This window comes from Chiloscyllium plagiosum, unplaced genomic scaffold (assembly GCF_037043375.1).
Source record: "Chiloscyllium plagiosum isolate Xiang-an unplaced genomic scaffold, Cpla_swu_hap1 HiC_scaffold_9, whole genome shotgun sequence".
Lineage (NCBI taxonomy): Eukaryota > Metazoa > Chordata > Chondrichthyes > Orectolobiformes > Hemiscylliidae > Chiloscyllium > Chiloscyllium plagiosum.
Genome location: NW_028270147.1, coordinates 80021277 through 80155761, shown reverse-complemented (window position 1 = coordinate 80155761; position 134485 = coordinate 80021277). Strand labels below are relative to the sequence as shown.

The window sequence follows — 134485 nt, the reverse complement described above, 5'->3', positions numbered from 1 at the left end:
CTACGTTTAAACATCTGCCGAGCTGGGAACAACAGTGACCCAATGGGCCATTGAATCCACACTGTTTTGATTCCAGATCCATAACAGGTCAGGTAAAAACAATGCAACTCCTTAGTTGGAAGACTGACCACAGGAGGCATCACCCCCCCCCCCCCCCCCCCCCCCCACACCGCCCCCCCTTGCTGGACAGGAGGAATCTGTGGCTAATGCCACCCCTGTGCCCCACTTCAAAGATGGCATTCCGACCCCAATTCACTATTTCATTTGAACTGGGATTCTTCAGATTGTGGCTGGTGTGTTTAAGAGTGAGATTCGAACCAAGTCTAGCCAGGTTTCCCCACTGTGGTTTCATCTATCTGTAAAGAGGACCTCAGACAGCTTCAGCTGATTCATGTGGACATCCGTAGAAGACAGCATTGCTGGATAGCTCAATATCCACCAACCCCAGCACCAGACGATGGGGGAGTCCAAACCAGCATGGAAAATGTTGAGGTGTTGGAAGGCCAGCTGGGAGGAGATCGAGTCCTCTTTTGGGTAATTCATGACAGGGATAAAGAGTGGTGAAGTAACTCATCCTGTCTGAGAGTCTGAAGTGTCTTGTGTTGATGATAGCTCTTGGTCAAACAGAACACCGAGTGACAGATAAGATGACTGCCCTGATCAGACAGGTGTATCACAAGCCTGGCATGGCTACTGATGTTTATAACTAGTGGTCCAATTGTGAGAGGTTTACTCCAGCCAAAGCAGAGAAGCAATTTCAGCCCAGAATGGAATCCCTGGTCACCAAGAGACACCTAGAGGGATTTGCAAGGGGTTTTACTGTCCTTCACTCCAGTAGTAATGTACACATGGTGGTATGACCATAAGATCATGAGATAAAGGAGCAGAATCAAGTCAGTCAGCTCATTTGATCACAGCTGATATATTTCTCAACCCAATTCTCCTACTTTCTCCCTGCATTCTTTGATCCTCCTATTAATCAAGAACCAATCTATTTTTGTCAAAAAATCGCTCAATGATTCGGCATTTGTAGCCCCCTGTGCCAATGGGTTCTGCAGATCGACCATCCACTGGCTGAAAAAGTTCCTCCTCATCTCGGTTCTGAAAGGCTGTCCCTCTACTCTGAGGCCATACCATTGGATCCTAATCTCGCCGACTGGTGGAAACATGCTCTCCACATCCCCTCTATCCAAGCTGCTCAGTATTCTGTTAGGCCCAATGGGATTCCTCCCTCATCCTTCTGTACCCCATTGAGTATAGATCCAGAGTCCTCAACCACTCCTCGTATGACAAGCCCTTCATCCGCTGGATCATTCTTGTAAACCTCCTCTGGACCCTATCCAATTCCAGCACATCCTTCCTTAGATACAGGGTTCAATTCTGCTCACAATATTCCAAGTGTAGTCTGACCAGGGCCATATACAGCTTCAGCAGTACATCTCTGCTCTTGTATTCTAGCCCTCCCAAAATGAATACTCACATTGCATGTCTTTATAACTGCCAACTGAACCTATATGATAAGTTGAAGAGCATCCTGAATACGGACTCCCGAATCTCTTTGTCGTTCAGATTTCTGAAGTCTTTCTCCATTGAGAAAATGGTCTATGCCTCTATTCTTCCAACCAAAGTGCATAACCTCACACGTTCCCCCATAGCAGTCCATCTGCCACTTCTTTGCCCACTTTCCAAGCCTATTCAAGTCCTTCTGCAGCCTCTCCACTTCCTCAATGCTATCTGTCCCTCCAACTATCTTTGTGTCATCGATAAATTTAGCAGCAATGTCCTCAGTTCCTTATACACCCGGTTCATACAAACCATTGCTACCCATAACTATAAGGTTTCAATTCCAGTCAGGGTGTTAGTATGTAATTGGTTTGGTGTCCTGTGCCAGATTGATAGTGATCAGTGTGCAAATTAAACAGCAAGATCCTACAGGAGCTTTTTAAAGTCTATAGCATTGTCAAGAGCTACATGACTCCCCTAATATCCATAGAGTAATGCACAGGGTAAGTGATTCAACCAGACTCTGTATACAATGGCAGCAAGGTATCTTTACTCTGTACTCAAAGATTTTCCTTCAAAGATGACACCTTTGTCACTGCAGCACATCTTCAGTGCTACAGTGAAGTGTTGGTGCGTTCTTGGGTTCTTCCCATGAAGTCAACCACTGTTATTTAAGTGAAATGATTTATTTGGCTGTAAATTGCTTTGGAACATCCTGAGATTATGAAAAAACGCTATATAAATTAAAATCGATTTCTTGTTTCCATTTTCTTCAGTTAGCTGTTTGGCCTCCTCTCCATCCATGGTAACCTAACAAAAAGTATAATAGAAGCCTTCTCAGAACGTTAATTTGGAAAAGACAGGCAAGACTCAAAATGACATGCCACTGATGCTTGTTATGCATTTAAACCTGACAAAAGACTGTTTATTTCAGTAGGGATCAACTTGACTTCATAGGCCACACCAAAGATTCTGAGATTACCATAATCAGAACCATTTGATTGACCCCCATGTCCAATCTTTTTTTGAAAAACAATGCAGTAAAAGGAAACCTACACAGATATACAAAGTGAATTTTATTTTCCCACAGCTTTGCCGAAAGGAAATGGCAGGTCTCAATTTCTTAAAGCATGCATGGGTCATGATCCTTAAAAAAAAATTCATCAACATTTATTAATCCCACCTCTCGGTAAGTAGAGGGATGAGTTAAAAGCTTTACAAAGTATTAGTGCAAAAAGGTTACGCTAGATTCAGCAGTGAATACTTAGCACTAAGAAAACTATTAGAGTGCCTGAAACAATAAAAAAAACCTGATGTATAGAATGCTATAGATATCCTTCATTCAACATCTCAGTTATGAACTTCTCACCTTGCTACCCAAACATAACTACCAGAAATTACAGGTTTGTCAATATTCCATTCCTCTTCATTCAAGAAGTAATTTCTGTCAAAAATAGAAATTGCTGGAAAAGCTCAACAGGTCTGGCAGCATCTGTGGAGAGAAATCAAAGTTAATGTTTTGGGTCAGGTGACCCTTCCTCAGAATCTCACTGGATCCAAAATGCTAACTCTGGTTTCTCTCCACGGATGCTGACATACCTGCTGAGCTTTTTCAGCAATTCCTGTTCTTGCTTCTGATTTCCAGCATCCGCAGTTCGTTCGATTTTTACCTTTCAGTTGTAACTTTTTACTTTTCAATGTGATTGCTTAATTCAAATTATTGGACATCTTGTTTTCTGCAAGAAGTAACCTTGATTAATTGCATCTCCTGACAGTCATGGAAACGTGGAACCCCTACAGTGCAAATAGAGGCCATTCGGATCATCAGGTCTATATGACCCTCTGAAGACTCTTTCCCCTGTGCCCGAAACGTCGAATCTCCTGTTCCCTGGATGCTGCCTGACCTGCTGTGCTGTTCCAGCAATAAAGTTTCAACTTTGATCTCCAGCATCTGCAGACCTCACTTTCTCCTCGAAGATTTCAACCTACTGCGAATCCTCTTACAAGGATGCCTTCCTTGAAGAAGCTCTCTGCCTCTCTCTACAATTCCTGAAGAAGGGCCTGTGCCCGAAACGTCGAATCTCCTGTTCCCTGGATGCTGCCTGACCTGCTGTGCTGTTCCAGCAATAAAGTTTCAACCACGGATAATTTAGCATGGCCAATCCACCTAACCTGGACATCTTTGGACTGTGGCAGGAAACCGGAGCTCCTGGGAGAAACCTATGTACACACAGGGAGAATATGCAAATTTGGACGGTCGCCTGAGGCTGGAATCGAACCCGGGTCCCTGGCACTGTGCACGCTGTCTCATTTATTCAAAGGATTTCACATTACTGGCTGGTCCAATATTTATTTCCCATTCCTAATTGTCCAGAGGGCAATTAAGACCCAACAATATTGCATTGGTCTGGATTCACACGTAGACCAGATTAAGTCTGGATGGCAGTTTCCTTCCTTCAAGGATATTAGTGAACTATCTATTTTTTCCCCAACAGTAGGCAATGTTTTCATGGTCATCATTAGATTCTTACAGTCAAGGCCAATGTATCATTTGCCTCCCTAACTGCATTGGCTTGCTGAAGTTAGGAAGGAGTAGAGTGAGCGTTATACTACCATAAGAGTATAGCTCCTCTGGACTAATTTTATTAATTTGGATTTCACATGAATGTGAATTTTATTCTTTTGTTGGGAATGTTTGGTTTAGTTGGCATTGTCCCCTGACTCTGGATGGTGAGGTCCAAAGCACCCCTCTAATATGGGACCATGGACCTCATTTCGAGCAAGCCGTGAGCTGCAACAGGCAACTTGCCAGGGAAGTGAGCCTGAAGAACAGCTTACTGTGACACCAGTAACAGACCTTGGATAAGCGGTGGAAGGGGATGAATGGAAAATGGAGAGGTTCACGATGTGGAGGCATTGAATGTGGGAGGAGGCAGCAATGGCTGAGGTGGATGGGGCGGGGAGGGACAGGTACTGGGGGCTGTGGAGTTGGTTTTTATGGGTTGCGGGTTTTAAATTCTGGTAATGTGTTTCAAAATGTATCTCAGCAAACATATCACCCAAAGAAGGGGTGTTGATTATCTGAAGACCCAGGTGGTGTTCTGGGCACCCAGGTTCAAATCCTCTCATGGTGAAATTTTAATTTGATTAAAAATAAATTTGAAATTAAGAATCTAATGATGACCATGAAAACATTGCCTACTGTTGGGGAAAAAATAGATAGTTCACTAATATCCTTGAAGGAAGGAAGCTGCCATCCAGACTTAATCTGGTCTACGTGTGAATCCAGACCAATGCAATATTGTTGGGTCTTAATTGCCCTCTGGACAATTAGGGATGGGAAATAAATATTGGACCAGCCAGTAATGTGAAATCCTTTGAATAAATGAGACAGCGTGCACAGTGCCAGGGACCCGGGTTCGATTCCAGCCTCAGGCGACCGTCCAAATTTGCACATTCTCCCTGTGTGTACATAGGTTTCTCCCAGGAGCTCCGGTTTCCTGCCACAGTCCAAAGATGTCCAGGTTAGGGATGGAACATGGATGTCTTAGCACAGCTGTATGGGTGGGTCTACACCAGTAGTATTCATGTGATATGCTATGGTGAGGTGAGGTGATGTGGTAGCTGATGTATTGATGATCTTTCATTATTACATTGAGACACAAAGCTCCTGTCACATAAGGATAGGGAGTGGGCCATATAGTACTGAAGAATACAAGAGACATTTTTACTCCAGCTTGTGGTAGCTAGATATGCACATTACAATCACAGCCACTTGCCTATCTAGGCTCAGGATAAGCAGTTCAGTTGTACTGCAGCATGCCTTTGTCAGTATGTCATGCTCCAAGAGGACAGAGCTTATTACAGTGGAGACTGAAAGCTTCATGTCACTAGGTCACATGTCATCATACGGTGATGACATCATCAGTGCATCAGCTGCAACACATGCACAACATTCCCCTCTTTCCAAAGAAAATAAATTCCAAACACAAACATAGAAACGTGAACATGTAGAAGGTAGTAGCAGGAGTAGGCCATTCTGCTTTTCAATACGATCATGGCTGATCACCCAACTCAATGGCCTATTCCCACCCTGCTCCATATCCCTTGATCCCTTTAGCCACAAGAGCTATATATCTATCTCCTTTCTGAAGACACACCATGATTTAGCCTCAGCCACTTTCTGTGGTAATTAATTCCACAGGCTCACCTCTCTCTTGGTGAATATATTTCTCCACACCTCAGTGCTAAGAGGTTCGCTCCTTCTTCTTCATTTCATAGTAACAGAAGCAGGAGTAGGCCATTTGGCCCATTGAGTCTGCTCCGCCATGAAGATCATGGTTGATCTATCCATTGTCTCAGCTCCTCCTACCTGCATTATCCCCATAACTCTTAATTCCCCAACCATGCAAAAACCCATCCAACTGTGTCTTGAATATATTTAATGAAGCTGCCTCTACTGCTTGCTTGGGCACAGAATTCCATAGATTCACTACTTTCTGGGAAAAGTAACTCCTCCTCATCTCTGTCCTCAATCGACTCCCCCTAATCTTGAGGCCATGACCCCTAGTCCTAGTCTCACCCACCAGCAGAAACGACTTACTTGCCTCTATCTTATTGATCTTTTTCATAATATGTCACTATAAGATTTTCTTTCATTCTTCTAAATTCTAACGAGTACAGTCCATTGTGGCTCAACCTCTCCTCATAAGGTCACCCCCCTCCCCCCCCCCACCCAGTCTCTGGAATCAACCTGGCGAACCTCCTTGCACCACCTCCAAAGCCAGTCTATCCTTCCTCAAGTCAGTCAGCCAGAATATCATACAATACTCCAGGTGCAGTCTCACCAACACCTTGTACAATTGCAGCAGAACCTCCCTGCTCTTAAATTCAATCCCTCTAGCAATGAAAGCCAATATTCCATTTGCCTTTCTGATTACCTGCTGAACCTGCAAATCAATTTTTAGCGATTCGTGTATGAGCATTCCTAAGTCCCTCTGCACAACAGCATGCTGCAATATTTCACCATTTAAATAATACTCTAACCTACTATTTTTATTTCCAAAGTGGATAACCTCACATTTGCCAACATTGTACTCCATCTGCCAGACCTTTGTCCACTCACTTAATCTTCCTAAATCTCTCCACAGACTCTCCACATCCTCTGCACAGTTTGCCTTTCCACTCAATTTAGTGTCATCAGCAAACTTGGATATGTTACACTTGGTCTCCTCTTCCAACTCATTTATTTATATCATGGACAGTTGCAGGCGATTCTTAAACTATGACTCCTAGTTCTGGAGTCCCCCACCATTGGGAACACCCTTCCTACATCTAACCTGTTTAATTCCGTGAGAATTTTATAGGTTTCTATGAGATTTCCCCTCCTTTTTCTAAACCCCACAGAATATAATCCGAACCAACTCAGTCTCTCCTCATACATCAATCCTACTATCCTAGAAATCAATTTGGTAAACCTTCGCTATATTCTCTCCATAGCAATAGCAGCCTTCCTCAGATAAAGAGACCAAATCAGAAAATTTGAGGTGTGGCCTGACCAATGACCTGTATAATTGCAGCAAGACATCTTTGTTCCTACACTTGAATCCTCGCGCTATGAAGCCCAACATATAGTTTGCTTTCTTTACTGCCACACTTACTTTCAGTGACAGGTACATGTGAACAGGGTTATCAGATGTTGAGCGATTGGGCCGACAGTGGTCTAGAAGATTAAGAAGGGATTGCATTGACGTGCATAAAATGCTGGCAGGGCTGGACAGACTGGATGCAAGGGTAATGCTCCCCATGGCTGGGCAGTGTGGAACAAGGGCTCATCGTCTCAGGATATGGCCAGCCATTTAGGACTGAGATAAAGAAAATTTCTTTTTATTCAGAGTGTAGTGTATCTGTGGAATTCTCTATCACAAAAAGCAGAGTGGGACAAGTCGCTGACTATGGCATTGAGAGACAAGATCAGCCATGAACATATTGAATGGTGGAGTAGGTTCTGTGGATCAAACCTGCTCTTCCTTTCTACAGTATTCCACACCACAGCCTCACTGGAGTCGAATAAAGTGATAGAGTCATTTAGAATAGCATATCCAATATTGATGCAGAATAATTAATTATGTTGGTATTTTATCACCTGTTTTAAATGTTGCAATTGAATTCAATCCATTTTAAAATGGATAAAAAAAGGCAGAGCATTCAACCACCGCTGTGTGTGAGAATACTCACTGCCATGCCAACACACAAGGCAGATAATGTTTATCTTCCCAAGCTAAAATAGCCATCTTTGCTGTGTTCTGTCTTAAGCACATCTATCTTTAGTGTGCAGCCATGTCCCCACGGAGAAAAGACTATGCAGCTTTAAGAACAGCAGCAACATTTTTGCACTGTATCCAAAATACCCATTTTCACTGCCTTTGCTTTGTTCACTGCTGGACCCAATTTGTTTCAAATGATCAATTTCTTGGACCATTCCCCAGTCTCAGATCCATTATGGACTGACACCTATGTTCATTATCTACACCTCCAGACAACATAAAGTGTAAATAAGTCAATTGGTCACCTCAAGTCAAGTCGGCATTTTCATAGTATCTCATAGTATTGCAAGGGCATCTTAAACTCTTTGAAATATCTTGCACAACTTTGAAAAATTATATTAATAAAAAGTAATTTTGTATCTGCTAGCTCCAATCTAGTTTGTAATTATTAAAGTAAAACTTCAGGATAAGGATCTAAAGTGTTTTACTTTCTCAAGGGGCGGTATGTTCTGCCTCTGCTCCACATTTTATATTCCGAGCGTTTGTAGTAACTTCTTGATAATTTTACAAAGAAAAACAATTATAGATAAATGTATTTGAAAGAGTCCCTTGACACCTTGACTTCCAAAGTTTGCGCAGAACCATGTTCTCAGAATTTTGAGAAAGGGGGAGGGGAGAAGACATTCAAGACTGAGGTCAAGAAACAAAACAGCTAGCGGAGGTTTCTTCAGAACTGTGGTTAAGTATGATAGTTCCCTTGTTGCAACTTTAAAAATTATGAGTTAAAGAAATCTTGTTTTAAGCTGGCATCGATGAAACAGTTGTCATTATGACAACTGCCTGCTTTTAATATATTTAATTGAATCATAATTTGCTTTAAGAGTAAACCTAACTGTTCAAGTAGGAAGTCCTGATGAAAGGTTCTGACCTGAAACGTCAACTCTCCTGCTCTTCTAATGCTGCTTGACCTGCCGTGCTTTTTTCCAGCTCCACTCTTTATCCACGATGACTCGCCAACATCTGCAGTCCTCACTATCTCCCGGTACTGTTAATCATCCAGCTTGTTTCTGCCTCATCTTGTCATTGGAACTACAGCCATTCATTTCTCCTGAACCTTCTTCACATTTAGCTCAACTCACAAGTTTCAAAAAGTTTTCTCTGTACTTAAAAATCCTGCACCAGAGGCACAGAGCCAACGTCAATCAAGTGGTGAATTATTTATCACTGCCTTGAAGTTAATATGCCAATGGGAAATTTGATACATTCATCTCAGTTTTAGGTGAGTATGCGGACCCATTTTATAGGTTCATAGAATCCCAACTGTGTAGAAGCAGGCCATTGGGTCCATTGAGTCCACACCTTCCCTCTGCAGAGTATCCCACGCTCACCCAGCCCCCACCCCTCACCATATTCCTGTCACCCGGCATCTCCCTTGGGTAATTCATCCAGCCTGCGCATCCCAGGAAACTATTCTGTAATTGCGTTTCTGAATACAATTTCTCAGTTTTGCTTCAAGAGATGAGAAAGGTAACTAATGTGGTAAATGGTGAGTCAACTGTGATTTTATTTGCATAAGTTTCTGGGGTGTGACTGTTATTGGGTTGTCAGAACACAGTACTGACTTCAAGCAGACCCAATTTAGCAAAGACTTTAATCTACAGTTTGGAATACACAAATTCTTGAAATAGATGGGAATGCTTTTGGAGGGCTGATAAGACCTATAAAACATTCACTATGTTAGTTATTTAAATTCTCAGCTCTTTAAATGATCTCTTCAGGGTAGTGTCCTAGGCTCAATCATCTTTAGCTACTTTGTCAATGACCTTCCCTCAATCATAAGGCCAGAAGTGGGGATGTTCACTGATGATTGCACAACGTTCAGCAGTTTTCATAACTCCTCAGATACTGATGCAGTCCATGTTCAAATGCAGCAAGAATTGGACAAGTGGTAAATAACATTCACACTACATAAGTGCCAAGGCATGACCACATTCAACAAAAGAAAATCTAACCATCTGTCCTTAAAGTTACTACAGCTGAATTCCCCAGCATCCTGGGGGTTACCATTGACCAGAAATTGAAGAGGACCAGCTGTATAAATACAATGGCTTCAACAGCACATAAGAGACTAGAAATCCACTGGTGACGAGCTCACTTCCTGACTCCCCAAAGCCTGTCCACCATCTGCAAGGCACAAGTAATACGAAGGAATATTCTCTTCTTGCCTGGACAAATGCAGCTCCAACATTACTCAGCATGCTTCAGCATTATCCAGGCCAAAGCAATCCACTTTAGTGGCGTCACATCCACTACCTTCAATAGTTACTGTCTCTGCCACTGGCACATGGTTGTAGCAATAGGTACTGTCTACAAAGTGCACTGCAATAAATCACCAAGGCCGTTAGACAGTGTTTTTCAAAATTGTAGCCACTACCATCTAATCAAATGTGGCTTCAGAGCTACAGCAAAACTGAAGCTAACAGAAAGGTTGCCACATAGGAAGATAGTTGTGGTTGTTGGAAATCAGTCACCTCAGCCCAACCATCTTCAGCTGCTTCATCAGTGACCCTCCCTCCATCATAAGGTCAGAAGGGGGGAATATCCACCAATGATTATACAATAGTCAATACCATATACAAATCCTCAGACACTGAAGCAGTCCATGTTCAAATGCAACTTCAGATCAGGACAATATCCAGGCTTGGGCTGACAAGTGGCAAGTAATAGTCATGCCACACGCAATTATCAGGCAATGACTGTCTCTAATAAGAGATACTCTGACCATCATCCCTTGACTTTAATGGTATCACCATCCCTCACTATCAACATCCTAGGGATTACTATTGACCAGGGACTGAACTGGACTATGTCGTATTAGTACTGTGACTAAGTCAAAGTCAAAGGCTAAGAGACTTTTGTTTTATTCATTCACAGGATGTGGACATCACTGACTAGGCCAGCATTCATTGCCCAAGCCCAATTGCTCAGAGGGCAGTTAACATTCTTGTGGGTCTGGAATCATTTGTAGGCCAGAGCAGGTAAGATGGCAGCTTTCCTTCCATAGAGGATATTAGTGATCCAAATGGATTATTATATCAATCGACACGAGTTACATGTCACTATTAGGCCAATTCTTTATTCCAGGCTTTATTTCACAGTCTGCCATCTTGAGGTTCAAGCCCATGTCTGTAGAACATTAACCTGGGGTTTCTGGATCCTAGTCCAGTGACATTACCCTCACACCACAGCCTCTTCTAAGTTACTTGTAGTGGGTAATTCACATTTTGACTCCGTCAGCTGTCTACCATCTACAAAGCACAAGTCTGGTGTGTGATGGAATGCACCCCAGTTGCCTTGATGAGTGCAGCTTCAACAACATTCGAGAGGTTTGACACTAACTGGAAAGAAGCAACCTACTTGATTGACACCACATCCACAGATATCCACATCTGAAGATTCCTGAAGAAGGGCTTATGCCCGAAACGTCGATTCTCCTACTCCTTTGATGCTGCCTGACCTGCTGCGCTTTTCCAGCAACACATTTTTCAGCTCTGATCTCCAGCATCTGCAGTCCTCACTTTCTCCTAGATATCCACATCTGTCACCACTGAAGCTCAGAAGCAGCAGTGTGCACCATCTATAAGCTGACTGGTTGAATTCGTGTATCGCTGGACATCGGAGTGCATCTGGGAAAATTATCAAACAGTGAAATTCACAACTAATCTTGGAGGAACTGTTGGGCGAAGTTCACAGCACAGAATCAGATAGGTTAATTGTTGTTTTAAGTCTGTCCAAGAGAAAGGCTGCAGTAGTGAGTATAGTGGATTCTTTCTTGATTATATGTTTTTGGAGATAAGTCTCTTGATTAAACTTAAAATATAAGCCATAGGTATTAATTTAACTTGAGACAGTGTTTGTAGAGGAATAAGACGGTGTTATTTTCTGGGTCTGTAGATTGTGAAGGAGCAAAAACGGCCTTTGCAGTGATATGTACTTCTTGTCAGATGTGGGAGTTTAAAGAGAGTTTAAGGGTAACTGTGGATTTTCTCTGCCATAAATGCTGTTGGATGTGAATCTTATCAGATCAAGTGGATCGGTTGGAGAGACAGATAGAAGCGATGAGGAATTTGCAACAGCAACAGTATGTGATGGATGGCAGATATAGGAAGGGGGAAAAGTCTCAGATACAGTCACATAGATGGGTTAACTCCAGGAAGGATAAGAGAGGTAGGCAGCTAATGCAGGAGTCTTTTGTGGATATAGCCATTTCAATCAGGTATGCTGTTTTGGAAAATGTAGGGGGTGATGGATTCTCAGGGGAACATAGCACGAACAGCTAAGTTTCTGGTGTTGAGACTGGCTCTAATGCAATGATGGGTATGTCGGTTTCCAAGAGTTCAATTGTGTTAGGGGATTCTGTAGTCAGAGGTACAGACAGACGTTTCTGTGACCAGCAGAGAAAAAGCAGAATGGTGTGTTGTTTCCCTGGTGCCAGGATCAAGGATGTCTCAGAGACGGTGCAGAATGTTCTCACGGGGGAGAGGGGCCAGCAGGAGGTCATTGTCCACATTGGAACCAATGACATTGGAAGGGAAAAGGTTGTGACTCTGAAGGGAGATTACGGAGAGTTAGGCAGAAATTTAAAAAGGAGGTCCTCAAGGGTAGTAATATCTGGGTTACTCCCAGTGCTACGAGCTAGTGAGGACAGGAATAGGAGGATAGAGCAGATGAATGCATGGCTGAGGAGCTGGGGTATGGGAGAAGGATTCACATTTTTGGATCATTGGAATCTCTTTTGGGGTAGAAGTGACCTGTACAAGAAGGATGGATTGCACCTAAATTGGAAGGGGACTAATATACTGGCAGGGAAATTTGCTAGATCTGCTCGGGAGGATTTAAACTAGTAAGGTGAGTGGGTGGGACCCAGGAAGATAGTGAGGAAAGAGATCGATCTGCGACAGGTACAGCTGAGAACAGAAGTGAGTCAAACAGTCAGGGCAGGCAGGGACAAGGTAGGACTAATAAATTGAACTGCATTTATTTCAATGCAAGGGGCCTAACAGGGAAGGCAGATGAACTTAGGGCATGGTTAGGAACATGGGACTAGGATATCATAGCAATTACGGAAACATGGCTCAGGATGGGCAGGAGTGGCAGCTTAATGTTCCAGGATACAAATGCTACAGGAAGGATAGAAAGGGAGGGAAAAGAGGAGGGGGAGTGGCAATTTTGATATGGGATAGCATTACAGCTGTGCTGAGGGAGAATATTCCTGGAAATACATCCAGGGAAGTTATTTGGGTGGAACTGAGAAATAAGAAAGGGATGATCACCTTATTGGGATTGTATTATAGACCCCCCAATAGTCAGAGGGAAATTGAGAAACAAACTTGCAAGGAGATCTCAGCTATCTGTAAGAATAATAGGGTAGTTATGGTAGGGGATTTTAACTTTCCAAACATCGACTGGGACTATCATAGTGTAAAAGGTTGAGATGGAGAGGAATCTCTTAAGTGTGTACAAGACAATTTTCTGTTTCAGTATGTGGATGTACCTACTAGAGAAGGTGCAAACCTTGACCTACTCTTGGGAAATAAGGCAGGGCAGGTGACTGAGGTGTCAGTGGGGGAGCACTTTGGGGCCAGCGACCATAATTCTGTTAGATTTAAAATAATGATGGAAAAGGATAGACCAGATCTAAAAGTTGAAGTTCTAAATTGGAGAAAGACCAACTTTGACGGTATTAGGTCAGGTGAATTGGCCATGCTAAATTGCCCGTAGTGTTAGGCAAGGGGTAAATGTAGGGGTATGGGTGGGTTTCGCTTCGGCGGGTCGGTGTGGACTTGTTGGGCCGAAGGGCCTGTTTCCACACTGTAATGTAATGTAAATGTAATGTAATCTAATCTAAACTTTCAAAAGCTGATTGGAGGCAGATGTTCACAGGTGAAGGGACGGCTGGAAAATGGGAAGCCTTCAGAAATGAGATAACAAGAATCCAGAGAAAATATATTCCTGTCAGGGTGAAAGGGAAGGCTGGTAGGTATAGGGAATGCCGTATGACTAAAGTAATTGAGGGTTTGGTTAAGAAAAAGAAGGAAGCATATGTCAGGATAGATCAAGTAAATCCTTAGAAGAGTATAAAAAAAGTAGGAGTATACTTAAGAGGGAAATCAGGAGGGCAAAATGGGGACATGAGATAGCGTTGGCAAATAAAATTAAGGAGAATCCAAAAGGGTTTTACAAATATATTAAGGACAAAAGAGTAAGTAGGGAGAGAATAGGGCCCCTCAAAGATCAGCAAGGTGGCCTTTGTGTGGTGTCACAGAAAATGGGGGAGATACTAAATGAATATTTTGCATCAGTATTTACTGTGGAAAAGGATATGGAAGAGGATATATACTGTGGAAAAGGATATAGCCTGTAGGGAAATAGATGGTGACATCTTGCAAAATGTCCCAGATTACAGAGGAGGAAGTGCTGGCTTCCTTGAAACGGTTAAAGGTGTATAAATCCCCAGGGCCTGATCAGATGTACCCGAGAACTCTGTGGGAAGCTGAAGAAGTGATTGCTGGCCCTCTTGCTGAGATATTTGTATCATCGATATCACAAGTAAGGTGCCAGAAGACTGGAGGTTGGCAAACGTGGTGCTACTGTTTAAGAAGGGCAGTAAAGACAAGCCAGAGAACAATAGACCAGTGAGCCTGACCTCGGTGGTGGGCAAGTTGTTGGAGGGAATCCTGAGGGTCAGGATGTACATGTATTTGGAAAGGCAAGGACTGATTAGGGATAGTCAAAACGGCTTTGTGCTTGGGAAATCATGTCTCACAAACTTGATTGAGTTTTTTGAAGAAGTAACAAAGAAGATTGATGAGGGCAGAGCAGTAGATGTGATCTATATGGACTTCAGTAAGATGTTCAACAAGGTTCCCCATGGGAGACTGATTAGCAAAGTTAGATCTCATGGAATACAGGGAGAACTAGCCATTTAGATACAGAACTGGCTCAAAGGTAGAAGACAGAGGGTGGTGGTGGAGGATTGTTTTTCAGACTGGAGGCCTGTGACCAGTGGAGTGCCACAAGGATTGGTGCTGGGCTCTCTACTTTTTGTCATTTACATAATGTATGTGACAATAGGAGGTATAGTTAGTAAGTTTGCAGATGACACCAAAATTGGAGGTGTAGTGGACAGTGAAGAGGGTTACCTCAAATTACAACAGGAACTGGACCAGATGGGCCAATGGGCTGAGAAGTGGCAGATGGAGTTTAATTCAGATAAATGCGAGGTGCTGCATTTTGGGAAAGCAAATCTTAGCAGGACTTATACACTTAATGGTAAGGTCTTAGGGCGTGTTGCTGAACAAAGAGACCTTCATAGCTCCTTGAAAGTGGAGTCGCAGGTAGATAGGATAGTGAAGAAGGCGATTGGTATGCTTTCCTTTATTGGTCAGAGTATCGAGTACAGGAGTTGGGAGGTCATGTTGCGGTTGTACAGGACATTGGTTAGGCCACTGTTGGAATATTGCGTGCAATTCTGGTCTCTTTCCTATCGGAAAGATGTTGTGTAACTTGAAAGGGTTCAGAAAAGATTTACAAGGATGTTGCCAGGGTTGGCGGATCTGAGCTACAGGGAGAGGCTGAACAGGCTGAAGCTATTTTCCCTGGAATGTCGGAGGCTGAGGGGTGACCTAATAGAGGTTTACAAAATTATGAGGGGCATGGATAGGATAAATAGACAAAGTCTTTTCCTTGGGTTCGGGGAGTCCAGAACTAGAGGGCAAAGGTTTAGGGTGAGAGGGGAAAGATATAAAAGAGGCTTAAGGGGCAATATTTTCACGCAGAGGGTGGTACGTGTATGGAATGAGCTGTCAGAGGAAGTGGTGGAGGCTGGTACAATTGCAACATTTAAGAGGCATTTGGATGGGTATATGAATAGGAAGGGTTTGGAGAGATATGGGCCGGGTGCCGGCAGTTGGGACTAGATTGGGTTCGGATATCTGGTCGGCATGGACGGGTTGAACCGAAGGGTCTGTTTCCATACTGTACATATCTGTGACTCTATGACTCTATGACTGTGAAAATTCAACAAGCATCCTTAGACAGTACCTGTCAAATCTATAATCACTTCCATCTAAGAGGACAACGGTAGCAGATACATGGGGACACCACCTCCTGCTAGTTCTCCTCCAAACCACTCATCATCTTGACTTGGCAATATATCGCCACTCCTTCAATCTCATTGGTTCAAAATTCTTGAACTCCCTCCCTAATTGCATAGTGGGTCTACCTAAACCAAATAGACTTTGGGGTGGTTCAAGAAGACAGATTACCACCACCACCTTCTCAAAGGCAAATAAGGATTGGCAATAAATGCTGACCCTGCTAGTAACACCCACACCTCATGTGTGAATCAGAAAAAGCCTTATCTTGTGCATTGATGTGCAGAGCTCCTCTATGGATGAGAATGGAGATGTTTTCAGTGCCTCCTCCTTCAAGGTTGTTTAGTTGTCCACCATTACTCAGGATTGATAGCTTGTCGAGCTTTGATCTGATTGATTGGCTGTGGGATTGCTTTATTAATTAACAAGCATCCTTAGACAGTACCTGTCAAATCTCTAATCACTTCCATCTAAGAGGACAATGGTAGCAGATACATGGGGACACTACCTCCAGAATACAGGTTCCAGAAATATTGAGATCAAATGATGGCTGGAACAATACTCACCCTAAATAATTTAAGCAGTGCTTGAAAACGAAGTGGTTCCTTTCACTTTTGACTTGCATTGTATCTCAGAGACTGGGGCTACTTTCCCTAGAGGCCAAGGGGTAACTTTATAGAGGTTTATAAAATCATGAGAGCATGGACAGGGTAAACAGACAAGGTCTTTTCCCAGGGTGGGGGAGTCCAAAACTTGAAGATGTAGGTTTGAGGTGAGAGGGGGAAGATTTAAATGGGACCTAAGGGCCAACTTTTCACACAGAGGGTGGGTGCGTGTATGGAATGAGCTGCCAGAGGAAGTCATGGAGGCTGGTACAATTACAACATTCAAAAGATATATGGATGGGTACATGAACAGGAAGGGTTTAGAGGGAAATCAGCCAAATGCCGGTAAATGGGACTAAATTAATTTAATGTATATGGTTGGTGTGGACGAGTTGGACCGAAGGTCTGTTTCTGTGCTGTGTATCTCAATGATTCTCTGAGAAGACGAACAGTGTAATTGTGTGGTTATATTAGTCTCAGTCTCTGGGGGAGGAAAGTGAATGGTAGAATGGGGCAGCTGATGGCCCTGAAGAAAAAGTGTATTCACAAGATGAGGGGATGTGAATATGAGGATGAGAAAAATCGTTCATGCACTCCGTGTCCTACCTCTGGCTCATTTTAAAGATTTCTCTGTGAAATTCCTTCATGGCTCCATGAGGCAATTAAACAATTTCTGTGGCACATTACTCAGCAACTTTAGTAACCCATGCAACCTAATACATACTTTCATCTCTCTTAAGGAATTTGTCAAATTCCTTTGTCAAAGGGCTGAAACGAATGACACATCTCACCGGTATCTTATTGCAAAGAAACTTTCCCGCTGCCAAACATGAACCTTTGTTTATCAATGTCATAGGCATCTCCTCCAGTCACTCTGCATTTAAAATCTTTCGTCCAAATTTGTGAGAGTGAGGCGGTGAAAGTACACACTCAGGGGTTTCTGACAGTAGGTTTAGTTGCCTAGTTACGGATTTGAGTATAAGCATAGAAGTTGACATTTCCAATGCAGTCCTGAGGGAGTGCTGCACTGTTGACAGTGCCAATTGATGGATGAGGCATCAAACAGAGGCTCCATCTACCTTGTCGGGTGCGCATAAAAAAACCCATTTATCCCTTGTCCCTTTGCTATTATTTATCAATCAGCATTGCTTGCAAACAAACCTATCTGCATTGCTTACAAACAAACCATTATGCAGCTTATTGGTCCTTTCTGGGTTGCTATGTTTCCTGCATTAGCGACTACACTTCACAAGTGCTTGGCAATTACATTTTGTTTGGAAGTCCTGAGGTGCAATTTAAATGCAAGGTTTTTATTTTGTTCACCACAAAAGGATGAGGCCTTGACTTTGGTCAAACCAAGGGCAAATGTGGGTCAACAAGAACACCAGCAAATGGGGGTGCACAGTCGGATATGAACAAGGAAGTTTCAAGTTTAAAATGCCCCAGGTTTGGTAACCCAGCCTGTGTTGACTGAGCTGCTCTCATTCAAGGGTAATGGCAATGACGCCTAGCCTCAACCACCCACTGCAGCCAAGAGAGGAAAATTCGCAAGATGTTGCATCAGGGTGGAAAATCTCATCCTTGTGATTAAATCACTCCATGGCTCTGTCCCAACCTAACTCCGCTGGAAGTACATTCGGATAAGTGCCAGGAGTTTCCAAGATTGAGCCTGACTGTGATTTCCATGCCCCTAAAAGGCAGGCTGACCCTGCCAGCAATTCCTATGGTGGCTATTTTAGGTGAGGCGCAAGAGACCGACTAATACCTTTGGAACTTGTGGTCGGAAGGAGTTTTTAGTTCAGGAAGGAGAAATCTGGTTGAAAAGCATTTTAACGAAGGCGTACGTTGAACACCATCTGATCACAGTGGTGGTGTGTAATACAAAGAAACACTCACACCGCAGTTGAATGTGTTAGCCGAATCTTTTGTAATACAAAAGTGTGTATCGCTCCAGGCATTGCAAGATGTGACACTCCTCTTTTTAATAGATTCATTTATGCAAAATAAAGCGACTTGGAAGCATAGCCAGCTCATCTTGAATCCTGCCGTTGCTGGGACAGAAAGGGTGGGCAAGATGCCAAGCAAGCTGTTTTATTTTACAAGTGCCTGTGTGAAAAATGAATCCCTTCTCCAAAAGCAAGGGCCTTTGCATATCTAAACTGATTTTTTTTTAGAAAAAATTCAAGAAATCATTGCAAAGCATGTGGGACCTTTAATTCTACACCCAATGAAGTCTGATGGCATCAGGTCGGATCTGGGCAGGGAAACTCCTGCTGATTGCCACCCATGAATCAGAACACTTCCATGCTGAACATCATTTAGAAGGAGAACTGAGGGCAAAAAGGATACAGACTGTGCACTGGGTAAGGGACTTCAATGCCATCACTAAGAGTGGCTCAGAAATGCCACTACTACTCACCAAGACCGCTGGTTTCCCCCTGTAGGATCTATCTTCCAGGCGTCATGGTGGCTCAGTGGCTAGCACTTTTGCCTTACAGTGCTAGGAAGCCAGGTTTGATACCAGCCTCAGGCGACTATCTGTGCGGAGTTTGCATATCCTCTCCATGTCTGCATGGATTTCCTCCCACAGTTCAAAGGTGTGCAGATTAGGATGGATAGGCCATGCTAAATTGTCCATGGATTTGCAGGCTAGGTGGATTGGCCATGGGGAATGCAGGGTTATAGGGATGGGATGCTCCTTATAGGGTCGGAATGGACTTGATGGGTCGAATGGCCTGCTTCCATGATATAGGGATTCTAACCAACAAGGGGGAAATTTCTACTTGACCCCATCCTCATCAGTATATCTGTCCATGATAGAATTGATCAGAAGTATAACTGTGCAGTATTTAAGGAGATGGATTCCTGCCTACACAAGAATACCTTCCCTCTTGCTGTGTAATATTACCAACATACTAAATGGGATACTGAAGATTCAAACAGATCTAACAGTTCAAGTCAGAGCATCCATGAGAAACATTGGGCCATCAGCAACATATTACGTTCAACCACCATCTGTAAATTCATGGCTTCACTCCAATATCAGCTGCATGATTATTGCCAATAATTGAACTAACCACATAAATGCCGTGGCTACAAGAGCAGAGGCTGGGAATTCCGCATTGAGTAATTGACCTTCCAACTCCCTGACGTTCGCCCACCATCTACAGGAAGGAAAGTCCAGGAGCGCGATGGAATCTCGAGAGAACTAACAGTGCCTCAAATCTCTGAAGAGTGAAGCAGAACCACAATCTTAGCCCAAGACATGGTTCTGCAGAGTTCTAGAACATAGAACATTCCAGCGCAGTACAGGCCCTTCGGTCCTCGATGTTGCGCCGACCTGTCATACCAATCTGAAGCTCATCTAACCTACACTATTCCATGTATGTCCATATGCTTGTCCAATGACGACTTAAATGTACTTAAAATTGGCGAATCTAAAAACAATGGAGAGGCTACAGCAAGACAGTATTAGGGGCAAGAAGAAGGAGGGCATTAATGAAAAGAAGAAAATAAAATGAGTGGTCAGAAGGGAAACAAAACTGGATGTATTTGGAAAGGAGGAAGAACAGACCTCCAGCAAATGGATTTATTCATAGAATCCCTACAGTGCGGAAGCAGGCCATTCAGCCCATAATGTCCACACCAATGCTCTGAAGACCATCCGACCCAGACCCACACCACCCCTAAAACCCTGCATTTCTGAAGGCTAATCCATCTAAACTGGACACTATGGGCAATATAGCATGGCCAATCCACCTGATCTGCACATCTTTGGACTTTGGGAGGAAACCGGAGCATCCAACAGAAACCTACACAGCTGCAAGGAGAATGTGCAAACTTCACACACCTGAGGGTGGGATAAAACTGGCACTGTGAGGCAGCAGCACTAACCACCGAGCCACTGTCCCAAATGTGTCCAGAGCAGTAATTTTTTAGAGATCTCCAATCTACAAGATGCTCATCTTCAAGGAATTTCCTTCATATTGGCAGCAATAGAGCAGAGGATTTTCATCAGTTCTCACTTGGGCCACTAGGTGGGGTAACACTGAGGAAAGGCAAATGGAAGTGCTGGACCTTGCTCAGAACAGAAGTATTGTCCACTGGCCCAGTCAATGAAAGGGTTTGGACTGCAATAAACTCAGCTGGAATTCATTCAGCAAGCAGGAGGCAGAAATGACTATTTGAGTACAAATTATTATTTGGCCTCATGTTCTGGTTATAAATCCCAACTTCAATAAACATTATTAATCAGTCTTGCCAATGTTATATTCAGTCAAGTAAAATTTTGTGCAATGGGTTTAGTCTTCTCAAGACTGCAGAGAAATATTGTTCAGTGATTTCCTGCTTTTGTAATAGCTTTAGTGTTCAAACATTGAGGAGGTGAGTTTTGAATCCTTTGTATGGTCAGTGCCACCAACACAATCAAACATTGTTTTTCCACGTGTGGAATACAGGGTTGGTGCCTCTGATTTTCCTTTCTTTCAACAGGATAGAATTTCATTGCTCCCTCACTTTTTCCAACCAACGGCAGAAAGATTAGGGTTGGGAGGCCAGTTCTTGGCCTGCAACTATTTTCTAGCAGACCGTACACAGCAAAGTGAGAGGTCACTGAGCTACAACACATAGCTTTTATCTACTTAATATGGTTAACACAGAACTTTTAGTCTGACACCAACAACTTTAACCTGCATTTTCAGATCCCTTTGGTAAAACTCAGCAGGTCTGTCAGCATCTGTGGAGAGAAAGCAGTTAACATTTTGGTATTTAGAACGGTATGTGGAAAGGACCCTGGCGCAGATATGGAGCCCAAGTCATAGAAGAAGCTGGAGGGATGACAGAAAAAGAGACGTAAAAATAATGGGGAGAGACAGACGTTATTTTAAGGGAGTTTTAGTGAGACAGCTCTAAACAGTGTTGAAGTGTCTGGATTGGGATGCAGTGCCGGAGGAGGTCACATAGGCTTTGGTGTGAGGACCTGAAAAGCCATTGTAGCATTCCCTTCAAGTGGCATGTGGATGAGGAGCCAGAGGAGACGCAAGAAGTTAGTTATTTGCATCAATTTGTTTTGCCTTTAAGGGCCAGGAGAGACAGGACTGTTCCATGAGGAAATCTTCGGCTTTGGCTACACTGATCTAACTGAACTTCTTCAATTCCTAGTAGCACTGAACTCCCGAATCCTTCAATACACACATCAAATAGTTGGGGACTGTTCCTTAAAATGACCGGGTAAAAACAAGGACTGCAGATGCTGGAAACCAGAGTCTAGATTAGAGTGGTGCTGGAAAAGCACAGCAGGTCAAGCAGCATCCGAGGAGCAGGAAAATTGATGTTTCGGGCAAAAGCCCTTCATCAGGAATAGACCATCCACTTACAATGACCACCCACTTCTCACAATCCTATTCCTTCTTGGCAATCAGTTTCAGCATACCAACAGATTTGAATAGAAGAATGACAGTCGACATAGAAATGTGAAAATGCAGTGGACGTAGTCTTTCACTGCTTACTCTCTAAAACCAACCTCAAGTTTTGAAAGCTATAAGACCCCCCTTAACCTCCTCTCCTCTATATTTTTTCTTCCAAATCTCTTGTCACATCTGTATTCAGTTCTGAAGAAGTGTCACTAGACCCACACCATGAATTCTGCTTTTTCTGTTCAGATGCTGCCAGACCTGCTGAGTTTTTCCACCACTATCTGATTTCCAGCATCCCCAGTTCTTCAGTGTTTTTATTTGTTATCTGCATTCTCTCGTGTGTGGTATCTTGAACGATTCCAAAAATGTTATGTATCCAGATTCATTTCTTTTGGGTGGCCATTTTTCCCTTGAAAGGAATTCACTATAAAAGATGCACATGTTATTTTAGTTCACTGCATACCGATAAAGGAGCACCATGTATTCACACCAAACCATTTTTAACGAAGTGTCTTGTCACATTAAGTACTATTTGTGCCACTGTTAATGTCAAATCAAATTATAAGATTTTATTTGGCTTATCCTGTTACTTAGAGTGGAGAAAAATAGATCCGCTGTGAGGAGAAGTTAAAAATATCTGAAGAATGTGTAGCTCTGAATAGTTGAAAGATTGTCACGAAGGGAATGGGTACCACAGAGGTTGGCATTTGCAAGTGCCATGACCCATGGGTCAGTACCCCAAAGCGCTGGGGAGATGTTCGAGATGTAATTCCAAAATGTGTTCCTTTTTTTTCAGAAAAATAAAAAAGAAAGTAAGTGACAATCTGGTGAGATATTTCCACAGAATGACACACCTATAGCTTTCAAACAACAGTGTGAAACACAGCTGGTAACTTCGGCTGAGCTTGACGGGACCTGTTGGATGCTTTGAATGGTTGCCTCAGATCACTTCGACAGGTGTCCCCTGCTGGTCAGGGATCTAGAAGGTTCTGGAATGTTGGGGATCTCTTGCACAGGTGCAACCTCCTTGACCAGTTCCAATAGAGGTCATTAGGCCCTTGACAGAGGGGAAGTGAAGGGGCCAGGTGGCTCTGGAGTGTCCTAAGACAATAATCCCTGGGCACCTGGCTGTCACTTGCCCTTCCTGGCACTGTGCCAGGAGGGGATCAAGCATCTGGAGGGCGATCAAGGTGCCAGTGAATGAACGCATCTATGGCTGAAGATATGGAGTGGAGTTGCCCACGCATAACCGGCAGATGCTGATTCATCTGCAGGATCTGCCTTTCCATCAGCTCAGTGATGCTGGAGTCCAGGGTCCCATTATCTGTACTGTGCTCAGTAGGAGTCTGTGCTCCAGCAGTCTTCCAGTTATTTTGGTTGTTTCTTCCCTCTACTGCTGTGGGCTTGTGTTTCATGCCTGTGCTCACCAGGATGTAAACCCTGAGCCTACTTTAGATGGATTGTCCATTGAGTGAATGGTTCTATGTTTGTGGGAAAGACTTGATCGTGTATCGTCTAAGAGTCTCGACTCTTCCTTCTCAGAGATATGGTTTGAGATGGTGCTGGAAACTGACATGGGGTGTTTAAGTTTGACATTTTTTTTGTTTTGGTTGGGACCGCACCTCGTTGCTGCTTTAGATACTGCTGAAAGTAGAAGAGTGATGGCTTCCACGCTCGATGGTGCATAGATCCAATCTCCTCTCTAGAACAGGCATGCTCTCTTGCCAATCCCATGGGCCGACTCCTGGAAGGCATCTTAAGAGTTAAAGTAAGTGAAAATCAAAGGAAGGGTTCCATGATGTGTGTGGCTGAGGTGTCTCTGAGATGTTAAGACTAAAACCACCTTTTGTGCTTGTGTTTTTAACCCATGGAAGCGTCTGGTGAAAACAATATGTGCTTTTTCATGGTGATATAACCATGGTCTTCCCATCATACCCCGTCACCAAGCTCACTCTTTTTGCATCAAACCTCCAGGATTCAAGCCTTCGATGGACGATCCTATGCAATGCTTAAGAGTTCAGTGAATTTTCCCCTCAACTTCAGCGTTGGTGAAAGCCTTTCTTGCTATATAGAAGCACCTCCCCTTTTCCAAAGAAATGGCACACTTTGTAGTCACTTCTGTGGTTGGGGATCACTCCATATGTTATTGTTGTGGACCAGATCAGATCCTGTCAAAATACATTAAGGTAGCCTAGACCCTAACTCTTTCTTATTTTAAAGATAAATGCGGGATGCATGTTCCAAATGCAATTCAACTGGTCAAACCACTTGACATTGAGCAAACCTCAATTTATTCAAACACTATGGCTAACAAAAGAAACAGGAACTTGGAATAATTTAGCTGTATTGGAAAACATAACAAAATGATAGATTATTTTAATGCGAAACAACAACTTTTCGAATATAGTAACATCCCCCATAAACACACCATTGGCAAAAAGCAAAATCGGAAAAAACAGCATTGTCCCACACCCAATTCCAGTAACCCAGATGGAGAAATACCCAGAGAAATCTCAGAGAGACAAGGTAGCAGCTCGGAGAGATTCACTCCTTTCCAACCCTGCTGAATGCAAAAACTTAAGATCCTGGTTCTGTGGGGAGGGAGGGGGGGGGGGGGGGGTAGCTTGACCACACCCACTCAGGCTGCTTTTATTGTTCCAGCTTAAAAAAATTCAAGCATTCTCAAATTGGTTGTCTTCTCATAAACTGCTCATCGCCTGTTCCCCAATCTCTCCAAAACAAACCAGGACTAATGCATCTCATAAAGCCACAGCATTGTCACATTATATTAGAGGTAAATACCGACTCTTATATTTTAACCTCCACCATCTGATTGTTATACCTGTGACCTTATGTGGACTACGTTTTTTTTAATTGAAGGAAAAAATATAGATCTAAAATTGAAGTGGTGACCACCAGTTCACAAATTGAGGCAAGCTTCTTGAGACCACATGAAATAAAATGAATTATGTCCTCTGAAACTACTGAAGACATCAAAGTCAGGCCTCAGAATTGAGTCAGCATCACAAAATTTGTGTCTTCTATTGCATGCACATATGCACAATGATTTAACATATTGGATGATGAATACCTCACCTGCCAGTTAGTCAGCTTTGATAGACAATGAAGATAGAGTCTGGAACACACGTTAAACTATTTCAGCAGCTTTTGAGTAGTAGAACAGAGAAAAGAAAACTGAACATGTGACAACAATAGAACTTTCTCATCCACTGCCTGTTTCTCTCATCACTTTGGAGTAAAGTGCCTTTGGAAAAGCAAATTGCGAGAACAACCATTCAGTGAGAACTCAGGTTCTGTTACTGCTGAGGGTATAACTCAATGATTAAATAACTGCAGGTTAAGATTGTGTGTGTTTTTAATGTTTCATCTTTATTATTTTTCTCAGGGTTATTAGGTAAAGAAATTCCTCTTTCACTCGAGAAAATGTTGGTAATTGGCTCCAGTATTGTCTAAAAAGTTACATTTTAATTGGAATGTGATAACTGGGAGATAGCAAAGCAAAGAAGGATATTTGTTGTGAATGCCATGAGGCCAAATAGATAGGAGTGAATTCCTCCTCTTCACTTGGCTGTAACCAGTACTGAGGTAATTTTGGATTTCACCCATGGACTGATTGATAAAGACTATACCCACCAGCAACATGAAGTGAATTCTTTGCATGGACTGCTCATGCTAGTGGAGTTGTTAATGTGCAGATTGGAGAGGAGAAAGTGAGGTCTGCAGATGCTGGAGATCAAAGTTGAAACTTTATTGCTGGAACAGCACAGCAGGTCAGGCAGCATCCAGGGAACAGGAGATTCGACGTTTCGGGCACAGGCCCTTCTTCAGGAATGAGCAGAGAGTGTTCAGCAGGAGAAGATAAAAGGTAGGGAGGAGGGACTTGGAGGAGGGGCGTTGGAAATGTGATAGGTGGAAAGAGGTCAAGGTGAGGGTGATAGGTCGGAGTAGGATGGAGGCGGAGAAGTCAAGAAGAAGACTGCAGGTCAGGAAGGCGGTGCCGGGCTGGAGGGATCTGGCTGAGACAAGGTGGGGGGAGGGGGGATGAAGAAACTGGTGAAGTCCAAGTTCATCCCCTGCGGTTGGAGGGTTCCCAGTCGGAAGATAAGACGCTCCTCCTCCGACCGTCGGGTTGTTGTGGTTTGGCGGTGGATGAGTCCAATGACCTGCATATCCTCGGTGGAGTGGGAGGGGGAGTTGAAATGCTGTGCTACAGGTTGGTTGGGTTGGCCCAGAGGTGCTCTCTGACGGTCGGAGGAGGAGCGTCTTATCTTCCGACTGGGAACCCTCCAACCGCAGGGGATGAACTTGGACTTCACCAGTTTCTTCATCCCCCCTCCCCCCACCTTGTCTCAGCCGGATCCCTCCAGCCCGGCACCGCCTTCCTGACCTGCAGTCTTCTTCTTGACCTCTCCACCTCCATCCTACTCCGACCTATCACCCTCACCTTGACCTCTTTCCACCTATCACATTTCCAATGCCCCTCCTCCAAGTCCCTCCTCCCTACCTTTTATCTTCTCCTGCTGAACACTCTCTGCTCATTCCTGAAGAAGGGCCTGTGCCCGAAACGTCGAATCTCCTGTTCCCTGGATGCTGCCTGACCTGCTGTGCTGTTCCAGCAATAAAGTTTCAACTCAAATGTGCAGATTGGCTAAGAGCAAATGGCTTGACTTATTGATCACCACATGACTTATTTAGCAGAGTCCGTTGCTGAAATGGCTTTCAACTGCAAGGCTTATAGTCACAAAGTTCATTGTATTGCACATCTCAAAACTCATCATTAGCAAATTTCCCCTTATTGTCAGTCAGAAATGTAGCTGTTACTTCACGTCCAGTCCTTCATCATTCTTTTGTGATGTTATCTACAATTATCCTTTTTGTCCTTACCGCGCATTAGTAGAATGACTGCATTAAGTTGATGTCCGTACAATACAAAATAAAAATGTTTCTGACTTTGTCACAAAACTGTAAATCCATGGCTAGTAATTCACAAAAGACTCATGCTGATTGACTTTAAGAATTTAACCTATATTTCTAATCAACCTGTTCAGAGATGTTGTTACACCCCACTGCAGTAGGTGGGACTTGAAGCCAGGCCTCCTGGTCTGGGGTAGTGACACTACCACTGCACCATAAGAGGGCTCTTTTTGATACTTCTTAAGTTTGTATAAGTTGTTACTACTTATGTTTGGAATGCTTTGCAACACCCTACCTAAAGTACAATTTTCAATCTGTGACCAAAGGGGTGATCAAATCTCTTGTGTAAACTTAAGATAGTTTGCCTTTTTTGGGTCCCTCTCAAATTTTTCTCATTTGATGCCATGAACACTTCTTTAAAATGCTAAGCAGAATTTTCGGATTTTAGTAGGTGGATGCAGTATTGCCCTGACTGGGTAAACTACAGAATTGCTGACATCCAAAACCAATTGCTTACTGTTGTTCAGTTACATGTGTGTCTGTTTCACAGAAAGCTTGCTCAGCAGCAAGGATAGCTCATTAGAGACTACATCAGTATTAATAAACTCATTTACTCCAATTTTTTCAGTCATCTTATTTTTTTAACTTTTGTTGATAAAAGGGAGGATGGGATACACTGGTAAATGATAGGCCATTCAGTCTAGCCTCATGGTGGGAAAGTGATTATAAATAAGTCACTAGAAATATACCTGCACTTAGAGAGACATGGGATTGTCAGCATGGATTATCAGTCTTTTGAAATCTGTCAGATTCTGACTGTATCTCATAGGTATCTGGTAGATTATCTTTCTTGTAAATTTCATCTGTGAATCTTAGCTGAATATTCAAAACTTCATGCTCAGTTAGTAGGTAAATCTTTTTGTGAACAGGATGGCTCTGATTTTAAACAAAAACAGAATTTGCCGGTGAAGCTCCGCAGGTCTTGCAGAATCGTGCAGAGAGAAACAAGGTTAATATTTGGGTCCAGTGACCCTTCATCAAGACTGTGTATCTTCCTAATAAAAGTAGGATATGTCAAATTTGCACCTTTGGTAAGGACATAAGTGTTGTCTACATTTTGACTTCTGCCTTACACTTATCACAGACGTTCAGATTCAGGGAATCATTCCCTGGTAATTCTGTCTTGTTTACAGCCACTCTTCACAACCTTATAACTAGAATAATACATGCAGTCAGTTTCTAATCTTCATCGTGAGGCAGCCATCCTCTGCTACCATATTAGATTACTTATAGTATGGAAACAGGCCCTTCGGCCCAACAAGTCCACACCAACTCTCTGAAGAGTAACCCACCCAGACCCATTCCCCTATATTTACCCCTGACTGATGCACCTAACACTTATGGGCAATTTACCATGGCCAATTCACCCCGCCTGCACATCTTTGGATTGTGGGAGAAAACCGGAGTACCTGGAGGAAACCTGTGCAGACACGGGAAGAAAGTGCATACTCCACACAGACAGTCACCCGAGGCAGCAATCGAACCTGGATCCCTGACACTCTGAGGCAGCGGTGCTAACCACGGAGCCACTGTGCCACCCTTGAATTATTAATTAATTCATTCTGATATTAATACATTCTGATGACACAGGGTTATCCAGACTGTTATGGACCAGGCCAGACCCCCTCAAAACATTTTAAGAAGGTAGCCCAGACCCCAACGTTTCTAGTTGCTTCATGCAGATATAAAGTGGATAACTCGGGTGATGCAGCTGGTCAAACCACTTGGCTTCAAGTAAAACATAATTTATTTATGCACCATCGAAGGAAGCACAAATGAAACAGAATTCAGAGTAACCATGATTTAGAAACCCGGCTGACATGATGTTCCCCACAACTTAACAAAGAGCTGTTCCGATTTCCTGCAATATCCCATAAACACACCCCTTAGCAAAAAGGTAAAGTCAAATACAAGTTCTTACAGGAGAGATGTCAGAGAGAGAGAGGCTCAGCCAGGGATCCCCTGCTGAAGCATGGAACCTCTTTCAACTGCAGCTTGTTTCTCTAGGTTGCCAGCTGAAACTACGTCAAACTCGAAAAATCCCTGAAGTGGGAGAACTGGCTACTCCACATTCATTGTACAACTGTTTTTTAAAAGGCCCTTTTCCCTGATTGATGCCTTAAGCAGTATCTTTTAGCTATAATCAATGTGGCCTAACCCAGACAAATCGGAACCTCTGCCTTTTACAACCCCTTTTGAAAAACCCAAGGCCAACCTTGTTAAAGGAACAGCATTGTCACAAGACACCAGTCTTTGAGTGAACACTAGACTTATTAACAGAAAGCAACATTCTGAACATTTGTCTCCATATTTAACCCATATCCAGTACCCAGAACACTTCCTGAATCCATTCTCAGTATCACATAACTGTCTCTTTATATCCACAAACGGTACTTAATCAATGACTTCCATCTGTATGCCCTTAACCTTAATATTACAAGTAACATACTAATATTTGACTCAAATATTGTGTCAAAAAACGAAAGTGTCGACCAAACAGATTCCTTGGTGATGCCAAGCTCTGAGTTGTTATAGCTGAACCCAACTAGGAAACTGTGAGTTTTTCATCAGATTCTGGAGTTGTGTCTTGTGGAGACTATTTGGGAGGTGAATCACACAGATTCAGTTCTGGTTTTGATACCCAGGTGCAGATATGACTAATCCAGCCAAGGTAATCCCCAAAGCATTGATGGTGGAGAACACAGCGACTGTGATTATTTTAAAGGTCAACAGGGAGGCAGTTATGTGATCCTTTCCAGTCTGAGATCGTCATAGCCCGCCACATCAGTGAAGTAAATTCGACTGGTCAAGTGTTTGCTCTTTCATTCATTTCAATCTTTTGGTGCACTCTGGGCCTTGAGCCTAGTTTCTCTTTGTGGAGAAGCGGAAAGCTGGAGGGGAAGTTTTTGTCTGGCATTCTCTTGCATTGTTACTTTAATATCCTGTCCAGCAGCTCTGCTATTGGAAAGTGTTGCACATTGTCCATTGTTCCTTATCATAATGCCACTGTAGGGGGAGTTGCGGAGAAAAACAAATCTTTTTTCATAATTCGTAACTGGGAAACCAAGATAGAGACCCAAAGGTTACAATTGCATGGTTGAAAAGAATAGACCGTGAAATAGTCATGTGAATTTACCATAGTAGTTCCCATTAGAGATCAGTTAATAAAACATTCAGTATTCACAGAATACAAGAGCAAGGAAGTTACATTGAACTTGTGTGAGATATCGTATTGCGCCCTGTTCAGTGCACCACATTTTAGAAAGAATATGAAGGCATTGGAGAGTGTGCAGAAAATGGCTACAGGCATGAGATGAAGATAGATTGCTGGGAGTTGGATCTATTCTCCTAGAATGAAAGAAGGCTGAAGGGAGATTTGATAGAGGCATTCAATCTCATGAGGGGCTGAGGACACAGTAGATATTGCAATAGTTTTCCCATCAGTGAAAGGAATGGGAAAGAGAGGGCACGGGCCAAGAATAAGCAGCAAAAGAGGCAAAAGCAACATTTGGAAAAACATTTTCAGGGAGTGAGAGAGTGAGGTGTGGAGTGAAATGCCTCAGAGTATGGTGGAGACAGGTTCAGTCGAAAGGGAATTAGACTGTCATTTGAAGAGCAGCAATATTCAGGGTCACAAGAAGAAGGCAGGAGAATGGCACTAAATGTAATGTTCATTCAGCGAGTCATCATGGACAAGATGGGTTGAATGGCCTACCTCTGCACCATAATTTGTGCTATTTATTAAAATAAATCTGTAAATGTGCTGAAATGTGCAAATAATTTGCTTGATAAGATTAGGCAATTCAGATGAAAACGCTTCCCCTCCAATTTTTACCGAATGGCTTATGATAAGCATGAACTTATGTTCTGTATTATTGATCCCAGCAATAGAATACCTTTTACATAATGTTCTTCTTAACAAATTGTGAAGAGGAAATATTATAGCTTTACTACAAATGAGATACAGAATGTTAAACTGTAAATCTTATTATGCCATCATGGGGTATCTCAGATATGTGCCAAGAGTCCAATTTGAAAAAAGAATTCCATCATTGATGTGTTCCATTGCCCGCAGTGGGCTTCAGTCTATCCCAGGAGGCTCAATGACTAAAATACTCAGTGGCAGTTCTACAAACGGCAACAAATACACCGACTTAATAAATACTGGGGCTGATTAGATACGTGTCACTGGTGTGTCATCCGTGGTCTGCTTTCAAACTGATCACATTTGTCTTTATTGGATTGTTGGAGCTGAGTCAGCTAGTACCTTGGGCAGTTTATATCCTTGAAAAATCAGTTCTGCCTGAAGCTTTAAATCCTACACCCCTTTCACCCGTTTGTTTTGAGGTAATAATTAGGTCTGCAGCTTCACACAGTGCTGTGGACAGTTTGATGGTGATGGCCAAATTACATTTGCCTCAATAAATCCTTTAGCAGAAAGAAACCTTGTCCGTTTGTACAAATTGTTTCAGCTGAGGGGAACAGCGTACTGAAAATAGTTGGATGGGAAATGTATCATGATTAGTGAGCGAAAAGCACTGGGAACATTCAAACCATGTGGGTCACTGTGACAAAGTTAGGGTAATACAGAGTCTAGATGCGATGGGCTGAGTGGGCTTTTTCCTGCCTTTGATGTAACATGGCATTTTGAACACATTTGAGACAGCCCAAAAATCATGAAGCATGGAATTTTTAGTCCACTGGTGACAGGCATCAGATCATTACAAACACGTAAGTTTCTATAGTATTTATGTGGGATGGTCTATTGAGGAAACCATTGTCTGTCTGTTCCTTCTTTCCATAAACAAACTTCCCAGAGGGGGTCTGTTCATCTGTTTCAGCTACCCTCATGCTGCTGGCAGTTGGCACTGTGGCTCAGACTCTCTTACTTGCTGGCCTCCCTCACCGTCGCAACCTGCTGCTGGAGTTTCCATTACATACCTACTTGCTTGAAACTTAACATCCCAGCAACTGCACACAGCACACAAAGACTACGATGGCTAGAATGTCTGAATTCACATGAGTGGCAACAGAGTGGGAAGATGGGTGACATCTCTATGCCTGGTGGCAGTTTCGTTTGAAATGCCAAGCCTTGTCACAATTCCAATGCCTCTTTAGAATGTTCCTCTAGTGAGATTGGTTACAAGGCTTTCTGTGGAGCTAGGACAACAAAGATCTGCCCTTGCTGTGTAGTAAACAGTTCTGCCTGCCTCTTCATCCTTGTCTGCACCAAAAATCACCTTCCTGATGATAGACTCTATCCTGGTCTTAAGAGTCCAATCTTTCCCCATGATCTGGGTGATGTGATCCCATGCTTCTAAGAAAGTTGATTGGAGTTTGTCATTTTTAAGCCTCCTCAATTCTATCTGGACATCCCATGCCCTCACTACTTCAGGTAGGTGGACATTGTCAGTTCCAACTCTTCTACTATCCAATCCACCTCAACCAGGTGACTTTCAACTTCCTCGATTATGACTTTAGTCCTGTGTTGCGGAATTGTGACATCGATGCCAGAAAACATGAGAATTGAACTTATCGGCAGCCCACAGATCATGAAGCAGGGACATTCTTTATTCCTCAAAACAAGGAGATATGGAATTAAATCTGTGGTTTTACACTGGGTTAAGAAATTCTTTGTTAATCTGCTCCTTCTTCCAGAAGAGCACAGCAGTTCAGGCAGCATCCAAGGAGCTTCGAAATCAACGTTTCGGGCAAAAGCCCTTCATCAGGAATAAAGGCAGTGAGCCTGAAGCGTGGAGAGATAAGCTAGAGGAGGGTGGGGGTGGGGAGAAAGTAGCATAGAGTACAATGGGTGAGTGGGGGAGGGGATGAAGGTGATAGGTCAGGGATGACAGGGTGGAGTGGATAGGTGGAAAAGGAGATAGGCAGGTAGGACAAGTCCGGACAAGTCATGGGGACAGTGCTGAGCTGGAAGTTTGGAACTAGGGTGAGGTGGGGGAAGGGGAAATGAGGAAACTGTTGAAGTCCACATTGATGCCCTGGGGTTGAAGTGTTCTGAGGCGGAAGATGAGGCGTTCTTCCTCCAGGCGTCTGGTGATGGGGGAGCGGCGGTGAAGGAGGCCCAAGACCTCCATGTCCTCGGCAGAGTGGGAGGGGGAGTTGAAATGTTGGGCCACGGGGCGGAGTGGTTGATTGGTGCGGGTGTCCGGGAGATGTTCCCTAAAGCGCTCTGGAGGTTCTGTTACATTGATTGTTCCGCTGCTGTTGTTGTGGAGCTGCAAGTAAATGTAAAGAACAAACTCAGTTATCCGAATTTCAGATTTCCGAATAAGATCTCAAGGTCCCGTAAAAATGTTATCCTTTATCTGATCAATCAGTTATCCGAACAAAATACTCCCCACCGTCTCAGTTGGATAATTGAGGTTGTTCTGTAAGTGGGCTGTGGAGGCAGCAAGGACATTCATTTCATCAAATGCTGTAGAACGGAAGTGAATGAACATAAGATAACAACCTGCTAACCTCATACAAGGTGTTTGTCATTGGCCATGACCTGTCAATGATGATGAGTATAAATGGATATGATTCACTTCTGACTGGGAACTCTACTTGTTAAAAGAATCACTACCCGGACAGACAGTGTGTACTGGAGATCAAGCCCCAATAATCCACGTGTTGTCACGAACATGAAATGTGACCACTTTAAAGTCCAGGATGGTTAATATCTGACTGTGAAGCATGAGATAAGATAAAAGAGACTCACAACAGCTTACGTCAATGTACAGGAAAACAAAAATATTTAATAATTTATAACAAATGTGATAAAACTAGATTAATAATTATGAATATACAAACTTAAACTGTAGCCCCTTTAAATCTAATCTCTCTCTCTCTCTCTCTCTCTCTCACACACACACACACACACACACGCGCGGCAGTTTTATTGAGGAATATCATGGGCAAAAAATATGGAAAAAAAGATTGTGGATCAGACTACAACAAAAGGGCCTGGTCACTGTTATAGGACGCAGAGAGAGGATGCTGTGTGAGCTGCTGCAATTATCCTGTTTTCAGTGTAGGAAACTATGGAACTTACTTGGTCTAGTGTGGTGGCGAAAATCCCTACTCTAACTGGAGTAGTCTCTTGTTGTTAACAAAATACAGCATTGTGCATGTCAGCAAATGGTTACATCTTTAAACTGGCCCTGCCGTCAATGTGCATTATATTGAAACAAATACACCAATTGGCAGCAATGGTTCATTTTTGTCTTCTGGACAGCGGTGTCATTTGGTAGGGGTGAGTGGTGTGTGGGAGGTGGGGGAGATGGGCAGTGTGAGGGATGTCGATGGGGAGGAAGGTGGGGACTGCGAGGGGTGTCAAGGGGTGTGTGAATGAATGGTGTTGGGGGTTGTGGGTTGTGTTGAGGGGTGTGGGGGTGGGTGGTGGGTGGGAGGTGGCGAGTGAGCAGATGTCGAGGGATGTGGGTGTGAATGGTGTGGGGGGAAAGTGAGGAGTGGGAGGGGTGTCAAGAGGAATGGGGATGAGTGGCATTGCGGGGTGAGGGAGTGAAAGGTGTTGAGGGGTGTGGGGGTGAGTGACATTGGGGTAGGTCAGTTAGGGCTGTCAAGGGGTGAGGGGTGTTGAGGGGTGTAGGGGTGAGATGGGGGAGGTGGGGAGTGGTGAGGTGTCGAAGGATGTGGGTGTGAATGGTGTGGGGGGTGGTGGGGAGTGTGAGAGGTGTCAAGAGGTGTGGGGATGAGTGGCATTGGGGCTGGGAGGGTGACGGATGTCAAGAGGTGTGGGGCTAAGCGGTGTTGGGGGCTGAGGGGATGTGAGCAGTGTCAGGGTAGGGATGAAGGGTGTCAGTGATGGGGGTGTGAGCAGTATTGGGGCTGAGGGGGGTGTGAGCAGTCTTGGGCGCTGCAGGACAGTGAGAGGTGTCAGTGTTGTGGGTGGATGAGCATTGCTGCGGATGTGAGGCGTGTCAGGGATAGGGGTGAGGGTGACGGAGGCCGAGAGAGTGTGAGCAGTGTTGGGGGGTGGGAGGGATTCGGGTTGTGGGTGCTGAGCAGTGGTCCAAGGGATAGGGATGTGAGTAGTCTTGGGGGCTGGGGGAGATGTGAGGAGTGTCAATGTGCCTTGCAGGGGAGGGGTGAGCAGTGTTAGGTTTGTCAGATTTGCCCTGAGTGCTGGAGAGCTCTGAAATGCAACTTGATTTGGACAGGAGCCGAGTTGCTGACCAAGCTGAGTTGCTGGAAATGGCTGTTGGTAAATCCGTGTAAGATCTAGAGTAAGTGTTGTGTAAACAGCCCCAGTTTGATGAGTGCCCAAATCTTTCTGAACTCTGGATCACTGACAGCTACTCCTCCTCCTGGAGATGTATATTGAAAGCATATCGAAGTCTGACAATAGGAATTGCCCAAGGTGGTTTAACTTTCAGTGAGCAATTCCTCCCCTTTCTGGAAGCCTTGGTGAACATCTTCAACTTTAAACTAGAGTCAGGAGGTATCATAAACTTACCAGGGTAAGTTACCGAGGAAGTGTTGGATTGAAGCCTGGCCTAATTTTTTGGTAACTACACAGCTGGCCCCCTCAGTTACACATAGAACCATAGAGATTGAGAGCACAGTCATAGAGTCAGAGTGCTGTACAGCATGGAAACAGACCCTTCAGTCTAACTTATCCATGCTGACCAGATACCCTAAATTAATCTAGTCCCATTTGCCACCATTTGGCCCATATCCCTCTAAGCCCTTCCTATTCATATACCCATCCAGATGCCTTTTAAATGTTGGAATTGTACCAGCCTCCACCACTTCCTCTGTCAGCTCATTCCATATGCGCACCACCCTCTGTTGTGAAAAATTTGCCCCTTCGGTCCCTTTAAAGTCTTTCCTCTCTCACCCGAAACCAAAGGCCTCTTGGCTCATCTTGTCTGTGCTGTCAAAAACAGCCCATAGCCTTGGCATCGTAAGCGTACATCTAAATACTTTTATTTAGATTACTTACAGTGTGGAAACAGGCCCATCAGCCCAACAAGTCCACACCAACCCTCCAAACAGCAACCCACCCAGACCCATTCCCCTACATCTAACACTATGGGCAATTTAATATGGCCAATTCACCTGACCTGCACATTTTTGGACTGTGGGAGGAAACCAGAACACCCAGAGGAAACCCACTCAGACACGGGGAGAATGTGCAAACTCCACACAGACAGTTGCCTGAGGTGGGAATTGAACCTGGGTATCTGGCACTGTGAGGCAGCAGTGCTAACAACTGAGCCACCGTGCCGCCCCACTTCTTAAATGTTATGAGGATTTCAGCCTCTACTAGTCTTAGAGGCAGTAAGTTCCAGATTCCTACCAGCCTCTGGGTCACTTCTGAATTGTGACTCCCTTGACCACCCCACTGCAAGTAAACCACCCCCCCAGCAGATCAATCAACCCCCATCGACCAAGTATCCCCACCAATTCAAATGCCTGACTGACACCTCACCCATCCAACCACACTTTACCAATCCTGTCTATCTCATACTCCCCACCGACCGTTAATTGGATGCAAACTCAATGGTTAAGTACAATTCAAGACATAATTATTTTCATTGACCGCATCTTTTATTCACAAGATCGGCTTTACTGCTCTCTGCTTTCTCATGACTATCCCAGTGAGTCGGCTGACACTCTTTGTAGTAACTCAACCAAATTAAACTAATTGGAGTGATAGCCCTTTAAAGAGGACACTGTGACAAAAATGAATTCTTTGAAGAAAACATAAAATAATTCAACACCAATAAAATACCATTCACGCCACTAAAGATGCACTCCAGTGGACTCCCATTACCCAGTCCCCAGTTGCTTAGCCTGATCCTACTAAAGAGGATTGGTGGCAGCAAATTGACCAAGGTTACCCATCACATTATGCCAGCTGCACAGGCACTCAAGACTATAAAATGATGCAACACAGAGGATTTCACAGCAATAATCATCACCACAACTCACGTTGTCTCATCTGTGGTAACAAAGGTCACAATAATGTACCTTGATTTCCTAGAAATGGAATAGTAATTGTGCATGTGCCCGGACACCCTGCCTGCCACATTACACAATGCTGTTGTTACACTGTTTTTGCGGTAACTTATAAATAATAAATAGCTGGTTTATTGCAGACTGATTTTTTGTTGCTATTTGACATGCATGCAAGTTCCTCAAAATATTTGGGGTGCTAATCTTCAGTTTCATCAATAACAAACATGTGGACATAGGAAATAGGTATACAAATAGATCAGCTGTAGCTGGTCTGTTTGCATTTGAAATTCCACCTTCCCATCTACCTTGACTCTCTTGTCTAATAGTAATCTACCCAGCTCAGTTTTAAAAATATTAACACACCCTGCCTCACTGCCTTGAGGCAAAGAGTTCTTTCTGAGAGAAAACAACTTCTCCTCATCTGTCCTGAAAGGGAGCCCTTAAATTTAATCCAGTGTCCGTAGTACTGGACTCAGCCACACAAGGAAATGACTAGTCCATGCTCATCTTGTCAAAACCATTCATGATCTTATACACAGCAATCACACCATCCTTCACTATTCTGAACTCCAAGGGAAAGGCGAGAAATGATTGAAGCCAACACAATTGGCACAGAGGAAGTTACAGGGCTATGGGGAAAGAACATGGTGGGGCAATTGTTTTTCAATTGCATTAGGAATGGGTCAAGTAACCACTAGCATTGAATGGTTATTTGGATTACCCAAATACTTTCATTAAAGGGTGAAACATGAGTCATTTGGAAGATACAGTGAAATTACTGAGTAAAACCTACTGTAGTGGCACAAGAGTCAAAACATTTGTAGCTTATGAGTGAACATTAGGCCATAAGCTTGAAACTAAATTTCACACTCACTCACAGTTATACAAAGCAGAAAAGCTACATAATATTTCATCCAGCGTTCTGATTTACACCAAGAACTACCACAACCTGCTTGACCTCATCCCATTTAGGAATGTAGGAGACAGCAGTAAGAAAAGGCAATTCAGCCCCTTGAGGTGCGCTGTCATTCAACACGGCAAGTCTTCCACCTCAACATCATTTTCCTCCACTATGCCTTAACATCTTTAATATTTGGAAATCTATCGCTATCTCAGTCTTGAATGTACTCAGCCTCCACAGAGAACTCCAAAGATTTGCTATTTTTTAAGTGAGGAAATTCACCCTCATCTCTGGATTAAATGGCCTTCTTTGTATTCTGAGACTATGACCTCTTGTTCTAGAAAATTGCACCATCTCAAAAGGGAAACACTCTTCTCAAGCCCTAGAAGCACTCGGTGTTCATCAAACAAATAGCTGATTGACCCGAATATTTGCTCATCTAGCAAGTAGGCTTTCTGATCTTAAAAGAAAATTGTTCCAGAGTAGTGTGCAGGGCAACCTCAATAATCCAAACAACACAGGTGGGCAGTATTTTGTTAAGAAAATCGACTTTCGGATAATCAAGGTTGCTCTGTACATGTACCATTGAATGACCACCTTCTTGTTGATATAAAACAATATTATCTGACTTGAGAGGCCTTGTCAGTACACATTTCAGTTGTGATCAGTGTAAATGTACTTGCTATAAGGAACATTGAGGCACCCCAGAGTTGCAGAAAACAGATGCAATGCTCTTTAGTGCAATTCCTGTGCCACATTTCAGCAATATTCAATTAAAAGCAAAGGCCTTGGCAAAAGTCATGGTGATATGCTTGCTGTTGATTTGGCTGTTCTGTTAATTCCATGTACAGTTAACTAACAGACAGATTTCATCACTTCTACAAAGTCCTCCAAATATTTTTGGCAATATTCTCTTGTCTAGTATCTTGGTTTCTTTGATAATTCAACTCCATTTTTCACAAAATAATGTTTCCAAATAAAAATGATATTTTTGGCAGCAGTTTGATTAATGTTGCCTGTTAGAATAGTCTTTTGGGTTTTTTTTCTTCAATGCCTTTTTAATGCATTTGTCAGAAGCCTCAGCTTTTCAGCGAGCTACACTTTGAGAATGTGAACTATGCGAAGAACACATAAGGCACGCTAGAGTGAGTCTCTCTGGTTGACACATGCAGTCATACTCAAATTTCATTCCTTGGGCAATAACATGAGTTTGGATAAAGTGAGGACTGTAGATGCTGGAGATCAGAATCGAGAGTGGGGTGCTGGAAAAGCGCAGCAGGTCAGGCAGCATTCGAGGAGCATGATTCCTGATGAAGGTCTTATGCCCAAAACATCAATTCCCCTGCTCCTCGAATGCCTGCCTGACCTGCTGTGCTTTTCCAGTGCGACACTCTCGACTATAACGAGTTTGTTTTTCTGAACACCATTAAGGTGTTTAGCATTGTAAGGTGTGAACGCTGGAACTGTTCAGAGTTATGTTTGAGCAGTTAGCCTATTTTCAAGGCATGGTTTTATTAGACAAGAAGAAAAGGAATAGCATCAAAGATAGAACAATAGTTTAACGTGTACTCTAAATGATTATAATGTCTTTCTCTCTGCTTGGTGCTTTTTAAAAGCTCAAAAGTAATGTTATTCGTACATACAAACAACATTTATATTGTTTATGTGCTGTACTTATTTTAACCACTGCAAAGCCGGAATGCTGTTTACTAGGAATCAGTGAGAAACCTCTTGGTTCATTGCTCTCACTAACTACTTTTCAAATCTGACTCCCACTCTCCTGCACTCATCTTTCCAATAATGCCTCTGAGCACTGCTGCCCCAGCACTTAAAGACAATCCTTGACTTAGGAATGTCGTCATGCCTTTGTTGCGACTGGATGGCAATCTTAAAGAGAAAAGAAGTCTCTTTGGTTCTTTAGATCTAAAGTTCGAAAAGAATAAGCAACTTATTGACCTCTAATTTATCTCAACCATGATTGAAAATGGATAAGCGACTCCAATCGATGGAATTTCTTCAGGAAGCATAGGACAGTAGGCAGACTTATTGAAACAGACTAGGAAATAAGTAAAGTATCATAAATGTATTTCCAATTCCAGGCTATTGTGCCATGGGTGGGGGAGGGTGTAGGGGATGCGGTTGAGTAATTTATATTGAAAGGTTTTGAACACAATTTGCATAAATTGAGAAGACAGATGGGAAGTCCCCAGGAATCAAGTGAAAAGACATTTGAACGCTCCATCTGTTGTTGACAGTTGGATACCAGTGAGGGTTTAAGTGGATGAGTGGGGAGGTGGTAACTGAATATTGGATTATTTTTCAGAGGCACAGACGGTTGGAAAATAACCGAGCACACATCGGGCCCTGTTTTTCTAAACATAAGTCTTAGCCCTAATGATTATCTTCCACATCTAATAGAAAGCAAATTGAGCCATCAGCACTTGTAGCAGCCAGTGCCACTCTCCAATATAACAAGTTTGACTTTCACCATACGAGAGAAGCCTTAAACAAACATATTACTCATAATATCCTTTTCCAGTAGTTTCTATGGAAAAGTTGCTCTAGATCATCATTTCCTTTGCTTTAAATTCCACTTCTGATGCATGTTAGTCATCAGGTAGAAGCTTTGTCAGGGCTTTGTTTCAGGTTTGGAAAAATACTGTTCCAGTGTGGTTGTGGTGGGGGATGCGGGGGAGGGCAAATCTTCTGCTGCAGCAGGCCAGCTTCTGGCTTTAAGCTGGAACTCCATTTATTATCACCTTAGGGCCTGGGAGGAGACTGATTCTCAACTCATCTGGCAGTGTTCTTTCTTCAGCAATTGGGAAATATTGTGGAAGTCCAGTTAATTTAACTCTACACACAAAATGTAATCTTGTAAAATGAATTACATTGCTCCTATTATCAATGCATACATTTTTTGCAAATCAGAAAATGGTAGAAAACACTCAGTACGTCTGACTGCCTCTGTGGAACAAAAACAAATTTGGTGGTACAAATCAGTGAACAAAAGTTCTGAGGGATCATTAACCTGAGCCATTAATTCTGCTTTCCCTTTCCACTGAGGCCGCTCAACGTTTTCCAGTTTTTCCTTTTTTTAAAAATTTCAGGTGGTATTTTGCTTTACCCCATCCACTTTCATCTTTTGTTGAGTGCTGGACGTCTTAAAACGCATAAAGGTGAATAAGTCCCCAGGCCCCGATCAGGTGTACCCTAGAACTCTGTGGGAAGCTGGGGAAGTGGTTACTGAGCCTCTTGCTGATGTGTTTGGATGATTAGTAGCCACAGATGAGGTGCTGGAAGACTGGAGGTTGGCTAACGCGTTGCTGCTATTTAGGAAAGGTAGTCAGGAGAAGTCAGAGAACTATAGACCAGAGAGTCTGACATCGGTGGTGGGCAACTTGTTACAGGGAATCCTGAGTGTCAGGATTTACATGTATCTGGATAGGCAAGGACTGATTAGGGATAGTCAATGAGGCTTTCACGTTGTGTTCCAGTAATTTGTTTGAGTTTTTTGAAGAAGTAAAAAAGCGGATTGATGGAGGCAGAGTGGTGGACGTCAGTAAGGCGATTGAAGAAGGTTCCTCTTGGTAGACTGGTTAGTATGGTTAGATCACATGGAATACAGGGAGATCTAGCCATGTAGGTACAGAACTGGCTCGAAGGTGGAAGACAGGTGGTAAGGGTTGCTTTTCAGACTGGAAGCTTGTGACCAGTGGTGTGCTACAAGGATCGGTGCTGGGTCCATGGATTTTTGTCATTTATGTAAATGATTAGAGAGGATTCTGGGTAATCCAAAATGGAGGACGGGAAAAATTTCTGGCTGTAACAGCTGCTCCTTTTTTGAGGTATTTTAGGTGATGGAGGTGATTTCCTCGAATTCCAGGGACAGCAATTATTGTTTTATATGCTGTTGCATTGTTTTGGAACTTTGTAAAAAAAAGTCAAAACAAACAGTAGTTTTAAAAGGGAGAAGAACAGACAAAGGAAGCACATGGTGAGGTCATTGTAGGCGAGAGAGAGAGAGAGAGAAAAACTGCACAGTTGCTGCCTTTGCTGTTTGAATTCGTGTATCGCTGGACATCAGAGTGCATTTGGGAAAATTAACAAACAGTGAAATTCACAACTAATCTTGGAGGAACTGTTGGGTGAAGTTCACAGCACAGAATCAGATAAGTTAATTGTTGTTTTAAGTGTGGCCTACAAAGAATCTGCAGTAGTGAGTAGAGTAGGTTCTTTCTTGATTATATGTTTTTGGAGATATGTCTCTTGATTAAACTTAAAATATAAGCCATAACTATTAATTTAACCTGGGGCAGTGTTTGTGGATGAATATTTTCTGGGTCTGTAGATTGTGAAGAAGCAAAATGGCCTTTAATAGAGTGATATGTACTTCTTCTCAGATGTGGGAGTTTAAAGAAAGTTTAAGGGTTACTGCGGATTATATCTGCCATAAATGCTGTTGGCTGTGAATCTTATCAGATTGAATTGATCGGTTGGAGAGACAGTTAGAAGCAATGAGGAATTTGCAAAAGCAACAGTATGTGATGGATGGCAGTTATAGGAAGGGGGGGGGGGGGAAGGCTCAGATACAGTCGCATAGATGGGATAACTTCAGGAAAGGTAAGAGAGGTAGGCAGCTAGTGCAGGAGTCTTTTGTGGATATACCCATTTCAAACAGGTATGCTGTTTTGGAAAATGTAGGGGGTGATGGATTCTCAGGGGAACATAGCACGAACAGCCAAGTGCCTGGTATGGAGACTGGCTCTAATGCAATGAGAGTTACGTAGGGTTCCAAGAGATCAATTGTGTTAGGAGATTCTGTAGTCCGAGATACAGACAGACATTTCTGTGGCCAGCAGAGAAAAAGCAGAATGATGTGTTGCTTCCCTGGTGCCAGGGTCAAGGATGTCTCAGAGAGGGTGCAGAATGTTCTCATGGGGGAGAGGAGCCAGCAAGAGGTCATTGTCCACATTGGAACCAATGACATAGGAAGGGAAATGGTTGAGATTCTGAAGGGAAATTACAGAGAGTTAGGCAAGAATTTAAAAAGGAGGTCCTCGAGAGTAGTAATATCTGGATTACTCCCAGTGCTACGAGCTAGTGAGGGCAGGAACAGGAGGATAGAGCAGATGAATGCATGGCTGAGGAGCTGGGGTATGGGAGAAGGATTCACATTTTTGGATCATTGGAATCTCTTTTGTGGTAGACCTGTACAAGAAGGACGGATTGCACCTAAATTGGAAGGGGACTAACATACGAGCAGTGAGATTTGCTAGGGCTGCTCAGGAGGATTTTGTTCCAGGATACAAAGGCTACAGGAAGGATAGAAAGGGAGGCAAGGGGGAGGTGCGGGGAGGGTGGCATTTTTGATAAGGGATAGCATTACAGCTGAACTGAGGGAGGATATTCCCGGAAATACATCAAGGGAAGTTATTTGAGTGGAACTGAGAAATAGGAAAGGGATGATCACCTTATTGGAATTGTATTATAGACCCCCCAATAGTCAGAGGGAAATTGAGGAACAAACTTGTAAGGAGATCTCAGCTATCTGTAAGAAATATAGGGTGGTTATGGTTAGGGATTTTAACTTTCCAAACATCGACTGGGACTGCCATAGTGTTAAAGGTTTTAGATGGAGAGGAATTTCTTAAGTGTGTACAAGACAATTTTCCTGATTCAGTATGTGGATGTACCTAGTAGAGAAGGTGCAAACCTTGACCTACTCTTGGGAAATAAGACAGGGCAGGTGACTCAGGTGTCAGTGGGGGAGCACTTTGGGGCCAGCGACCATAATTCTATTAGATTTTAAATAATGATGGAAAAGGATAGACCAGATCTAAAAGTTGAAGTTCTAAATTGGAGAAAGGACAATTTTGACGGTATTAGGCAAGAACTTTCGAAAGCTGATTGGAGGCAGATGTTCGCAGGTAAAAGGATGGCTGGAAAATGGGAAGCCTTCAGAAATGAGATAACAAGAATCCAGAGAAAGTATATTCCTGTCAGGGTGAAAGGAAAGGCTGGTAGGTATAGGGAATGCTGGATGACTAAAGAAATTGAAGGTTTGGTTAAGAAAAAGAAGGAAGCATATGTCAAGTACAGACAGGAGAGATCGAGTGAATCCTTAGAAAAGTATAAAGGAAGTAGGAGTATACTTAAGAGGGAAATCAGGAGGGCAAAACAGGGACATGAGATAGCTTTGGCAAATAGAATTAAGGAGAATCCAAAGGGCTTTTACAAATACATTAAGGACAAAAGGGTAACTAGGGGGAGAATAGGGCCCCTCAAAGATCAGCAAGGCAGCCTTTGTGTGCAGCCACAGAAAATGGGGGAAATATTAAATGAGTATTTTGCATCATATTTACTGTGGAAATGGGTATGGAAGATATAGAAAATAGGGAAATAGATGGTGACATCTTGCAAAATGTCCATGTTACAGAGGAGGAAGTGCTGGATGTCTTGAAATGGATAAAGGTGGATAAATCCCTAGGACCTAATCAGGTTTACCCTAGAACTCTGTGGGAAGCTAGGAAAGTGATTGCTAGGCCTCTTGCTGAGATATTTGGATCATCGATAGTCACAGGTGAGGTGCCTGAAGACTGGAGGTTGGCTAACATGGTGCCACTGTTTAAGAAGTGTGTTAAGGACAAACCAGGGAACTATAGACCGGTGAGCCTGATGTCAGTGGTAGGCAAGTTGTTGGAGGAAATCCTGAGGGAAAGGATGTACATGTATTTGGAAAGGCAAGGACTGATTAGGGATACTCAACATGTTTTTGTGTGTGGGAAATCATGTTTCACAAACTCGATTGAGTTTTTTGAGGAAGTAATAAAGAGGATTGATGAGGGCAGAGTGCTGGATGTGATCTATATGGACTTCAGTAAGGCGTTCGACAAGGTTCCCCATGGGAGACTGATTAGCAAGGTTAGGTCTCATGGAATAAAGGGAGAACTAGCCATTTGGATACAGAACTGGCTCAAAGGTAGAAGACAGAGGGTGGTGGTGGAGGGTTGTTTTTCAGACTGGAGGCCTGTGACCAATGGAGTGCCACAAGGATCGGTGCTGGGCCCTCTACTTTTTGTCATTTACATAAATGATTTGGATGCGAGCATAAGATGTACAGTTAGTAAGTTTGCAGATGACACCAAAATTGGAGATGTAGTGGACAGCGAAGAGGGAAAGCAAATCTTAATAGGACTTATACACTTAATGGTAAGGTCTTAGGGAGAGTTGCTGAACAAAGAGACCTTGGAATGCAGGTTCATAGCTCCTTGAAAGTGGAGTTGCAGGTAGTTAGGATAGTGAAGGCTTTCCTTTATTGGTCAGAGTATTGAGTACAGGAGTTGGGAGGTTATGTTGCGGCTGTACTGGACATTGGTTAGGCCACTGTTGGAGTATTGCGTGAATTCTGGTCTCCTTTGTATCAGAAAGATGTTGTGAAACATGAAAGGGTTCAGAAAAGATTTACAAGGATGTTGCCAGGGTTGGAGGATTTAAGCTATAGGGAGAGGCTGAACAGGCTGGGGCTGTTTTTCCTGGAGCGTCGGAGGTGAAGGGTGACCTTATAGACGTTTACAAAATTATGAGGGGCATGGATAAGGTAAATAGGCAAAGTCTTTTCCCTGGGGTCGGGGAGTCCAGAATTAGAGGGCATAGGTTTAGGGTGAGAGGGGAATGATATAAAAGAGACCTACAGGGCAACTTTTTCACGCAGAGGGTGTTACGTGTATGGAATGAGCTGCCAGAGGATGTGGTGGAGGCTGATACAATTGCAACATTTAAGAGGCATTTGGATGGGTATCTGAATAGGAAGGGTTTGGAGGGATATTGGCCGGGTGCTGGCAGGTTGGTCTAGATTGGGTTGGGATATCTAGTCGGCATGGATGGGTTGGACTGAAGGGTCTGTTTCCATGCTGTATATCTCTCTGACCCTATGACTCTAAATGGGGCTAGATTAATTTAGGATACCTGGTGAGCATGAACGAGTTGGACCGGAGGGTCTGCTTCCATGCTGTACAGCTCCATGACTCTGCCCACCACTCCATTACTGATATTCACACCTCACTAGGTAAGTCATGAAACCTCAGCTGTCCATCTCTGGTTTTTGCTGTCATGAATCTGCCCACTCCTATGCTGTCTAATCATTCTATTTAGAAAAGCAGTACTTGAATGGGATTTCTGCAAATTGTTAAGTTAAAAGCGAACATTTGTAATATTCATGGCTCAGCCCATTTAACGTCGACTCCCCTGCTCCTCTGATGCTGCCTGAGTTGCTGTGCTTTTCCAGCGCCACACTTTTTGACTCTGATCTCCAGCATTTGCAGTCCTCACTACCTCTGTTTAAACTTGCACTGCAGTTTGAATTCAAGCAAACAGCCCATTCATGTGAAGTGTATATGATGTGTCAAATGAAAGTGAAGCATGTCCTGTCTGGAACGGTGATAGACCCAGGTTCAATTGAAGCATTTGAGAGAGACTGGATGATTATATTAATAGAAATAGCGTGTAAGGGTATGGGGGAAAAGGCAGGAAATTGGCACTACGCAACAAGTTTCACTTGAAGAGCCAGGACAAACAAGATGGGCCGATTCACCACATGGGCAGTAGCAATGGCCTTGTCTACAGGCTGGAGAGTTGGAGACAGATCCACTCTACCTGCTTTCAAGACAGCTCATCAACCCCATGCTAATCAGGCAGCAGGCTTGGCTACTGGTGGACTTTCTCCTCAAATCAGGACCCCATGGGTGTAGTGGGGGCAAGGTAGGGTGTCCTGCCGAGCAAGAGCTACCTCCCAATCAGAAGGCAATTGACCTCGGTTTGAGCAGCACCACTGGGAAGGCAGTGGCTGCCACTGTCATTGCACTCCCTGCAGCACCCAGGCGGAGGACCCAGGCCATAGGGAAGTAATGTTGGGTGGGAGGGATTCATGGGGTGGGGGTTGAGGGAGATGGGAGTTGGAAGACAGGGAGGAGGACACTCATCAGATTTCCCTTCCTTCCTGATATCCAGTCACTGGGTCTGGCACAAAGGGCCTTCAGCACACTCCCCTCCATCCCACAGTGGAGGCAGCTACCATGCATACTTGCAATAACTCAGGAAGCCTGACTAGCTGGAACTTCATTTACTGTTGAGCACAAAAGAGAACCATTACTCATGGGGGTTCACGTTCCTGATGAAGGGCTCTTGCCGAAACATTGATTCTCCTGCTCCTCAGATGCTGCTTGACCTGCTGTGCTTTTCCAGCACCCCATCTCGACTCATGGAGGTTAACAGGCTAGTCCCAACCCAGGGCAGACAGTTCTCCCTTGTTTTCCCTACCTAGAAATGCTATTACGTACACCTGAGTGATGAGACTGCTTTATGAAGGGCTCAGATAATAAGATCCAGTTGGGAAAGCCATTTGCTGTTACCAAGGGAAACACATACTCAACATGCTCCATGCAGAGATTGATTAGTGATTCCCCATGGCCTTTAAGGGGTTATCACAACACTGCATGGCTACAGTTCCTCGTGTTGCATCACAGAAAGGACAGGATGATTTCCATAAATGATCATTCGTTGACCACTTAAGAGCTTCAATTGGAGAGAGGACAGGAGGCTTGACTGTCGGGCTTCTCACACAGAATAGTTTTGTTGGAAGCAGGAAGGTGGCAGGATCTATATAGATCACCATACAGCTATTTAAATGCACCTTGCCCATGGTTGTGAGCAGAGACAGCAAACAGTAAGGCCCATATTTGTCTCATTCTCTCCCTCTCTGTGTTCTGATGATCTCTGAGCATGACTGTTTTACACAAAATGCAAAAGGAGGGAAAAAATCTGTGATCATGAGATTAGCATGTATTTTTTTAAAACCATGTCCTGTAGTGCCTCATAGAATGACCAGACCCCTTTGTAATTGTCCTTAGGAGGACTTGGTAATGACTCCCTTGAACCTCTGAATATTGGCATTTTCAGTAGGTCAGTTTATGTAAACATGCTCACCACCAATTACTAATGCTCTCAAAAATGCAATTACCTTAGAGCTTTTGAGTTTTAAAATTAAAGCACATTTGACGATATTGTGCAAATTCGGTGGAATGCCACAGTTACCACATCAGGGTAATAGTTTCAATCAGACCTGATGACCAGATCTGGTGGAATTTGAATAACTGTAAGTGGATTATGTTTAGATTTTAATACCTGTTCAATGTCCTACAAAAAGGACTGATATATTTGGAGTCAGCACAAAGTGTTGCTTTGTAAATAAAAGGGCCACAGAATAAGGATCCCGGTCCAGCAGTCGGTGATTCCCAACTTACTTCATTGCTTAAGTTATTGTTCTCTTTGTGCATCTTTCTTGAGATATCTGCCAGAACTACTTTGAAATGGAACCTATTAGAGTATTCCTGTAAAACAAAACTTTGTCAGTCTGGAACCTGTTTTTCCAGTGTGCATTGTGGGCAAGGCCAGTCTTTATTGCTCTTTATTGCCCTTGTGAAGGTGATAGGGAGCTGCCCTCTTGAACTATTGTGTCAGGTACTATAGAGATATCCACAGTATTGTTAGGGAGGGAGTTCCAGGATTCTAACTCAGTGCCAATGAAGCAGACAGTGCCGACAATATAGTTCCAAGTTAGAGCAATGAGTAGCTTGATGGAAGAACCATTTTCCCAGTTTTCTATCTCTAACAGTCTGTCTGCCTGAGAGTGTAAAGCTGCAGAGTGCGGATCATCACTGTTGTAATGCTTTACAATGGTGATTGGTGAATGTAGCTGAATTGCCTTGATGTTCTGAGTTTGTGATCTTGATTGCAACTGTAAATACCTTCTGATTCTTTTTAACTTCAACAATAGCTTGCATTTATATCGCGTTCACTGTTACCATTTCAAGTAATCAGTCTCTGGTGCTGTCGTCATAGCATCAGCAACTGCAGAGAGTTGTGAACGCAGACCAGCCCATCATGCACGGCAACTTTCCATCAATTGACTCCACGTATACTTCCCGTTGCCTTGGAAAGGCAGCTGATATCATTAAAGACCCTTCTCACTCCGGTAAAAATCTCTTCCAATCTCTTCCATAAGGCAGAAGATGAAAAAAACTTAAGCACACATACCAACAGGTTCAAAACCACCTTCTTCCCCGCTGTTATTAGACTGCCGAATGGACCTCTCAAATTTCAAATGTAATGTTGACTTTGCTTTTTGTACACTTTCTCTGCAGCCATAATTTTGTATGTCTTGCTCTGTTCAATCATCCTTTGATCTTTGTATGTTATGATCTTCCTGCACTGCAGTAAAACAAAACTTTTCGCTATACTAGATACATGTGACAATAATAAATCAAATCCATCCTCTAAAATGTTGAATTTCAACATGCACACCATAGTAGACTCCAGCTTAGTGTTGATTAATGAAATCTGCTTTTTAACTACATCACTTTACCTGGCAGGGTCTCTCCTTTATGTTCTTTGCTTCGGATAGTCAGATGTGGATTTCTGTGTTATCCCTTGAATTAAAAGGTGCCACTTCTTTTTTTTAACTGTCTCTGAGTGGCCCGTGCAACATTCCTGCTCGAGTGCAAGGTCAGTTTGGAAATATTGCAAAAATAAAAGACCTTCATTTATATAGCATTGTTTGCCATCTCATAATGTTGCTTTATAACTAATGACTATTCTTGAAGTGTCAGTGCTGTTATAAAGGTAGGAAAGATAGCAGCCAATTTACACACAGCGAACTCCGTCAAATAGCTACAGTTTGTTTCAGAGAGTGTAGAACGAGGAAGAATTATTGGCCAGAACATCAGGCCTCACCTTTGAATAGTGCCAGTGAATTTCTTTCTGCATCTTAGAAAGGCCAGTCCTCAGTCTTATGTGAAGGGTGACACCTCTGGGAGTGTAGCACCCCTCAGTGCTGCACTGGTGTGTTAACCAAAGGCTTGTGCATGCAATTGTGGAGTGAGATTTGAAGTAACAACCTTCTGATGCAGAGCTGTGGATGCTCCCTTCTCAGATACTGCTGGCACCTTGTGATTCTAATCATCGATGAGAGGGAATGTGTTCATCGCCACTTAGTTTGTAATTCGGAAAGCAGACTTGAGCAGTCACTATCAGAGGTGCAGCCATACCATGAGAAACTCCATTTATCATCTGTAACCACTGCTTGGCAATGAATGCGATGAATAACATGGACGCAATTGCATTTCTGTTTACTGTACTTTTTCATGGCAGTGATCGATATGGTGTTAAAATCAAAAAAGTGGATTCCTGTTCAGAAACAGTTTTCAAAACATGAACTAATTTTGATTTGACTTTGCTTTCTCTCATGTTATTTTTGTGCAGCATTTTCTTCTTTGTTTTGACCAGGGTCATGCACTTATGGACAAGATAGTGCATGGGAGGGGAAATGTTTGTTCTTCAAACTGTCGGGTATCTTGAATTTTTCAGCACAGTTATTTTTGGATTGCACTACTTGAATTGTACAAAAAAATACAAATAGAGTTAACAAATTATAATAATTGGATTTTTAATTTTAGTTTTAACCATGATTAGTTATGTTATTTTTTTGAGTAAGACTTTCATCTGCCTTGAATAATCCAGGTCAAAAATCAAATGACACCAGGTTATCGTCCAACAGGGTTATTTGAAATTGCAAGCTTTTGGAGGTCAGCTCCTTCCTCAGGTGTGATATGATAGAGAGATATAAGATACAGTATTTATAAGCAAAACATTAACAACTTCATAGTAGCTGCCCTTGTTGAATCCTTTAATCAGTTAAAAGGTAGACTACTGATTAAAATGCAAAATCCAGATTCCTGTTGAGTCTTTGTCCCTAGATAATTAAAGGCTTTATTAATGTACAAGAGGTGATATTTCAGGTTAGGCAATGCACTCTATCATACCAAGCCTGTGGAAGACACTGAGCTCTGAAAGCATGCATTTCAAATAAACCTTTTGGACTATAACCTGATGTTGTTTGATTTTTGACCTTGTCCACTCCAGTCCAACTGCGGCATCTCCACATCTTGAATAATCCAGGTCTGTTGCCAGGGTTGGAAGGTTAGAGCTATAGGGAGAGGAAGCATAGACTGGGGCTGTTTTCCTTGGAGTGTTGGAGGCTGAGGGGTAGACCTTATAGAGGTTTATAAAATCATGAGGGGCACAAATAGGATAAATAGACAAAGGCTTTTCCCTGGGGTGGGGGAGTCCAAAACTAGACGGCATAGGTTTAGGGTGAGAGGGGAAAGATATAAAAGGGACCTGATAGACCCCAGAGGGTGGTGCATATATGGAGTGAGCTGCCAGAGGAAGTGGTGGAGGCTGGTACACTTACAGCATTTAAAAGGCATCAAGATGAGTATACGAAAAGGAAGAGTTTAGAGGGACATGGGCCAAGTGCTGGTAAATTGGACTAGATTAATTTAAGATATCTGGTCAGCATGGACAAGTTGGACCAAAGGCTCTGCTTCTGTGCTGTACATCTCTGACTCTACATGAATAGAAAAGTGCTCTGCCACCTACTGGCCAAGGTCAGAATTGGCAGCTGTCATTGCTCAGAAATAGCATGAGTCAGAATTTACAGCAATGCTAATAGTACTTTCTCTGCTCTCCCTCCAACCTGACCCTGACAACTCTTATGCTGTTTTAATTATTTTAAATATCACATCTTTAAAAGACATACAATCTCTCATTTAAAAACACAATTGAGCTACATATGAATTTACATAAGATGCTTTATACTGTAAATGTGTCCTGCAATGAAACATATGCAAATTCTCAGTGCTGTACAACAATGCAGCATACTGGTAAATATCAGAGGAAAGGGAGTGGACTTGAGACAGGCTGAGACCTCTGAACATTATCCATGGTGTCTGTTGTTTTGTCTGAGGATGTAGGGTTAAGACTCTGAGAAGAGAAACATCAAGTGCACATAGAAGACCATCAACTTTGTGAAAAACTCTCTTTGATCTGCCTGAAACTTGTTGGTCAGTTTTGCAGACTGGCACATTCCAAGGACTATGGTCCAGGACTATGTGCTAAGGGATGCACTAAAGTTTGTGGCAGCTGCCGCCAAGGCACAGTGGGGAAAGGCCACTGTCTGAGGTCTTCCTGCTGAAGTACTATGGGGGTTTGTACACACTTTTTGCCTCTAATGTATAAATAAGGAATGCCTTATGTTTGTTTGTTATTCATATAGTACAAACTGTCCAGAATCGAACTGCTCAAGTGACTGTGCATGTGTAAAAAGACTTTTATAAATAAAATGTATTTTTGAAATGAACAACAAATCTGGGCTCCCTGATCATTTTTCCTCATTGGAAATTCCACTCAGTTAGGGGCAAGACTCAGGGAAGTTTCTTGGTCATTAAAGAACCTGCTAGTGTGTGAAAGTGAGTGTGAGATTCCAACAGAGCTCCATGGCTGATTCTCCATGAACCGTGAGGCAGGATTGAGGGGCTGAATGGCCTACTCTTACCCCTTAGGTAAGCAGTGGGACTCTAACATCAGTATACATCAGTGGGACCCAAAAATAGTATTCCACTCGATCTATGGGTCCGGTGAGTTGAGCTAAAACAATGGCCTCCTTTCTGCATTTACACACGACAAAGAGAGAGTCAGTTAGTCAGTGCCAGTAGACCCAGTGTGGAGCACAGGCTACCAGTTTCAGGATGGGACCCAAAGGAGTAAAAAAGGAAAAACAATTACTGTTCATTTCCACCTCTCCACTACACTAGCTCACACCCTCCCTCCTGACAGAAGTGTTTCTCAATCATTCCCAGTTTCTTGTCACACCGGAAGCAACAGTTTATTTTCATCACCTTGATATTAATTATGAACTTGAATCTCCACAGAACTGGAGCCAGTGTCACGGCTGGCTATGACTCATTTGTCATGCTGTAATTTTATTGTGAAATAGTTTATCTGCAGTTTTTGAAGGTGACAGACTGCATCACCGTGGAGTGAGGCTGTGTTTCCATTTGCAATAGGTTACTGTTGGATTACTGACTCAGGACATCATGATTCCAGGAAAGGGGTAGTGAGTGGTCTCACGCAGCTCTGGATAATGGACTCGGAGGCTGGCAGTGATGCAAAGCTATGGCTTAATTCTGCCTGCTCTGTCAGTTTGAAAACAGGTTGGACATCTCACACAACATTTCCTGTACTACAGCTGTGACCACCCTTTGCAAAGCGGCAGGATAGTGCTTGGGGTCATCCTTGGAAGGGCTATGCAACTTCATGCTACTTCTTTTTATTTGATCCAAGGCAGTACAAGATTTCTCTTGGTGTCTTGATCAATATTTTTCTCTCAACCAAAATTCTCTCAACAGCAAAGAGGGTTACCTCAGGAGGATCTTGACCAGATGGACCAATGGACAGAGAAGTGGCAGATGGAGTTTAATTCAGATAAATGCGAGGTGCTGTATTTTGGGAAAGCAAATCTTATCAGGATGTATGCACTTAATGGTAAGGTCCTAGGGAGTGTTGCTGAACAAAGAGACCTTGGAGTGCAGGTTCATAGCTCCTTGAAAGTGGAGTCGCAGGTAGATAGGACAGTGATGAAGGCGTTTGGTATGCTTTTCTTTATTGGTCAGAGTATTGAGTGCAGTAATTGGGAGGTCATGTTGCGGCTGTACAGGACATTAGTTAGGCTACTGTTGGAATATCGTGTGCAATTCTGGTTTCCTTCCTATCGGAAAGATGTTGTGAAACTTAAAAGGATTCAGAAAAGATTTACAAGGATGTTGCCAGGGTTGGAAGATTTGAGCTATAGGGAGAGGCTGAACAGGCTGGGGCTGTTTTCCCTGAAGTTTCGGAGGCTGAGGGGAGACCTTATAGAGGTTTACAAAATTATGAGGGGCATAAATAGACAAAGTCTTTTCCCTGGGGTGGTGGAGTCCAGAACAAGAGGGCATAAGTTTAGGGTGAGACAGAAAAGATATAAAAGAGATCTACAGGGCAACATTTTCAGACAGAGAGTGGTACGTGTATGGAATGAGCTGCCAGAGGAAATGGTGGAGGCTGGTACAATTGCAACATTTAAGAGGCATTTGGATGGATTTATAAATAGGAAGGGTTTGGAAGATTATGATTAGATTAGATTCCTTACAGTGTGGAAACAGGCCCTTTGGCCCAACAAGTCCACACCGACCCTCCGAAGAGCAACCCATCCCCCTCTGACTAATGCACCTAACACTACGGGCAATTTAACATGGCCAATTCACCTGACCTGTGCATCTTTGGACTGTGGGAGAAAACCGGAGCACCCGGAGGAAACCCACACAGACGCGGGGAAAATGTGCAAACTCCACACAGACAGTCACCCGAGGCTGTAATTGAACCTGGGACCCTGGTGCTGTGAGGCAACAGTGCTAACCACTGAGCCACCGTGCTGTCCCCTGAGCCACCGTGCCAGCACCCCCGGGCCGGGTGCTGGCTGGGTGGGACTAGATTGGTATGGACGGGTATGGACCGAAGGGACCGAAGGGTCTGTTTCCACGCTGTACATCTCTATGACTCTATGAACCAAAGCCATTACCATAGGGCCTTGCAGATGAAAGGTGCCTGAGTTTGCCCGTGTGTAAAGCCTAGCTTCCCTTAGGTGGAGTTAGCATATTGTGGATTCCTCTGGAGTGTCTTTCCTCTGGTAGTGCAACCACTAAACAAAAGCCTCTTTTACCTCAGTCTTCAAGTAAATATACTTCATGCTGATTGAAAAAGAAATGTCTGTAATTGCGAAGGTGGCAAATGTCAGAATTTAAATCTCATGTGTGTGAAACTGGCTAGTGTTGCAACGTCCAGCTCGCTGGTTAAAGAAAAACAATTCAGGCTGATGTGTCTGGTCGTGGTAAGAGCTCATGTCAGAGAAGGGCAGACAATGAACTTGAGCTGCACAATAAACTTAAATAGGGCAGAACTTTGAAAGGTCTCAAATAACTATTTGATTAATGCAAGTTACTACTCCTTTTGTTCACCTCTGATGAGTTTCCCAGTCCATAGTAGATTTCACAGAATGATTTAGGAGGATTCCTTGAGATTATTCATGAACGGCAATGTAAATGGTGTTAATGCTGCAGTATAGCCAGGGCTCAGGCTTGGGCCTGGGCAGAAGTAACTCTTGTCTGTAACTCCAAAGTAGACAAGCAGGAGGCTGGAAGAACACAGCAAGCCAGGCAGCATCAGGACATGGAGAGGCGGAGAGTGGGAGAGACAGAAAGAGGGAGTGACGGAAATGCTGCCTGACTTGCTGTGTTCTTCCAGCTTCCTGCTTGCCTACTTTGGATTCCAGCATCTGCAGTTTTTTTGTCTCTAACTTGTCTGTAGCTCCAATATGTCATAGAGTCATACAATCATAGAGCTGTACAGTATGGAGACAGACCCCAACTCGTCCATGCCGATCAGATATCCTAAATTAATCTAGTCCCATTTGTCAACACTTGGCCCATATCCCTCAATCTTTGCTGTTGACATACCCGTCCAGATGCCTTTTAAATATTGTAATTTTACCGACCTCCACCTCTTCCTCTGGCAGCTCGTTCCATAGACATAGCACCCTCTGTGTGAAAAGGTTGCCCCTCAGGTCCCTTTTAAATCTTTTCCCTCTCACCTTAAACCTGTAGCCTCTAGTTTTGGACACCCCTTGGGTATTCATACTATCCACGCCCCTCATGATTTTATAAACCTCTATAAAGTCACCCCTTCAGCCTCTAACACTCCAGGGAAACAGCCCGAGCCTATTCAACATCTCCTTATAACTCAAACCCTCCGACCCTGGCAACATCCTTATAAATCTTTTCTGAACCCTCTCAGATTTAACAACATCCTTCCTATCGACTGATCAGACACACTTTGGAGCAGGTGAGACTTAAATCCAGGCCTCATGGCTCAGAGGCAGGGACACTACCACTGCGACACTGTACATTTTAATCACTAGCAAGGGATCCTGGACACACCCTGTCTTTTCATGCAGATATCAGCCTTGGCAAAAAAATGTACTTGTGCATTTTTACATCCCATTTGAATTACCTGCGGCCAAATAATTGAAGATTTAAGATGTGTAATCCTTAGTTGTCGCCAGATCCACATAATCTATGGGTAAGCTGATGAAGGGTACTTGTACTGACTAGGGATCATATACACAGAGTAATCATGTGGGAGCCGCACAGGTTTCACAAAGAGCCAGAGAACTCGTCTTATGTTATGTCTCCCCCAACTGGTAGAAATGAGAATTTCCTTCCTTCTTAACATTCGGTTTTTGAGGGGGGTGGGGGCAACAGCACAGAGAGTCTCCAACTTAGAGTCATAGAGTCAAGGAGATGTACAGCATGGAAACAGACTCTTCAGTCCAACCCGTCCATGCTGACCAGATATCCCAACTGAATTTAGTCCCACCTGTCAGCACCCGGCCCATATCCCTCCAAACCCTTTCTACACATATACCCATCTAAATACCTCTTAAATGTTGCAATTGTACCAGCCTCCACCACTTCCTCTGGCAGCACATTCCATACACGTACCACCCTCTGCGTGAAATAGTTGCCCATTAGGTCCCTTTTATATCTTTCCCGTCTCATCCTAAACCTATGCCCTCTAGTTCTGGACTCCCCGACCCCAGAGAAAAGACTTTGTCTATTTACCCTATCCATGCCACTCATAATTTTGTAAACCTCTATAAGGTCACCCCTCAGCCTCAGACACTCCAGGGAAAACAGCCCCAGCCTGTTCAGCCTCTCCCCATAGCTTAAATCCTCCAACCCTGGCAACATCCTTGTAAATCTTTTCTGAACCCTTTCAAGTTTCACAACATCTTTCCGATCAGAAGGAGACCAGAATTCACGCAATATTCCAACAGTGGCCTAACCAATGTCCTGTACAGCTGCAACATGACCTCCCAATTCCTGTACTCAATACTCTGACCAATAAAGGAAAGCATACCAAACACCTTCTTCACGATTCTGGATCAGTGGTGCTGGAAGAGCACAGCAATTCAGGCAGCATCCGAAGACAGGCAAAATCGACGTTTCGGGCAAAAGCCCTTCATCAGGAATAAAGGCAGAGAGCCTGAAGCGTGGAGAGATAAGCTAGAGGAGGGTGGGGGTGGGGAGAGAGTGGCATAGAGTACAATAGGTCAGTGGGGAAGGAGATGAAGGTGATAGGTCAGGGAGGAGAGGGTGGAGTGGATAGGTGGAAAAGGAGCTGGGCAGGTCGGACAAGTCCGGACAGGTCAGGGGATCGAGTTGCTGGAGGTTAGAAGCTAGGATGAGGTGGGGGAAGGGGAAATGAGGAAACTGTTGAAATCCACATTGATGCCCTGGGGTTGAAGTGTTCCGAGGCGGAAGATGAGGCGTTCTTCCTCCAGGCGTCTGGTGGTGAGGGAGCGGCGGTGGAGGAGGCCCAGCACCTCCATATCCTCGGCAGAGTGGGAGGGGGAGTTGAAATGTTGAGCCACTGGGCGATTTGGTTGATTGGTGCGGGTGTCTCGGAGATGTTCCCTAAAGCGCTCTGCTAGGAGGCGCCCAGTCTCCCCAATGTAGAGGAGACCGCATCGGGAGCAACGGATACAATAGATGATATTAGTGGATGTGCAGGTAAAACTTTGATGGATGTGGAAAGCTCCTTTGGGGCCTTGGATAGAGGTGAGGGAGGAGGTGTGGGCGCAGGTTTTACAGTTCCTGCGGTGGCAGGGGAAAGTGCCAAGATGGGAGGGTGGGTCGTAGGGGGGCGTGGACCTGACCAGGTAGTCACGGAGGGAACGGTCTTTGCGGAAGGCGGAGAGGGGTGGGGAGGGAAATATATCCCTGGTGGTGGGGTCTGTTTGGAGGTGGCGGAAATGTCGGCGGATGATTTGGTTTATGCGAAGGTTGGTAGGGTGGAAGGTGAGCACCAGGGGCGTTCTGTCCTTGTTGCGGTTGGAGGGGTTGGGTCTGAGGGCGGAGGTGCGGGATGTGGATGAGATGCGTTGGAGGGCATCTTTAACCACGTGGGAAGGGAAATTGCGGTCTCTAAAGAAGGAGGCCATCTGGTGTGTTCTATGGTGGAACCGCTCCTCCTGGGAGCAGATACGGCAGAGGCGGAGGAATTGGGAATACGGGATGGCATTTTTGCAAGAGGTAGGGTGGGAAGAGGTGTAATCCAGGTAGCTGTGGGAGTCGGTGGGTTTGTAGAAGATGTCAGTGTCAAGTCGGTCGTCACTGATGGAGATGGAGAGGTCCAGGAAGGGGAGGGAGGTGTCAGAGATGGTCCAGGTAAATTTAAGGTCAGGGTGGAATGTGTTGGTGAAGTTGATGAATTGCTCAACCTCCTCGCGGGAGCACGAGGTGGCGCCAATGCAGTCATCAATGTAGCGGAGGAAGAGGTGGGGAGTGGTGCTGGTGTAATTACGGAAGATCAACTGCTCTACGTAGCCAACAAAGAGACAGGCATAGCTGGGGCCCATACGTGTGCCCATGGCTGCCCCTTTGGTCTGGAGGAAGTGGGAGGATTCAAAGGAGAAATTGTTAAGGGTGAGGACCAGTTCGGCCAAACGAATGAGAGTGTCGGTGGAGGGGTACTGTTGGGAACGTCTGGAGAGGAAAAAACGGAGGGCTTGGAGGCCCTGGTCATGGCAGATGGAGGTGTAGAGGGATTGGATATCCATGGTGAAGATGAGGCGTTGGGGGCCGGGGAAACGGAAGTCTTGGAGGAGGTGGAGGGCGTGGTTGGTGTCTCGAACGTATGTGGGGAGTTCCTGGACTAGGGGGGATAGGACAGTGTCGAGGTAGGTAGAGATGAGTTCAGTGGGGCAGGAGCATGCTGAGACAATGGGTCGGCCAGGGTGGTCAGGCTTGTGGATCTTGGGAAGGAGGTAGAACCGGGCAGTGCGGGGTTCCCAGACTATGAGGTTGGAAGCTGTGGGTGGGAGATCTCCTGAGGTGATGAGGTTCTGTATGGTCTGGGAGATGATGGTTTGGTGATGGGGGGTGGGGTCATGGTCAAGGGGGCGGTAGGAAGAGGTGTCCTCGAGTTGGCGTTTGGCTTCAGCGATGTAGAGGTCAGTGCGCCAGACTACCACTGCGCCCCCTTTGTCCGCTGGCTTGATGGTGAGGTCAGGATTGGAGCAGAGGGATTGGAGGGCTGCGCGTTGTGAGGGTGAGAGGTTGGAGTGGGGGAGGGGGGTCGACAGGTTGAGGCGGTTAATGTCCTGGCGGCAGTTGGAAATGAAGAGGTCGAGGGCAGGTAATAGGCCAGCGCGGGGTGTCCAGGTGGATGCAGTGTTTTGGAGGTGGGCGAAGGGGTCCTCGGAAGGTGGGCGGGAGTCCTCATTATGAAAGTAAGCTCGGAGGCGGAGGCGACGGAAGAATTGTTCGATGTCACGGCGTGTATTAAATTCATTGATGCGTGGGCGGAGGGGGATGAAGGTGAGTCCTTTGCTGAGGACTGATCGTTCGTCCTCAGTGAGGGGGAGGTCTGGGGGGATGGTGAAAACTCGGCAGGCCTTGGAGCTGGGAGCTGGTGTGGGTGTAGAGCTGGGAGTGGGGTCGGAGCCAGTACCTGGAGTGGGTGTGATGGTGGGGGGAATGGGGGTTGAGTCATGAGCAGGGGTAGTGTTCCCCTCGGGGTTCTGGGGGGTGGGGATAGTGACAGTGGGGTCTGTGGGGGGCGTGTCAGCAGAATGCAGGTGAATGGCGCTGGTGGGGGTGGAAGTGGTAGCAGGCACGGCAGTAGGGGTGGCGGAAGTCACTGAGCGTGTGGCATCGGCGATGATGTGAGGGCCGGAAGTGGCTGTGGGAGTGGCCATGATGGGGGCAGAAGTGACATCATCAATCAGCGTGGGGGTGGTAGCTGCATCAGCCGCATGGCTAATGGTGTTTCCGAGGCCAGGGGAATCTTCTGGAATGTTCAAGGAGCGCTGGTTATGGAGCTGGGTAGATAAAAGTTTGTTGTACTTACAGTTTTTGATGTTTGAGATGGAATTGAAATACTGTTTGTTGAGAGTATGAATTCTCCTGAGGATGTAGTACAGAGTGGGTCCTTTGCAATTCTGAGAGAGTGTGGCCCTCAGCTGAGGCAGGGCAGACTGTAGAGAGGTTAGGTACCGGCGCATTGCTGCAAGCGTGGAGCGGAGGATCTTGATGGAGAACCGTTGCTGGTGTTTTTGAATCTGTAATCTGTACTGTTTGTCCTGTTCGGGTCCGAACTCTGCTGGTTTAAAGGTGGTCCGGAGTCCGTGTGGGGTGAGTTGGTTACGGAGACAGGCACTGAGGAAGCAAATGTGGCTGTGATAGCGAGTTTGTTTCAGGACATGGTTGAAGAGCTTCAGGGCTGAGGAAATGACCTGGGAGTTGCAGTGAGAGAGAGACTCCCTGAGATTCTTGTAGAGAGAGGAGGAAAACTTCTTCAAGGCAGGCATCCTTGCAAGAGGATTCGCAGTAGGGTTAAAATCAACGAGGTAAAAACAATGACTGCAGATGCTGGAAACCAGATTCTGGATCAGTGGTGCTGGAAGAGCACAGCAATTCAGGCAGCATCCGAAGACAGGCAAAATCGACGTTTCGGGCAAAAGCCCTTCATCAGGAATAAAGGCAGAGAGCCTGAAGCGTGGAGAGATAAGCTAGAGGAGGGTGGGGGTGGGGAGAGAGTGGCATAGAGTACAATAGGTCAGTGGGGAAGGAGATGAAGGTGATAGGTCAGGGAGGAGAGGGTGGAGTGGATAGGTGGAAAAGGAGCTGGGCAGGTCGGACAAGTCCGGACAGGTCAGGGGATCGAGTTGCTGGAGGTTAGAAGCTAGGATGAGGTGGGGGAAGGGGATATGAGGAAACTGTTGAAATCCACATTGATGCCCTGGGGTTGAAGTGTTCCGAGGCGGAAGATGAGGCGTTCTTCCTCCAGGCGTCTGGTGGTGAGCGAGCGGCGGTGGAGGAGACTGGGCGCCTCCTAGCAGAGCGCTTTAGGGAACATCTCCGAGACACCCGCACCAATCAACCAAATCGCCCAGTGGCTCAACATTTCAACTCCCCCTCCCACTCTGCCGAGGATATGGAGGTGCTGGGCCTCCTCCACCGCCGCTCCCTCACCACCAGACGCCTGGAGGAAGAACGCCTCATCTTCCGCCTCGGAACACTTCAACCCCAGGGCATCAATGTGGATTTCAACAGTTTCCTCATATCCCCTTCCCCCACCTCATCCTAGCTTCTAACCTCCAGCAACTCGATCCCCGGACTTGTCCGACCTGCCCAGTTCCTTTTCCACCTATCCACTCCACCCTCTCCTCCCTGACCTATCACCTTCATCTCCTTCCCCACTGACCTATTGTACTCTATGCCACTCTCTCCCCACCCCCACCCTCCTCTAGCTTATCTCTCCACGCTTCAGGCTCTCTGCCTTTATTCCTGATGAAGGGCTTTTGCTCGAAACGTCGATTTTGCCTGTCTTCGGTTGCTGCCTGAATTGCTGTGCTCTTCCAGCACCACTGATCCAGAATCTGGTTTCCAGCATCTGCAGTCATTGTTTTTACCTTCTTCACGATCCTATCTACCGGCGACTCCACTTTCAAGGAGCTTTGAACCTGCACTCTAAGGTCTCTTTGTTCAGCAACACTCCCTAGGACTTTTGAGTGTATAAGTCCTGCTAAGATTTGCTTTCCAAAAATGCAGCACCTTGCATTTATCTGAATTAAACTCCATCTGCCACTTCTCAGCCCATTGGCTCATCTGGTCCAGATCCTGTTGTAATATGAGGTAAACTTCTTTGCTGTCCACAACACCTCCAATTTTGGTGTCATCTGCAAACTTACTAACTGTACCTCTTATGCTCGCATCCAAATCATTTATGTAAATGACAAAAAGTGGAGGACCCAGCACCTTGTGGCACTCCACTGGTCACAGGCCTCCAGTCTGAAAAATAACCCTCCACCACCAACCTCTGTTTTCTCCCTTTGAGCCAGTTCTGTATCCAAATGGCTAGTTCTCCACTAATTCTGTGAGATCTAATCTTGCTAACCAGTCTCCCATGTGGAATCTTGTCGAACACCTTACTGAAGTCAATATAGACACATCTACTGCTCTGCCCTCATCAATCCTCTTTGTTACTTCTTCAAAAAACCCAATCAAGTTTGTGAGACATGATTTCCCATGCACAAAGCCATGTTGACTATCCCTAATCAGTCCTTGCCTTTCCAAATACGTGTACATCCTGTCCCTCAGGATTCCCTCCAACAACTTACCCACCACCGAGGTCAGGCTCACCGGCTATAGTTCCCTGGCTTGTCCTTACCACCCTTCTTAAACAGTGGCACCATGTTAACCAACCTCCAATCTTCTGGCATCTCATCTGTGACTATCGATGATACAAATATCTCAGCAAGAGGCCCAGCAATCACTTCTCTAGCTTCCCACAGAGTTCTAGGGTACACCTGATCAGGTCCTGGGGATTTATCCACCTTTACCCGTTTCAAGACATCCAGCACTTCCTCCTCTGTAATCTGGACATTTTGCAAGATGTCACCATCTATTTCCCTACAGTCCATATCTTCCACATCCTTTTCCACAGTAAATACTGATGCAAAATATTCATTTAGTATCTGTCCCATTTTCTGCGGCTCCACACAAAGGCCACCCTGCTGATCTTTGAGGGGCCCTATTCTCTCCCTAGTTACCCTTTTGTCCTTAATATCTTTGTAAAAACCCTTTGGATTCTCCTTAATTCTATTTGCCAAAGCTATCTCATGTCCCCTTTTTGCCCTCCTGATTTCCCTCTTAAGTATACTCTTACTTCCTTTATACCCTTCTAAGGATTCATTCGATCTATCCTGTCTACACCTTACATATGCTTCCTTCTTTTTCTTCACCAAACCCTCAATTTGTTTAGTCATCCAGCATTCCCTAAACCTGCCAGCCTTCCCTTTCACTCTAACAGGAATATACTTTCTCTGGATTCTCATTGTCTCATTTCTGAAGGCTCCCCACCCTCCAGCCGTCCCTTTACCTGCAAACATTTGCCCCCAATCAGCTTTTGAAAGTTCTTGCCTAATACCGCCAAAATTGGCCTTTCTCCAATTTAGAACTTCAACTTTTAGATCTGGTCTATCCTTTTCCATCACTATTTTAAATCTAACAGAATTATGGTCGCTGGCCCCAAAGTGCTCCCCCACTGACACCTCAGTCACCTGCCCTGCCTGATTTCCCAAGAGTAGGTCAAGTTTTGCACCTTCTCTAGTAGGTACATCCACATACTGAATCAGAAAGGTTTCTTGTACACATTTAACAAATTCCTCTCCATCTAAACCCTTAACACTATGGCGCTCCCAGTCTATGTTCAGAAAGTTAAAATCCCCTCTTATTCTTACAGATAGCTGAGATCTCCTTACAAGTTTGTTTCTCAATTTCCCTCTGACTATTCGGGGGTCTATAACACAATCCCAATAAGGTCATCATCCCTTTCTTATTTCTCAGTTCCACCCAAATAACTTCCCTGGATGTATTTCTGGGAATATCTTCCCTCAGTACAGCTGTAATGCTATCCCTTATCAAAAAAGCCATTCCCCTCTTGTTTTGCCTCCCTTTCTATCCTTCCTATAGCATTTGAGCCATAGAGATGTACAGCATAGAAACAGACCCTTCGGTCCAACCTGTCCATGCCGACCAGATATCCCAACCCAATCTAGTCCCACCTGCCAGCACCCGGCCCATATCCCTCCAAACCCTTCCTATTCATATACCCATCCAGTTGCCTTTTAAATGTTGCAATTGTATCAGCCTCCACCACTTCCTCTGGCAGCTCATTCCATACACTCACCATCTCCTGCATGAAAAAGTTGCCCCTTAGGTCTCTTTTATATTAACTTTCCCCTCTCACCCTAAACCAATGCTCTCTAGTTCTGGACTCCCCCACCCCAGGGAAAAGGCCTTGCCTATTTACCCTATCCATGCCCCTCATGATTTTGTAAACCTCTATGAGGTCACCCCTCAGCCTCCAACGGTCCAGGGAAAACACCCCTAGTCTATTCAACCTCTCCCTATAGCTCAAATCCTCCAACCCTGGCAACATCCTTCCAAATCTTCTCTGAACCATTTCTTCTTCTAGTCCAGGAAACAGAGCAAACATTTCCCTTAGGAAATACAAATTATGAGCAGGAGTAAGGTGTTTGACCCATTGAGAGTCTACACTGGCCATTCAATAAGATCATGGCTGATTGTGTACACAAGTCCTCTTTGCTGCCCACCTCTGAAGCCCAGTCAATTCCTTGTTAATCAATAGTCGATCTGCTTCTAACTTAAAGACATTCAGTAGCTGAGCCTCAGAAAATTGGCAAATGACATATAACATAGGAACTTGTTCACTTTGGAAGGAAAACAATATTGTTTAAATGGAGAAAAATTACAGAAAGCTGGAACACAAAGGGGCTTGGAGGTACTTGTGCATGAAACAGTGAAAGCTATCAGACAACTGCAGCAGGCAATCAGGAAGGCTAATGGAATGTTGGCCCTTATTCCAAGGGGATTGCAGTATAGCTGTAGGGGAGTCTTATTGCACCTGTACAAGGTGCTGGCAAGACCACATCTGGAGTTCTGCGAGCAGTTTTGGTCCCCTTATCTACAGAAAGATATCATTGTGTTGGAGGCAGTTCAGAGATGATGCACGAGGATGATCTCTGGTATGGAAGGATTGTCTTATGAGCAAAGATTAACAAGTTGGACCTCTACTCATTGGAGTTTAGGCAAACGAGAGGTGATCTCATGGAAACATATCGGATTTTTAAGGGGCTAGAGAGAGTCAATGCTGAGAGGATCTTTTCCCTCATGGGACAGTCTAGCAGCAGAGGGCATAGCCTCAGACAAAAGGGGTGTTAATTTAAAACTGAAATGAAGAGGAATTTCTTCTGTCAGAATGTTGGGAGTCTTTGGAATTCTTTGCTGTCATGAGCTTGGGGGCTAGGGTCCATGTGTATATTTAAGGCTGAGATAGATTTTTGATCAGTTGGGGAACCAAGGGTTCAGAGGAAAGGGCAGGAAAGTGGAGATGAAGAGTGTCAGATCAGCTATGATAGTTTGAAAATAGCAGAGCAGTTTTGAGGGGCTGAATGGCCTCCTCCAACTCTTATTTCTTGTGATTCACTATTACTGGGGGTGGTGGGGTGGTTTGGGGGTGGACTGGAGGTATTGTCCTCCAGATTCATGACCCTCTGAGAGATAGCTAAAATGCTGGTCCTCATCTTGTAAGTGAGATCCCTCATTTTCAAACTGTGTCCCACTAATACTCATCTCTCCCACAAGGGGGATCATCCTTCCAGTATTCACCCTATCATGTCCAGACAGGATCTTACAATCTTTCAATAAGATCAGTTCTTGTTCTTCGAAAAGCCAACTGGAAAAAGACCCAACCTTCCCATTCTTTCCTCATTGGATAACTTTCCCATCCCAGGAATCATCTCGGAGCTGCCCTTGCTTAAATAAGGAAACCAAAACCAGGCGCACTACTCTGGACGTGGTCTCACTAATACTCTATACAACTTTAATGAAACGCCAGCACTTTTGTAAACCATTCCCGTGTACTAAATTTCATTCATCTTCCATTTCTGGTTCTCTCTTCAGAGACCCTGCCAGACCTGATGAGAGTTGAGCTTTCCTGCACTTGCTTCAGTTTCCTGCAGATATAAATCCACGTGTGTTTTGCTAGTCTCTTGAGTTCCTGCGTGTACACTGCAGGCATTAAATTGTAAACAGCCCTTCAAAAATGGGACGTGCTTCCTTGAGTTTCAGCTGAACTGCATTGAAACAATGTCAAAGGTCCAAGAAGGAGAGATCAACAAGGGAGTAGGATAGACCATTCAAACAGCACATGTCCAGATGCTCTATTGTTAGATTGAATTTATATTTAAATAATTAGTTATAGTTTATTTATAGGTACTGTAATAGGAAAGTGGAATTAAATAATACTTTGTTCAATGGAGGTTGGTAAAATTCTGTACCATCATACCTTTTGCTTATTGCTGTAATCTGGATGCAGTTATGTGCAAAGTCAAAATAGGCAAATACTTGCCTGTATGGCCAAAGCTAAGATAAACTTCGGCTTACAAGTGAGGTAAAACAGAAGCTTTTACTCAAGACTGTTTGGTATTTGAATCGGTTTAGTTTTGTAGCTACTTTACTTCTGAAATAATTCTGTGAACAGTTGTATGTAATGATTCCTTAAGAGAAGCAAGGCTGTATAGTTTCAGTATGACATTAAAATTTGATCCTTGGTAATGCGACAGAATGCAAAAGAAGCCTTTTCAGAATGACGTTTTCAGCTAATTTCATCCACACAGCTGTAGTTACCATGAAGTCATGTGGTTAAATGGATCTGTAAACTAGTAAACATTGATAGATTTTAGAATCCTTCAGAACATTGAGGTGAACCAGTTTTACATTTGGGATGACATTAATCATTAAGAAGTGACATTACATTTCCTCTAAACAGTCAGAAAGTATTTCAGTAGTACCTCAATATCTTAGCTTACTGGCTTTATGATTGTTTGCTACTAGGTAAAATCTAGGAGGAAAAAGCCGATCTCACAGTGACTGAGCGGTTAAGAAACAAGCTGGAGATAGGACATAGTCATATTAGTAAATTGACCAACACCCATAAGAAGCAAATCTTAAATTGTCCATGCACTGCCTAGCTAATCTGAGATTGGATAACCAGCATGTGAGCAATCAGAGTTCAAAATGCCTCTGGTCATGTACAGAGGCGGTGGCTAGTAAGGGTTAATGGGCAGTCATCTTTAGTGGTTAGGTTAATGGGCAGTCATCTTTAGTGGTTAGGTTAATCATAAGAATACAGAATTAGAACATCAATCAACAGAACAGAACAAGAGACGTGTTCAGTCAGCCAGAGATTGTGAGCTGGTGTCCCAACACGAAACAACTGACCACTGCCCTTTTGGGATGCTGGTCTTTGGTCCCTATTATGTCCATTTGAATAGATTCTGTGAGCCTTGTGAAAACAATTTGTGCCCACTTTGGTCTTACAGGTAATCAGGACTAAAGTATCTTTCAACTTGTTCTGCCAAAACTAACTCACTCTATAATTCTAATTGATTTTAATTAAAGCTAAATTGAACACAACAGATCTCACACAGATAAGAAGATTAGAATTAGCAGCAAAAATAGGCCATTTAATTTTGACATGGCTGAGGTTTTCCCATGATGCTCCACGTCACTGTCTCCAGAAATCAGTGATTCAGAACAATCAGGAACAATCTTGAATCAATGATGGAAATCTAACTCGGAGAGAATCCACAGATTGTCAACCATCTGATCAAAGAAATTCCTCCTCGGCTCAGTAAGAAATGGCTGGCCCCTTATCTTGAAGCTATGACTCCTAGTTTTAAATGTTCCATCCAGGAGAAACAGCCTCTCAACATCCACCATGTTAATCCCCACCCCCAACAAATAAACCTTTGTACTGTACGTTTAAATAAGATCACCCTGCATTCCTCTACTCCAGACAAGGTAGGCCCATTCTGCTCAATCTCTCAAAATAGGATCACCCTTTCTTCCCAGGAGTAAATCTCGAGACTGCTCATTGACCTGTCAATAAGGGAAGTATAGCCTTCTGGAATTATGGAGAGGGAAGTCTTACCAAAGCCTCAGATAAATGCAGGAAGGTGTCCTTGTCATTGTTCTCTCCTGTTTCCTTTTGCTGGTTGTGGCTATTTGTCGCATGGTTTGTCAGTTACTGCGTGACTGTTGTCCTGAATGTGAAGGAGACCAGAGGATGATGATGATGGGTGACAAACACAGTGTACCAGATTGAAAGGGGAGTTGAGTAAATCACAGTTTCACTGGCAAAAGGGCCTTGGATAATTGGAAACGAGAAGATGAAAGGACCGGCATTGTATTGCTTGCACAAGAAGGGGCCACAGGAAGGAGAGAGCTGATGAAGGAAAAGCACACCAAGATGTCACAGAGAGAATAAAACCATTGTAATTCTGTGGAGTTGGTGGTGGTGGGAATTGCTGGGGGATGGTGGGCTAGAAGGTGAGGAGAGGAGGAACCTTGCAGTGGTGATGGGGAAGAGTTAGACCATGGGAAATGAAAGTTGAAGGAGGAGGGCTTGTGATCGATAGCGTTTGGGTAAGTCTTTGCTGAGGAGGAGAAATGAAGGCATAGCAGAAACACTGGTATGGTAGTGGCATCATCAGAACTGATGAAATAGAGGCAGAGAGAGAGAGAGAGACTGAGAGAATAGAATTGAAGCCTTACAGCGAGAGGATTGGAAGGAAGTACAGTTAAGGTAGCTGTGAGTCTCTGGTGCAGTACCAATAGAAAATCAGTTAATCGCCTTCCAGGCATGTGGCAGGAATACCAGGGAGACCAAATAACTTAGACCATCTTGTGTATTGTTTACTGGGTGAGGGTAGAGGAGAGGTTGGTATGTTAGACAATCGCAATATGAGGTATGAAGGCCATGGGAGAGCGGGTGCTCTACGGATGGTGAAGCAGCAGGATGTCGAGGCTAGGATCCTGCCCAGCTCAGGCTAAGTGAGCTCCTGAGCTACAAGACAACTGCATAGTGAGCTCCAATGCAACTCTCGATTACTTCTCTTCGGCTGGTCACAATGAATGGAGCGAATGTAATTGGGTTGTGAGACATGAGCTGCTTCATAGGCTTTCTGCTGAAGGGCTATTATATTGGAAAGGGTGAACCTGTAAACATCTGGGGACAGTTCAAGACCAGAGAATCTCTCAACACCGGAGCTCAGTTTAGTTATACAAGAGTGTGAATATGGGGAATTTTTTTAACTAGACCATTTGAAGGTTGAACAGATCAAAACTAAGACATTACTGAAGCAACACATCAGAGAAGCAACGCACTATATTGGTCCAGTGCGCACAGCTTTCAAATTACTGAATGAACTGGAGAAATTCAGAGTTCCTGGGGTAAAAGACTTGCTGCAAAATCTCTGAGCTCTGTCCCTAAAGTAGATATCTCGGGCTGAGAGACCTCCTATGGCCAAATAGTCACTGCTGATACTCTGTTGCCTCCCAAAAAGTTGCTGGAGGATAGCATACTGCTTTACATGAACCATTTGTGGCATCTATGAAGAGGTAGAGAGATCGAGAGCAGAGTAATGGTAGATTGGGGCACCATTGAGATCCTTTATTGAGTGTACAAATATAACAGCGTGGATTCAAGCTTGTTTCTGTCTTCATATTTGTTTAATCAAAGAAAATCAATCTGTTCTCGATCTGTAAGATTTTTCCCATAAAGGATAAGGTGTCTTCCTGTTGCTGAATTGTCAGTAACATTAATTGTTAAGGATTGTGCTTCAGCTGGATGCAAGTATCCTTTTCTGTTCTGCGTTGGTCCATTGCCATTCTCATGACCAACAATTAATATTCCATAATCACCTCATGATAACAAGGGATATATAATAAAGATACAGCTGGCCAGACAATGATAAATAAATCCATGAGTATTCTGAACAGAATATGAGATTCAGCTTGCCTTTAACAATGCCAAGGGAATGAAATTGTAAAAGTCAGCTTTATGGGATTTTTGTAAAGTAGGTCAAGCATTTCACTTGCAATAAATAGAATTGAACTCTACTTGGTATTGCTTGTTTATACAAACATCACAAGTGGTTTCTATGGCATTCTGATAGATATATCTTCTGATTGCTAGGAGTTATGTGAGTTTGATTGTTTATATTTCAAGAATGGCTTAGCTTTCAATAAAACAGCAAAAACAACCTTCAACACTATTATCCCCTCGAGATTGATTACTAAACTTAGTGATCTTGGACTAAGCCCCACTCTCTGCAAGTGACCCACAATCAGTGAAGGTTGGGGACAATATTTCATCCTCAGTAACACTCAACACTGGAGCCCCCCAGAAATACGTACTCAGCCCTCTATTGTACTCACTGTGTACCCATGACGGCGTCGCCAAATACCAGACTAATGCCATTTACAAGTTCGCTGATGACTCCACCATAGTCGGTTGAATCTCAGATGGTGACGAAACAGACTACAGACAGAAGGTGGAAGACCTGAAAAAATGGTGCACTGAGAACAACCTAGCTCTCAATGCTAGCAAAACCAAGGAACTCATTATTGACTTTCAGTGGGATGGTACTCATGCCCCCCTACACTTTAACAGCACAGTGGTGAAACAAGTGGAGAGTGTCAAGCTCCTGGAAGTGCTCATCCACAACAAGCTTTTTTGGACTCTTCATGTGGACGCACTGGTTACAAAGGCCCAATAATGTCTCTACTTCCTCAGGCAGCTGAGAAAATTTGGCATGACCCTTGCCAAATGTTATAGGTGTGCCATCGAGAGCATTCTGTCTGGATGTATCACTACCTGGTATGGCAACTGTACAATTCAAAATTGAAGACAGTTACAGAGAGTGGTGAACTTGGCTCAGACAATCACAAAGGCCAACCTCCTATCTGCAGAATCCATCTTCCAGGCCCGCTGTCAAGGAAAGGCCGCCAGCAGTATCAAAGATCCATCTACCATTGGGGAGAAGGTACACAAGCCTGAACACACGCACCAGCCGGTTTCATAACAGTTTCTACCCTACTGTTGTTAGAATACTGAATGGACTCACAAACTCTTAACATTTGTCTGTACCTGTGTTTTTGTTTTTGCCACTGTTTACCTATTATTTACTTATCCATGCTATTTAACTCTGTGATCTGCCTGTATTGCTTGCAAGACAAAGCTTTTCACTGTGCCTCGGTACACATGACAATAAATTCAATTCAACACAAACTCTAGCAGATGTCAGAAATATAGAATGAAGGACAGAGAGCACAGCATTTGCGGAATAAACGGGCAAAATTATCTTTCTTTCTCATGTATTCACTTGTAGGACATGGGCATCACTGGCTGGGCCAGCATTTGTTGCCCACCCCTAGCTGCCGTTGAGAAGGTGGTGCTGAGCCACCTCCTTGAACCCCTGCAGTCCATGTGAATATAGATTCTACTGGAAGGTTGGTTTAGATTTGTAGGTTGAATGATTGCAAAATTGAATGTGACTAAATCTCATTGCTGTGCCTTTGAGAATGTTAGTGCCTAAAACAGGGGATTTGTTTTGAACTCTCCATCAATAAGGAGGAGGTGCAGTTAAATACCCAAAGACCAAACACACTACCAACCCTTCCTACTTGGTCTGTAACATTGATGTGAAACAGTATGTTGTTAATGCAGCCAGAAGCTAAAGCCTGGAGAAGATTAAGGCTCCTTGTATATTGTGCTGTACCATGAAGACCTGAACCAACACTGGATTATGTAATTGGAATTGCTACTCTATCTACTGACTATTCCAAGTCATTAATACTTTGGTTATCGGCATTAAGTATTGGTGGTTTAGTTGGCATGTGTAATTCAAGCATGGATCTCAAACGTAGGTGCGTTAGAGTCAGTGTGCCAAAGAATACTTTAACGTGAAGTTACTGCAGGTAACCTGGTGTCTAGCTCTAAGTTCACTAGGGGAATGGCTGAAATCTAGAAGCAGTGGTTTCTGCAGGGTTTCCACGAGCATGAGAGAAGTCCACAGAAATTCCACACCTGTTTCACTACAAAGTAATTTCTAAATCAGCCAAAAATATCTAGGAGAAAATGAGGACTGCAGATGTTGGAGATTCAAAGTTGAAAAATGTGGCACTGGAAAAGCACAGCAGTTAAGGCAGCATCTGAGGAGCAGGAGAATCAACATTTCGGGCATAAGCCATTCATCAGGAATGTTCCTGATTCCTGATGAAGGGCTTTTGCCCGAAACGTTGATTCTCCTGCTCCTCGGATGCTGCCTGACCTGCTATGATTTTCCAGCACCACACTTCTCAAATACAACTAGGTTTTATTATAATTGGGTGCATTTTCTAATCCTGAAGGAAATTACACTGGCATAAAGGAGGTCATTTTATTAACAACATTGTTGTTCAGAAGGTCAGACTGGTTATCTGAAGGGAGTGTAATTCCACTATATAGGTTCCCATTGCAACACTCCAACCTTAGTGGCTACATTTGACTACTTTTCAATGTTGGGGTCTTCAGTTGATTGCGGTCCTTGATCTTCTGATGGGGTAATATTTCCTGCAAAGTGGTAAACCACCATCTTCTGACCTAACTGATGCCTTCCTGACCTCTGCTCCACCTCTGGCCCGAGGTCATTTATATACAGGAGGTAGCCTCATTATACTTTAATGTGGAGATTTTCGGTAGCAAGCCTCCTTGAAGAAAGCGTGAGGAGGGAAGAATCACCAGGGTGCCTATCTTATCTTCCGGTTCAACATTGTGCTGCTTTCCCTAGACCTGTGGACCCATCACCTTCCGAGTCTCAGTAATGTCCCAATGACAGTTCTTCACCCATCCTTCCCAGTCAATTGCTTGTCAGCGTTAGTTGTGACTCAGATAGCAACTCTACAGAAATATTAAGTTAAAGTATCCTTTGACGTGTGGACTTGAATGTGTATATGTATGAGCTTCCATGCTTGCATTACACCTGCCAAATAAACCACTACTGCTTCATGCCTATAACCAAGGCAAGAAGGTGTTAATGACTTAATATAGTCAGTGGATAGAGTAACGATTCTAATTACATACCCCAGTGTTGGTTCAGCTCTTCATGGTGTAGCACAGTGTGCAAGGAGCCTTACTTTTCTTGCTTGCTTCTAAATCCCAGTATTGTGGGTTCAACTCTCAGTCTAAACCTTAAGCACAAAGAAAAGGCTGACATTCCATTGTAGTGCTGCAGGGCCAGAATTTACCTTGGGTGTTTGACCAATATGTAATTCTCAGTCAATATTGGACCTTGGGATGTGCCAGTCTACTACACTCAGTCAAGGACTACTCCTTGCACAGGAAGACCAGGAAGTTTTGGGCAGAGATGAGGGCAACATCCCTAACTGCTTATCCTTTCTTGATGGGTAGAACCTTGCAGTCTTCATATTATTCTTGTGAATTTTCTACTCAGCCCCGCCACTACCTCCATATCCTTTTTATAAAATGGCAGCAAGAGTGTATGCAGTGATCAGAAGTATGATCTAAGCAAGGTTGAATCAAGTTTTGCTAAGTGTTTCTTCTTTAATTCCATTCTCAAGGCATCAACTCCTGTACATAGTTTGTTGTAGGTGTTGACCTGTATGAAACCCTTTATTAATTTGTAATCTTGTACTGCCAAATTCCTTCATGACTCAACCCATTTAGATTCTTACTTTCTGTATTGTGCGTACCTCTGTTTTTCTTGACAAAATGTAATACCTCACATGCAGCTGTGCTGAACTTCATTTGCCAATTACTTGCCCATCCTGAAAATTTATCAATGTTTATTAACACAGTTCTTCTCAGTATTGATCAATTTGTCTGTTATCAACCCCCAATTTGGTGACATTCTCAGATGTAAAAGCTATGTTTTGTATTTAAATCAAGAGCGTTCACTGTGAACTGTGTTGGTTTAAGCACTGATCCTTGTGTGATCCTAATTCTGACCTTCTTTCCTGTTCGTCCTCTAGACCCACAATCCCACCCCAATTCTTTAACGTGTTACAAATATTTGAATATCCATTGAGAACGGGACCATTGTCTTCTGTGCACAGTAACACACAATGGGATGAATATGACCTAGTGAATTTCAGGTGGATCAATGGAAATAGAGCTTACATGTAGAGGTTTATGTTTCCACAGCAACTCCAACGCTTTGGCAGGAAGTGTTGGGCTCAGTTAGTGGGAGACCAGGTTTGATCCCTGTTTTGATCCAGTTGAATGATGGAGCAGACTGAAGCGGCTGAATGATCTAATCCTGCTCCTAACCTCAGCAGGAGTAATAGTGTGCTCGGGTTTTTCATTGGCCCTTATGCCAGGGCTATGCCGAATGATCAGAGGGCCACCCAGGAAATTCCAACTAGCATAACCTCTTACTGCTGGAATGCTCTCTGTGAACCAAGGAACATGAATCTGGTGCCCTCTGCTGGAGGTGTAGAAAATGATTAGTGACAAAAGAAACTGCAGATGCTGGAATCCAAAGAAGACAAACAAAGGAGGCTGTCGAGAGTGTAGCGCTGGAAAAGTGCTGGAGGAGCAGCAGAATTGACGGGTCAGGCGTAAGCCCTTCATTAGGATTACGATCACTGCAAATGCTGGTTGATAGGTTTGGTAGCACCTGTTGTAGAGTCATAGAATCGTACAGCACAGAAACAGACCCTTCAGCCCAACCGGTCCATGCCGAACATAATCCCAAACCAAGCTACTCCCATCTGCCTGCTCCTGGCTCATATCTCTCCAAACTTTTCCTCTTCATGTATCCATCCAAACGTCTTTTAAACATGTGGAGAGAAAAACAGAATTAATGATTTGAGTCTTACCTGAACATTCTTTAGAACCCGATCTGCTGAATATTTCCAGCACTTGCTGTTTTTATTTCAGATCTCCAGCATCCATAATGTTTTGCTTTTTGATATTAGTCATTTTCAGCATTTAACTTTGAACGTGTTGTTCTATTTTCAACATGGGACCGTATTGTCTAGAGGTTTGAAGAACCAGAGGTGATGTCATTGTAAGTTACAAAATTTTTATGGGACATGGAAAGATTAATGCAGGAAGGATGCTTTTCTTGGCTTTGGTCCTTTGAACTTATATATGGACTTGGGGTGAGAAGACTGCTTAAATTGATTAAAGTGAAATTGATAAACCAAAGCTCAGAGACTATGATTCCAGCCTATGTTTTGTGTTTCAGAGAGAAACTGATCTATGAATGTGAACTGGCTTAAAGACTGATTAACAAAGAAAAAGTGAAAACTAAAATTAGATAAAAAGTGCAAAAGTTTTGTTGCTGGAGACAAAGTGTTAGTATGGACATCTGTCTTTGGGGAAGGTTAGGCTGCATCATGTCTTATGCTACAGAAAATTATCAAGGAGACTTATGAAAGCCATTAGAGAATTATAATCTAAGTTATGAGAACAAGTCAGGAAAACAATTAAATTGTTTATTATGTTAATGTTTGGGTGGGGTCATGGATCTGTTACCTACAAAACAACATCCATATGGACTAAATACAGAGAGATTAGCTCAAGGCAGAGAAGACATTAACTTCATCATGAACAATGACATTATTCAACTGAGTCCTAATGGCTGGAGCTCGCTCACTGTAATGCTGCAGAAAACAAAGCGATCACAAAGATTCTGTATTGATTATCACAAAACAATTAAATAAAAGCAGTAATAAAGATAACAAAGATGGACTCTTTTCCAAGATTGGAGGACCGCATTGACCAAATTGGTCACACATGATGTGTCAAAGTCAAAGAATGGATTGACTTTATTAATGCACAGGGAAGGCTTTGGAATGAAAAACGCATTTGCAATGTTCCAACGATTTGCCAGTAAAATTGTTGAATTGTGCTTAATCTTATGTTTTCTGGTCTAAGTGCCAGTTGCATTGTGGTTTTTGGATGGTTTTCTGCTGCAGGTCCAAAAGAAATTTCTCGTCATTTCTCGTCATTTCATCTGCTACCTACCCCAGACAATGGTGTGCCTCTTGGCTAATTCTAACCCTATATTACCATTCCCAGAACAGCTCTCAACTCAAGGATCTATGCCGAAGACGCATCCCTTGCACCTGCGTTATCTTTCAAAGATTGATGTGTACCTGCACAAGTGATGGTAATGTGGCATTATCCACACTGGCAAAGTAATAGCACAGAGGCCATAAAGCCACTCTACCCACAGCACATAGATTGACATTGTGTGTGCGAGGGAGCCACATAGTTTACCTGTCTTAGGTACAACCCATATAAATGCCCACTTTAAGTCACCATTACTCTGTCTGCAACACCCACTGCAGACCCTCCTCTTGTCATTGTCCAGGAGGGGAACATCACATATCGGCAAGCAGTTGGACAATTTCAAACATGGCCTTGAATTTACAGCCACCAAAAGTGAATACAAATGGAATGAGTAGAGGCTGCAATTCCCCCCTATGATGCAAACTAAATGCTAGCATCATGACATTATGCTGCACCCAGCTCCCGTCTACTTGAACTGAGTGCCAGGAAGTCCTGTCTGGCTTGTAGCATCCAATGTAGCTGAGCTCTGTCAGGCACAAGGATAGCATCTTCCTCCACATTCTCCCAGTTCCTCAGAAAACTGCTTCCATTCTTCCAATTCCTCAGCATCTATCTCATCATTGCCATTATGCAGAGCACAGCACAGCAGGAAGGTGGCAACACATTCTGTCTGGATTATACTGGATGCTCTGCCAGGCTGTTGGAAGGTGCAGTAACCAGCCCCTCAGCAGCCCTGTCGGTTTCCACACTCCGTGAAGGTGCTGGGACAACTGAGTGACCGACCCAGTAAATTGAAACTGGAGACGCTACTGCACTCCAATTTCATTCCCGTTCCCAGAGCTCCATCATTCATTCAAGTTTCCATTGCATTCGCTCAGACCCACTGTCTTACTTACGTGACAGATGGTGATGTGATGTTTTCCTCCTCCCACACCAGCTTTGGAAACTTTACGTAGTAGGACGCTTCTGACCAGCATTCACCTCTTTTTAAAGTCAATGCCAGTAGCTCCTGGTGTCCAGTTAAAAACAGTGAGAGCCCTGTTAAAGCAACTTGGAGGTAGTGAGGACTGCAGGTTCTGCAGAGACAGAGTGGATAAAGAGTGGAGCTGGAAAAAACACAGCAGGTCAAGCAGCCCCAGAGGAGCAGGGGAGTCGACGTTTCAGATCGGAACTTTTCATCAGGACAGCAGAGCAGATAGGAGACCACTTGCTCAATGGGAGATGGAGCCTGCAGTGCAGTTCAAACGGACGGGGCGGGGCTCCATTTTTATGCATCCTCTCTCTAAACTTGTCAACTTCTCAACTAAACTTGCCCTTACTCATTGTGAAGAGGAAGCGCTCCAAAATCAGGGTTTGGATGGGTGAGGGAGGGGGCACAGGGGGTTGTTTGGAATTAATTTCACCCTTCCTTTTGGGCACCCTGAGTCCCACTGAGACCACCCACTCCCACCCATCTCTTCTCCCACAAAATACCATGGCCTCTGTTTGATGAGCACCTCCCTACCCCTACCCCCCAGCCTCCCAATCACCTCACTCCCCACTCCCTTGTCAGGGCCTGCCTGATAGTCCCCACTTCTGTTGTTTCTCCATTGCCGCTCCTCATCCAGCACTTACTGCAGTTCCAGCAGCGACCACCACTCCTGGTGGCGCTGCTGAGACTGAAGAGCTGCTGGCCCTCTGTTTGGCTTGGAGGGGATCATCTGCCCCTATGGGGCGTGGCCGTGAGGAGAGGGGCAGAGAGGTGCATAACCGGAGGCCTCTAATTGCTTGAGCCATGCAAACTAGTGTTATGTCTTGCAGTTTCAATGGAGGTGGGTCATTCTGAACTCCAGATTCTCTTTGTTGAAGCATGGAACTTTGTTTCACTCTAGTTGCTTCCCTTGGTCACCAGCAGTTTCTGACTGCCTGCTAAAAGCACGCCAAACTGTAAAAAACCTGTGCTGGGAGAACTGACCACTCCCCTTTAAGCCATTGCTTAAAGTAGAAAACTCCAGACATATCGGCATCTCTGCCTTTACAACCCCTCTTGAAAAGAAAACAAGGACAAAGTAACCTTGTTAAAGGGGCAGCTGGAGACAACAGGAGGAGATCAGTGAGATGGCAGCAGCAGCAGCGATGACATTCCAGCCCGACACAAGAAGAGCGAACAATGAGGGGGCTCTGCCAATATTTACAGCATCTAGAACAGGCAGCTCAGGGTTCCCAGAGAACCTCTAACTTTGTTTCTTTATTTTTCTAGATTATAATAAGGAGAACTTTAACGTGAACTGCTGCCTTTTTAAAATTTTTCTACTTGTTCTCTGAAGGTAATGCTTAACTTTTTTTTTAACTTTGTTTCTTTTTACTACTTTGTACCTGAGATATTTGTACCTGGGTACCTTTGTACATAAGATGACACTGTGTCTGGGCGACATGATACACTTTTCACTGTACAGGTAGTTCTGCCCTTATGCAATAGTTGCATTCTTGTGCAACCCAGCACAGTATAAAAATCACACAATAAAAATAGCACCTGAGATGTTGGCGATGCAATTTCATTTTAGCCAACACGTTGTAAAAGTTTGTGCTTTAGGAACAGCAGCCCCTGTTCGTCAATCATGTTACAATCAACTTGCGTCAGTGAAACACAAGTTAGAGCAGAATGACCTGTACATCTGTGTTTGAGTACATGTGACAATAAACTCTAAATCTAAAAAAAACCTGAATCTCCTGCATATGTGACATTGGCACCAGTGACAACACACCATGGTGACAGAGGATGACTTTGTATGACGTCTTTGGAACCCAGCAATTCTTGTCATCCTAACCCCCCCACCACCCCCCCAAATGCTCCTGTATCCTCGGAGTCTGGCTGTCCCCGCTGTCTTCAATACGCCACCATCCCCTCCCACCCCCAGTCCTGCTTGGCAACTCCAATCCCTAGATTAGAGTGGTGCTGGAAAAGCACAGCAGCAGATGGTTTCCAGCATCTGCAGTCCTTGTTTTGACCCAACTCCAATCCCTGCCCTCCTCCTCCCCATCAGCCTCTGCTCTGCTCAGACACCCTAAACCCTCTCCCTGTCCCCCACCTTAACCAATGCTTTACTAATGTGTAACAAGGGATTTAACTTCCAAGTAGGAAAGGCTTGCTTTGATATGGCAATTGTTGCAGCCACTGGTGCTTCACAGTCCACAAAATATTTCTTGCAGTGCTGTAACTATTGGCATGCAGGAAATGGAGCCTCAAATTTGCAAACAACAGAAACTCCCTGACCAGCGATGTGATAATGACCAGATAATCTATTTGTGTCTGTAATATTGACTGAAAGTTAAACATTGGCCAGATTATTGTCGATAACTCCTCTGCTCTTCTTCACTGTAGCATCTTAGGATCTTTTACACTCACGCAAACAGATATATTGGGTGCTGGTTTAACGCCTTATCTGAGAAACAGCCAATCTGACAGTGCTGTGTTCCCTCAGTACTGCACTGGGGTGTCAACCTGTTTTGGGACTCAAGCCCTGGAGTGGGGTTTGAAACCAGAACCTTCTGACCCAGAGTTTGGGGTGCTACCAATTGAGATAGTAAAAGGTAACAAAATGTACCAAAGTGCATATCAAAGCATAATCAACATTAAAAACTACAACTGACACAGGCTAGCAGACCAAAAGATGATTGCAGAATCTTACAGGAGAAAAGCATGGTTGTGAGCCTGAGCACCCGGGCAGCTGAAGACATGGTTACCAATGGTGGAACCATCACTGATCTGATGAAGGTCAGAGTTGGAGGAGCACAGAGTTCCAAATTCAGAGGGGCAGGAGATTATACGAATAGAAGAGACCAAGGGCCAAGGAGACAAGGGTGAGGACTTTATCACTGAGGCTTTGGTGGATTAGGAGCCCATGTAGATCTGCAAGCACCAGGGAGTGAAGGGTGAATTAGATATGGTGAGAGTTAAGATATGGGCAGCAGAGTCGACGATGGAAGCCAAGGGGCCGGACATCTGGGGAGATCTTTCAGGACACCAGTGGGGATCAACCAGCAACAAGTAGAGAAACCATTGCAGGTAACTGTCTAGCTATGATGAGGCAGGTAAGGATAGACCAAGTGGTAGACAGTGGAGAGGTGTTGGAATACAATGGTGTGGTCAACCATTTCAAAGACTGCAGATATAGAGTCATCCAACATAGAAACAGACCCTTCGGTCCAGCCAGTCCATGCCAACCATGTTCCCAAACCAAACTAGTCCCACCTGCCTGCACTTGGTCCATATCCCTCCAAATCTTTCCTATTCATGTACTTATCCAAGTATATTTCAAACATGTGACTGTACCTGCATCCATTACTTCCTCTAGCAGTTCATTCCATACACAAACCACTCTGTGTGTAAAAAAGGTTGCCCCTCATGCCCTTTTTAAATTTTTTAATTTTCTCAATTTAAAAATATACCCCCTAGTTTTGAACTCCCCAATCATAGGGAAAAGACCCTTGCTATTCGCCTTATCTACGCCCCTCAAAATTTTATAAACCTCAACCTCCTATGCTCCAGTAAAAAAATCCCAGCCTTTTCAATCCATTTTTATAACTCAAACCCTCCATCCCTGGCAAATCTTTTCTGAACTTTCTCCAGTTTAATAATACCCTTCCTACAACAGGGTGACCAAAACTGGACATGGTACAGAAGAGGCCTCAGCAATGTCCCGTACAATCTCAACATGTGATTCCAACTCCTATATTCAAAGGTCTGAGCAAGGAAAACAAGCGCGCTAAATGCCATCTTAATCACCCAGTCTATGTGTAGTGCAGATTTCGAAGAATTATGTACCTGAACCCCTTGGTCTCTCTGTTCTACAACAGGTCAGTACCATTAACTGTATAAGTCCTGCCCTTGTTTGGTTTACCAAAATGCAATACTTCCCATTTATCCAAATTAAATTTCATCTGCCACTCCTCAGCCCACTGACCCAATTGATCAAGTTCTCTTTGTAATCTTAGATTACCTTCTTCACTGTCATCACCAATTTTGGTGTCATCTGCAACTTACTAATCATGCCTCCCATATTCTCATCAAAATCATTTATCTAAACGACAAATAAAAGTGAGCCAGTACCAATCGCTGTGGAACACCACTGGTCTCAGGCCTCCAGTCTGAAAAACAAGCCTCCATCGCTACTCTCTGGCTCCTGCCATTAAGTCAATTTTGCTAATTGGCAAGTTCTTCCTGAACCCCGTATGATCTTTTACTAATTAATCTACCTTGCAGAACCTTGTCAAGTGCTTTACTGAAGTCCAGGTAAACAATGTCTACCGCTCTGCCCTCATCAATCTTTTTGGTAATTAAAAAGCACAACCAAGTTTGTGAGACACAGCTTTCCTCGCACAATACCATGACAGGTGAACAAATACATGGAGAGAGAAGGTGGGTTTATGTTCAGAATGCCTTTTATAATTTGATATGAGCGGTTTTAGTGGGTAGGAAATTTTTTAAAAACTGATTGGGGGGAATAAGACATGGAATTCCTGGCATAATGGGATGGGCCGATAACATATCCAGGAGTTGAAAGAGAGGTTGGAGACAGAATGGTATTTGGCTAGTACAGAGGGAAGAGGGGAACTGTTCCAAAGGGATGGCTGATAGCCACATAGAGTCATGGAGACGTACAGCATGGAAGCAGACTCTTCAGTCCAACCCGTCCATGCCGACCAGATATCCCAACCCAATCTAGTCCCACCTCCCAGCACCCGGCCCATATCCCTCCAAACCCTTCCTATTCATATACCCATCCAGATGCCTTTTAAATGTTGTAATTGTACCAGCCTCCACCACTTCATCTGGCACCTCATTCCATACACACTCCACCCATTGCATGAGAAAGTTGCCTTTTGAATTAGGTCCCTTTTAAATTTTTCCCCTCTCACCCTAAACAATGTCCTCTAGTTCTGGACCTCCACAACCCAGGGAAAAGGCCTTGTCTATTTACCCTCTCCATGCCCCTCATGATTTTATAAACCTCGAGAAGGTCATCCGTCAGCGTCTGACATATGATGCCCCAGCCCTAGTCCCAACAACTCAGGAACCTCTTCACAGATCACACATCCGTCTTCTCTTTCAAGTCGTAGTGTGTAGCTGTATGAATAACATGTAAAGGGGGCTGAGCCGATGTAGAGAAAAACAATCACCTATGTACTCCAAGAAAATCCAGAGAACGTTGGCAATGACGGCAGATTTGAAGTACGTGAGGAGAGCAAATAATGAACAAAACAAAATAAACAATTTGGTTAACATGGGAACAAAAAAGGGAAATCAGCAGTTTTGGTGGAACATGTCATGTTGACCACAATTATGGGTTGTGGAGTTGAAGCAAAGAGAGCATAGTTTAGAGATGTATCGTAACACAAAACCTGAGTCAGTACTGCGGCTTTTTAGTTTCCAGGTGCCGGTTTCAATTTCTTGAGAGAGAAACATCCGAGAAATGTGTCAGTTTATGAGAAACTCACAGTAACTCGGGGTTTGTGTTCACCAGGGTGTGTTTGACTCAGAGATTTTAGATCCATCCCTGTGTTCACCTATATCCGGAGAGAGCTACAGAGAAAGTCATAACCTGCTCCGATGAGTTATTCTGGGGGGGGGGGGGGCAGTTAGGGAGGAGTCGGAGGCAAGGTCAGGTTATAGCTACTTGTATCCACCCTCTTTGCCTTAAGTCCAATCCCATGATAATTTAATGGTTACATCCCGTGCCCAACCCCTCAACCCAGAGTGACCTGCTTTTGATCTGTCAGTCTCCCTGCACGGTGACAGGCCACTTATAGACTGAGTGAAACCCAACAGTAGCTGACTGAGACTCATCTGTGATCCTTTAATGGCCACTTAAAGATCTCAATGAGCAGAGGGGTATGACTCAATTCCGGCAGAGAGTGAGAAGGGGTTTGGTTCTGCCATCTCTTTGTCTATCTGAGTGCCCTCCATGCCTCCAAGCTTGCCAGCTCCGAAAGCAGGAGCTTGTACCCCAATGGGAAACACAAGCCCTCCTTGTTACGGTACTCTCTTGTGCCCCTTAGTGGCCAAGTGTGGAGAGACACTGATGGCATCTCAGGAGCCATTCACCTGTCTTGCCCGGTAAATGGAAAATTATGCGTGGGTGAAGAGAAAAGGGGGAAAACCTTGATGCCAAGTGTACAAAATTGCTGAGAATCCAAAGTAGGTCACTAGCAAATAAATACATAAATGTTACTTATCCTCAATTTTAAAAAGCTAACAAGTGTGAGTCACTTCCAGTGGCTCTGATGGTATCAAAGAAAAGCCAAGCTCTTTTTTTAAACATTGTGGGTGGTTAAAATTAACTTCCTCTCCCTATCGAAGCGCGCAGAGAAAGAAAAGGTCCTGTGCAGTGACAAACAGAGAGCAGCTTCCGAAACAACAGAACCCAGCTCAGTTTCAATTGGCCCTGACGATTCGTTAATTGGCACAGCCAGGCAAGAAGGGAACTGGCACTCATGGTGATCTGAGCATCAGGAACAATGGTGGCCTCTCCATACCGCCTCTGTACCCATTCATAAGAAAAGAACTTTCAGTTCCAGGCCAACACCCTCAACCCCGCAAAGTTCCCACAGCACTTTACACCCAGTCAAGTATTTTCCAAGAGATAATTGTAAATTAAACCACAATTATGGTGTAGAGGGAGAGCATCGAGGCTGTCACTGTACATCTATCAGGGAATAAATTCAGAGGAACTTTGATTATCCGGCATTCAATTATCTGAATATTGGATTATCTGGCAAGACCGCAATGTCCAGATGCTTGGCTAATCTGTTATCTAGCATTCGAATATCCAGAATTCAAGGGGCAACTCGCTGTGTTTTTAATATCGGTATTAATTTCCACCTTGCCCTTCCAAATGTGTGACAAAGCCATGTTCTTGTTCAAAAATGTGGCTGGCCACTTCAGTTCATTTTGTGAGAAAATTGTTTGACCGTCATCATAAATGCTCAACAGACAAGAGATCATTTTTGACACTGTGCTGTGCCTTGAAGTAGAAAGGATGTACATTGTTACGGCAGTTCATGAGTTGAACTGTGCTTCCCCCCCCATCACCTATATTTCTGACCATCCCCAACACTATACGCAATCAATTACCTGGCCCCAGGATTGCCAGTTCTTCTCCTTCCCTTCCCCTCAAAGCACACAGGGATAATTGCCATGATAATATCACTAGGCTAATAAGCTCAGAAGCTGATGCTCAGAGAACAGAAGTTCAAATCCCAGCATGGCAGTTGTGCAATTGCATGTCAATTCATAAATTTTGGGAATTTTAACTTAATCTCAGTTATAGTAACCATGACAACTATCATCGATTGTTTAAAAACTTGTCCAGATCATGAATGTCCTTTCGGGAGCAAAATCTGCAATCCATATCCTGTCACACCTATATGTGCCTCCATACCACACAGAATTTCTACAGTGGGTAAACAGGCCACTTAGTCCAGCACGTTCACACCAACTCTCTGGGGAACATCCCACCCAGACTCACCCTCCTACCCTATCCCTATAACGCTGCATTCCCACAGCTAATCCACACATGCCTGGACACTATGTGTGATTTAACATGGCCAATTCACTTCACCTACACATCCTTGGACTGTGGGAGGAAACCCATGCAGACGCAAAGAGAACATACAAATTCCACACAGATGGTCACCCAAGGTTGGAATTGAACCTGGATCCCGAGTGCTGTGAGGTAGCAGTGCTAACCACTGAGCCACTGTACCTACAGCAATAGCATTGACTCCGAATTGGTCTCAAGGCTTTGCCTGTAATACTGAGGGCAATTTCACATAATAACATATGGCACCTGAAAGGTCTTTGGAATCAACTCGACTGCTTCCCAGATTTCAAAATGTGCCTGGGTGTCTGTCTCTCAAAGTCCTAGCTCTTCTAAATCCACATATACACTGCAATGAATAGAGAAATGCAAACATTGAATGCAGGGTCTGAGCTAAACCCACCCAAGGCTGAGACTAAAGTAGTTTAGAGAGAAAACAAAAATCTATTTCCTTGTTCCTTTCATAGAAATGTAGGAACATCTGAAGTTAGAGCAAGAGTAGGCCATTTGGCCCATCAAGCCTGTGCCACCATTGACCTAGATCATGGTTGATCTTTTACCTCAACATCTTTTTCCCAAATTATCTTGATGTCCCTTGCTGCCTTTAGTACTTATATTGATCTTTGTTTCAAATATACTCAGTGACTGAGCTACCATAGCTCTCCGACGTAGACAATTCCAAAGATTCACCAACTACTGAATTAAGAAATTCCTCCTTATCCCAGTCCTAAACATCTTGCCTTTTATTTAGAGACCGTGTCCCATGGTTACAGAATCTCCCTGCCATTCCTCCCCTAACGAGAGGAAACATCTTTCATTGATCTTTCCTATTGGACTCTGTCACAATAGTGTAATCTTCAATGAGATCACCCCTTGTTCTTCTGAACGCTGGAGAATTTAGACCAAGGCTCCTCAATGATTCCTTAGCCGTAAAATCACACCATCCCAAGATTCAATCTAGTGAACCTTCTTGGGTTGGTATCCTAGTCTCTATCCCCCTCTTCCTGTTTCCACACAACTAGGATATGGTCCAAGAGTGGAGTGGCTTCCTGATGTAATTTTACCCCTTATTTCATGAGTGTGAATGATCCACAGCATTGCATAGTCAATTATATACCATTCCTCACATCCCTGGTCTTTGGTTCACGATACTGTGTGTCTGAGATTATGTCAGAAATGTTAGCATTTCCCTCAGTGACATGATTATTTATGGCTGTAATGAACATTGCAAAGGACTAGCTCCCAAATATTGTACATTGAAAAGCAGCAAATTAATTACTCGTCAATCAAAGGATCATATTCTGCATGTAATTTTAGCATTGAATAAGACTTTAAACTGGATATTTGTAGATATTTACCTTAATAAGCCAATGGCACTGGCCAGTTCCTTGAAAAGCTCTTCTCTTTAGTCGTGTGTCTTTCTGAAGGATGTCAGCATTGGTCCAATTCAAGGGAAGAGATTCTTAGTAATGAGCCATGTGGCCAAGCCTTTTTCTTGCGACTGTGTTACACCCAGGCCTCAGGCGATTGTTCCTGAAACGATTATGGTTCCTGAAGGAAGCCCAAATTATCAACCTCCAGGTAAGGAGGGATGAATAGGCTCCTCTTTTTTATTCACCCACCAAATGAATTTGGTTTAAAAGGAGTCAATTTAATTAGGCTTTCCAAAATGAACAAAAGCGTAAGTAACTCTTGGTGGCTTAGTGGTTAGCACTGCTGCCTCAGAGGACCAGGGATCTGGGTTCAAATCCAGCCTCAGGTGACTGTCTGTGTGGAGTTTGCACGTTCTCCCTGTGTCTCTGTGGGTTTCCTCTGGGTGCTCTGGTTTCCTCCCACAGTCACAAAAATGTGCTGGTCAGGTGAATTGGCTATTCTAAATTGCCCACAGTGTTAGGTGCATTAGTCAGAGGGAAAAAGTGAGGGCTAGAGACCAGAGTTGAAAAGTGTGGTGCTGGAAAAACACAGCAGGCCAGGCAGCATCCGAGGAAGGGCTTATGCCCGAAACATCGATTCTCCTGCTCCTCGGATGCTGCCTGGCCTGCTGTGTTTTTCCAGCATCACACTTTTCAACATTAGTCAGAGGGAAGTTGGTCTGGGTGAGTTGCTCTTTGGAGGGTTGATGTGGACTCATTGGGCTGAAGGGCCTGTCTCTGCACTGTAGGGAATCTAACTAATAAACTCTATGCATGAAGAAATAATAACACAACACAGATACACAAAGATCATAACTAAGAAGTGAGTCCAAACAAAAAGGGTTAAAGGAGTTACAACTCAATGTTTTTGAGTTGATAGATGGTGGAACGTTGATTGCTGAACAAGCAGTTTTAAGATTCTTAGCTTTGCAGTTTGTCAAAATGCTTTTGACAATAGCTGGCTGTTAGTGCTCAAAATGAGAGAGTCCTCCTTGTTTTTTCTCCTTTCAACTGGCTTGTTGGCTAGTGGGATTCCAGCACAGAGTGCAAGAAAATCCTTTCACCTGCACTGCATGGGCAACAAGTCAGCAGTTATCCAACTGTGACCTACACAGAACAGCAGCTATTAAACATAGGCTACTACCTCAGTTCACTAGCGCACCTTCTAGAACATGGAACATAGAACTGTACAGAACAGGAACAGGCCCTTTGGCCTACGATGCCACGCCAAGCATGAAGCCAAATTAAACTAATCCCTTCTGCCTGCCCTTGGTCCATATCCCTCCATTCCTTACATATTCATGTACTTATCTAAAAGCCCCTTAAGTGCTCCTAATCGTCTGCCTCCACCACCACTACCCAGCATGTTATAGACTCTTACCACTCTCTCTCTGTAAAACACATGCCTCTCGTATTTCCTTTGGACTTTACCCCTCTCACTTTAAATGCATGCCCCCTTGTATTAGTCATTTCAAGTCTGGGAAATAGATTCTGACTATCAACCCTATCTATGCATCTCACTAATACACCTCCTCTCACTTGCACATGCAAACTAAGGTTGCAGTTATTTTTATTTACCTTTTTTACATATTCTCGATAGGGCAAAACAATATCTGCAAGAAATGACTTTCTGTCGAGAGGGGGAGAGATAGTCAGTCCCCTCATTATCTCTTCCTGTACATCTATACTTTTGTTTGAAGCTTCCCTGATATTATACAGGTGTGACATTCAATGGATATGACACAGAATTACCAGATAAAACTGAACTGACATCTGCAGACCTTTTCTCGTCTGTAGTTAATCTCTCCTAAGAATGCTAAAAATGTCCATAGTACTTTAATCCACTGTCATGAAAACAGAAATGTGGTAGAAAGGGTATAAGTGAAAAGTAAAGATGTAACAAGCATGGAGGCTCTAAAATATCATTAACATATTTTTCTTCTCTCCTTCCTGATCTTTATTTTTTCCACTACTTCCTGTTTTCGTAGCTCCCTTGTCCTCCCTTCTGATCAGAGTCAAAATCCCCCAGTTGACATGGCTAGACCCCATATTGCAGACCATTGCTCATGGGGTGCTAAATTCCTGCCATTAATTCTGGATCATAAGGTAATATTCAATCCATTCACTGACTGGGCAGGACCCTAGAGCTGTCAAGGGGAAGATGTTGGTGTAATGGTAATATAATGGGGCTAGTATCCAGAGGCCCTGGCTAAAGATCTGGGACATGGGCTAAATCCCACCATAGCAGTTGATGGAATTTAACTTCAATTTAAAAAAAAGAAATATAAAAGTTATCTCTACAGTGGTGACTATTACAACTATCAAGATTTGTTGAAAATGCTTGTCTGCTTCATTGATATGCGTACTCCAGTTTCCCCCCACAATTCAAAGATGTGCAGGTTAGGTGAATTAGCCATGTTAAATGACCCATAGTGTTCAGGGATGTGTAGGTTAGATGCATTAGTCAGGGGAAATGTCGGGTATAGGGGATGGGAATGGGTCTGGGTGGGTTACTCTTCAGATGGTTGGTGTGGACTTGTTGGGCGAAAGGGCCTGTTTCCACATTCTAGGGATTCTATGGACTCTATGTTCTTTAGGGAAGGTAATGTGCTATCCTCACTCAGTGTTGTCAATGTGTCACTCCAGACTCAGTCTAATACGTCTCACTCTTAACTCCCCTCTGAAATGGCCTTGTAAGTAATTTCATTCATGGGCAATTAGGGATGGGCAACAGATCGTATTTCTGCCAGTAAGGCCCACATTACCATGAAATAATCAAAATTATATATAAATAAGAATTCTGGCTCTTCGAGGTTTTCTGTCTGCTATCAAGCTCCCTCATGCCCTCCTACAGTAAAGAGTCAACCACATTGCTCTGGGTCTGGAGTCACATATAGACTGGATTGAGTAAGGACAGCAGGTTCCCTGCTTGCGAGCATTGAAATCTGTAACTGTACTGTGGACTCAGAGAAGACATCATGGAATCCATTTTGAAACTTAGCAATCTGGCCATGCTGTGGCAGAGGGGGTGTGCAGTGTAGGGATTATTTTAAGAACACGCACTGTGGAGTGAGAGGTCACAGCTCCATAGTCTGTGAGTTCTGTGCCTTTCAGGTGGTGTAATGGAACTTTCACATGGAGTACAGGAACTCCAGTCCTGATCCATCTGAAATGATACTACATGGGAAGGCAAACCTTCATGCAAACACTGGGTGAAAGGCACACGGCACTGAACTACATTATAAACTGGCAGTGAATCTAACAATAGGGAGTGACTGCAATTACCTGTGAAATGACAACTGGATTAGTTAATCATCAAGTTGATCATGCAAAGACTTAGTAAACAGTAAGGAAGATAGTAATAAATTTCAAATGAGCATTAATTTGGCAGACAGGTGGTATTTGAAATCCAATAGATGAAACAAAATTTGTTGAAAAGACTGAGGAAACATCAGCTGTACAGTTTTAAAGGAAGTGTAAGACAAGAGCCCCTTGAGTGTTTGTACATATCGTAGAATCCCTATGGTGCAGAAAGAAGTCATTTTGCCCAATGACCCTCTGAAAAAGCATTCCACCCAAACCCACCCCACTTCTAAAATCCTATCACTGCGAGTTCACATAAACTGCATATCCCTGGACCCTATGGGGTAAACTTTTTATCATGGGCAATCCACATTATTGTGGGAGGAAACGGGAGCAAACCTACACAGACACGGGGAGAATGTGCAAAGACACACAGACAGTCACTCAAGGCTGGAATTGAACCTAGGTCCCTGTCACTGCGAGGCAGCCTTGCAAAACACTGTTCCACCATGCCACCCTTCTAATGCTGGAAGTGAGAATGTACATGAACAAAACTCATAATAAATTACATAAAATTAAATGCTTACATTTCATTGAACCTCCTCCTATCCTTCCCCACCAAAGCTTATCACAGTATCCTTTGATAGAAGCTTTCTCAGAACAGTTAGCCTGACCTTTGTCCGTTTCAATCATCATCTTACGACGAATAATATCTTATGATCATTATTGCCTAGATGCTGGCCTATTTCTAAAATTACTGCTTCGCGTAGTTAATCCTCTTGTGTTGGACCTCTTATGTATTAGGTTACAAAAGAGTCTGAATCAAATCATCAGAATTGTATTCCTTTCTGGCCCTCACCTACCTCTTCTGAGTAATCAGTTTTTCTCTGATCATCAGTTCCCCATCTTTCCTTATCTCCAAGTGTCCAAAAACATTCAGTACATAGCAGCTCCTGCAGATATTATGGTACAGATTTGACCATTTAGTGAAGCTGGGATTATGCTACTGAAGGGTTGTGCCGATGTTCTATGTCTGTACACCTAATCTGCCCTCCCTTGTGTTGAAAGAGTCAGTGTCAATTTGGAACTATGCTCCTGGTTCAGGTAGGTATATGCAAATTGACCAAGCAGGCTATTTGGGAGAGGAGGTCATTGATAGTACCAAGGCTGATTGGATTGGCCTTCCTACCCCCGTACACCAATGGAACTTGCAGGCTTGGAGGGTAGAAAACCCACTGGGCATAATTTTCATCTCAAGATGTAGGTTGGCTTACAGGCAGATGGACCCTAATTCTTCCACTAGATCTGCTGGCAGTTTCTTGCCTTTGACCTAATTTCAAGGAGGTTCAAAGTTTGTGAGAAGATTTGTAGCTCGGGTGCTCGTTGTTGTGGTTCTGTTCGCCGAGCTGGGAATTTGTGTTGCAGACGTTTTGTCCCCTGTCTAGGTGACATCAATTATCTTTGTAATCATTAAAAACACAGAAATAGAGAACACACACCGGATCATCAACGCCACACTCACAGGAATCCGATTCACTAGAGAGGAAGAAAAGGACAACCAACTCCCATTCCTAGATGTGATGGTACAGAGAACACCGAATGGAGAATTCACCACAAAGGTATACAGGAAAGCCACACACACAGACCAAGTCCTGAACTACGAAAGCAACCACCCCAATACACACAAAAGAAGTTGCATCAAGACACTGTTCAAAAGGGCCACAACATACTGCAGTACACCAGAACTGCAAAAAGAAGAACACCTCTACAATGTATTCGCCAAAAACGGATACCCGCGCAATTTCATCAACAGATGCCTAAGGGAAAGACAATGGAACAAGGACATGCCGCAACCCAAAGGACTAGCCACACTACCATACATCAAGAGCATTTCCGAACTGACAGCCAGACTACTGCGACCACTAGGACTTATAACGGCATACAAACCAACAGCCACTCTCAGACAACAACTCACCAGAACGAAGGACCCGATACCCAGCATGAGCAAAACCAATATAGTGTACAAAATCCCATGCAAGGACTGCACAAAACACTACATAGGACAAACAGGAAGACAACTAATGATCCGCATCCATGAACACCAACTAGCCACGAAACGACACGACCAGCTTTCCTTAGTAGCCACACACACAGATGACAAGCAACATGAGTTCGACTGGGACAACACTACTATCATAGGGCAAGCCAAACAGAGAACAGCCAGGGAATTCCTAGAGGCATGGCACTCCACAGATTCAATCAATAAGCACATCGACCTTGACCCAATATACCGACCACTGCAACGGACAGCTGGAACTGACAACCGGAAGCGGCAAAGACAAACCAATATAAATGCCGGAGGAAACATTATAGAAGCGCTTCACAGGAGGCTCCCAAGCACTGAGGATGTCACCTAGACAGGGGACGAAACGTCTGCAACACAAATTTCAAGGAGATGCATGAGGGTCATTTGCCTGCCAATGGTTGGTAGTCAGTTAGCTTAATTAAAGAGCCAATTGATGGGACTATTGTATACATATCTTACTTTTAAGAGGTTTCACCTTTAAAGTGTCCATGTAGAATATGTATGAAATGTTGAGAAGATTTAGAATCTCCTCAGTTTCGGGGACTGACTCTGTACTGGCTGGGCCACAGTCAGTGTGTTATTGCTGCTGTTGGTTTCTGGTTTTGGAGGAGAGTTTCTTTTTCTTTCCCCTTGTCCAGGGAAGACATTTGTTTCTTGATTTTCTCTGTTGTTTTTTGTGTTTGTTTTTCTGTGTTTCTTTCTTTCCTTGAAACAAAATGTTGAGACTCTGTTTACAGTGGGTCTACAAGTTGTGCATGCCACCAAAATCAGTTCGTTGGCTGTCAGGTCTGCTTCATAACTTATAACGTGTTTTACTGTTTTAGAGCCTGACGTTGGTGGTTGGAGGGAATCCTGAGGGACAAGGATGTACATGTATTTGGAAAGGCAAGGACTGATTAGAGATAGTCAACATGGCTTTGTGCATGGGAAATCATGTCTTACAAACTTAACTGAATTTTTTGAAGAAATAACAAAGAGGATTGATGAGGGCAGAGCAGTAGATGTGATCTATATGGACTTCATTAAGGCGTTTGACAAGATTCCTCGTGAGAGACTGATTAGCAAGATTAGATTAGATTAGATTACATTACAGTGTGGAAACAGGCCCTTCGGCCCAACAAGTCCACACCAACCCGCCGAAGCGCAACCCACCCATACCCCTACATTTACCCCTTACCTAACACTACGGGCAATTTAGCATGGCCAATTCACCTGATCTGCACATCTTTGGACTGTGGGAGGAAACCAGAGCACCCGGAGGAAACCCACGCAGACACGGGGAGAATGTGCAAACTCCACACAGTCAGTCGCCTGAGGCGGGAATTGAACCCAGGTCTCCGGCGCTGTGAGGCAGCAGTGCTAACCACTGTGCCACCATGCCAAGGTTAGATCTCGCGAAATATAGGGAGAACTAGCCATATGGATATAGAACTGGCTCAAAGGTAGAAGACAGAGGGTGGTCGTGGAGGATTGTTTTTCAGACTGGAGGCCTGTGACCAGTGGAATTCCACAGGGATCGGTGCAGGATCCTCTACTTTCTATCATTTATATAAATGACTTAAATGTGAGCATAAGAGATATAGTTAGTAAGTTTGCGGATGACACCAAAATTGGAGGTGTAGTGGACAGCGAAGTAGGCTACCTCAGATTACAACAGGATCTGGATCAGATGGGCCAATGGACTGAAAAGTGGCAGATGGAGTTTAATTTAGATAAATGTGAGGTGCTACATTTTGGGAAAGCAAATCTTAGCAGGACTTAAACACTTAATGGTAAGGTCGGAGGGAGTGTTGCTGAACAAAGAGACCTTGGAGTGCAGGTTCATAGCTCCTTGAAAGTGGAATCACAAGTAGATAGGACAGTGAAGGTGTTTGGTATGCTTTCCTTTATTGGTCAGAGTATTGAGTACAGGAGTTGGGAGGTCATGTTGTGACTGTACAGGACATTGGTTGGGCCACTGTTGGAATATTGCGTGCAATTCTGGTCTCTTCCTATCGGAAAGATGTTGTGAAATTTGAAAGGGTTCAGAAAGAAATTTACAAGGATGTTGCCAGGTTTGGAGGATATGAGCCATAGGGAGAAGTTGAATAGGCTAGGGCTGTTTTCCCTGGACCATTGGAGGCTGAGGGGTGACCTTATAGAGGTTTATAAAATCATGAGGAGCGTGGATAGGATAAACAGATAAGGTCTTTTCCCTGGGGTGGTGGAGTCCAGAACTAGAGGGCATAGGTTTAGGGTGTGAGGGAAAAGATGAAGAGGAGACCTAAGGGGCTACCTTTTCACACAGAGGGTGGTACATGTATGGAATGAGCTGCCAGAGGATGTGGTGGAGGCTGGTACAATTGCAACATTTAAAAGGCATCTGGATGGGTACATGAAAAGGAAGATTTTAGAGGGATATGGGCCAAGTGCTGACAGGTGGGACTAGATTGGGTTGGGGTATCTGGTCGACATGGACAAGTTGGACCGAAGGGTCTGTTTCTGTGCTGTACATCTCTATGATGCTATAACTCATATTGTTAATCAATCCCTGATTAGCAATTGACTGTTTGACCATTGTCATTATCATGACAGGCACCTTTTGCACACCATGTGTATTTCCAACAAGGCAGATGGGTCCTACAAGGTGGCTGGAGATCGTGAATGGGATGATGGGGTCTTCTGGTAGCAGGACAGGGTGAGGTTGTGGGTGGAAGTGGGTGGTGACGGAAGTCACTGGGGGCCAGAGGGGTATCCCAAAAGGAGGCACTGCTCTCCACAGCAATAACCTGATAGCGAGGGCCACATTATATTTTGTGCCATTTGCATACCCTTCATCTCGAGGCACCCACAGCTTGCATTGGAATTGGCTCCTGGTGGGGGAGGGGGAATGAGGCATTTAATTGAATATCGCCTTGAAAATGTCCTTCAATACCATGCACTACCCCCCACCCCTGCCTGCATGGCATTGAGATCAGGAGCCCTGAAGCCCAAATTCAGCCTAATATCTGAGTAAATCTGATAACATACAGAGCATCTAGGTCAGGCGATTGCATCATGTGTGATATCAAGTCAAACTGACATTTGAAATTAAGCTTTGCTAAAGCCTAGCACTATTTTCAATCAGCACCCTTTATCTATCTTTAAATTCAAAAGCACTTACGTCTAATTCTACGTGAGTGCTAATTGTTCAAGATGCAAACAGGAATGAGACCAATAACTACGTAACACAAGCATCTTTACCTTCTGTAAAGAGGTGTGCCCTGTCCCACTGCCAAAGGTTAGTACAACCTGGAGCTTTGTATGAAAGCTCTTTACATTTGCCAGGGCAGGTTCATTGACCACGTGCTAATTAAAATGATGCACTTGCCAAGGATCCCTTACCAAAACAACTCCCCAAGTCAGATCAGAACTGAATGTGTGATGTGTCGAATGAAGATGAAGCATTGTGGAAAGGGGGCAGCCAATTTGCTATTACCTGTCATACATTGCAGAAGCTTTGTCTCCTGGGAAGTATAGCAAAGGAGGCCTTTCAACCCAACCCATTTGTTCTGTGCCGTTGTTAAATGCTGGATTTGCAGCTTTTGATCCAATTTCTCTGCTCTTCTCCCATAGGTTTTTTTTGCTGCTATAATTTGTTCGAACCATGTTTGAGTACACACCCGCAAGTCATCCATGCTGTAAGAAGCCAGTGTGTTCGAGACCTCCGTTTCACTGTCAAACATATCAAACTTGTAAGACTGCAGCGTGAACCCAAGCCAGTTGTAATCAAAGTTTGAATAGAATGGGTCTCAAACAGACCTCAGGTTCCACATTTGCACATGTGAGGAGACCCAGCAGCATTAGCAGTGGCTGTATCAGTGAGCTGGGCCCGAAGCAGACTCATGGCGGCAGCGAAGTTGAGTTTGGGCCGGTTCAGTACTCGGCAGCAACAATGGCATCTGCATTGATGAGGTCCAGCAAGGACTCATAGTGGTGAGGGAGTCAGTGGAGGCAAGATGGTGCCAAAGAGTGGTAAAGGAAACTCGTGCCTGGCCACCAGGTCCATAGCCCATGGTGGGGCACTTCACAAGAATGACTGTGAAGTTGGGCACCTTTTCTTTATTTCTTCACTAATCTGCCTTTACGGTCTATGTTTGGATTTATTTTTCTGTGTTTTAAGATGGTGCTGGGCAGTGGCAACACGATACCACACTTTTCACTGTATTTTGTAACAATAAATAAATCAATAATGCCTATGCCAGGTACCTCTGAAGGTATGACAGGTGACAGACTCATGGTGCTGTGTAGATATGACAAACAGTAAAATATATAATGTGGTTTCTACACCATTGTTCTTCCACTTGTTGTTCCGATGATGAAAATTTTATTGAGATAAGCATCTCTTTTGTCTGGTTTGGATGTTCTGTTGTGAAATGAGTTTAATCAGAGTGGGCGTAGCACAAAAATAGCATAACGGGGCACAAATTAGCAGAACATTGCAATCTCAGAGAGAGAGAGAGAGATTGCCTCTGATGCAGTTCAATGAACAGTAATTAGCATAAGGTAAGTAACTCATTGCAGGTGAATGTTGGCCTTCAAATTCAAGGTAGGCCCTAGTGTTTCTTATGGAGCCTGGATGAACAATCTTCCTAACCCACAAAGAAATTAATAAATACATTTGTTTTTAAATAATACTTACCCTCTGAACCTCCTATTCTTCTCACTGTCGATCTGGTAGAATAGGGTGGACAGGACATTATCACTTATATCCTACTGCTCAGGTTAAATTAGTAAATTGAGGCCCAATTAAATCATTCAAGCTTGAGATGAAGATTTATTAATCATCCCAGTACTTTGTTGAGTCCTTGCTATTTACCATTTTAAAGTGGGAGAAAGTGAGGACTGCAGATGCTGGAGATCAGAGTCAAAAAGTGTGGTGCTGGAACAGCACAGAAGGTTAGGCAGCATCCGAGGAGCAGGGGAATCAACATTTTGAGCATAACGTCTTCATCAGGAATGAGGGGTTCTCCCTCATTCCTGATGAAGAGCTTATGCCCGAAACATCGAGTCCCCTGCTCCTTGGATGCTGCCTGACCTGCTGTACTTTACCAGCACCACACTTTCCAACCATTTTAAAGTAGTCAACCAAATTGGAAGAGAGCAGGTTGGCTCTTTCCTGCTCCATTTTAGATGCCTTCCTCCTGATTTGCCCTGGAACAAGGTGAGTGAAAATTGCATCTCATGTGGCCTTTTGAGCTTCAGGATACATCGGTTCAGAGAGAGGTAAGTCTTTACATTCGGCTAAGGGGAACTTCACGTTGGCTGTACATAGATAAAGCGGAAAAGTGCTCCATTTTCTGACATCCTTCCTCAATCCTCCCCTCACCTTCAGATTAAAAACAGCCAAGTTGGATAGCAACAGTGGATAAAGCAGAAACTGTGAACCAAAGACACAAGAATCAAACTTTTGATGGTGAGTAAATTGACATTTTCCAGCACGTGGGGGAACGACAGAGGCCAGAAAAGAAGAGATAGGAGAGGCACTCTTTAGCCCTGTTGTATGATCAGACCTTTGCATTTGCATTTCTAATACTGACTATTGGGTCTTGCCCCAAAATGTCAAAGGTAGCCTTTTCCTAGCCAGCTCAGTGTTAGAGTGGCAGCATCTTTGTCTGAGTTCATCATCTCTCTCCTAACAGCAGGTAGGTTCCTGCTGCAATTGGGTGGTTCCATGGTTTGCACTGCTGCCTCACCATGCCAGGGACTGGGGTTTGATTCTACCCTCGGGTGACTGTCTGTGTGGAAGTTGCATATTCTTCCTGCCTGTGTGGGTTTGCTCCAGTTTTTTTTCCCACAGTCCGATGATGTGCAGGCTAGATAGATTGGCCATGGGAACTGCACAATTACAGGGATAGGGTCGGGGGTTTGGGTCTGGATGGGATGCTGTTTGAAGGTCCAGTGTGAACTCGATGGGCCGAATGGCCTGTTTACACCCTGTAAGGATTAATCATTAATCATCAAATCACTGCATTGTAGTGCAGAACAGTATTAAACATTTGCCCTCAGGCCTACAAGCTTCCCCACATTTTAGACTACCAACCATGACTTGTTTTAAAAACAATTACGCATGGGATATGTGCACCGCTGGCTGGTCAGCATTTTTTAGTGAAGGTGAGGACTGCAGATGCTGGAGATCAGAGTCAAGAGTATGGTGCTGGAAAAGCACAGCAGGTCAGGCAGCATCCGAGGAGCTGAGGTCTCCTGCTCCTCGGATGCTGTGCTTTTCCAGCACCACACTCTCGACACTATTCAGCATTTATTGCCCATCCCGAGCTACCCTCAAGGAGTTGGTGGTGAGTGACCTTCTTGAACTGCTGCTGTCCATGTCCTGCAGTTAGGGAGCTTCAGGATTTTGACCCAACAACAGTGAAGGAATGACAATGTGTTTCCGAGTCAGAACAATGAAGGGAACTTGCAGGAGGTGGTGTTCCTATGTACCTGCTGACCTTGTCCTTCGAGATGGAAATGGTCTTAGCTTTGGAAGATGCTGTCTAAGGAGCCTTGGTAAAGTTCTGCAGTGCATTTTGTCAATGGCATGTGCTGTGGCTGTGCATTTATGAGGAAGGAGTGAATGTTTGTGGATGTGGTGTCAATCAAATGGACTGCTTTGTCCTGGATTCTGCTGAGTTTCTTGAGTGTTGTTGGAGCTGCACCCATCCAGGCCACTGTGGAGTATTCCAACACACTCCTGACTTGTGCTTTGTACATGACGGACAGGCTTTTGGGGAGTCAGGAGGTGAGTTACTCACCGCAGTATTCCTAGCGTCAGTACTGCTCTAGTAGCCACAATAATTATAGGTCTAGTCTAGTTCTGTTTCTGGTCAATGGTAACCCTCAGCATGTTGATATTGAGGGATTTAGTGAAGCTAACACCATTGAATATCAAATGGTACAGTTAGAATAGGATTTTTTAAAAAACAAGTTATAGCCTGCTTGTGTATGCCTAGACCCAAATATTACGTCTGGGCATGTGCAATGGTTGAGGCTTGTATCTTTTGGCTAAGAAAACGCCACACAACACAGTAAAGAGGTAAACCATTGTTGAACAAATGTTGAACTGGCCTGCCTGTCTGGCTATATTGCCACATTAACACTGTTTTTATCATGAATATTTTTGAATTTTGTTTTATTTAAGTCACTGATCTAAGAATAGATTCTGAGAAGAAAAGGGAAGATTTCATGTCAAAAGAGGTAACTCCTCTGCTCATTCAGTCAAGGTACTGACTGAACCCAAAGGGAAGAATTGTTGGTTTAGTGGACAGTCAAGAAAATTACCTCAGAATACAACGGGACCTTGATTCAGCTGGGCTAATGGGCCGAGGAGCAGCAGATAGAGTTTAATTTGGATAAATGTGAGGTGCTGCTTTTTGGAAAGGCAATCAGGGCAGGACTTATACACTTAATGGTAGGGCCTGGGAAGTGCTGCCGAACAAAGAGACCATGGGATGCAGTTGTCATGTCGTGGCTGCACAAGACATTGGTTAGATCATTTTTGGTGCACTACATTCAATTCTGGTCTCCTTCTTATCGGAAAGATGTTGTGAAACTTGAAAGGGTTCAGAAAGATTTACAAGGGTGTTGCCAGGGTTGGAGGGTTTGAGCTAAAGGAAGAGGCTGAATAGGCTGGGGCTGTTTTCCTTGGAGTTGAGAGGTGACCTTATAGAGGTCGATAAAGTCATGAGGGGCATGGATAGGATACATAGACAAGGTCTTTTCCCTGGGGTGGGGGAGTCCAGAACTAGAGAGCATAGATTTAAGGTGAGAGGGGAAAGATTTATAAGGGACCTAGGGGGCAACTTTTTCACACAGAGCATGCATGTATAGAATGAGCTGCCAGAGGAAGTGGTGGAGGCTAATACAATTACAACATTTAAAAGGCATCTGGATGGGTACATGAATTGGAAGGCATTAGAGGGATATGGACCAAGTGCTGGCAAATGAGACTCGATTAATTTAGGACAACTGGTCAGCACGGATGAGTTGGACCAAAGGGTCTGTTTCCATGCTGCACATCTCTCTGACTTTATAAGAACTGTTCTGTCACAGTACAAAGTGGGCTATCTGGCCTTTGGACCTTCATGAACAGGAGATGCTACCTGTTTCTTACCTGAATGTCTCACCTGCAGATAAAAGCTGACAAACACGGTTATGGTACCAAGTAAGTCAAAACACCATTTACAGAGAAAACTCCCATTTCTTTCAAGCAAACACATTCAGTATTTCAAAAGCTTGAGAGAACGAAACAGCAAGCAGACCCAGTGTGTGACAGAGTGTGTGTGGCTATTGGATAAAGCTGGAGAGGCTAGTTACCTGGACCTTGAGGCGAATTCAAAGAAATCCCATACCATTGCCAAAACCTTAATCATGGCTGCAAGTAACAATAAAAAGTTGTTGTTAGAATCTGATGCCTCTGAGAATGAAAATTTCATTCTCAGACCATCCAGTTAAATGGCGAATTGATGACATGTCAGCTGATATGGAAGAGGAACCACAAGAGAAGTTAGTAATTAGTGAAAAGTTTGCTTTGTAGATTGACAAGCCCACCAACATAGGCAGACCCTGCCAGCAGCTGGCCAACGTTCAATGCGTTGATGGAAACTCCATTCAGGAGAAATTTTTTTTTGTAAGTAGTTTGCAAGTCATGTGTCTGGTTAAAAAAGTATTTCGGGTCTCAGATACCAGTTTGATGGAAGGTCAACCTACTGGACAATGTATTGGACAACTTGCACTGATAGAACAGCCTCTATGTTGGAGGAAGTCAAAGGGCATGGCAGTAAGGTGAAAGAGCAAGATGCTGACACTCAGATCACCCATTCTATCCTCCACCCTGAAACTCTTGTAGTGAAAACAATGGCACCAAAGTTAGCAGCTGTATTAGAGCAAACTGTAAAATTGTAGCTGTTGAAATCACATTTGTTCTCTACTTTGCGTGCAGAGATGGGGGCCAAGTATCAGAGTTTACTGTTACACACCATGATGTGATGGCTATTGCAGGGCAAGGTTCTCTGTTCTGTTCATGAGTTCTGGAAAGACCTGACAGTTTTCAACAGTGCTTGGACTGCCATATAAAGGGCTACTATCTGATGATTGCAGGTGGGCTAAGCTACCCAATCTTGTAGACACTGTCAGCCATCTGAATGAGCTGAACATTAAAATGCAAGGGAAATATGAGCCGATTCTGACTATCACAGATAAACGCCAAGATTTCAGGTCAAAACTGGATCTTTGGCACTAGCATTGCCAGCAGCAGACGGATCTGTCAAGGTGCATAGACTCAGAGTTAAACATCCGTAAACAAAGTTTGATTTCCACTTCTCTTCAACAAATGTGGAAGATTATGTCGGGAGATGTGATCTATTTAGTTCAATGTCTTCTGCTTCATCACAAAAGCTGACATTAGAAGAGAAATTGGAATATGCAGAGCACAGGTGGATCGCACAATGAAGCTGAATGTTTGGAAGAGATGTCTTTGTATGTGTTTTGGCAGCTTGTGGTACATGAATATCCAACAATTTCTGACCATGCGATTGCTATACTCTTACTACTTGTGAGCTAGCATGTTCAACACAGTCATACATGAAAAATAGCAGGAGGGAGTGTTGATCAGTGGAGCAAGCGAGAGATGCTGATGACTGTCTCATCAATTCCTCCCCAGATCCAAAGGCTTTGTGCACACTGAGGGGGTCCAAGTTTCCCCCAACCCGTAAAATTGCAATTTGTTCTACTTTGAATTTTGTTCATGAATGATTAGAAATAGTTGTGTTGAGCATATTTTGAAAATCTGTCGATGCTCGCAGCCAAGGGTGGGTGTATTGTTTTCTGGTGGATTTGAAACATTCATGTTTTTGATTCTTTTTCAGCTCATTATACACACTATATTGCAAACTTCTCCCGGAAGACTGCAACCACAGTGAATGCGAGTAAATGTGATATTTATAAGCAATCAATTCACCTGAACAAAGTGGGTGTGCCATGGAATTGTTTGTCTCATTGAAGTGTGTCTTGGTACTGAAAAAGTTCAGGAACGGCCTGGTATAAATTAATGTACACCATATAAGATGGAAAATCGAAAGCTAAAGAATTCAGTCATTCTGAATAGGGTTTAGATCTGCCTCTGAAATATGGACGCTGTAAATAGCAAAGTTGCACCAATGTTTATCTCCTTTTCACTCAATGACACACTTGCCCGAAGGCCCAGTGTGGATTCGCGGGGATATAATTGTCTTGTTGTCCGTGATTCATGTTGTTAGTATGGAAATTCACTCGAGCATGCTATTACACTCCGGGGGCATTACATGGTTCAACGTTTACGGTTTTATTCAATTGGAGTAACTGCTTCCACTAACAGGAAGGTTGGAATCCAGAGGATGCCCTTCACAAAGAGGGAAATGGGGCGATTTTTTTCTGTCCCATTAAGTTGTTGTGTTCAGTCTTGCACTGACAGAAAGGCGACTGGGGACAGATTCAATAGTAACTTTCAAAAGGAAATTGATCCCCATTTAGAAAGGAAAAACAAACATGCAGGGCTACAGAGGAAAAGCAGGAGAGTGGCACAGATTAGGCGGCTCTTTCTGAATGCAGGCACTGACTCCATGGGCTGAACGTCCTCATTTTCTGCTGTATGACTTCATCTCGCCGATAAGCTAGAGATCCAGTGAGAGATCTGTGTTGCCTCTTCTAAGGAAGGCCTGATTTATCTTCCAGCAATCTGGAAGTTCTGAGGGCCTTCCTTTGGAATTAGGCCCCAGACAGCTGTTGTCCTGCTGACCAGGAGCTGGCAGCCAACCAGAGGCCAACAGCTCCTATCCCAGGGAGGAGGCACCGGCAGCCGCTGGAAGAGCAATCCTGCAGTTACAGGACTCAGGATAAAGGTGTATGGAGAAGGGAGTGGGGACTTTGTGGATTGATGGCAGAGGGAAAGTCACAGGGAGAATGGTCAGAGACAAGGCTGTGGATCACAGCAGGCACACCCCTGTCAATGTCCAAGCCCTGGAATAGGGCTGATTGCCTTTGAACAAGATAAACCTCTATCTCTGGCAGCCCTCTTTCTGCTCCAGAAATGCCACATCAACAGAGCTGTTGGCTGCTATTTTAACCCACTTTGCCAGTTAAGTGTCTCAATCAGAGGCAGGACAATGACAGGGTTTGGGCACACCACTAGTCAGCCGATTAAATGTCTTTCTCACCTCCAACCTCACCACCTCTAGGAACACAAGATTATACCCCCTAACACTCATGATTATTCAGAACCCTGACTGATTTCTTTCCTGTACTCCCAAGTCTGGGACACCCGTATCACAGCTTATCCACATTAGGATCAAACTTAGTATTTTTTTGGTCTTGCATGAGGTTGTACTTACACATTATGCCTTGAATACGACTGTGAACAATTCATTTTAATTTAATATGTTTATTGAAGTAAGGTTGAGTCACAGAATTAATATTCTTTTTCAGAACTTTTATGACTGTCTGTAAAATAATATTTCAACTGATCAGCAATTTCTTCCCACAGTTTAATCTAACTTTGAGTGCGAGCAGCAGCTAAGGTAAGACAGTTTGTTTTAAAATTACTTACCGGTAGCGGGCAGCGGTGTTTTTTTCTCTCTTTACAGAAAGAGCGGGAGCAGCAGGGGGAAGTAACGAAGACCGGAGGGGCAGCCGGGTAGGTTTTTTTTCCCTTTAAAAGCGTGCAGGAGATAGATGGGTGACAGTGAGGGGGACTGGGAGGAAGCAGCCAGTGCAGGGATCCCCTGCGGCCGTTCCCCTCAAGAACAAGTATACCGTTTTGGATACTTGTGGGGGGGACGACTTACCAGGGGCAAGTAACGGGGCTCAGGCCTCTGGCACGGAGCCCGTCCCCGTTGCTCAGAAGGGAAGGGTGGAGAAGAGCAGAGCAATAGTAATTGGGGACTCGATAGTTCGGGGCACAGATAGGAGGTTTTGTGGGAACGAGAGAGACTCACGTTTGGTATGTTGCCTCCCAGGTGCAAGGGTACGTGATGTCTCTGATCGTGTTTTCCGGGTCCTTAAGGGGGAGGGGGAGCAGCCCGAAGTCGTGGTCCACATTGGCACCAATGACATAGGTAGGAGGAGCGCTGAGGATGTTAGGCAGGCTTTCAGGGAGCTAGGTTGGAAGCTCAGAGTTAGAACGAACAGAGTTGTTGTCTCTGGTTTGTTACCCGTGCCACGTGATAGAGAGTCGAGGAATAGGGAGAGAGAACAGTTAAATGCGTGGCTACAGGGATGGTGCAGGAGGGAGGGATTCCGGTATTTGGATAACTGGGGTTCCTTCTGGGGAAGGTGGGACCTCTATAAACAGGATGGTCTACACCTGAACCTGAGGGGTACCAGTATCCTTGGTGGGAGGTTTGCTAGTGCTCTTGGGGGGGGTTTAAACTAACTCTGCAGGAGCATGGGAACCCGGACTGTAGCTTTAGGGTACAGGACCTGGAGTGTAGGGAGGTTAGGAACATGGCATCAATCTCAAAGGAGGGTGCCTGTAAACAGGAAAGTGGTTTGAAGTGTGTATACTTCAATGCAAGAAGTATACGAAATAAGGTAGGTGAACTTGCAGCGTGGGTTGGTACCTGGGACTTCGATGTTGTGGCTATTACGGAGACATGGGTAGAACAGGGACAGGATTGGCTGTTGCAGGTTCCAGGGTTTAAATGTTTTAGTAGGGTCAGAGTTGGGGGTAAAAGAGGGGGAGGTGTGGCATTGCTTGTGGAAAGGACGATGGATGAAGACTCGCCATCTGAGGTAGTTTGGGCTGAGGTTAGGAATAGGAAAGGTGAGCTCACCCTGTTAGGAGTTTTTTACAGGCCTCCTAATAGTCCTAGAAATGTAGAAGAAAGGATTGCGAGGATGATTCAAGAGAAGAGTGAAAGTAATAGGGTGGTTGTTATGGGGGACTTTAACTTTCCTGATATTAATTGGGAAAGCTATAGCTCAAGTTCGTTAGATGGGTCAGTGTTTGTCCAATATGTGCAGGAGGGTTTCCTGACACAATATGTAGATAGGCCAACAAGAGGTGAGGCCATACTGGATTTGGTTCTGGGTAATGAACCAGGCCAGGTGTTAGAATTAGAGGTAGGTGAGCACTTTGGGGACAGTGACCACAATTCGGTGACCTTTACTCTAGTGATGGAGAGGGATAAGTGTGCACTACAGGGCAAGAGTTATAGATGGGGGCAGGGAAATTATGATGCTGTGAGGCATGACTTAGGATGTGTGGCCTGGAAAAGTAAGCTTCAAGGCAAGGGTGTAATTGATATGTGGAGCTTGTTCAAGGAGCAACTATTGAGTGTCCTTGATAAGTATGTGCCCGTCAGGCAGGGAGGAAAGGGTCGTGTGAGGGAGCCGTGGTTTAATAAGGAATTGGAATCCCTTGTTAAATGGAAGAGGGCGGCCTATGTAAAGATGAGGCGTGAAGGTTCAATTGGGGCGATTGAGAGTTATAAGGTAGCCAGGAAGGACCTGAAGAGAGAGCTAAGAGCAGCAAGGAGGGGACATGAAAGGTCCTTAGTTGGTAGGATTAGGGAAAACCCTAAGGCTTTCTATAGGTATGTCAGGAATAAAAGAATGACTAGGGTAGGAATAGGTCCAGTCAAGGATAGTAGTGGGAAGTTGCGTGTGGAGGCTGAAGAGATTGGGGAGACACTGAATGAATACTTTTCGTCAGTATTCAATCAGGAACAGGACATTGTTGTCAATGTGAGTACTGAGTCACAATTAAGTAGAATGGATGGCTTTGAGGTATGTAGAGAAGAGGTGTTGGAAATTCTGGAAAGGGTGAAAATAGATACGTCCCCTGGGCCTGATGGCATTTATCCTAGGATTCTCTGGGAAGCAAGGGAAGAGATTGCAGAGCCATTGGCCTTGATTTTTATGTCCTCGTTGTCTACAGGAGTAGTGCCAGAAGATTGGAGGCTAGCAAATGTGGTTCCCTTGTTCAAGAAGGGGAGTAGGGATAACCCTAGTAACTATAGGCCGGTGAGTCTCACTTCTGTTGTGGGCAAAATCTTAGAGAGAATTGTAAGGGATAGGATTTATGAACATCTGGATAGGAATAATGTGATCAAGGATAGTCAGCATGGTTTTGTGAAGGGCAGGTCGTGCCTCACAAACCTTATTGAATTCTTTGAGAAGGTGACTAAGGGGGTGGACGAGGGGAAAGCAGTAGATGTGGTGTATATGGATTTTAGTAAGGCGTTTGATAAGGTTCCCCATAGTAGACTACTGCAAAAAATACGGAGGTATGGCATTGAGGGTGAGTTGGAGGTTTGGATTAGGAGTTGGCTGGCTGGAAGAAGACAGAGGGTAGTAGTTGATGGCAAATGTTCATCTTGGAGTGCCGTCACTAGTGGTGTTCCGCAAGGATCTGTTTTGGGACCATTGCTGTTTGTCATTTTTATAAATGACCTGGAGGAGGGGTTAGAAGGTTGGGTGAGTAAGTTTGCGGATGATACGAAAGTCGGAGGAGTTGTAGACAGTGAGGAAGGATGTGGCAGGTTACAGCGGGATATAGATAAGCTGCAGAACTGGGCAGAAAGGTGGCAAATGGAGTTCAATGTAGCTAAGTGTGAGGTGATTCACTTTGGTAAGTGTAATAAAAAGATGGGGTACTGGGCTAACGGTCGGATACTTGGTAGTGTGGATGAGCAGAGGGATCTTGGTGTCCATGTACACAGATCTTTGAAAGTTGCCACCCAGGTAAATAGTGCGGTGAAGAAGGCATATGGCGTACTGGCTTTTATTGGTAGAGGAATTGAGTTCCGGAGTACTGAGGTCATGTTGCAGTTGTATAGGACTCTGGTGCGGCCACATCTGGAGTATTGTGTGCAGTTTTGGTCGCCATACTATAGGAAGGATGTGGAGGCACTGGAACGGGTGCAGAGGAGGTTTACTAGGATGTTGCCTGGTATGGCAGAAAGATCGTATGAGGAAAGGCTGAGGCACTTGGGGTTGTTTTCATTGGAGAAAAGAAGGTTTAGGGGTGACTTGATAGAGGTGGAAAAGATGATTAGGGGTTTAGATAGGGTCGACAGTGAGAATCTTTTTCCACGTATGGAGTCAGCTATTACAAGGGGGCATAGCTTTAAATTAAGGGGTGGTAGGTATAGGACAGATTTTAGGGGTAGGTTCTTTACTCAGCGAGTCGTGAGTTCATGGAATGCCCTGCCAGTAGCAGTGGTGGACTCTCCCTCATTATGGGCATTTAAGCGGGCATTGGATAGGCATATGGAGGAGAGTGGGCTAGTGTAGGTTAGGTGGGCTTGGAACAGCGCAACATCGAGGGCCGAAGGGCCTGTACTGCGCTGTATTCTTCTATGTTCTATGTTCCCAGTGAAGTAACCAGAACCTGTTTAATAGAATGCTACTTTTCTATTGCATGTTTACTTTGATTGTCCAGGGTGGTGTTCGTATATTTTTACAACAATGCTTTGTTAACGCCCACAGCCTGCTCGTTTGATTTAATGTGTTGTTTTTTCAAGTTTATAAGTTGATCACTGTTTCTACTTTTGACTGATTATTTTCAGTAAATCAGATTTTACAAAACAAATTTCATGGTGCAGCAACAGAGCAGACTTTCCCAAAATCCTAATTAATTGGATCGGCCCATCATATTCTCCAAAATCAAAACAGCTTCCAGCTGCCATGACAGTCCTTGACACTTCAAGTCTGAACCTTGAACTTCTGTTTGTAAAAACGCATCCTGTCCTCTTGCCTGAGGCTAAATATAGTAGCAGCAGCACCTGACCAAGGAATTTTGAGTGCTTTAACAGCAGATGTGTTATTCTGTACGAATTGACGAAAGTATATGCCAATACTGATTAATCTGAAGCAATTTCTGAACTGCTTTTATGAACAATCCCACGACCAGGGAGTTTAATCATCATCCAAAAATAATCCTCCGAATGGCTGCACAAGGCAGGAGACATGAACAGTTGACACGCTCTGTCCTAAACCAATGCTATGTTAAGGTTATATCCTGCTGTGAGTCATCTTTGACCCCTGGAAAATGTTAATGAATGCACATGTTTTATACCAAATAGAGGGCCTGAAGTCCTTTTTTTGTTTTAAAAAGGAATTGTCCAGTTTAGTGAAGCAGAAGTTGTTGGGTTTCTACAATATGATAAAATTGAAGGAAGTTAATCTGTGGGAACAGTTAAGCTTGCTGGTCAACACCGTCAGACAAACAGAGCGTAGCACGTTAATAATGTTGGGAAATCTTGGTTTGTCTGAGAATTATAAAACTCCTTTCAGCCATGGAGATTGTGCATATTTATTTACTGCAGGTATACATTTCAATGGTTCTTTATAACAATTAAGGATGGTGCTGTGTTATTTGCAAGTTATTTTCGATCTTGATTTAGGTCTTGAACTTGTGACAGCAATGTATACATCTTTTGACATTCATCGATGAAACTTTTTAAAAAATTAATGTGAATTTAAAATGCTGCAGGGAAAGAAGCAATCATTAGGGATTGAACTGATTCTCAAAGGTTACTCCATTAGTGTTTCCACCCGGGAGCATGGGTTAATTTATTTCGTTGCAATGTACATTTTTTCAAAATGATAAAGGTACCACTGGTTCAGGAACGAGACAGAACAGGAGGGTTGCTGGTTTCATTTTTGAGTTAGCTGATATCAGTAGTTAAAAATCACACAACACCAGGTCATAGTCCAACAGGTTTATTTGGAAGCACTAGCTTTCGGACTGCTGCTCCTTCATCAGCTGGTTGTGGATATCTGTAGGAAGGAGAAAGTGAGGTCTGCAGATGCTGGAGATCAGAGCCGGAGATGTGTTGCTGGAAAAGCGCAGCAGGTCAGGCAGCATCCAGGGAACAGGAGAATCGATGTTTCGGGCTTATGTTCCCTGGATGCTGCCTGACCTGCTGCGCTTTTCCAGCAACACATCTCCGATATCTGTAGGAAGTCTGCCCTCTGCAACAACACCCATGGACTAAACAAAACCCACTTTTCTTGTGGGTCTGTAAGATACAAAAACAAATTCTTAGCTATGAACATATCAACATTTGTGTTGAAGTAAGTTAAGTGGGACTGCTCTTACCATCAATCAATGATTGGGAAGGCTTTATCATCTTTCAGAAAGAATATAAATGGTAACATTATTCACATATTTTTCAGTGTTACCATACCGCTATTTGAAGCATTGCATACAACTATTTCCATTTTTTTGAGAGGCAATACCCCTTTATTTTCAATGTTGAACTATTACAAATTTATGAAACAAGGCAGATTGTTCAAGACTTCCTTATGTGGAGCTGAGAGAAGCTCACACTGCATCCTGCACGATCATTACACTTATCTGATAGATGAGGACCCGAACCTCTGTGACTCACACAAGACTCTTGGAGCTAGAACTACTAGAGGTTCTCTTTCAGACAGCATGGCCTCTTTGTCATATTATTGCTGCTAACTTTAATGTTACTGAGATGCCCAGGTTAAATTTGCAGTGGCACGTAGCAACTTGCTTTTGATCAGTATCTGACCACTAAGCAACCCCTGAATATAGAAGAAATGAGCAATGCAATGATTTCAAATCTAGTGTAGCTGTTCTTTGCAGATGGCTACTTCATGTTTTTATCATTACGGTGTAGAGACACCCAGCAAACAACACAGGTCCTACACTTTCGTCCAACAAAGTGACACTGACTCTGACCACCCTGGGCATTGCTCCAGCTGTTATCTTGGAATACCTCACATCTCGAGAAGGAAAGGTGGTGGTTGGCATTGCAGATTGCACTGGGCACCATCAGCACCCAGGTCCTACCTGGTCACCAGGTACACCCCCACTCAAGAAGTGTTGATGTCCCCTATCATGTCCCCTTACCTGACCGCAGCAGCCCATTTCAACCACCCACCTCCCCTACACCCAAGGTGGAGACCCACCCCATTGAACTTCATCTACAACCATCCACCCTGCCCCCAAACCACAACACTACACCTTGCTGATGGCCACCCTGCTCCTCAATGCTACCCCTGTGGAGCCAACAGTGATGCACAGAGTCATTAATACCAACTTCCAATCTTGTTTTTATAGCCTACCATGCCGTCTAATGCTGTTGCAAACTCCCTCCATTCAACTTCAGTTTCCCTCGTAACACCTCCTTTATCCCCACTATCTTAAATGCTTCTGTTTTCTCCACTACCCATTCTGATAGTGATCGCCCACTGACCCGTCAGACCTGACCTTATCCCTCCTGAAAGTTCAACAGATGGACCCTCGTGACTGTATTCATTCCCAATCCCTGGCATCCCAAATGGAAAGTCACTGTCAAATCACACGTTCTCTAACCTGCCTGGCTTGGTAGACATTACTGCACTGACTGACGTGATCCTTGATTTCATTGCTCATATTTGGCCAGTACAACATAGTTCATACTGTCTTCAGATGTGACACAATTCATTGGCAGCTTTCACTGGCTCCTTTTAGGATGTTCTTTAGCATCTCTTCTGCCAATTCTCGAGGGATAATGACTCTATTTCCTTTGTACGAGATAGCATCTTGGACTGTCAATTCATCTCTGTACACCCTTTATAGCAATACATGTATCCTACATGATTTCAGACCATCCTTTCATCATTAATTCTTGCAACATCTCAAGAGACACATCTTGTTGAATTGTTCACTTGATTTGAACGAGGTGCTTGTTCTACTCAATGTCTCTGCTCGGCTGACAACTTCACAGCATGTCAAACTGTTGTGTCATGTATGTTCTGGAAAATTTCACACTCCATTATATCATCCTCCACTGTCTTGATCAGGAGTGCTGCTCTCAATAGCTTGAATGGTTACAGAGATGCCATCTGGTCATGAAAAAGTAACAATCTTTGTAGGCACTTTGTTGGAGTTCATTGGATCCCTACAGTGTAGAAGCAGGCCATTTGACTGATCAAGTCCATATTCACCCTCCTAAGAGAAAGTGAGGACTGCAGATGCTGGAGATCAGAGTTATGAGTGTGGCACTGGAAAGACATAGCAGGTCAGGCAGCATCCAAGGAGTAGAAAGAATCGACGTTTCAGGCATAAGTCTTTCATCAGGAATCATTCAAATCATGACTACTCTGTCCCTGTATTTTTCTTGGCTAACCCACTTAACCTGCATACTATGGGCAATTCAACATGGCCAATTCACCTAACCTGCACATCTTTGGACTGTGGGAGGAAAACCCCTGCATGATTGGGGAGATCGTGCAAGCTCCACACAGACAGTCACCTGAGGCTGGCACTGAACCCAGGTTGCTGGTGCTGTGAGGCAGCTGTGCTAACCACTGAGCCACCGATAGTAGTGACTTGAGAAATGCTTTGAAGTAGCTTGCAGTCAGACCGGACTGTCATTTTGTCTCTTACAAGTAGGTATGATGAAAATGTTCACAAGCAAAGCCAATGGCCAGGAACACTTTCACAATTTATGTAATGCGTTATTCTATTGGTGTTTAACATCCTGGATGTAAATGCCACCAATTTTCTTGGAGCAACCAATTAGGGTGACTGCATCATTCATATCTATTTCAGCACTAGCATTGCCGGAGCTATTGGTTGGATGTCAATAAATGCTTCTTCTTGTTCTGTACCTCAGTACCTATGTATAGCATTGCCAGTAAAATGTTGTAATGATTCCCTCTCCAATGTCAAATTGGGAAAGAAGTTTGCGAAGTAGTTGACTAATTCAACAAGTTGACGATCTGTAGGTTGCCAAATTTCTGCTACAGCTTTCCCCCACCTTTCGCTGGGATCCAGGAGAACACCTTTTGCTGTCTATACATGGCCTACATACTTGACTTCTTATTCTTAATTGCAATTTTTTTCTTGTTCACCTTCAGGTCCACAAGTCAAGGTTTGGATTTTGATTGTAGTCAGCAGTAGCTTTCTTCATGGTATTTCTTTATCCATATTCTAGCAGATCATCCATTACAACTTTCGCTCTGTGAGGATCACTACTGATCTAGTGTTGTCTGCATTGATACTCTGAAACCATGGAAGTGCCAAAATACAACAGCAGCAAACATCTGCATCTTGTGAAAAGTATCCAAAAACGCAGATCAAAAGTGGATGCGTTCATCCAGTTTCACTTGTCAATAATCATCATTTAGCTTTAGGGTGGCGAAGGGATTTAACTCTGTTCTGTACATGGAAACGCTCAGCTTTCAGATTGTTTTTCTGCTAACATGCCGCTAATCCATTCAAGAAGGAGCTGGAACTTTTTCGATTGCTCCCTTTTTTTTCTAGCTTTTCCAACTTGTCTTTAAGGCTAGCCTATGGCTGGAACCTTCCTCAACAGACGCTGAGGTGATCTTGCACTTCCATCAACTTTGACATGATATTCTCCAGGGAGATGCCCTAAATCTCTAAATAAATTGTAGAATCACTACAGTGTGCAAACAGGCCAGCAAGTCCACACCGAGCCTCCCACAAGTAACCCACCCAGATCCATTCCCCTACGCTATTACTCGATATTTACCCCTGACTAATGCACCTAACCTACACATCCCTGAACACTATGGACAATTTAGCATGGCCAATTCACTTAATCTGCATGTCTTCGGACTGTGGGAGGAAACCCATGCACCACGGGGAGAATGTGCAAACTCCTTACAGACAGTCGCCTGAGTCTGGAATCAAACCCGGGTCCCTGGCGCTATGAGATAGCAGTGCTAATCACTGAGCCACCATATATCCATTGTACTCCTCCAGGTTCTCGCTGGAGCACTCGCTGTTTAGTGCGCTCCAACTCATTGCACTTTTCTTTTGGCACATTGAGGTTTACCTGTCCAGGTTTTAGACTGTCCAGCTGAGATGAATGGTACTTGCTTGCTGCCTACGATCTGAAACTCCAGATCTTCATTCTTGTTAATGCAACAGGGTCGTGGAATAACCTCTCCCCTCAGCGCAAGTATGTGCAGTCATAAAGCCTCAACCTTACTTTTGAGGACTTCATTACGTTCAGCCAGTCTGAGAAAGTCATGATGTGTATGACACGCTGTGTTGCCCTTCTGCAGCCTTTATCACAACAGTCAAAAACCATTTATCACCTTGTGACCAGACTAAACCAATCGTTCATCTGGTGCCAAGTGATTTGTTAGAATCTTTGGCTGATATCTCTCCGGTGGTCCTTCCAGTCAATTTGAGCATAGAGATGAATGCAAGGAATCAAATCCTGGGGACTTGGAACCAATGATGCAAGAAATTCAATAACCCATGCCAGCAGTCAAGGTAAGTGAATGTCTCCTTCAATGTCAGATCTGATGAGCCGCACCAGCAGCTTCATGCAGCTCCTGCTTAATTTTCCACACCTCTATTGCCCATTGGTCAACAATCTCTATCATTCAGGACTCATACCTCCCATGCACATGTTTCATCTCACCCTCATACAAATTAGCACTGGCCTAAGCTGCAAACCCACATCTCAGAGGCTTTGTGCACACTGCCAGCTCTTCAACCATGACAGTCACATTAAACAGAACACACAACAAACACACACTGACATTAACATTGTCCCTAGCATGAGAGTGGAGAGCATAACCAGAGGCACCAGGAATGATCCAGAGAGTACAAACTATGCCAGCATGTACTCACCCCCATGGCGAAGCTGGTGATGGACATGATTGGGATTCCCATTGCTGAGACTGCAGCTAATGGTGGAACTAGAAAACATTAACGGTAACCATATGCTAAATTGCGAGCTTGCTTCTCACATACCACTATGCCCTCTCTCGCACTCCAAACTTGCAGGCTACATATTGTGTAAGCAAAGGAAAAGAATGCTTGCATTTATTTAACACTTGTCATGATCCCCAAGTGTTGCAAAGTGTTTACTTGTCAATGAATTTGTTTTAAAGTGTAGTCACTATTGTTACATAGAAAAGTGGCCTCATCCTCTTTGCCCACAGCAGGCTCTCACTGAGGGCAATGTGATACTTACCAAATAACCTGGTTGTATGATGTTGATGCAGGAATAAATATTGTCCAGGACACCTAGCAACAGTTTCAGAGTAGCAACTCTGATTATTTTCCTGTCCACCTGAGAGAGTGGACAACGCCTTTGTTTCACATCTCCTCTGGAAGATGCAGCACTCCTTCAGTAATGCGCTGGAGTATGTGTTTTGATAGAGTCATAGATTACATAGCATGGAAACCAGACATTCCAATCTGACCTAGTCTCATTTGACAGCATTTGGCCCATATCCTTCTAAACCCTTCCTGTTCATATACCCATCCAAATGCTTTTAAATGTTATAGTTGTACCAGCCTCCACTACCTGCTCTGGCAGCTTGTTCCATGCACACACCACCCTCCGTGTGTAAAATTGCCCCTTGGGTCCCTTTTAAATCTTTCCACTCTCACTTTAAACCTATACCCTCTAGTCTTGGACTCCTTTACTCTGAAAAAATAAGACATTGTCTATTCACCCTCTCCATGCCCTTCATGATTTTATAAACCTCTATAAGGTCACCCCTCTGCCTCTGATGCTCCAGGGGAAACAGCCCCATCCTATTCAGCCTCTCCCTAGAGTTCAAACCCTCCAACCCTGGTAACATCCTTGTAAATCTTTTCTGAACCCTTTCAAGTTTCACAACATCCTTCTGGTAAACTGCTCAGACACCAGAATTGAATGCAGGATCCCAGAAGTGGCCAAACCGATATCCTGTACAGCCGCAAAATGACATCCTAACTCCTTTATTTAGTGCACTGACCAATGAAAGCAAGTATGCCAAACACCACCTTCACCAAATAAAAATTGAAAGAACTGAAGATCTGCAAATAGGAAACAAAAACAGAAGTTGCTGGGAAAACTCAGCAGGTGTGGCAGCATCTGTGAAGAATTAACGTTTCGTGTCCAGGGACCCTTCCTCAAAATCTTCTCTATCACTCCGTCTACCTGCACCTCCACGAAGGAACTATGCACCTTCCCTAAGGCCCTACTATTAACTGCATAAATCCTAGCCTGATTTACCTTAATAAAATGCAACACCTCACTATCTAACTTAAACGCCATCTGCCATTCCTCGGCCCATATCAGCCCATTTGGTGAAGGTCTTGTTGTCACTTGAGATAGCTTTCTTTACTATCCATCGACTTTGGTGTGTTCTACAAACTTACTCACCTTACCTCTTATATTCACGTCCAAGTCATTTATATAAATGATAAAGGCAGTGGACCCACCATTTATCCTAATGTTTGTGCTTAAGGCCTAGTTTGGGACTTGAACCCAGAAGATCCAACATCAGCATGCTACCAAAAGAACCACAACATTCACTCATTTATTTCCACCACCGTCCTCCTCAAAATATTACCTCATATCCTTTTCCTTTCAGACATCCAGGAGATGCAACCTGGCCAGGCAATGGGAGGAAAGAGTGATGTTAGAAGACACTTTACCATCATGTGATTTGCATGCACATGGCCACAAGTTCAGATATTGACAGTGTGAGGAGCTACAGCTAGATTAAGATAATAACTATGTTATTGCTCTAGAAAGGCCTGGCCATGTGGCTTTGAGACATGATTTCAAATCCTGCCATGGCAAAGACAGAATTTAAATTCACTGAACAGTAGAAAGCTGGAATAAAAAAACTAGCCCCAGTATGGGTGACCATGAAGGTATCACATACCATGAATGTATCAATCCTGTGTTGTACTAATACTCCTCAGAGTGAATCGGTTGCCCTTACCTTGCCTGGCCTATGAGCGACTCCAGACCCACTGATTCTGAAATGGCTGAGAAAATAACGCAGTTTATTAAACCATTATGGAAAGGACAAGGAAGGACTGCCTGACATTGACATTTGGCCGGCAAGCATCTTCTCACCCGGATTTCATGCAGCAGCTGAGAGAGCTGTCCCACAGACTAATGAGCAGCAACCTGACCAAATTATGCCTCACAGACAATATGCCTGTCTCCTCCCTCACTATTCCCATGGTGGCGGCAATGGGAGGGAGCCCTCAATATTAACTCCACGGTCTTCATGGCATGGAATCAAATTTGGCCAAGGAAGTCCTGTATTGATTACCATCGACCATTCTTCCTCAACATCATCTTGAACAACACTGGAAAGAAGCACATCCATTTTGTCATAACAATGTTTCACAATCCCAAATTGCTTATGAACATTTTGAACTCTTAATTAAGATTTTAAAGAAAGACAACTGGAAATGTAAGTTCTGAGAATGTAATTCTGTGACTGGGGAATTTCTGTATAGATGACATTCAGTCACACTGGACTTTGGCAAGTGTGTCAAGGAATTTCAGACACAGACACGCCAGAAGAAGAGATACAATGCAAAGCTTGAGTTGTAATCCCCTGTGTTGCAGAGATAATGAAGACTCATTTACTGCCTTAGCTGAAACCAGTGCTGTCTCAAAGAATACAGCTTACGCATAAGAAACATTTCCAGGAAGACTCAAGAAAAGGGGTTTAAAAACCCACTGCCACCCAGGTTTTGATGTGCAAGTCTGATGTTCTAAATCTATGGAGCTGATGTATGCTGTGAAGATCATGGCTAAAAAAAAAAATGTCCATTAGGTACTCTTGTGCATGCAGATAAAAGAAAAAGTCTCTCTCTTTCACTGATTGATGGAAGCAAGTCACAAGTCAGCAAAGCTACTGTCAAAAAGGAAACTGGACAACTCCCTTCAGCTAAATTGCAGAACCAAACAGCTCCAGAACAAAAGCCCTACTGCTGAGGTCAGTGCTATGGAACCACACAACTTAAAGGCAACAGCATTTCCCTATGTATTCCTCACAGACAAGCCAAAAGTTGATTTTTTTCTAAATGTTATGAGTTTCTTCATTTCTAACCTGTGTATGCTTTCTTTTAATTTTCCATCATGGTTTAAGAACTAATAAATTTGTCCTTTCCTTATACCAATAAAGCATGGTTACATTGGTTCCATTTAAAACATAAATACATCGGAACTGGTAAAGGTATTCAGAAGACTCGGGATTCCTTACTTTAAGCTAAACTTGTTGCAACCAAACAAAGCCAAGGACTTCGAACAAAGAAGGGGAGCCAGTTTCTCCCTCCTTACCTGGAGCTATAATGTTTGCAGGTGTCCCATTTAGACTTGTACAAACTGGGGATCTATGCTCAGAGACCAGTTGTACCAAAATCTATTACAAAGAGTACCTAAGTTGTAGCACTACTGAATAGAGTCATAAAGTCATAGAAATGTACAGCACAGAAACAGACCCTTCAGTCCAACTCGTCCATGCTGACCAGATATCCCAACCTAATCAAGTCTCACCTGCCAGCACCTGGATCATATCCCTCCGAAACCTTCCGATTCACCTACCCATCCAGATGCCTTTTCAAATGTTGCAATCGTAGCAGCCTCCACCACTTCCTCTGGTAGCTCATTCCAGACACATATCACCCTCTGCATGAAAAGGTTGCCCCTCAGGTCTCTTTTATATCTTTCCCCTCTCACCCTAAACCTATGCCCTCTAGTTCTGGCCTCTCCCACCCCAGGGAAGAGACTTCATTTATTTACCCTATCCATGCCCCTCATGATTTTGTAAACCTCTATAAGGTTACCCCTCAGCCTCTGATGCTCCAGGGAAAACAGCCCCAGCCTATTCAACTTCTCCACATAGCTCAAATCCTCCAACCCTGTCAACATCCTTGTAAATCTTTTCCAAGCCCTTTCAAGTTTTGAATAAGTTGGCTGGGGATCTGAAGGATGTATATCTGTCAGACAGGGTCAGCAGGAGATGGTGAAGCAACCTACCCTATCTAAGGAAAGGTATACTGACATTGGAGGCGGTCCAGAGAAGGTTCACTTGGCTGATACCAGGTATGGACGGATTTTCTTAGGAGGAAAGATTGAGTAGGGTTGGGCCTGTATTCATTGAAATTGAGAAGAATGTGAAGCAACTTTATTGAAATATAGGTGGCTTGAGAAGTTAGATGAGAATAAGTTGTATCCCCTTGTAGGAGACCCTCAACCAGGGGCATGATCTCAAATTAAGGGTTTGTACATTTCACAGAGATGAGGAGGATTCTTTTCCTTTCAGAAGATAGTGGATCTGTGGAATTCTTCACACAAAGGGTTGGTTACACTGAGTCATTTCATCTATTCAATACTCTGGGAGATTTTTAATCATTAAGGAAATCAAGAGTTGTGGGGAAAAGATAGGGAAATGAAATTGAGGATGATCAGATCAGCTATGATCTCATTGATTAGCAGAGTAGACTTGATGGGTTGAATGGTGTCTCTGATCCTAGATCCTAGGTCCATATGGCTCCAGATCCACAGCAGTGGATCTCTTTTTTTTCCTGGCACTCCTGTTTATTTTTTTTTCTTTTCTTTTTTTCCTTTTTTTTCTTTCTTTTTTTTTCTTTTTTTTTCTGAATAGCCCTGTGGGTATCTCTATGCTCCCAGGACATGCACAGTATAAGACGAAAGCTCTCCACCACACTTTCCAGTGCAATTACCAAGAAGAAAAATGAAAAAGCTCCACAGAGGTAGGTATCCCGTCACCAAGTCGCCCTTCATTTACACATGCAGAGTCCAGCTCCCTCAGAGCCAAGCAGTGGATCTCTTAACTGCCATCTGAAATGGCACCAGCAGGTGATTCCGTTCAAAAGCAATTAAGGGATGGGCAGCAATCCTGTGAGAAATATCAACCCCACTGCTGTGCATGTTTTAATGCTTGTGAAGCTCCCCAGCATTGCTTGTATGTCTGTTTGTTGATTTGAAGTGTAGTGGGTGGACAAGACAGGTCAAGAACCCTGTGGCTGGTGTGCTTGAAGTATTTAATGTGCACTAATTCAGTGTTTGGTTCCACTGCTTTAATGTTGGTTTCATGATGCCGATAGATGCCTCCCCACTGTCTCAGGGCTACAATTAACTCCCTGCTGAATCTCAACCTCTTCAATTATTGCCAGGTAAATAAGCCTGTGGTTGCAGTGAATGACACAACAACAGGTCTGATAATAATATGCCTATTGTGGCCTCTGACATCTCTAGCAGTCCCATCTTTCCTTCACGCCTCCTCCAATAGGTCAAGCAGCAGGGAGGCACTTGAAGCAATCCCTATCGTCTTGAACTTTCTGATAATAGAAGCTCAGTGTAGCAGAAAATCCTTTCAGATTCCTGATAACTGCCTCAGATGTGATATTTGTCACAGGAAGTTGAGGCTTACTGTCAGTAGGGTGTGTGAAACCTAGAGTTTATGTCAACAGTAATCCAGGGAAAACAACAAATACAACAAGCTGCTGCCTGGCTTCAATACCTAACACACCCTTCACTTGTTAGACCATGCAGAATCAAACAACTAAAACAAACTAGCCACAGTGCTGTCACACATTTGCTCATAATGTTAGGGTTAACACTAGAATTAGCTTCCTGGATTAACATGTATTATTAGTCAATCAATTTTTGAGTGTAAATGGAAGTCTTGCATTTTTCATTTCCCGCCTACTGAAGTGCTTCAGTATCAGCATATTCATTGCCCTGATTTAGCTTTGATTGTAAGCTTTCGCCCCTCCATTATTAGGCTGAGGTTGTGGTGCTATGCAAATGCATTTTCAAGGATGTTTAATGCAGTGAAATGTACCAATGTGCTTCACAGGAGCCCAGCTGGACATTGAATTTAACACCAAATCCTGTAAGGAGAAAATGGAAGACTGATCTTTGAGATGTTGGGGAAAGTGAGTACTGCAGATGCTGGAGATTAGAGTCAAGAGTGTGGTGCTGGAAAGGCACAGCAGGTCAGGCAGCATCTGGGGAGCAGGAAAATCATCTCTGAGCCTCTCCATCTCCGAGGCTCCCAGCATCATTCCTGATGAAGGGCTTTTGCCCGAAACGTCAATTTTCCTGCTCCCTGGATGCTGCCTGACCTACTGTGCTTTTCCTGCACCACACTCCTGATCTTTGAGATGCGTTAATGGACCATTTTAAAGGAGAGGAAGGGGTATGGAGGCAGACAACTTGAGCAGGACAGTGTGGCAAGTCAGTGCTCATTGAGGTATCTCAAGCAGAGATTTGAAATGCCAGCCATATGTTTTATTATCAATCTGCTAGCATGGACCTCACTGTGGCTGTCTCATCTGTTTTTGGCACTGACTAGGTCTCATTACTCAAGGCTGCAGAAAATGATCTTGGCCTTTCACCTCAAACTGAAGCAAGCACGGAAACACATACTCACAATGCAGGTCTATATCTGAATGGACAGAATCTTATGTTTTTGCTTATCCACATGTAGTCATCAATGGAATGAAGCCTGTTGTAGTTATGAATGCTGTAGAATTTTACTTGGAGGTTCAGATGGACACCATAATCAGTGGCATGGTGGATTTTGGGGAAAGAATCTCAGTACCCTGTCTAGCTACTGCTCCTTTTCCTTTGTGAATCAAAGGGCCAGAATATGCCAGAGAAATAACAGTGAGTTTAATGCAACTACCATCATTAGCATGTAGGTAACCCAGTAATGAAGAAAAGGTAACCCATGAGTCAAGAAATGTTGCAAGTTGCTGGATGTTAGCCTTCAGAAAACAGCAGCTTGATCTCACTCCCCATGACTTTCAAGCAATGTTTGTGGAGTCAGTACAAGTTCAGACTCACTTCAGAACATTATAGCTGCTACTCAGTACAGTAAGTATCCTTTAAACTAGAAAATTATTTTCTTAGAAGACTACTTAAGGTTTCTGCTCCAGAAAGAGTGACATCAAAATTGTTAAGTCTCATTGCTAAAGGTAGTAAAATGATGTGCGGGGTTTTTAAAATGATCAATTTAAAGTTTTATTTTCTTTTATTTCCTTTCAGTATCATTTCTCCCCCTCTTATTCCAATGAGTATTTCTTTCTTGTTACTTCACTTTCCGTACCTGGTTTACAATTCAGCCTGTTTCATCTTTTGCCATTCCTATGGTTCTTTCTCTATTCATAAATCTCATGGCCCCAGCTTCTGCTCCCAACGTTTAATAAAATCTTAGATGAGTCAGATATCTTTCTAATTGCACAAACAGAAATTGCTGGGAAATGCAGCAGTCTGGCAGTATCAGTGGAGAGAAAGAGAGTTAATGCTTTGGGTCCAGTGATCCTTCTTTAATGTGTTTTTGTCACCAGTTTATGATTTTGTTTCTGATTTCCAGCATCCACAGTTTTTTGGGTTTTTAAAAAGTCTGTCTGATTGCCCTTGTTGAGCTGTTATCCACTCTTGATTTCTGTCATCACTGGACATCACTCAACTAAGTCAGTGCAGGGCATGAACATTCTAGCACATGGGGCCACAGTGGTTGGGGAAGAACAATTTCAAATATAATTATGGCTGTGAGTGCCACAGTGCGAAACATCACACGCACCATTTCAGTAAGATCTGACATGAGAGGTCCGATATTTACCTACATGGCATTACATGAGGCCACTGAGCATACTTAAAATATAAGCATCCTGTTAAATAATGGCAAAATGTAATAGGAGGGGTAATAATTCTTATATTCTTATGTTCCAAATACTGCAGATGCTGGAAATCTGACACAAATGCAGAGAATGATGGAGAAACTCAACAGGTCTGGCATTCTCTATGGAGACAGAAATAGAGTTGCCACACTCTGCGTCTCCTATTACAAGCTTTTCTCATCATATGAAAGCAGTAACAGAACTTCTAGCAATTTGCAACACGGAAATGTTCAAGCTAAAAATGCAGGAGGATGTTTTACCTTTGTGGTGGAAGGCGTGAGATGTCCCCTTCAGCGAACTCAGGGCCAAAAGGTTTATTCTGGCAAACAAAACAACGTTCCCTGCATCTGTGTGTCATGAATTAGTTCATATTTTAGACCTCATGTCCTCATGGAATCATAGAATCCCTACATTGTGGAAGCAGGCCATTCAGCCCATAGCATATTCCGCCCACACCCATCCCCTCCCCTATCCCTATAACCCTGCATTTCCCATGGCTAATCCATCTAACCTACCCACCCCTGGTCACTATGGGCAATTTAGTGTGGCCATTCCACCTGACCTGCATATCTTTGGACTGTGAGACAAAACTGGAGCACCCGGAGGAAACCCACGCTGACACAGGGAGAATGTGCAAACTCCACACAGACAGTTGCCCGAGGCTGGAATTGAACCCAGGTCCCTGGTACTGTGAGGCAGCACTGAGCCACTGTTCCGCCATATCTTGGATGGATCCATCAGCACAAAAAACCGAGGGCACATTGACTGCCCTGAGCAGCATTATCCATGTGGATATGTTTAGTTAAAGCATTAAAAATGTGTTGCTGGAAAAGTGCAGCTGGTCAGGCAGCATCAAAGGAGCAGGAGAATCGACGTTTCGGGCATAAACCCTTCTTCAGGAATCCTAAAGAAGGGCTTATGCCCGAAACGTCGATTCTCCTGCTCCTTTGATGCTGCCTCACCTGCTGCGCTTTTCCAGCAACACATTTTTAAGCTCTGATCTCCAGCATCTGCAGTCCTCACTTTCTCTTAGTTAAAGCATTGTCTAACGCTCCTGCCACCAACCTGAAGAACTCGTGCTAATACCAGTTGTCTTCAGAGATTCTGACGTAGCTACTCCTGGTTCTGCAAACTTGAAAATATATAATGACACATATGAGTAACTGAGCAAGCTCATTCCCATTTCTGTCTTTCTTTACATATCTTCTGTCTCATCAAAATGAGAGGATCTTTTTAATGCAATATTCATTTTCCTTAATTTCCATGACTGCATCCCAACTGTTTTCGGGAAGCACTCATTGAAAGAATTATGTGGCAGGTCTTTAATGTTCACTACATATAGATAAGTAGAAATCACAAAACAAAGAAACGACGACGACACTGAAAGATTTATTATAATGCCAGTTTATCGTAAATTGACCATTGACTGTTCATCTCTCACCAATTCTAAGGCAATAAAAGAAGAAGCTGCTTATAATTGTGGTGTCTTTCATGATCTTGGGACATCCCAAAGTCCTCTGTGGACAATTTGTATTTTTTTTTAAAAGGGTAGTCACTGTTGTAAAGTAGGGAAACTCTGTGGCAATGAACCAGGATGGGAAAATAATACTGTGCCCTCAATTTAACCAATGTGCAACATCATTTTGCTCATTTTGGGGAAATTCCTCCACAAAGTGGTTTATTAACTAAGCATTGCAATCTAAAGAGATGCACAGTCAGTATTTCATAAGGGAGATGTACCAGTGATACACACAATACTCCCTCATAGCAGTTTTCTAATCACTGACTTTTCGTGCCCTTATAACATTATTCTATTCAAGGCCACAATTATCATCAGTGCAATAGAAATACATGGTGGTAAACAACACCACTGTTTTAATCAAGATTCAAAGTGCAGAAATATCTGAATTAAAAACTGAAAGGACTGCAGATGCTAGAAATCAGAAACAAACTCAGAAATTGCTGGAAAAGCTCAGCAGGTCGGGCAGCATCTGTGAAGAAAATTCAGAGTTAATATTTGGGATCGAGTGACCCTTCCTCAGAACTGATGCTGTTAAGGGTAAAATAGTTGGTGTGAATTAAACATTGGAACATAGGAACAGGAGTAGGCCATTCAACCCGTCAAGTCTGTTCCATCATTCAATGAGATTATAGCTGACCTGTGGCCTAACTCAATATACCTGCCTCTGACCCTTTCACTTAATACCTTTGCTTCACAAAACTTTATCTACCTCAAGTTTAAAATTAGCATCCACTGCCACTGAGGAACAGAATTCAAAACATCGATTACCCTTTGTGTGTAGAAATGCTTCCTAACATCTCTCCTTAATGGTCTAACACTAATTATATTCAAATTATTGCAAATAAAAATGCATAGTGATGTAAATGAAAGTTGGATTATTTTAATTAGAAATAAAATCAGAAGTTGCTGGAAATATTTGGGGTAGTGATTGGAATGAGGCCAGGTGGACCTCATAGACTACGAGTTCCCTGATTGGGTCTGTTAACCTTGTCCCTTCAGGGACCCCTGACTGATAGATATAAACAGGAGTGTCAGGGGTTCTGTACACTTTCAGAGCCAGCTCTGCACTAGCTGGGTCAATGTCATGTCCTGTGCATAAGTTAAATAAAGGATGACTTGGATATCAGTCTCTGTGGAGTTATTTCTGTGGCAATGAGAGAAAAACATGCCCTTAAAGAGATTCTCTCGCAACAGTCATTTTTAAACTAGGCTAAGCATTTCTGACATCCTGCCGCTATTTGGAAGCTTGTCTCATTTGATCCTGCCATTGAAGACTGGACCCAGCATGTAGAAAGAATGCATTATTTTTTTCCAGGCAAATTGGGGCAGATGCAAATCAATGAGTAATTCTCCTGACAGTGTGTGGACCCACAGCTTTTTTGGTTATTAGGAGCCTAACTTTCCCTGAAGCATCAGAAACTAAAACATTTCACAAATTGACAGATTTAGCTAACAAATATTATGACCTCAAGACTCCTCTAATTCTAAGATGCTATCGACAGTTTGAGAACCAGGGAATTCGGAATCAAGAGTTTTGACAAGATTACGATGACTAGAAGAGGTATGTGATTTTGGTTTAACCTTAAGTGAAATGCTGAGAGACCATCTGGTATGTGGGGTTATTAAGGTAACCATGCAAAAGTGCCTTATGCTGAAGTCTGAGTGGACTTCAAATAGGCACTACAACTGGCTTTATCATTAGAAAATGCAGAAAGTTTAGCTGATGAGTTACAGGGTATTCCAAACAAAGTGAACAGCCTCGCCGTGCCGACTAAGCCTGCCATTTCAGTGGAGTAAATTGCATGGCCTCACTCAGGACATATCCTGACCAGAGGGACTCTGGGTCAGCCCACAGTAAAATGCCAAAACAAAGCCAAGCCTCAGTCAAACGATGAAATGTTTCTTGAAGATCTGGACAGCAGGCCATTGTAGTTGCTGCCAATATGCGGACTCGAGACAGCAAAAGGGTCCCACTAGGCCAGAATTGAGTAAGAACTCATAGGCCAGTATCCAAGAGAGTGCACACCCTGGAAAGTCCACTCTTGGAACAGTTAAATAGCTTAGCAACATCAAAATCAGAACCAATCAAAATAAACATCTGGGTAAATGATTACCCAGTTCTAATGGCTGTATCAAAGTTTGCAGAAACAGTCTTTACCAAAATTCAGTCTGGACTCCAACCCTTAGGTTTGCTCAAGACTGTGGCCAGGCTGAGAACCTATTCCAAGGAACAATTAAGGGTCCAACTTCAGTCCTGGTCTCTTATGAAAAGCATGTTGTTCAGTAACCACTGATTGTAGTAAAAGGCTTAGGCCCCAAGTTTGATGGGGCAAAATTAGTTGCAAAAGATATAACTTGATTGGCTCAATACATTTCGATTAGAAAATGGCTGCCTGAGTGTAGTTCTAATTAAATACCTGATTGTTTTTAAATAAGTTATTGGGTCTACCAAAGGACCAAGGCCAGCTTGCATGTTGACCAAGAAGCAATTCCTTGATTCTGCAAGGTCCACCCAGTGCCATTTGCCTGTAGAGGCAAAAGTAGAGGCAGAAATCAGGAGGCTGGCAAATGAAGGAACCATCAAACTAGTCCAGTTTGTGAAATGGGCAGCACCAGTCGTACCAACTGTGAAGCCCGATGGGTTGGTTCATCTTTGCGGGGATTTTAAACAAACCGGTAAACCATTTTTCACAGCTGGATAAATATCCATTCCATCACATGGAGATTTGTGGGCGGCACGGTGGCAAAGTGGTTAGCACTGCTGCCTCACAGCGCCAGAGACCTGGATTCAATTCTCCGCCTCAGGCAATTGTCTGTGTGGAGTTTGCACGTTCTCCCTCTGCGTGGGTTTCCTCCGGGTGCTCCGGTTTCCTCCCACAGTCCAAAAACGTGCAGGTTAGGTGAATTGGCCATGCTAAATTGCCCGTAGTGTTAGGTGTAGGGGAATGGGTCTGGGTGGGTTGCTCTTCAGAGGGTCAGCATGGACTTGTTGGGCCGAAGGGCCTGTTTCCACAATGTAAGTAATCTAATCTAATCTAATTTATGCGCAAAACCGGCAGAGGGCCTGTCCTTCACAAAGTTCCACATAAGCCATGTGTACTTGCAATTGTGATTACAGTCATAGAGACATACAGCATGGAAACAGACCCTTCGGTCCAACTTGTCCATGCCCACCAGATATCCCAACCCAATCTAGTCCCACCTGCCAGCACCCGGTCCATATCCCTCAAACCCTTCCTATTCATATATCCATCTAGATGCCTTTTAAATGTTGCAATTGTACTAGCCTCCACCACTTCCTCTGGCAGCTCATTCCTTACACGTACCACCCTCTACATGAAAAAGTTGCCTCTTAGGTCTCTTTTATATCTTTTCCCTCTCACCCTAAACCTATGCCCTCTTGTTCTGGACTCCTCCCACCCCAGGGAAAAGACTGTGTCTATTTACCCTATTCCATGCCCCTCATGATTTTATAAACCTCTATAAGGTCACCCCTCAGCCTCCGATGCTCCAGGGAAAACAGCCTCAGCCTATTCAACCTCTCCCTGTAGCTCAAATCCTCCAACCCTGGCAACATCATTGCAAATCTTCTCTGAACCCTTTAAGTTTCACAACATCTTTCCAATAGGAAGGAGACCAGAATTGCATACAATATTCCAAACGTGGCCTAACCAATGTCCTGTACAGCTGCAACATGACCTCGCAGCTCTTGTAATCAATACTCTGACCAATAAAGGAAAGCATATCAAGCACCTTCTTCACTATTCTATCTAACAGCAACTCCAGTTTCATTAGATGAGGATTCCCAGAGGTACGCTACAATTAATACCCATAAGGGTTATATTAATATTTGAGCGTTGGGGTATCATCAGCATGTGCCATTTCCAGTGAACAATACAGGCTATTTTTACAAGATCTATCCCAGGTCACTATTTATGTGGATGACGTGCCAATAACCAGGAAGACCAACAAAGAGTATTTAGAGAACTTGGACAAAGTGCTTAAACGTTTCACCAAGGCAGGGGTTTGTCTTAAGAGGGAAAGTTCTATTACGGAAAATTCATACGTAACCTGGCCTCCATCCTGGCCCCCTTACATTTGCCACTGAGAAAGAGTCAGCAATGGAAATGGTTTCATAGTCAAGATGTAGCCTTTGGGGAAGTGAAGAAGCAACTATTGTCATTTAAGGTACTGGCACATTGTAATCCCAAGTAAGAGGTTGTGCTGACAAGCGATGCCTCCCTGTAAGGTAACGGGGCAGTGTTGGCACACCTGGTACCCAATGGAGAGGAACACCCAATAGCGTACGCTTCCTGAACTTTGGCTGATGCAGAGGGCAAAAAACAACACCTGGATAGAGAAGGAAGGTTTGCCGGTCAGCTTTGGTTTGAGAAAGTTCCATCAATGTCTTTACCGATGTAAATGTCTAATGATAACAGGCCACAAACCCATGCTAACACTACTTAAAGAGGACAGGACCTTACCACTCATAGCTTCAGTTGGATTCAGTGGCAGACTCTCATTCTAAGTGAGTACAATTACAAGTTGGGACATCATCTGGGAGGCCAAGTGGTGAATGTGGTTGCCTTGAGCTGCCTCCCACTGATGGTTACATCACCGGTGGTGCCTCCACTGGAAGTGTCCATTCTGGTTTTAAACTTTCTGGACAGCCTTCTGCTCACTGCTGACAATATCAGACTGTGGACACAAAAAGAAATTAAACATTAAAACAACTTGTGGTGATGGAGGAAACAAAAGGGCCATCACATCCAGAAATGAAATTTTTCTGGAGCCAGTGAGACCAGATCTCTATAGAGGACGGCATATTATCATGGGGAGCAAGAGTAGTTGTCCCAAGCAAAGGTTGCCACCAGATACTGGCTGAACTCCACCAGGATCATCCAGGGGTTTCCAAAGTGAAGATGTGTTATGTCTGGTGGCCAGGATTGGATACTGACATAGCTGCATTGGTAGTGCAGTGCCCAGAGTGCCAACAAGGACAAAAATTACCTCCAGATCCCCCACATTTGTGGGAATGGCTGGGTAAACTCTTGACTTGATTACACATCAACTATACAGGTTCTTTCATGGACTCAATGTTTTTAGTCATTGTGGATGCCCAGTTGAAGTATTTGGATATGCTTGGTGTTCATTTGTCAAACATTAGGACGATGATTGAAAAGTTACGAGCATCTTTTGCCATGCCTGGATTCCCGGAGGTGTTGGTCATAGATGACGGGCCATCATCTACCAGTAGGGAATTGGAGCATTTCCTGAAGTCAAGTGGCATTCAGCATGTAAGGGCAGCTCCATACAATACATCATCCTATGGTCTGACAGAAAGAACAGTCCAAACATTGAAGGCAGACTTAAAAGCACAGCCTACAGCTTCACTTGATATCACATTGTCCCGACTCCTGTTTAATTATAGGAAAACCCCTCATGCAAATCCAGGGATAGTTCAAACAGAGTTGCTGATGGGGAAAAGACTCTGCACTAGGATAAATGTGATCTTCCTGAACCTGGGGAGGGGAGAGTGAAACAGCATGAGGAACGCCAATGCCAGACACAAGACTCCTCTAAGCAAGAGAGGAAGTTTACTTCAGGGAATGAAATTTGGTGTGAAAACCACAGGAATGACCCTGCATGGGTAAAAGGCATGGTTGACCCGAGATCAGATCTAGTGACGTATAGAGTTCAGGTAAGAGAGGCGGTTCTGAACAAGCATGTGAACTATATGAAAGCTCACAACTTCGGCAGGACCAAAATATGCCCGGTCCCTCAGAACACCCAGCAAGGCTGTCAGAATACATGAGTTCTTCCCCCCCCGCCCTACTCCCCACCCCCTGCCACCCCCCCCACCCCCCGTCAGTTGTCAAAGAAACCTCTGAGGATGAGATGAACACGACAGATGTCGCAGCCTCAATGCTGTTACCACCTGAAGAAGAAGATGAATTTCTGCTGAGATACTCCAGGTACAAGAGGCGAGCTATGGTCCCATAGATGCCATCAGTATCAGACGCAGACTCGGATAAACCGGACCTGGTGCAGAAGGACCTCAGGAAAAGCTACAGCAGAAAGAACGGGCCCTTGTCCCAGGTCTTAGAAGGAGAGGGATATAGTGATTGGAACAAGGTCAGCCAAGTGGACCTCACAGAACATGAGTTCCCTGATTGGGGCTGTTAACCATGTTTACATAAAAGGGTGACCTGGTGGTGGGATACCAGACTTTGTGGAGTTATTTCATTTACGAAGTCAGGCAGCAATTGCGGAGAGAGAACAACATTAATATTTCAGGTCTGTGAGCTTTCATTAGCGCTTAAGTATTTTAATCAGATTCTTAAAGACAATTAGTTTAACACAATTACTGATTGATACCCAGTGAACATAACACATTTCTGACACAATTCAAATCAAAGTGTAATTTAATAAGCACAACTTACTTTTAGTCCTTAATGTCAATGAATCACAGCCTACACCAGTATCTCTTCCACTCCCTGAGTCTAGTGCTCTTTATCCTCACTCTGTGGTCTGTTACACATCTCTTTTGCACAGACCTATAGATTATTTACTAATCTGTCACTAATCTCATTCAGATAACATTTTGATATTAGCATTTTTTTTCTACGGGAGCTAAAACTGAAATCTTATGTGCATTATCTAAACTTCCTGCTTCTCTACATTTTATCTATTGATCAACCTCGTGTTGCTTTTTCTGGTTATTGTTAAATTGTTATTTTCTCCCTGGCTAAACTATCCATATTCTATCTTCATGGCTTTTGTTGAATTCATTATTTTGATCCTTTATAGAACCTCTCTTCTATTTCACATGTTCCCCTGATTTTCTACCTCAAACATTCTTGCCTCCATGCATCCTCCTCCGCCTGGGTTGATGACTCACTGTCTTATCTGCATTTCTGCCTTGCACAGGGATAATGAACTGACAAGAGTCTCGCTACTGCACATCCAAAGAGCAACTGCACCACATTTTTTTGGTCCCTCTCCCACGCTGTAAAACTCCAGCATGCTGTTTGATTGTCATGTATGTGCTGAGATTGATTTCTCATTAAAATGTCCCTTAACATTTAGCTTAACTCCAATTAAATGTCTCACAAGGTTAGTTATCGAGCTTCAAGGGAAAATCCCACTGTCAATCCTTGGCACATGCTGAGATCTGCTTATTCAACCCTGTTGTTGGTAAAGGTGCCATTTGACTTAATGTTTTGGAGTACTATGGGGTTGGGAAAAGTTGGTCAATATTTCAAGCAGCATCTGCTAATCCTGAGTGTGTGGTTGTTAGACATGAGGACCTTGACCAGTTCTGATCCCTTTGAGAAAAGTCATCAAACTTCATTAGTGTGAATTATTGATGGAATAACTGAATCTTACTGAAGCCTTGGATCTGTCTTGCACTGAAGAGGTCAGACAGAAATGAGAAGGTGCTGGTGTCAACGTAATGTCACTGGATAAGTGACCCAAAGATACAGGCGCATGAGTCATAGTCATAGAGATGTACAGCATGGAAACAGACCCTTCGGTCCAACTTGTACATGGCGACCAGATATCCTAATCTAATCTAATCCAATTTGCCAGCACTTGGCCCATATCCCTCCAAATCTTTCCTATTCACATACCCATTCAGAAGCCTCTTAAATGTTGTAACTGTACCAGCCTCCACCACTTCCTCTGGCAGCTCATTCTATACATGCACCTCCCTCTGCATGATAAGGTTGCCCCTTAGGTTCCTTTTAATTTTATCCTCTCTCACCCTAAACTTATGCCCTTTAGTTCTGGACTCCCACATCCAGGGAAAATACCTTGTCTATTTTCCCTATCCATACCCCTCATGATTTTAAAAACCTCTATAAGATTACCCCCTCAGTCTCTGAATGCTTTGGGGACATTTCATTCAAATCTCAATATGGCCACTGGTGGAATTTAAGTTCAGTTAGTAAAATGTGGAATTGCAAATGAGTTTCAGTAATGATAACCATCACAGTTATCATTAAATCTTGTAAATACTATAACTCAAAATACCTAAAGGCAATGGGTAAATCTGCCTCTGAAAGTCCAAAAGTCAATCAGGAAAATCTACCTATGGGGTGACTAATTGGAGAAACGTAGTATCATTAAGAAGGTTGAGAAGCCTGAAGTAATTGTGGACATATCAAACTTTTAATTTCAACATGTGCATGTTTTTTTAAAATAAATTGACTGCAGATGTAAATTCAGTGATTGTTTGTTTTGTCTGCTTGTCGATGACATTAGAAGCATTCCAAAATAACTAAGGAGCCCAAAGGGAGAAATAAATAAATACATAAACTATCACTAGAGAGAAAGTATGATGGAAATGAATGGGGCTAAAGGCCTGCACGTCCCCTGGACTTGAGAGGTTGCATCCTGTGATTTTACCTGGTGAGTGATAGGATGAGAACCTGCTTATCAGTGAAGGGAGATTAGGTGGAAAATTGGACACTTTCTTTCCTCGATGTCAAAGTTCTCATTTCTTAATCTCTTGCTATTTTCCTAACAGATCCTCACCAATCCCCACATCATTCAGGGACTGGGAAGATTTTGCCTGATGTCAATTGTTTATCTTAAATTGGGGATTGCTGTCTAAATGTCATAGTGTAGCAGCTGACTGCTTAAAATATTCCAACTTTATGAATATGCAATGAAAATGAATTGGTATGACCTCACCAGTCTGTGTTTAGCATCATGGCATTTTGTGTCAATTATTTTGAGAAGAAATCATTAGTTTACGTCACCTGTTGTGTGAGTCCAAATACTATAAACATCAATGCAAAGAATGAAACTATTATTACAATTTGACTTTATCATATAATAAAAAAGTTAGTGAGAGTGAAGAAATAGCCCCTGAAATCAAAAGAAAGCCTGCAAGAGGAGCCCTCAGAAAGAAAATGTCTCGTCATGAACAAAACTCATCCATTTTGTAATATCCTTCAAGGAAGGAATTCTACTATCCTTACCTGGTAAAGCCTTAACATGACTTCTGACTCACAGCAATGTGTTGACTCTTAACTACATTTAGTTCAAGGGCAATTAAGGATGGATGAGAAATTTTGACCTTAGCAATGATTTCCCACATCCCATGAAAGAATAAAGAAGAAATGTATTTGTTTGGATGAGCCTGGCTGGTGCAGGTGTTTCTCTCCGGTAAGACATTACTTTCTCTGAAGTGCAATTTACAAATAAACAACGAGGAAACAGAAGAGATGATACAAAGCAAACTAATTTCTTAATTAGGTTCTTCTGAACTGTCACACAACTGATAGCCTTAGTGCCTTATGAATACTTTGAAAATCACAATCATTCAAATGGTGCAGGGATGGACCTTTTTGATTTAAACTGCTTGATAAAGGACGTTATCTTTAGCAGAGATAAACATAGCCTCTATGACAAGGATAAGTAGCCAACAGCATTCAGGCTGCTGGTTCTTTTTCACTCTGTAAAGATCATTATTTTGTTTTGTTATAAGCGCTACACTATCCAATTATGAGAAAAATATTTAATGGTTAAAAATATTTCTTTATTCCGATGACTTTGGCTTAGTGGTAGGAGACAGAGGGTATTGGGGAAGGTTGTTAGTGCGACAGGCCAGTGTCCAGTGGCATAACACAGGGATCTTATTGTTTGTAATATATATAAATGACATCGAAGTAAATGTCAGGCAGTTGGCAGGGGAAGACAAACGTTTGAAAATTACACAAAGGTTGACAGTGAGGAAGAAAGCGCTAGATCACAGGAGATATACAGAGGAACCTTGATTATCTGAAGGACACGGGTGAAGAGTATTTCATTCGGTTAATCAAATTCTGGATAATTGAATGCTGGATAACGTAATTGAGCCAAGCATTGGGACCTTGCAATCTTGCCAGATAATCTCATATTCAGATAATTGAATGCCGGATAATCAAGGTTCCTCTGGTAGACAGATTGGTCAGATAGGCAGATCAATTATTGATGGAACTTAACCCTGATAAATGTCAGGTAAAGCACTTTGGAAGAAGTAACAAGGTAAAGAAGGACTCAATGAATGACTGGACATGAGGAAGTTCAAAGGAACAGAGGGTTCTTGGGGCGCTTGTCCATTGATCCCTGAAGGTGGCAGGACAGGTTAATAGGACAGTTAAGAAAGCCTGCAGGAGACTTGCCTTTATCATGGATTATAAGAGCAGGCAGGACATATTAGAGTTGTACAGGACTTCGATGAGACCACAACTAAAGTACTGTGTTCGGTTCGGATCACTGCACTACGGGAAGGGTCAGAATGCATTGGAGGGAGTGCAGGGGAGAGTCACCTGGATATTTCCTGTGACAGAGCAGTTTAACTCTGAACAAAGGCTGGATAAACTTGAGTTTATTTCTTTAAAACAGAGAAGGCTGAGAGGGGACCTAACTGAGGTGCATAGAATTATAAGGGGCATGAACAGGCTGAATAGAAAGTTGTTGTTCCCCTCAGTTAAAGGGTCAATAATGAAAAGGCATAATTTTAAGGTGAAAAGCAGAAGCTTTAGAGGGATCTTGAGAAAAAAACTTTGTCACCCAGAGGGTGGTGAGAATCTGGAATGCCCTGCCTGGGAGGTCATTGAGGTGGGAAACCTGACAACCTTTAAAAAGTGGAATCTGCCATTTACAGGTTCAGAATGTGGAGCAGTGATGGAGGCTACTTCAGTTGCTCACCATTCTTCCAAGGTAGACAAGCAGGAGGCTGGAAGAACACAGCAAGTTAAGCAGCAAAAGGAGGTGGAGAAGCCAATGTTTCAGGTGTAAAAATTCTTCAGGGCAGTCCTCATTTATCACCCAGTGATCCTTTGAGCAACATTGTGCAGTGTTGCCTGTTTTCCTGTGAATGGGACTCTCTCATTGACATGCAAAACACATTCACTTTTCCAAACTTTACTTGGATGAGCACTTGAAATGTCTTCAAGGCCAGGGGTCAAGTGTTGGAAAGTGAGACTGGCATAGATTTTGAATAGTTTTTTGTTGTTGTAGACTTGATGGGCTCAAGGGCCTCTTCTGTACTGTATGATTGTATGATTCTGTGAATCTTGAGAGCATTTTAAATCCATTCCTTTTTGGAATTCATGAAGCCCTGAAAAATGCCCCTAACATCCACCAAATCCATATTAGTTTCTGGATCATATCTTGTAAAAACCATAGGTTTATTCAAAAAAATATTTGAGAATGAGTGACTTCTTTTCTGATCAATTCCACACATGTCATTGATAATTTATGGTTTATTAGTTCTGTAGATAGTGTACGCTGGGTGAATTGACATGGAAGGACCGTGAGTTGGTATGGAAGGGGTGAGGGGCATGGGCAATGGATGATGAGTATGAGTTGGCATAAAATTAGAATAGGAACATAATGGGTGAAACCCTAGGGAAACAATCGCAGCTTTTCTAACTAGTCTGACTCAGGGCTTAGCTGTGGGTCTTTGTTTCTGGATGAGTAGGTCCAACTCCATCCCTAACTCATCTACCCCTCCAGAATGTAAATCACAACATCTACGGCTTTTGACCAAGGAGGGTCCAATGAGTTAGTAAATTTCCCATTATGAGTTCTCCCCTTCAGTAACAAAAATCTTACCTTTCGTCTCAGATCAAGGAGCCCCTTGGTAATGATTTTCTTCAGTTTGTCAGAAACTGCCATAGACAGGTTCAGAATGAGTAGCCATGACAGAGGAGGTTGCTTCATCTGCTCACCATCCTTCTCCATCCTTGTTTATCACCCAGTGACCCTTGGAGCAACATTGAGCAGTGTTGTCTGGTTTCCTGTGACTGGGACTCTCTCATTGACACAGACAACAAATTCAATTTTCCTTTGATTGGCCACTGTATTGCATTTTCTTTTATTCCTTCACAGGATGAGAGGGTCCCTAGCTGGGCCAGCATTTGTTGCCCATCCCTAATTACCCAGAGGGCAATTAAGACTCAACCACATTGCTGTGGGTCTGGAGTCACATGTAGGATGACCAGGTAAGGATGGATGTTTCCCTCTTTAGTGAACCAAATGGGTTTTTCCTGCCAATCAACACTGAATTCGTGATTCATTGCTAAGTCCAGATTTTTTACTGAGTTGAATTTCCAGCATTTGCCATGGCGGGATTCAAACCAGGTTCCTCGGAACATTACCTGGGTTTCTGGATTAATAGCCCAGTGTTAATATCACTAGGCCATTGCCCCCCCCTATTAGAGCACCTTTCACAGACTCTGGATGTTCCTAAGTGTTTTAGAACCAACAAAATACTTTTGAATTGTAGCAATTGTTGTAATGTAGGAAACATTGCAGCCAATAGTCTGCCCCTGAACTCATAAACTGTTAGAACATAGAACATAGAACAATACAGCACAGAACAGGCCCTTCGGCCCACGATGTTGTGCCGAACATTTGTCCTAGCTTAAGCACCCATCCATGTACCTATCCAATTGCCGCTTAAAGGTCACCAAAGATTCTGACTCTACCACTCCCACAGGCAGTGCATTCCATGCCCCCACCACTCTCTGGGTAAAGAACCCACCCCTGACATCTCCCCTATACCTTCCACCCTTCACCTTAAATTTATGTCCCCTTGTAACACTCTGTTGTACCCGGGGAAAAAGTTTCTGACTGTCTACTCTATCTATTCCTCTGATCATCATATAAAACTCTATCAAGTCACCCCTCATCCTTCGCCGTTCCAACGAGAAAAGGCCTAGCACTCTCAACCTATCCTCGTACGACCTATTCTCCATTCCAGGCAACATCCTGGTAAATCTCCTCTGCACCCTCTCCAAA

The 134485-nt window shown here is 43.7% G+C and overlaps 1 long non-coding RNA gene across 1 annotated transcript; it reads left to right on the top strand.

Annotated features, from left to right (window-relative positions):
• The first annotated feature begins 23579 nt into the window (after positions 1-23579).
• Positions 23580-102339, top strand: LOC122554575 (uncharacterized). Its single transcript, XR_015758053.1, has 4 exons — positions 23580-23712; positions 77570-77636; positions 96064-96144; positions 102244-102339. It is a non-coding gene; the product is annotated as an uncharacterized LOC122554575 (long non-coding RNA).
• The last annotated feature ends 32146 nt before the right edge of the window (positions 102340-134485 follow it).